This window comes from Cetorhinus maximus, chromosome 10 (genome assembly GCF_964194155.1).
Source record: "Cetorhinus maximus chromosome 10, sCetMax3.hap1.1, whole genome shotgun sequence".
NCBI classification, from domain to species: domain Eukaryota; kingdom Metazoa; phylum Chordata; class Chondrichthyes; order Lamniformes; family Cetorhinidae; genus Cetorhinus; species Cetorhinus maximus.
The window spans coordinates 71,248,922-71,368,234 of NC_135888.1; the positions used below are offsets into that span (position 1 = coordinate 71,248,922).

A 119,313-nucleotide genomic window follows, 5' to 3' on the forward strand; every position below is an offset into this window, starting at 1 on the left:
TACTACAAAGGGAGTCAAAGGAAAGCTGTCTGGAGATAAATACCTCTTAGTATCATTAAGTAATTTTTATAAATTGGTCAAGAAGATAAGGAGAGGTGCCATGGGAACAGAACATTATCTAGTTGAAAGGATACATTCCAGGCATCTTATTGACTGGCTTTGGAAGTTTGGACTGTTTACCCCTGATAATTGAGGAGCGCAGTAACAATTTCTAAATTCAACAATATCCATTTTACTTACTTACGCGTAAACTACTAACTACATAATTTGCCATTGGTGTGTTTCCCCAGAAGGAGAAGTGGCTTTGGATCAGTTCCCAGGCTGGTCTGAAGCTTTTGCCCTCATTAATATAGATGGAAATGCTCCAGTATTCCTAGCTTAGCCCTGCTGGAGCTGTTACCTACCAGTGTGACTGGGAAGGCAGGAGAGCTGAAATGGAGATGCTCTGTTAGGACAAAAGACTTGAGATTTGATTTTTTTTCAGTGAGAGGAATTGTATATAGCAGTTGTGTTTTAGCAAATCCCTCAGGATTAATAAAATCCAGATAGCTATGAAGAAATCAAACTCTGATGGATCAGGCACAGCTGTGATCCTTCCCCACACTCACTATCAAATAGCCTGCCAATGTTCACTGTGTCTAGGTGCTCAATGAGGAATGGTCCCTTGGGTGAGGTATTAGATGATGTGTGGTGCCTGTGGAACTGTAGCTCAGCAAGTGGTCAAGCAGGGAGAAAATTGAAGGAGCTATCGATTGTTTAAAGGGTTCTGTTTCAGTCATGTGCATCTATGAAGATTAATAAATGCTCCATCCTGAAGATTACAGCAGTCGTTGATGAAAAACAAGAATCAAGTTTGATGAAAAATATGAATCAAGTTTGATTCTTTCGTTGCTGCCTTGAAGATAAGAGCAATATCCTTTTACCTCTGGGACAAGACTTTCAGAGGCACTATTCAAATTACAGCACAGTTTACTTGCACAAAAGTTGAGACCAATAGTTCAGACTTATTTCATACATTAAAGGTTAATTTAAACTTTTAATCATTCATTCACGTGATGTGAGCATTATGGAGCAGGCCGATGTTTATTGTGCATCCCCTAATTGAGTGGCTTGTTAGGCCATTTCAGTTAATCATCAACCACATTACTGTTGGTCTGGAGTCACATATAAGCCACAGCAGATAAGGACAGCAGACTTCATTCCCAGAAGGACATTAGTGAATCAGGCGCGTTGTTATGACTATCCAGTAGTTACATCGTCACATTACTGAGGCTAGCTTTTTATTCCAAATTTACTTAGTAATTTAATTTAAATTCCCCATCTGGTGTGGTAGGATTTGAACTCATATCTCTGGATCATTATTTCAGGCCTCTGAATTACCACTTCCTAGCAGCAAAGTAAGAAGAAGAATATAATGAGTTTATTGTGATAGGGGTTTTAAAAAGCTAAGGAGCTAACAGGATGCGGAACACAAGCAGTTGAAACATTGGCAAAGCTTTGCAAATAAGCTAAGTGAACACTTCAAATCCTAAGTAAAGAAAACAACATTCACAAAGCAGGAGGGGTGAATTAGCCTGAAGCTGAGATAAGTTGACCCATGTAGCCCCACCCTCCATATCTAATGAATAGGCTCCAGCTATGCCTAGGCTGCTAAACTAGTGTACAAAGTAGCCAAAGGATACAGAGAACAGCAATGTGAAAAAGGCCTCTTTCTTTGTTTAATAAATGTGACCATTCATTCAGATATGTAACTAACTATTGCTCTTAAAGAGTAATATTCATCTGGTCCTTTTCTATATTCTAGGCTTTTTATCCTGTTTAAACTATTGGGTGATAAGAGCATTGTTTTGTTGGCTAGGAATACCTTCAAATGTGCAGGAAACAATGGAAGCCCCAAAAAAAAGAATGATGTGAACATTCAACTGGACATTGGGGGAACTCATGTAAGAATTCACACAGAGAATTCAAATTAGGGAGGAAAGAATAAATAATAAAAGGTAACTATCACGAGGCATAGTAGAGGCAATTGAAAAGATTGGAGCGGCGTGAAGAAAGTAAACATAAGAAATAACCAGAGGGCATGAGGGAGGTGATTAAAAGGATGAAAGAGTGAGCAGGATGGGTACAAAAGTTTAGAAGAGGGTTTGTTGAGGGCATTATTGTAGGAGATGTTTAGTGTTAGAGCTTATTGAAGTAGTTAAATAATGTCTAGTTCTGATGGCTAGCTTGCAATTTTCCAGTCATATGCCAACCTGAGTAAGTTCTATTGGTCTGGGTGCTGCCAATCATCAACCTGCTCTCAGAAATGGGATCAGATTACACAGACAAGATGATCAGCTTTACAAAAGAAATCAGTTGTCTCACCTCTGTATAAACATTGAAATAATTATTTTAATTTTGCAATAGCTTATGTCACAAAAGTTCGATTGAAATACTTCTGTGCAAAATCCTTATGGATTGAAGATTTTTTTTTCAGATATCTACATTTCAGTTTGCACAATAATTTTAGCATCTCTACTTTTCCAACAAACTTGGAACTATTCATTTGTAACACAATCTCACACTGGTCCATGGTTGTAGTATTTTTTTTTGCCAAGAGTCCTTAAACAAACAACACCCCTCACAGGCAGCTGAATTTGTTCCAGATGACCTGTGCCCATAGATAGTTATTTTCTGTCTAGGAGCTACAGCCAAGTGAGAGGATGGGTAGCTGTACCCCCTACCTGAAGACATTATTATGCACTGTGAGTGAGTATGCAACAGTGGTGCCCAATCACTCTTATGAGAGTTGATTACAGATTATGGCAATACTTGCATCCCTAGTGACTGCCTAATCATCCTCCAACACGCCTCTACCATCCGTTTTAATTGTTGCTCTATGGCAGGTCAACAATAATGTCACACAATGATGTTATTTTGCACAGGATGCACATTGAGATCAGCTCCTGTGAAACCTAAACAGCTAAATCTCAGTTTAAAAATGTCAACTGAATATTCTGTAACTGCTAGTCAGAGGTCCATATTTTTCTTGTGCTTGGGATGTGGGGCTGGAACCATGAACCAGAACTTCAGATACAGCTTCTGTTGTCTGTAAAAAGGTGGCTGTCATTAAGTAAAATAAAAATTAATACAGGCAGTGCCAGCTAAAGGTCAGCCTCATGCCCTTCCATGAACATTTCTAGAACTGGTGGGGATAAATGCGTTCCGAATGTTGCTCAGCAACTTATGGCGCATATATGTGCTGATATTCCTGGTGGTCCATAACAGCTGGTCATCAATGTCACACATTCTTTCCAGGCACATGGCAAGATATTCACCCCCCAAAAGTGAACATAACTGTATGTACTTGCAAACAACTGTATAACCAGCATTGTATTATGACTGAACTGGCAGTGTATACCTACAGAATTTCAATTAAAACTTTACACAGATAGACATGCCTGAAAGAAAGATTCAAGAATGAACAGTGATAAGGAGTAGCTCGAATCGCAGGGTCAGAACAAGATGAATGCCAAAGAGTTACACAGTTTGTGTGCTAATATGACATAATTGAATTCTTCAGAATACATGCAAAGTTGTTTGAATGCCCAAACACAATTGAACCATTGATCCATTATTTGAAAAAAATGTGGATTTTTGCAATGACAAGGAATACCAATTTAGTATTCGAGTGTTATTACAATGTTCAAGAGGTTTGGTATAACGGAGAGCCCATCGTTGTATGGTTGGTCTAGCAACTGTGGATTCAGCGTACCTTTCTTCGAAAGAAAAAAAGACTTGCATTTGTATAGCACTTTTCATGAACACCAGACGTCCCAAAGGGCCTTATAGCCAATGAAGTACTTTTGAATTGTTGTCACTGTTGTAATGTACGAAATGCGGCAGCAAATTTGTGCACAGCAAACTCCCACAAACAGCAACGTGATAAAGAACAGATAATCTGGGTTTTTTTTAATGTTGATTGAGGGATAAATATTGGCCAGAACACCAGGATAACTCCCCTGCTCTTCAAAATAGTGCCCTGGGATCTTTTACACCCACCCAAGCAGGCAGATGGAGCCTCAGTTTTACATCTCATCCAAAAGACTGCACTTCCAACAGCGCGACACTGAAGTCTCAGCCTTTAATTTTGTCTGTAAGTCCTGGGGTTCGAACCCAGAACTTTGTAATGCAGAGGAAAGAGTGCTACCAACTGAGCTACAGCTGCTACATACTGATTTATATGTGGAATTTTCTGCTGCTCCTGATTCTATTTAAAAATACTTGCAGACATGTTTCTTATCCAAGTATTATTGAGTCTGATTGACTGATGATATGATTTTAGAGCAGTTGTAATTAATATTGTAAGTTGCAAATTAAGCCACAGACAAGGAAGAACCTCTTAGGAGTCCCTGACCTTAACTGTACTTAGCATTGTACTTTTTTCTCCATTGATGTTCCCTTGTCTCCTTGGCTAGAACTGGTTACTCCTTGCTGAGGTTCCATGGAGGTGAGCAGTCTTCCACTGCTTCACCATAATTGGCCATTATTCATGTTCAACCTTGATCGTGATCATCGTAACCTATTGGGAACCATTATCATAGCAGCACATAACCTTATCATTGTCCAACCACAAAACACACGCTTCCAGCAGGCGTCACTGGACAGCAATAAGACACAAGGACCCTGGCCTACTTTCTCCTCCCTAGCTCAGGCGTCAATCAGATGCCAATGATAATATCCCTGAGAGCAGTGATCTCAAGGTGCAAACCAAAGAATCTTCCTAACTGGTTCAGCTACTGACTGGAAAAACTAAGTGAAAATCGGGAGCGCTTTATATTTTTTTAAAATGTCCAACTCTTCCATTGTTCAGACAATTTCTGTAAATTTGCCACCTGGTGTAAATTTGGAAAGGACCATGTAGGTTTGTAGTCTTTGCTGAGTTAGCTGCTGTCAACTGAAGCCACAGACAGAAGCGAGGACATGGTAGTGATGTGATTTCTATACAGTCTGTGTTTGGGTGAGGAGAGGATCAGGCTCAGCTATGACGTCCCTTATGGTTTAATAGTTTTAAGACACCCAATATCTAGATAATGTTTCAAGTTTGTATGACTCTTCTTCAGACACTGGGGAACTATGCTCCAGCATAGTGCTTTCAGAAAAGAGGTGGAGAAAATTGATGATAATATAAGGAGCAAATCCAGAACATGAAAAAGAGGTAGAAATTCTATAGAAATCAGATAATCACCTTATGCAACAAAGGTTTAACAAAGCCAAAAGAGATTGCAGTCAGAATATTGCCCAAACCCCCAACCAATTTCAAAAGCAGAAATGGAAACTACTTTCACATATGTTCAATCTGTCTTATTGATTTTACCTCATGCTAGGTAAATAGACAGATAATTTTTTCCCCCTCACAGTGCTGCTTATAAATCTCAAAGAAAAATCTGCATTTGCCAACATGCCCTTGTTTTGATGGATGATGCTTCCTTCTAAAGGTCAAATTATATATTGACCTTCTATGAAGCAATTTTCAGAAACAATTCAAGTTTTTTTGTTGCATTAGCAGCACCCAATTACACAGCTTCAACATGAAGAATACAAGGTATATGGCACAGCATTTCACTAATCTTCTGAGTGCTGAAGGATGATTTCAAGATGCAAATAAGAAAGAAGAGCCCTAAGCTTAGTTTCTTTATAGCAAAACAAATTTCTTCTTGTTGTTTTTAGGCAAGTACAGGGACATGAAGTGCCATGAATTTGGTGCTTTCAGTTAGTTGGGAAGTGATTTTGCGATGACTTAAATACAGCCAAAACTTTGACACTGTAGATTCAGTGAAGGTAATTTTGACTTTGGCTATAGTGCAAAGCAAATGATATCAATGCAGCTGCCCACTATATTGAAATCAATGGGCATGAAAACCAGAAGAGATGTATAACATGCCACTGAATCAATATTGACTGTTTTACAACATCTGCCGAAGTTAAAATTACCTTCACTATGCCCAGCCACCCTGTAATTGCTGCTGGAAAGCGTGTGGACATTGAGTGATAATAGATTGGACCCAGGTGGTTTTCCTGCATGTTGCATGTACAGTCTGAGATGTTCTGTGCCATGGGTGTTGTAATATGCCTTTAAGGGATATCAGCATAACATCACTAGAAGGGAAATGTGTCATGTGATCCAGCCTTAGTTTCACTTTTGCTTTGAGCAGAGCTCACACAGCTTTGATGCCTTCAAGCTTTATACCTATGTATAATTGTTCTCATGTGCCCAATCTTAATAAATGAACACACAATGCGTTTACCAAATCCCTTATGAGTGATCAGTGCCTTGTGTCTTTTGTAGCAAATAAAACCAAGGTATTGTATCATTATAATAATACAACATGGTGAACAGCAGTTTTCAGATCAGTGGCAACAAAATTAAATATAGATACAGCCTAGTGAACAGCCGTAGATTGTTCTACAATGCATGAGAAGACACTCAACATTTTGATCAGACCGCAACGATGTTGCAGCATCAGAGAGTGTTGAAAATGCAGCATATTGACTGCAAAGTAAAGTTTTGAAGACACAGTGCTGAGATAGTGCTGAAGTAAAAAGCTGGTAAGCAGACGGATCCCACCTGGTGAGATTGCAGCACATTGCCTGTCAGTTCTGTTAGTCGGACAGTGCATCGAGAGGACCAGCACTGGGTTAGCTCAGTCAGGAAAAACGAGTGACCAAGGTGTGGGCCGGATCGATAGTGAGCAAGGGAGAGTCAGAAAAAAACAAAGAAACCCTCATAAAAATCAGGCCAGGGAGGGTTGCACTTATAACAGGTGGCTTCGGAAGTTGCTGAACAATAAATTGAATAAAAAGCAAAGATGTTATTACTCCATGGTGCTTTCCTGCCATAACTCATCTTTGTGGGTAGGGCTTCAGAAAAATGCATGAAAGCGGATCTAGCAACACTCAACCCAAGTATTAGAGAAGAAGGAAGGTCAAAGAGATATTGTCAGAATGTCCACAGAATTCCCCAGTTTCAATTGGGATGCAGCTGACCAGATTCAAATGTTTAAATAGAGAACAGAACTATGGTTTCTTGATTCAGATGTGTCTGAACCAAACAAGCAAGCCATAAAAATTTGCCTAGCAATTGGGAATGAAGATTTACACAGGCTGAACATGTCAGGATTAACAGAAGAAGAGCTAAAGGATCCCCAAAAGATATGGGCTACATTGGAAGACCAATTCAGAACCAAGTTAAACTTTCGTATTCATAGGAACATAGGAGCAGGAGGCCATTCAGCCCATCAAGCTTGCTCCGCCATTCAATATGATTATGGCTGATATTCCACTTCAATGCCTTTTTCCCACATTATCCCCATATCCATTTATGTCATTGGCATTTAGAAATCCGTCAATCTCTACTTTAAACATACTCAATGATTGAGCCTCCACAGCCCACAGGGGTCGAGAATTCCAAAGATTCACAACCCTCTGAGTAAAAGAATTTCTCCACATCCTGGTCCTAAGTGGCTTCCCCCTTATTTTGAAATTGTGGCCCTGGTTCTAGACTCCCCGACTAAGGGAAACATCTACCCTGTCTATTTCTTAAAGTGTTTTGTTGGTTTCAATGAGAACACCTCTCATTCTTCGAAACTCTAGAAAATACAGGCCCAGTTTCCCCAATCTCTCTTCATAGGACAGTCGCGCCATCCCAGGAACAAGTCTGGTGAAACTTATTGCACTCCCTCTATGGCAAAAATATCATTCCTAAGGTAAGGGGACCAAAACTGCACAAAGTACTCCAGGTATGGTCTAACCAAGGTTCTACACAATTGAAGCAAGACTTCACTACTCCTGTACTCAAATCCTCTTGCAATAAAGGCCAACATAACAGTAGCCTTCCTAATTGCCTGCTGCACCTGCATGTTATCTTTCAGTGACTTATTGATGAGGACACCCAGGTCATTTTGTACATCTACACTTTCTGATCACTTACCATTTAAGAAATACTCTGTGCATTTGCTCCTCCTACAAAATTGATAATCTCACATTTTTCCACATCTGCCATGTTCTTGCCCATTCTCTAAGTCTGTCCAAATCCTCTTGAAGCCACTTTGCATCTTCCTCACAACACACATTCCCACCTAGCTTTATGCCATCCGCGTACGTGGAAGTATTACATTTGGTCCCCACATCCAAATCATTGATACATATTGTGAACAGTTGGGGCCCGAGTACTGATCCTTGCGGTATCCCACTAGTCACAGCCTGCCAACATGAGAATGAACCATTTATTCCTACTCTCTGTTTTCTGCCTGTTAACCAACCCTTAATCCATGCCAGTATATTACCTCCTATCCCATGTGCTTTAATTTTGTTAACCAACCTCCTGTGAGGGACTTTATCAAAAGCCTTCTGAAAATCCAAGTATACTATGTCCACTGACTCCCCTTTATCAATTCTGTTAGTAACATCCTCAAAAAAATTCCAACAGGCTCATCAAACATGATTTCCCATTCATAAATCCATGTTGACTATGCTGAATCAGGTCATTATTATCAAGTGTCCATTTATTACATCCTTTATAAAATATTCTAACATTTTCTCTACTACTTCATCGTCTAGAGTTCATGTCATTTTGACAACAGCCTACAGAATCCATAGACCACTTCATCAGCAGACACAGAGAAAAGGGTAGGTACTGTGATTTTTCAAATGCAGAGCTAGCTGACAGAATTGTTGAGCTGGTGATCGCATCCACTCCCATGGAAGCATTCCAGGAAGCTAGACAAGCCCGAAACATGTAGCATCGAAGAGCTACTCAAGGATGGATGTAAGTACGAAGTGATCCTTGCAAATCAACAAAGCTTACCGGTCCTAAATACAACCCCAATTGTTGATGCACTGACTAGAACACCCAAACCTAGCAAAACATGTGGAAGGTGTGGCCTTCTGCATGCACCAAGGAAATGCCCAGCTTTGATCAATTGTGCAAGGCATGTGGCAGAAAGGGCCATTGGCAGCGGCAGTGCACTAGAGCAAAGGCTGATGCAGCTACAAAGTGCCCTGCACTGATCCAAACAGACCATATGCTAGAGGTACCTTTAAGCAATAAGACTGACCATCCAGCATCCCATCTGAAACGTATATATGATGTGACTGACAAACCAGAAAATGTTAATGATGTGCATGATGAGACAAAGAGTGGTGAACACATGTTTCACACCAACAATCTTGTGGAAAACATTGATGCCGTCACACCATCCACAGTATTTGCCAAGATTCAAATTATCTGCCCTAAGTAAGTTGGTAATTACTACTTATTAGCCAGGATTGACACAGGGGCAAGTGCCAACATACTACCTCTGCAAATTCTAATAGACATGTATCTACAGATGTGGAAAACCATGGAGAAACCTACTACTGTGCAACTTTCAGGGTACAATGATTCACTAATTCCATGTCCAGGATCCATAGGTGTGGACTGCAAGTACAATCAATGCTCCTAGGTGTCGCAGATGTTTTACATAGCGGAAACTAAAGGCCCAGCAATTGCAGGTCTACTGGTGTGGCATGACCTCACTGATAAAAATCCCTGGAATCAGTCAAACACCCACAAGGCAGATCAACCTCAGAAACTACACCTATTACCTCAGTTCATGACCTAACATCGAAGTATCCAGAATGTTTCAACAAAATTGGCAGCTTCAAGGGAACTGCAATGTTACATTTGCAGAAGAATACAAGCCTGTTGATTGATCAACCATGTAAGTGCAGCATCAACATACAAGACAAATTGAAGGTTGAACTAGACAAAATGGAGAAAGATGGAATCATTAGACGAGTACAAGAGCACACAGAGTGGTACAGTTCATGCACGTGTCATAAAGAAGGATGGATCGTTGAAAGTATGCCTCAGTCCACGACATTTAAACACAACTTTGAAACATTGTCCATACAAAATAATCACGTTAGAAGAGTTGAATCTGAGATTTGGAGGTGCAAAATTCTTCTCGAATCTTAATGCCCAAGCATAGTTACTGGTCAGTACATCTTGTGAAAAAGTCCCAAGAACTTATTGCATTTCATACCCCATTCGGATGATATTGTTTTTAACAACTTCCTTTCAGGCTATGTGTTAGCCAGGATCTCTTTCAAGCTCACATGGACCATGTTACATGCACTGTACCAGGATGCATCTGCATCACAGATGACATAGCTGTTTGGGAAGAACAAAGCAAGAACATGACCACAATCTGCATTATTGATGCAGCAGCACATAATGAAGGACTGGTGTTCAACCATCTGAAATGCGACATCAATGCACAGCAGATCAATTTCTTCAGTTCTATTTATTCCAGTGCTGACATATGTCCTGATCCAAGTAAAATAGAGGATATTAAAGCCATACCAACTCAAGATATGGATGATTTCTGACGATGTCTATGTCTCTTCATTTTCTTGTGTCCATACATTCCCAATTTCGCTCAAAAATCTTCATCTCTAAGGGAATTGTTGAGAAAGGATGTGCCTTTCCTGTGGCACAAAGACCACCAATATCTCTTCGAAACACTGAAACAGTCATTATCAGAAGCATCAACATTGCAATTTTACGATCCTAGGGAGACAACTATCCTGGAGATAGGTTCCTCACAGAAAGGTCTAGGAGTGTGCATACTACAAAAAGGCAAACCAGTTGCATTTGCTTCAAAACCTCTGTCTATAACACGATCCAACTACTCCAACTTTGAGTGGGAAACATGCATTTTCACACCCATTTCTTTGGCAAAAGATTTGTGGTAGAGACCAACCACAAGCTCCTGGAGATGATTTGGTGAAAATCATTGACCAGTGCACCGCCAAGATTGCAACATCTCTTGATTAAGATTCAAGATTATGTCTGTGAGATTAGGTACAAGTCAGGTAACTTGATGATCATATGGGATACACTTAGCAGATTACCTAACCCAGCAAAAACAGAAAATATATCCTTAGATCTATAAATTGACTGCATTGCCATCAAACTTGAAGATTTCTCCAAATTGATCTGGTACATTTTGCACAATGTAAATGCCAGCAGCTATAAGAAGAAACAGCAAAAGATTCTGCACTATAGAAACTGTGGAACACCATCATTGAAGGATGGTCTGATTTAATTCAGCATGTCCACGAACACATGAGACTATTTTGGCCTTACTGGGATGAGCTAGGCATCTCCCAGGGAGTCATTTTTAAAGGCAGACAGATCATCATACTGGAATCTCTGTGACCTGATATTCTTCAACAAATTCATAGATCGGACGAGAAGACTCACAAGAGAGACAGTCCATTGGCTGGGCATGAACAATGACATTATAGTCATCTTCAAGAAGTCCGAGGCATATCAAAAGCATATGCCAAGTCAGCACAAAATATCATTGATTCCACATGAAGTTCCTACCTATCCTTGGTCCAAATCGCACCCGACCTCTTTCATGCCCATTGCATTGAATTCATCATCATAGTTGATGAATTTACCAATTACCCATTATTCGACAATTGCACAATACTTCAAGCACAACTGTCACGTACACTCTAAGTGCTATTTTCAGTTTATTTGGTGTGCCTAGAGGGATCATTATGGATAACTGTCTGCAATTTATTAGTAAGTCATTTCAGGATATGTGTGAGAAGTGGAATAGCGATCACAATACTTCATCTCCTCATTATCCTAGATCTAAGGGCCTAGCTGAATGGATGATTCACACGGTGAAACCCCTCAGTCTCAAATTTAGACAGACCAGGCAAGATCTACACATTGCAATGTTATATCTGAGAGCGACACCTTTAGGTGCAGTTATTCCATCACTGGCAAAGCTCATGTTTGGCAGACAAGTGCATACCAATTTACCTATTCTTACCCACTCTACTCTCTCAGAAACTAGAGAGCAACGTTTAAAGCTATAAGATTACCAACATGTACAATAATAATGTGTGTACAGAATTGCCAAGTTTACATTTGGGAAAAGTCCACATCCAAGATCTCACAGAAGGTACAGGACAACCAGCCAAATGACAAGGATTTGTTCAGAACCAAGGGCCAATGAAGTCATTACACACAAAGGTGCAACAGTGAGGTGTAACCCATGTTACGACACAGCAGTTGATAAAGGCTGAGTTATTTAAAGTCCCAGAAGGAAATTCTAAACAACTGTCATAACCTAGATTTTCAATTGCTATGTTTTGAGTTGCAGGTCTAAATTAAGGAATAAGACCACCAGTTCTCGAGAGGTTTTATATCAAACCAAATGAAACATTTATTAGTTTATAAAAAATTAAACACATACACATGGCTACAAATTACTACTATCATAACTTTTAACAAATTCCCAAATTAATCTCCACTAAGGCAACAATAACCAATAGACTTAAGCAGACACCAGGCAAAGCATTTTTCACCTTATGAATTCAAAATGAGGTTCCTTTCAATTTGGTTCCTTTGCAGACAGTTGTAGGCTGACAGTGCTTAGGTATTAAATGCCTCTGACTTGCACACACAAACTCCTTTCTGTTATACCCAGCCCTCCCCTTTGAATGTAAATTCTCATGGGATCACCAGGCCCTTTGAACTCCACCTCTCCTAACAATAAAACCCCTTTCATAGTGCCAATTTTATTAGTAATATAAACATAGTGCATGGTGTCTCCTGCCTAGGTGCAAGATTTCACCCCCAGTCTTTGAATGGTTTATTCAACAAAATGCAAATGCACCCTCTACCTACTATTTACATCTCAAAACTACTATACATCAAAGCACCCAGGCTAGCTAGCTTTAGTCCAATTAACATACACACAGACTAAACGTCTATTTAAAGGAAATATTTCCAATAACATTATATACTGTCATGAAACTATTAATGTATATAATATTTTGGAAATTATTTTTCTTTTAAAATAGAGGTTTGGTCTGCAGGTATGTCTTAATTGGATTAAAGCCAGCCAGTCTGGGTGTTTGATATGTGCTAGTTTGAGATGTAAACAGAGAGGTAGAGTGTATTTGCATTTTTTGAATATAGTATTCAAGAAGTGGGGTGAAAACTTGACACTTCTCTGACAGCTACCAAGCAACATGTTTATATTACTAATAAAATTGATACAATGAATGGGGTTTCATTGTTAAAAGGCGAAGTTCAAAGAGGCTGTTGATACAATGAGAATTAACATTCAATGGCGCTGGTAGGTATAACTTCAGTAGTTTTTCTGGTGTGCAGAGCAGAGGCAATGTAAGATCAAAAGGCAGCTGCAAGCCTCCGACTGGCTCCACAATGGAAAGAACCTCATTTTGAATTCGTAAGGTGAAAATGCTTTGCCTGGTGTTTTGGTTAAGTCTATGGGTTGTTGTTGCCTTAATGGAGATTAGTTTGGGAATTTGTTAAAACTTACGATAGTGGCAATTTGTAGCCATGGGTATATATTTTATACTGTGTAATTAATAAAAATGTTTCATTTAGTTTAATGTAAAACCTTAAGAACTGGTGGTCTGATTCCTGAGTCTAGAGTGGCACCTCAAACATAACACTTAAAATTATAGGTTATGACAGTTGTTTAAAGTTTTCCTCTAGGATTTTTAAATAACTCCACTTTACCAACTGCATCAGTCATAACAATTGGGGGTTCATCTGGGATTAAATTATATTTCTATGTCACATGAGGGGCCATGTCTTAAAATTTTTTTTCTTCTTTATTAAAATTTTTACAAATCAAACTAACCTCCCTAAGGTAGCTCTGTGCCTCAGGGAGATTTCTGAGGGCCCGACTCAGCCTCCTCCCCAACCCCACCCCCGCCCTCACAGAGAGCGCTCAGCGCTTCCAGGTACGCGTCACGTTGGACGGGCCTTAATTGGCCCACCCACGTAAAATGGCAGCGCACAGCCGATCATGGATGGCGATCGGTGTGCGTCCGCCCGCTTCCACTTCCACCCTACCCCACCTGATGGGGAGAAAATTCTCCTCCTAATGTTGGACGCTGTATTTTGAGTTTTGTAAGCACGGGCTGGTTGGGTATGGTTTCTAACTTGCCCGGTGCGAACAGCGGCTGGGACATGCTGTTTGATACGATCCGCCAGTCTTTGGGACATGCAGCCTACATACCTAGCATCATACTGGCACTGAACTTCATATACAACATTACTCATTTGTGTGATAGGCAGAACATCTTTTTGGCTTGACGACAGCACCCTGTTAGTGGCGAATACCACTCGTGTTGCTACTGCATAGTAGCAGCATGAAACAGCTAGCTTCACCTGTTGCTCAAATCTTCTGAGGTACCTTGCCCTTTCAGGGTAATCTGAGATAGACTGGGCACTTTGCAGGGCCGAAAGTAGCGGCCTTAGGCCCGTTCAGGAGTTTGTGTGATATACAGCGGGCAATGATCTAAACAGGGTAGCCATTACCCTGCAGGATGCCTTTGATGCACCCTATTTCAGCATAAAGCTTGCATGATGAGCAAATGGCTTGAGCTGATAAGGCCAATCTTATAGGGTGTAGAACTGTAAGAATCCCAACGCATATATCGACCAGTTCAGGTAGGCATGCGGTAGACCATGATAGAGAAACCACTGGCAGATTTCTCAACTAGTACCTCAAGAAAAGGGAGTTAATTTGACTGCTCCATTTCATAGGTGAATTTAATGGAGCCCATTAGACGTGTAAGAAAATTGATCACACAAGTGAGTAATGTGGTATATGGACTGCGGAACAGGACATATCACTCACGGCATGGTTGTCTGATTAATGTTGCACTGCTGGATCCTCACTTGGTAGAGCACCACCGACCTCACCGTCAGCACAGGAACGGTCCAGATGCTCGCCAGCCAGCTGGATAGCTGTTTTCAAAGTCTGTGAGGATCTTGATTTCAGGCATTCCTCCAGCAGTTTGAGACCTCGCCCTCTTGTTGTGTGCCAGCTTGTCCTTCATGAATAGAGATGGAGAGAGTATAAGCAGGATGCCTGCCAGGCCAGATAATAAGTATGCCTGGCATGCGGGTGGTGAGTGGTCCAATGGATGGGAAGAGGACAATGGGGATGTGTATGAGAGGGCGAATGGTGATGTCCCTTGAACTGGCAGAGAGTGAGATCCCCCTGGGGATGTGTGATGGGTTTGTGAGTGTGTGAGTTGAGAGTGATGAGAAGAGTGAGTTATCCCGGCAAAACGGAAGAGATCATTCATCCTTTCTCGGCATTGGGTGTGTGTCCTCTTTTGCAGGGCACTGGCGCTGACCACCGCTGCCACCGCCTTTGTGCACATCCTGCGGCCAGAGCAGAGGGTAGAGGACATCATGGCGAGCATCCACAGCATCCAAAAGGCACTGAAAGATATGCCATTAAACTGGGGGCTGCAGTCTTCTTGCCTTTCAGGGCCATGTCTTCTTTGCAGCAACCCTGGGCTGGAAGCACTGAGAGATGTGCGCATGGCTGCACTTTAAATATGTTGCCCAGCGTGATGAAACAGAGAGGTGATGGCATGGCAGGCAAATGACAGCCCACCCACCATGGAAATGGCATATTTCCTGGGAATGCTTAATTAATGGAGGAGGGAATGGGATGATATGGCGTGAAAAGTAAAATGTCCTTTTCTCCACCCGCTACCGCACTGAGCACAAATCTGATGATTCTGCACTTAAAGCTTATTTTATGGAAAGCACTTGCAAATCATAGCAAGACAAGAATTTATGACACTTGAGGTGTGATGCTATCTCATTTTATTTATTTTTTGTTACTGTGATTCCCTCTCTGAACATAGCTAATTAAAGGGAAAATCATTTGTATATTCCCCAACAGTTAAGTTCATTTGGCAGATGGTCAAGAGATTAGAGTTTGAACCCATTACAAAATTTTGATTTCACAACCTAAACCGATACTATAGTGGGTAATGAGGCAGTGCACATGTCAGAGCGAATTTACACTGGGGTCCCATCCACCTGCTCCAGTGTTTCAGGTGAACAAGAATGGCTCTATTTGGGAGAACCACAGGGAGTGGCTGAGGTATCCCAGCCAACACTCCTTCCTCAACTAATATCACCAAACACAGATTAATTGGTCATTCATCTTATTACGGTTTATGGGCCCTGTGCAAAACGGCAGCCACATTACTTTCATAAATTTTTTGAATTGTACCAGGTACTTATCAAGAACAGATGTTTTCAAGCTAAATACAAAATTATATAAATCCATATATTTCTCTCTTAAAAGCTTCCTCCAATGCCACAGTTGAGCATAGCATAAAACAGATGTTTGAGGGCATCAACAGCCTGTATACAATTAAAAAACTTATAAACTACTAGAATTCCCTGTTTGCACTTTAGAATGTCATTAATTTATTTGTGTTGCTATAATGGCTATTGCAGGTAAGCAAAGCTGTAGCTCCTGCTTCTAAGACAAAAAAATTATTGGTTCAAGTCCCACTTGCACAAAAACCTTGGCTGACACTAGTAAAGAAGTGCTACACTGTTGTAGGTATTGTCTTTCAGACAAGACCTCAAAAAGACCCTGTCTGCCCTTTCAACAGGGGTGGGGAACCTTTTTCTTATCAAGGTCCACTCACATATAGACAACATCAGTCACAAGCCACATAAAAAAAAATTAAGTTAGTTTTTATGTGTAAAAGAGAGAATACAGAAATGTTCAACTCACCCACTGCTTTAATGTGATGGCTGAGTTTGCTTTTCCTTAATGAGCTTTGTTATGTCTGTTGGCACTGATGATGTTGCTCCTCGCAACTGGCTTTCAAAATTCACGTCTGTTAATCTGGCACGCAGACGGTTCTTAGCAAGAGAAGTTTTGAAAATAACTGTTCACAGCAGTATGTAGTTCCAAACAGCAATGCAATTTTCAGCCCGTGTCTCCTCAAGTTTGGAAATTCATCAGCGCCTACATGGAGTCTGTAGAATTGCAGCAGGGGCAGGTTATCGTATTTAACCTTAAATTCAATGTTGCTTTGCAGTTCTATAACTTCATGTTGAAGGTCTTCAGGTACATCGACTGCTCCAATATTGGGCGGTGTGGCAAAAATGTTTAATTCCAGTCCCTTCACTTTTAGGTCTTGAAATCACTCTCAAAATTTCTGAAGTAAATTTGTACACTCCCTGGCGTACTCCACTGTTGTTGCAGGTTTTTGTTTCTGAAGGGTAGGAAAATGCATCGTGTTGCCCTTTTCCAGTTGATTTGCCACAGCTTTAATTTGGCTTCAAATGATTTCACATTTAAAAGAAGGGAAGTAATAAACTGGTTAGGCCCTTGCAATTAGACATTGAGCTCAGACAGATACTGCGTAATTTTGATCATGAAAGCCAAATCACACAGCCACTTGTCACTCAGCTCGGTCATAGGTTTTCCCTTCATCTCCATGAAAAGTTTCACTTTGTTCCTCGGTTCATAAAACCGCATCAACATACTACCCCGGCTGAGCCATTGCACTTCACAAGAGTAAACTAAATCGCCGTACCCTGATTCAAGGTCTTTCAATAACTCCTTAAACTGGCAGTTGTTTAACCTTCTACTTTCAATGAAGTTAATGCTCGATACTACTGTCAACATTACGTTGCTCAGTCGCATGGACTGTGTGCACAGATTTTCCTGATAAATGACATACAATCAACTTACTTGGATCAAGGTTGAGGAGATGCATTTCTTTCTTGATTACAGCAACTAATCCCTTTTAAGATCCAACCGTTGCTGGAGTGCCGTCAATAGTAAGACCACTTAATTTTTCAAATGATAACTGAAGCCTGTGCACTGCCGATGTAACCTTCTGAAACATATCTTCACCTTTGGCAGTGTCAGGCATTGCTACTAAAACAAGCAAGTACTCTCGAATCTCAAAATCTGCCATGATTCCATGCAGAAAAATCACCAGTTGGCATGTATTTGTTATGTCTGTTGTCTCATCAATAGCTAGAGAGTAAAACTCAAAATCAGCCACAGAATCCCTTTCAAAGACTTTTCAATGTCTTGAGCCATATCCTTAATTCGATCTGACATGGTCCTGCGATATAAGCTCACACTCTCACATAATTCGATTTTCTCTGGAGCCAGTGAAGCTGTGGTCGCAATGATGCACTCCTTTACAAACATGCCTTCTGAATGAGGCCTAAGCTTTTTTGCGATAAGTTCACTCACCACATAACTGGCTTGCTTCACACTGTCCATCACCTTTCTCAGCCTTGTGAAAATTGCTTGCTGCGTGCACACCTTTTTAAGTACTTTAATTCTGTCCACTTGCACTTGTCCTTGATATTTGATGTGCTTCATGCTGTAGTGTCTTTCTACATTGACTTTTCTCATGACAGAAATCGCTTCTCCACAAATCAGGCACAAGGATTTACTTTTCACCTCCACGAAAAAGTAATTGTTTGTCCATTTTCATTAAAAACACGACATTCCACATCCACTTTTCTTCTTTTGTTTGCAGTAGCCATATTTTATTATGACACAATACTTATCTTAAAAAACCGTGAGTACGCGTGCAACAAAAATCCAAGCACGTGTATTGCAAGATGGCAGTTGGCGTGCTTCTTCCTGATTTCATGGGCTTTTGCTTCACTGCGCGTTCTCCTTTTTGTCCAATATATTGAATGGCTTCATTCATTTTTTTCCAAGGGACATTTCTTTCCCCATGAACAGCTATTTTGTTTTGCTCCCTCGGCTTGGTCTGTCACACTACTTGCACTGACTTTGTAAGAGTTAAATCTTTCCTCATTTGCAAGAGATCTGATAGGGTTTCATCTAAGACCCCACCTACAATATGATCACATATTAATTTATCTCCGAGGACCCCATAGAAACAATTTTCTTTGAGTCTGTACACATCAGTTATGAAGGGATCCATGCATTCACCCAGTTTATGTTTCCTCTTATTAAATTTTGCTCACTCATTTATCAATTTTTTTCAAAATGGAGGTGCACATCGAATACCTGGAGGACTTCATTATCTGAACTTGAAGCCTCAACAACTCCCTGTCTCACTATTATGTCATATGCAATAACCCCTACGGTATAGATTGAAGTACTGACCTGATCCTTTTGTTCCTTCTTATGAAAACCTGAAGCTGGTCAGTATCTGGAGTATCTGTTCCTCCATTTGCTTCAGTGTTGAGTCTGTTGTGAGCTTTCAGCACATTGGAATGGTTCTGGAAGGGGCAGTGTAGACTCCATGCTTGTCCTAAGCTCTGGATCTTTTGCTGTTTCAGTAGTTTGGCTTGTAGATTGTGATCTGTACTCATTGCTGTCTGGTCTCCAGGTCTGTGTGCCTGCTTGCATCTGCAGCACTCATGATGGTCTGTTCTCTGGTGAGTCTTCAATCTTTTCTCTTCTTGTCCTTTTTCCAAGGGTTTGTAGGTATTTCAGGTCTGCAGTCTTCCCTTGGAGTTTTGCTTGGTCTTTATGCACTGTCCACTGCCATCATGTTTCATCTTGAGTTGGGGGTCTAGATGGGGTTTCTTTAGGCTTTGCCTATTTCCCAAAGAATGCTACCATGAACTGTTATTCATAAAAACCATTCTTGTTTATCTACAGATCTATGTACATCCCAGTACTCTACACAAGGTTGTACTCCTGCTTCCCACCAGATCTCAGCTACTTAAACATGTGACATTCCATCATTGTTACATCATTAGTTACATCAATATCAGGTGCTCCTGATGTTAACCCTTTACTCTATAGAACCAACATGCCAACAGTTGTCAGGAAATTCTATGCCTGCCTGTCTCTATTCTTGTCCCCATATTGACACCAAAATCATGTCCATGGTGCCAGCAGCTCTCTGATACCTCGCCCAAATGACCATTCTTCATGTGTGAGCTTTGATGGTGAGTGACGGCAAGCTATGGGGATATCACAGGTAAGCCATGTCTTGTTCTTGCTCAAGATCCACATGTGTACTTTTTAGCACAGATCACAGTATTGAGATCGGTTTGATTTTCCTCATTGCTAATGCAGGGATGCCTTTGCTAATTGTAAAACTTAAGCTGTTAGCTTAGTTGAGATCAGATAACTCAAATCAAAACTGGAGCACTCCAAGAAGACAGGGAAAGTCAAATAGGTTCAACTTCTTCTGGCCCAGATTCCTCTTCTCACTGGTTTGCCTGACAGTCACACCAGGACGACTTCTGGTTCAATGAACAATCAGACCTTGCTGACATCATCAGAGCCAGATCTGCATATGTAAAGAGGGCCCCGTCGATTCCCAGTAGGTGCCCCAGTCTTAGTCTCCTAAATGAGCAGAGTTAAAACCACCCCTTCCAACTCAGGGAGAGGAATGTAGAAAAGCAATCTATTCACATAAACACAGCTCACCACTTCAAAATGATACCATTAGTTCATACCATGCAGTATCAATTGTCCCCATCGAGAAAGGCCAGTTACCAATGGAATTACATCCCTTCTCTCCTCCCCAGGTCGAAGGATGTTACTTGGAGGAGTAAAGTGACTGAGATATAAAGGAGAACGTTACAAAAGATTAAAAGTAATAAAGGTAAGTCACATGAAAAAGGACTAAACTTGTACCTATAGCAATAACACAAAAGCATAAAAATAATTCAGCAGTGGTTCTTGCTATACAGGCATCAAAAGATTAAAGAATGAAACAGCATCATAACATTATGGCTTTTAGTCAGATCATGGAAGGAGAGGAAAATAATGAGCTTATTAAACATTGTTAATTCCTCCAACATTGCATTTTATGTTTTTTCAACTGAAAGGGAAGGAAATCTACTGTTCTTACCTTGTCTGGTCTACATGTAACTCCAGACCCACAGCAATATGATTGACTTTTAAACGCCTCTGAACAAGGACAATTAGGAATGGGCAATAACTGCTGGCCTAGCCAGCGGCATCCACATCCCATTAACGAATAAAAGATATACAAATCCTTACCCACCGGTCGCCAAAACTGTCCAGCACTTGGTACAGAAACTCTTGCTTAGCACATACAATAAGCCATTTAAGACATCTCAGATTGTAGGACATTGATCAGGAGCGGGAACCCTTGCTGCATTTTCCCATTCCTATCATGTTACAAACAATATCAGCTAATACAGCACTGAACCAATATATGGCTTACTAAATATATCACATGCCCAGCTGTTCAGTTGCGTCTGTCTCATGGTAAAAAAAACAAGGTAATGTATCAATGCAAGAATTGACAGAATCTCAAAACCATTTCCAATTAGAGCAGTTTTGTTATATAATAGGATGTCAGTGAACAAATCTGTGGTTACAGAGTGGCTGCATTCATTCTGGCTACTAAGTGCGCATTTTAAACTGACTAATCAGTCTAAATGGTGTTAACGTTGGTGATCCCAAAAGGCTTTAATTAGCTAGTTTACAAATGAAAAATTCAGCACACAGCTTGAGGTCAGTATATTTTAAGCATTTTGTTAGGTTATTGTTTTAATTAATGAGAGATGTCTGCATTTGCTGTACTTACTCCTTTGCTTTAAAATTGGAAGAATAATTTTGTTTAATTTCTCATGGAGGGTAAAGAAAATAGTGGGTTACATCTATTAATTCATCTAACATTGCACTTTATGTTTTTTTTCAACTGAAATGCAAAATTGTTCTTAGAACTTTGTGAGAGGGAAATATGTTTTTCCTGTGTAACGTTTCTCAGCCATGCATATTTTAATGATGTTTTAGTTTTTAAATCTATCAGTTTATTTTCACTAGTAAAATTATAGGTGTGAGAATTTTGTCATGTAATATTGAACAGCATGGCCAATTAAGTAGTGTTGATTAGCGCCATATTTAGATTGAGACTGTTTGTGTGTGAATGTGCTGAGGCTGTTAGCTCCCTATATTCCATCCCACATGCATTGTATGGTAGAATTCAAAGTACCAAAAACAACAGTGAAACACCTACACATGATCAAAAGAAAGCACCTTTCACAACCTCAGGACATCCCACTGTGCCTTCCAGCCAACGAACTGCCTTGATTGAATTTTTGGATGTGGTAACCATGAGGCTTGATGGGGTTACCCGGTTATGTGGCATACATGGACTTCCAAAAGGCATTTGATAAAGTGCCAGATAATATGTGTTGTAGGGCGGCTGAGTTGTACTATTAATGATAGAGTTGATCAGCAGACACTTCTTGGGTTGAAACTTTCCTAAGTTTATTTACAATATATTCAGCAGCATGTGCTTTCAACTCCAACTCTGTCTCTATACTGGCTGCTAATGGTTACTACAGACCATGTGATCTTGCCTAACTAGTATTATTCTTAAAGGTATATTACACACTAAATAAAACCATAATTACTACATTCCTCCCCCTTTAACTTGGCTGTACATATTCTATTTGGAAGTCTTGTGAACTCAGAGGAGGACAGAGATAGACTTCAAGAGATGATGGTGGGATGGGTGGACATGTGGCAGATGAAATTTAATGCAGAGAAATGTGAAGTGATATATTTTGGTAGGAAAAACACAGAGAGACTATATAAAATAGAGAGTACAATTCTAAATGGTGTCTGGATCAGAGAGACCTGGGGGAGGGGAGGGGAGGCACGATATTTGCCCAAATCATTGAAGGTGGCAGGGTGGGTTGAGAAAGCGGTTAAAAGGGCATATAGAATCCTTAGCTGTATAAGTAGAGGCAAAGAATACAAAAGCAAGGACTTTTTAATGAACCTTTATAAAACACTGGTTTGGCTTCAACAGGAGTATTGTATACGATTCTGGGCACCACAGTTTAGGAAGGATGTGAAAGCTTTAAAGAGGGGCCAGAAAAAATTTATGTAAAAAAGTTCCAGGGATGAGGGATTTCAGTTACGATGATAGATCGGAGAAGCTGGGGCTGTTCTCTTTAAGGAAGAGAATGTTGAGAGGAGATTAGATAGACAAATTCAAAATCTTGAGGAGTCTGGACAGAGCTGATGGAGAAAAACTGTTCCCATTGGTGGAAGGGTTGAGAACCAGGGTACACTGATTTAAAGAAGATGGCAAAAGAACCAACGGCGACATGAGAAAATATATTTTTACAGAGCGAGTAGTTATGATCAGCAATGGACAGCCTGGTGGAGACAGATTCAATTGTAGCTTTCAAAAGGGAATTAGTTAAACACCTGTAAAGAAAATAATTTGCAGGGCTACGGGGAAAGAGCAGGGGAGTGGAACTAGCTGAGGGACTTGCAGAGAGCCAGCATGGACAGGGAAGGCCACATGGCTTCCTTCTGTGCTTTAAATATTCGATTATTCTATTCTATAGATTACTTTTGAGGTGTGGTCACACTTTTAATGCAAGAAATGTGGCTGCCAATTTTTGCGGAGTAAGTTCCCCCAAACAGTAATGTTCAAATGACCAGATAATCTTTTTTCGTGATGTTGATTAAGAGCTAAATATTAACCATGATTCCCCTGGGTAGAACTCCCCTGCTCCTCTTCCAAGCATGCCATGGGATCTTTTACATTCACCTGACAGAGCAGTAGCGCTTCGATTAAGGTCTCCTCTTGAACAACACACCTCTGAGTGTGCAGCCCTCCATCAGTACTGTATTGGAATGTCAGCCTAGAGGTCTCTGGAGTGCATGAACTCATGGCCGTCTGACTCAGAGGTGAGAGCGCTGTTGCTTACTGACAGCTAGGTTGCATGTGTTCTATATTTATCTCATTGGGCCTAATTTTAACTTTCAGTGTACAATGGACAGTCAGCAGGTAGAGGGTGTCCTGTGCACACCTCTTGTAACTCGTGTGAGGCCCAAGCCATTTTGAGACGCAAGTCTAACTTGCATGTCAGAGAGACAACATACGTCAAACTATCACTCCTGAAACAGGCGAATGTTACTTCTGCCCCTTTTCAGGGCCCTACTCAAAATAGCAATGGTCGGAATCCCGGCATAAATGAGGTAATAGGGGACCAGGTACCATTCACAGGATTCTACTGTCTTACTCTAATGTAAAATTGGCCTTGTCTTAATGCACCTTTCATTTTCTGACCGATGTCAGGCAAGTTCCATGCAAGCCTGCAAAACACACAAAAAAAAACTGTTTTCAGTTTACAATTGTGTGATACCTTAAGCATCTTACAGCATTGCTGTCAAAATAAGGGATATATCTGGTTTCAGTGCTATGATTAAAAAGCCCATTTGCATTTGGTACTTGTTCATTTTGGATGGTGGGAGATTATTGATCTATGATTCAGCTATCAGGATAAACAGGAAGTAATGTTAGCAGTGTTAATGTAGACAGCTGGTACATGCACATAACCTTTTTGCAATCTGAACTGAAGAAAGTAGCAAATGTAAAGGTATATAGAATTGCAGCAGTCATCTACATTGAGCCATTAACAATGTTACTTGCTGATATATATCAACAATATTTACAACTATCTTCTTTAAACATCAGGGTTGGGATAGAGGGGTCCAATCGTAGCAATCTTGAAATTTGACAGTTTCTTTAAAACCCTTTACCAGCTGTTAATGTGACCTCAAATAATAAACTGCCAAAGATTCTGAATTCCCCAAGCATTACAGAGCAGCATCACGATAGATAGCCAGACTGGGACATGATAACCAAAGTAGAGAAAGTTTGGTATCACACTGCTGGAAAAAGACTGCACAGGCAGGGATTACTGAATACTCCGTGAGAGAAAAGTAGGACTTCTGTTATGGCACAGCAGATGGTAAATGCTGAGCTGTTCAAATCCCAGAGGTAAACTTGAAACAACTGCCACAACTATTTTACAATTTGTATTTATTTTGAGATGCATGCCTTGAATTCAATAGTGATAAGACCATCGAGTCTTATAGGTTTCTTACAAAACTGAATTAAACCTTTATTAATAAAAAAATGATTTTAAGCACATACATAGGTTTACAAATTACTACTATGATAACTCCTAGCCCCCCAAGTTAATCTAACTCCCAGTTACACCTCCATTAAGGCACCAGTAAAACACACAGATTTTAAAAGACCCAGGCAAAGTAACACAATACCCTGAACAGTCGAATTCAAAGTAAGTTTCCTTCACTTTAGTTTGTGTAGACAGCAACTTGAGGCTTAGAGGCTGGAGGCAATTTACAATTGTTAGATCTTAGAATGCCTTCCTTTCACACATAACCTCATCTACTTTATATAGATTTCTTCCTTTTTAATGTAAATCCCTTTTTCCCTATATGTCTTTTAAACTCTACTTTTCTAACAATAAAAATCTTTCATTTAATCAATTTTATCAGTAAGCTTTGGGAAAAATTAACATAGTGTTTGGCTTCTTCTGACTAAGTGTACCACCACCTCTTTTGAAATTCAAGTTACTCTGGTTTATCCAAAAATGCAGATTTTCCTTTTACACCTCATATCCTAAAGCTTCAGCCATGTTTACCTATTTAACATTTCAAACTTAGCCTCTCTTCTGTTACATCAAAGCATTCAGACCAGCTATCTTTAATTCAATTAAATCCCACACACACAGACATTATTCCTACCTTACAATAAATTCCAATAACATTGTGAAAATTATTGTATTTTCCTGATACACACATCCTTACTAAAAAATGAACTGTCATAATTTAAAAAGACGGCTTCATTTTCTGAACCCATCTTAAATTACCTCTGTTATGACCAATGCATTTGGTAAAGCGGAGTTATTTAAAAATCCCAGAGGGAAACTTTAAACAACTGTCATAATCAATAATTTTAAGTTATGCTTGAGTTGCACCTCTAAACTCAGGAATCAGACAATTAGTTCTCGAGGTTTTACACTAAACTAAATTAAATATTTTATTAATTTACACAGGTTAAAATATATACACATGGCTATAAATCATAACTATCATAACTTATAACAAATTCCCAAACTAATCTCCATTAAGGCAACAACAACCCATTGACTTGACCAAAACACCAGGCAAAGTATTTTCACCTTACGAATTCAAAACAAGGTTCTTTTCACTGTGGAGCCAGTTGGAGGCTTGCAGCTGCCTTTTGATCTTACATTGCCTCTGCCTGCATACCCGAAAACTACTGAAGTTATACCTACCAGCTCCATTGAATGTTAATTCTCATTGTATCAACAACTTCTTTCAACCTCACCTTTTAACAATGAAACCCCTTCCATAATACCAATTTTATTAGTAATATAAACATATTGCTTGGTAGCTGTTAGAAAGGCGTCAATTTTCACCCCACTTCTTGAATGCTGTATTCAAAAAAAAAGCAAATGCACGCTCTCTCTCTGTTTACATCTCAAACTAGTACATCAAAGCACCCAGACTAGCAGGCTTTAATCCAATTAAGACATACCCACAGACTAAACCTCGGTTTTTTTTTAAAAATTCCAAAATATTATATACATTAATAGCTTCATGACAACCTCCTACACTTATTACACTATTGCATTACCAGATGCATGCATTGACATAACAATATATGTACAAATCTTCTGTATCAACAGAAATCATTACAGTCCAGTGTCCAGGTTTTAAATGTCCAATTTTCCCTTTAAGCTTCAAACTCTTGACAATGCACCTGAAATCAGACTTTCTCATCCAGCCACATGTATAGTCTGTAGATTAAATGGTTGCTGTAATAAACTCCATCTGAATAGCCTTGCAGTTCTATCTCAAAATTTGTCCAGAAACTTTAAAGGCTTGTGATCTGTCTAAACAATTGTTTCTGATGAATTGTTTGCAATGTAAATTTCAAAATGCTGCAATGCTAGCACCAAACTCAAAGTCTCTTTTTCAATCATTGAAAATCTTCTTTGTTGTACATTCAACTTACATGAAAAATATCAGTTTCTCAATTCCAGTGTCATCTTCTTGCAACAATATGGCCCCAATGCATATATCGCTTGCATCAATGGCCAACTTAAATTACTTGGCATAATTAGGTACAACCGAAACTGGTGGTGTTATAGTTAATACAGTCTTCAAACTGTCAAATACCTTCTGACACTCCTGTGCCCATTGAAACTTCTTGTTCTTTTTAATAGTTCAGTCAATGGAGCAACCATACAGCTAAAATTTGGTACAAATTTCCAGTAAAACCCATTCATGCCCAGAAACCTCAAAACTTCTAATTTTGTTGTAGGCATGGGGAAATCCATGATAGCTTTGACTTTATATCTCTCAGCGCCACCTTACCATGTCCAATGGTATGGCCTACATACATAACTTGCACTTTTACAAATTCATTTTTAGCCAAGTTCATCACCAAATTAGCTTCTTGTAATCGACGAAACAATTCTTCCAGATGCATAAATGCTCCTCCCACACCTGACTGAAAACTATCAAGTCATCAATATAAACAGCACAATTGCTCAGACCTGCAATTATTTTGCTTGCCAGTCTTTGAAATGTTGCAGGTGCATTTTTCATACCAAATGGCATGACTTTAAACTGATAAAGCCCATCTGGTGTCACAAAAGCCAATATCCGCTTTGCACTCTCCGATAACGGTACTTGTCAATATTATCTTAATAAGTCAATCTTTCAGATACATTTTGATTGTCCCACTTTCTGAATGCAATATTCCAACCATGGTATAGGATATGAATCGACTTTTGTCACTGCATTCGCATTTTAATAGTCCACATGCAGTCTTTGTGTTCTATTTGGTTTTAGTACCAACACAATAGGCGAACTCTAGTTCCTACAACTAGACTCAATGATGTCATCTTGAAGCATTAATTTGATTTCTTTCTGTACTTGTGATAACTTTGCTGGATTTAATCTATAAGGATGTTGCCTTATCATGTAGAAGAACTTCTACACATACATCATGTATAGCTAAATTTGTCCTCCCCAGCTTATTCCTACACATAGCTTTGTGTGACTGCAATATCTTCCCCAAATCACTTTGACACTTGTCTGGAAGTTAACTCAATATTACATTTAAATTTTCATGTACCCCCTCGTTATTCAATTTGATTAGAGGAAGATCAATTTCAGAATCCTGCATTTCTACTTCTTTCTTATTACCTATCACCACTAAAATCTCCTTTTGGTCCTCTTCCCTGTTAAAGTACTTTTTAAGCATAGTTACATGACACACCCTCTGCTTCTTTCTTCTATCTGGAGTATTTATTAAATAATTTACTTCACTCAGTTCCTTTTCAATCCTGTAAGGTCCACTAAACCTTGCCTTTAATGAGTCACCCAGTACTGGTAATAGAACTAGCACTTTCTCCCCAGCAATAAAACTACAAGCTTTAGCTTTCATTTCTGCCCTCACTTTCATCACTTCCTGTGATATCTTTAAATGTTCCCTTGCCAACTCAAATACTCTGCCTAAACTCTCTCTGAAGTTTGATAAATAATCCAGGAGAGTAGTTTCTGAATTTTGACGCACCAATTTCTCATGAATCAATTTCAGTGGTCCCCTTAACTCATGACCATAAACTAGCTCAAAAGGACTAAAACCAGTCGATGCATTAGGAGCATCCCTTATAGCAAATAACAAGAATGGAATTCCCATATCGCAATCCTGTGGATAATCCTGACTATATGCCCTCATCATGGTTTTTAGAGTTTGATGCTATCTTTCCAAAGACCCTTGTGATTTTTTTTTATTCATTCATGGGATGTGGGCTTCGCTGGCTGGGCCAGCATTTATTGCCCATCCCTAGTTACCCTTGAGAAGGTGGTTGTGAGCTGCCTTCTTGAACCACTGCATTCCATGTGGTGTAGGTACACCCACATTGCTGTTAGGAAGTGAGTTATAGGATTTTGACCCAGCGACAGTGAAGGAATGGTGATATATTTCCAAGTCAAGATGGTGAGTGACTTGGAGGGGAACTTACAGGTGGTGGTGTTCCCATCTATCTGCTGCCTTTGTCCTTCTAGATGGTAGTGGTCTTGGGTTTGGAAGGTGCTGTCAAAGGAGCCTTGGTGAATTCCTGAAGTGCATCTTGTCGATAGTACATACTGCTGCCACTGTGCATCGGTGCTGGATGGAGTGAATGTTTGTGGATGTGGTGCCAATGAAGCGGGCTGCTTTGTCCTGGACAGTGTCAAGCTTCTTGGGTGTTGTGAGAGCTGCACTCATCCAGGCAAGTGGGGAGTATTCCATCACACTCCTGTCTTGTGCCTTGTAGATGATGGACAGGCTTTGGGTAGTCAGGAGGTGGGTTACCCATGCAGGATTCCTAGCCTCTGACTTGCTCTTGTAGCCACAGTATTTTTATGGCTAGTCCAGTTCAGTTTTCTGGTCAATGGTAGCTCCCAGGATGTTGATAGTGGGGGATTCAGTGATGGTAATGCCATTGAACATCAAGGGGCGAAGGTTGGATTCTCTTTTGTTGTAGATGGTCATTGCCTGGCACTTTTGTGGCACGAATGTTAGTTGCCACTTGTCAGCCCAAGCCTGGATATTGTTCAGGTCTTGCTACATATGGACAGGACTTTGTCAGTATCTGAAGAGTCACGAATGGTGCTGAACATTGTGCAATCATCAGCGAACATCCCCACTTCTGACCTTATGATGGAAGGAAGGTCATTGATGAAGCAGCTGAAGATGGTTAGGCTGGGGACACTACCCTGAGGAACTCCTGCAATGATGTCTTGGAGCTGAGATGACTGACCTCCAACAACCGCAACCATCTTCCTTTGTGCTAAGTATATGACTCCAACCAGAGGAGAGTTTTCCCCCTGATTCCCATTGACTCCAGTTTTTTTAGGGCTCCTTGATGCCACACTCTGTCAAATGCTGTCTTGATGTCAAGGGCAGTCACTCTCACCTCACGTCGGGAGTTCAGCTCTTTTGTCCATGTTTCAACCAAGGCTGTAATGAGGTCAGGAGCTGAGTGGCCCTGGTGGGACCCAAACTGGGCATCAGTGAGCAAGTTATTGCTAAGCAAGTGCCACTTGATAGCACTGCTGATGACCCCTTCCATTACTTTACTGATGATTGAGAGTAGACTGATGGGGTGGTATTTGGCCGGGTTGGATTTGTCCTGCTTTTTGTGTACAGGACATACCTGGGCAATTTTCCACATAGCTGAGTAGATGCCAGTGTTGTAGCTGTACTGGAACAGCTTGGCTAAGGGCGCAGCAAGTTCTGGAGCACAAGTCTTGAGTACTATTGCCAGAATGTTGTCAGGGTCCATAGCCTTTGCAGTATCCAGTGCCTTCAGCCGTTTCTTGATATCATGTGGAGTGAATCGAATTGGCTAAAGACTGGCATCTGTGATGCTGGGGACATCCAGAGGAGGCCAAGATGGATCACCTACTCGCCACTTATGGCTGAAGATTGTAGCAAATGTTTCAGCCTTATCTTTTGCACTGATGTGCTGGACTCCTCCATTATTGAGGATGGGGATATTTATGGAACCTCCTCCTCCGGTGAGTTGTTTAATTATCCACCACCATTCACAACTGGATGTGGCAGGACTGCAGAGCTTAGATCTGATCCGTTGGTTATGGGATCGCTTAACCCTGTCTATCACTTGCTGCTTATGCTGATTGGCACGCAATGGTCCTGTGTTATAGCTTTACTAGATTCACACCTCATTTTTAGGTTTTGCTCCTGGCATGCCCTCCTGAACTCTTCATTGAACCAGGGTTGATCCTTTGGCTTGATGGTAATTGTAGAGTGGGGGATATGCCGGGCCATGAGGTTATGGATTGTATTGGAGTACAATTCTGGTGCTGCTGATAACCCACAATGCCTCATGGATGCCCAATCTTCAATTGCTCGATCTGTTCGAAATCTATCCCATTTAGCACGGTGGTGCTAAAGAGTGTAAGAGTGCCACACGACACGATGGAGGGTATTCTCAATATGTCGGCGGGTCTTCATCTCCACAAGGACTGTACGGTGGTCACGCCTGCCGATGCTGTCATGGACAAATGCACCTGCAGCAGGCAGGTTGTTGAGGATGAGGTCAAGTGTGTTTTTCCCTCTTGTTGCTTCCCTCACCACCTGCCGCAATCTAGCATCTATGACATTTAGGACTCGGCCAGCTCAGTCAATAGTGGTGCTACTGAGCCACTCTTGGTGATGGACATTGAAGTCCCCCACCCAGAGTACATTCTGCACCCTTGCCACCCTCAGTGTTTCCTCTAAGTGGTGTTCAACATGGAGGACCACTGATTCATCAGCTGAGGGAGGGCGGTACGTAGTAATCAGCAGGAGGTTTCCTTGCCCATGTTTGACCTGATGCAATGATACTTCATGGGGTCCAGAGTCGATGTTGAAGACTCCCAGGGCAACTTCCTCTTGACTGTATACCACTGTGTCGCCACCTCTGCTAGGGGTGTATTGCCAGTGGGACAGGACATACCCAGGGATGGTGATGGTGGCATCTGTGAGGTATGGTTCCATGAGGATGACTATGCCAGGCTGTTGCTTGACTAGTCTGTGAGGCAGCTCTCCCAGTTTCAGCACTAGCCCCCAGATGTTAGTAAGGAAGACTTTGCAAGGTCGACAGGGCTGAGATTGCCACTGTCATTTCTGATGCCTAGGGTGGTCCACCCAGTTTCATTCCTTTTTTTGTTACTTTGTAGTAGTGGTTTATTACAGCAGTTTTTGAGTGGCTTACTAGGCCATTAAGAGTCAACCACATTGCTGTGGAGTCTGGAATTACGTGTAGGCCAGACCAGGTAAGGACGATAGCTTTCCTTCCCTAAAGGACATTAGTGAACTAGATGGGTTTTTACAACAATTACCAATGGTTCCATGGTCATCATTAGACAATTTGTATTGAATTCAAATTCTACCACCTGCCACGGAGGGATTCGAACCCGGATCCCCAGAACATTACCCTGGGTCCCTGGCTTACTAGTCCAGCAACAATATCACTCTGCCATCACCTCCCAGATGGTAAGCTATTGATTTTAATTGTTTTATCCCCAAACTGTTCATTACTTCCTTAAACAGCTGTGACATGAAATTTGAACCCTGATCTGATTGTATTTCCTTAGGTAAACCATGGGAAAAATTCCCCCCACCCCACCCCAACCCCGCCAGATGGGGGGGAGGGGGGGAATGGGGGAGTGGATGTGGGCGAGCGTGCCTCCGATTGGCGCCCCTGATCGCGGGTGCGCCACCATTTTAGGTGGGCGGGCCAATTAAGGCCTGCCCAGCATGATGTCTGCCAGGAAGCACTATGCGCTCCCTGTGCAGGCAGGGGGTTGGAGGGTGGTTTCCTTCACGCACTGATCTCCCTGAGGCTAAGTGCTGCCTCAGGGAAATCAGCTCCGAATTAAAAATTGTAATACAAATGATAGAAAAATTTCCCTGACATATCCCCTCATGTGACACTGTCACATGAGTTGGGACATGTCCATAACTTTTATTGAAACCTTTATTAAATATTTAAATACATTCATGAAACCTCATCCCGCCCACGGATGAGGTTTCATGCTTTTTCTGAAGCCTGCCAGGGGTCCCGGCCTGCCTGCCAACATTAAGGTTGGACGGGCAGGTCCATTAATGATTTTAATTAGTTTCTCAATAGGCCGTTGACAGGTCAGCGGGCGCGCAGCTGACTCGGCTGCGCCTCCGCCGACCTGAAAATGGAAATGACGCAGGGTGACGTCAGGAGTTCCGCCCGACGTCATCCCGCGTCATTTTACGCATCGGCGAACAGGCCCATCCCTGCTCACTGACCAGAAAATCCTGCCCCATATCTTGTTAAAAAAGAGTTAACTCTTCCACAATTTTCTTTGTTGTAATATTTCTCAAAGGTATTCAATCAGGAAACCTAGTAGACACATCCATTATTGTCAGTAAGTACTGATTTCCACTTTTAGTCTTAGTCCTACACAATCAATCATGCTCCTAGTAAAAGGTCTGCTGCTTGTCTTACCGTTTCAACCCTTTGTTCCTCCACATGAGTTCTCACTACTGAAGAAATTGAATCTTTAAGTTCTTCCAAAATAATTACCTCTCTAAGAGCTTTGTATGCCATCTCTCTCTTTAATGCCAGTATCCACTGGTAAAAATTATTTTGTTTTATTCTTTCAAACTCAATTTAAGCTTGCCCAGGCTGTTTTCTCATATTCCTAAATTTCTACACGTATGCCTCAGGAACCAACTCATATGCACTCAAAATAGTATTTTTTTTACCACATCATAGTTCACCAACGTTTCTTCTGACAATGAAGCATAAACCTTCATGTGCTCTTCCCACCAACCTGGATTATAACAAAAAAGTCCAGTTTTCCTGTGGCCATTTCATCCGTTTAGCTATCTTCTCAAATGAAATAAAGAATACTTCAACATCACTTTCCTCAAATTTTGGAAGAGCTTGTACAAATTAAGCATCTTTCCACTGGGTTCTGATCTGGAAATAAGTCCTTCCTCACCTCCTGGTGTCTCATTTTTAACTGCCAGCGTTTTAAGCTGGAATTCTCTGTCCCACTATTTTTCTCTTTCCTGCCTTTCTGCCTGTTCCTTTTGAAATGCCCTTTATCTTTATTTTCGGTTTTCTACTGCCTCTCGCTCAAGTTTTTCATTTGAAACTAAATTTGAGCCCATTCCAATGAACCACCCCTTGGAGAACTCGGTCTCTCAGGTATTCCTTCCAATTGCAAATGTTGTATTATACCTTCAATTATGTCTGATTTACTTAGCCCTGCAGGTAACCCTCATTGTAATTTATCTGCCAATTCCATTAACTTAGCTTTATTTGCCTTTTGTAAACCAACCAAAATTATAACTTCAGATCCCAAACAAATCTTAGCAACTGCCAAAGCCATGTTGCAGTCTCACCGCTTAAAAAAAGCCTCACACCAACTCCTGAATTCAAAGTGCTTCTTGTACTCGTAACCTTTAGATTCACCAACTCCAAACCAATCCAGGAATTTCCTGCAAAGAGCCCCCAATTTTGTTATGGCACAGTGGATGGTAATGCTGAGCTGTTCAAATCCCAGACGAAAACAACAACAAATGAAACAACTGCCACAACTATTTTACCATACGTATTTATTTCCGGTTGCGTACCTTGAATTCAGTAGTAATAAGACTACCGAGTCTTATAGGTTTCTTACAAGAATGAATTAAACTTTTATTAATAAAAAATGATTTTAAGCACATACATAGGTTTCAAATTACTACTATGATAACTCCTAGCTCCCCTAGTTAATCTAACTCCTAGTTATACCTCTGTTAAGGCAACAGTAAAAAATATAGATTTTAAAAGACCCGGGCAAAGTAACACGATACCCTGAATAGTTCAATTCAAAGTGAGTTTTCTTCACTTCAGTTCACGTAGATAGCAATTTGAGGCTTAGAGGCTGGAGGTTTTTTACACTTGTTAGATCTTAGAATTCCTTCCTTTTACACATAACTTCATCTCCTTAATACAGATTTCTCCCTTTTTAATGTAAATCCCATTGTCCCTACATGTCTTTCAACTCTACTTTTCTAATAATGAAAATCTTTCGTAGTACCAATTTTATTAGTAAGCTTTGGGGAAAACAAACAGAGTGTTTGGCTCCTTCTGACTAAGTGTAGCATTTCACCACCTCCCTTGAAACTCAAATTACTCTGGTTTATCTAAAAATGCAAATTTTCCCTTTACACCCTCACATTCTAAAACTTCAGCCATGTTTATCTATTTAACATTTCATACCTAGCTTCTCTTCTGATACATCAAAGCCTTCAGACCAGCTGTCTTTAATTCAATTAATTCCCACACACACACACACACACACAGACACACACTATTCTTACCTTACAACAAATTCCAATAACATCATGAAAATTATTATATTTTCCTGACACTGCAAAGATGTATGCTTTAAGGTTCAGTACATGCTCTGTAATGTTTTCTTTTACTTTTTATGCAAGTGCGTATGAAATAATGTTGGTGAAATTACATAGATGCTTTAGTTAGATGCTAACTGGTGGCTTGGAGCCATTTTAAATGCTTGAGAACCATTACACTTTTTACCAACCACCTCATATAGTAAGCAAACTGCAGTATTACAAATGCCTATAAGCAGTGGAGACTGTTTTATAAAATGCACCTTTATGGCAATTTTTTTGGCCTGCAAACCTAGATGTTCAATTCTTGCCACATAATGATAACAGCCGCTACTTATTAAGTTCAGCTATTTTCTTGAGTAACTGTCCAAAATAATATTTATGTACTCCTGTTTTTAGACTCCAAAAATCAACACTCTAGATTATCCAAATGCTATTATTTGAAAACCCAGCAAAAAAGTGTGGAGAGATTGAAAGGTTTACTGAGGAGTTTAGCAAGTACTTGGGCCTAAGTAATGGACCTAAGGCACAATATGTAATCAGAACAAAGCTTCACCCTGGTATCTTTAGTGCATTTAGAGGATGCTAGGGCAAAGCTAGCCTGTGCTTTTGTGTAATGCTGTGCAATTGCTGGATGAATGACTACTGTAATATTACACTTTCATTTTGTAAAATATAAAAAGTATAAATGGAAATATCAATTTATGTTTTAAACTAAAATTATCTGTGACTAGGCAAGGATCTCTAGTCTTTCATGACAGCTTCCTGACTGGTAATGTAGCTAATAAATCAATTATTGACAGTAAATAAAACTAAAATTGCAAAATCAAAAAATGTCTTTTAAAAATAGGCTTTGTACAAATTATATTGACACACTCATTTTTCTTTAAATCTGTTTCCAAATGTCTTTTTACACTGAAATTTACTGGTGGTTTAGTAACTAGTCTCCTTGGATACCAGGTTGGGTGCCATGTGTTCTATTTTGAATGGCATAAAAATTAGTGCCTGTTCTATGAAGCAGTAAACATCAATGCCAGGCTGTAGCGAAACTGTGCCACATGCTGCTGGGATTTTAAAACTCATATACTGGCTGCACAGAAAGCTCAAGGACTATAACATTTGCATGTTTGATATCACATCTGGTGTGGGGACTGCCACTGCCAACAATTAACATGACAGCTGATCCATCTTCAGTAATTTCTACTGCTTATATTAATGATTTCTGTTTATAACCTTGCTAAGCGCAATAGTCGCCTTTTCCCATAACACCAGGATTAATGTTTGTCCATAAATATCCATTTAGATACACTGAAATGGGAGTGTTTGTCTATTTGCATACTGTAATTGCTATAGAATTATGAAACTTTTAGCATCAGCTTCCATGTTTGCACTGCCATATCCATGTTTGGCATGGTAAAGTTCTTCTGCATTTTAATCTCCTTCATCGGCATCAGTTCAGAATTTTTCTGTGTGCCACTATGTAGGAATAGGGAAGTCCCTACTAAATCTCCAGATCAGCAGAATTTAAAGATTTTTATGGCAGTGCAATATCACTTAGAAGATAGCATCATAAGGTTGATAATTTGACCCTGACGCTGGGTATTCAGGCTTTAAATGCTTCTGTAGTGTAGGGGTCCATTCAATGGGATCATGGCTAATCTGCGACCTAACTCCTGCCTTTTCCCTCTATCCCTCAATATCTTTGGCTAACAAAAAATCTGTCAATCTCAAATTTAAAATTAACAATTGTTCTAGCGTCAATTGTAATTTGCAGAAGATGAGCAGTATTGATATCCTGAGTTAAGGTGTCCAAAAAATTCACTGTTAATTCTCTGTGCACCAAATCCGAGGAAAAAATATGATGGTTTCAGAAACATTGGCAAGAAAAGACTGGCTCACATTTAATTTAATTTTATAATAGTGACTTACAAGATATCTTAACAGCACTTCAGCAGCCATATGCCAATGTGCCAGATTTTTCACCCTCCCAATCAGAGTGCCACCTATTGTGTTGGCAGCTTGTTGATTTAATTTAAATATGGCCTGGTCCATGAAAATAGCACAGGCCCCATGAAGATTCCTTTGGGCAGGAGAAGCAGATGTCCTGCCCACAGCTTGTCTGATTTACACTTCAGATGGAAACCAACCCCACTCTCTCTCCATTACGTCATCAAACTGTATGTTGAATGAATCTGAGGCATTTACTTTTACTATACCTACATGGGAGACCATTCTAAATGTTGATCACTGCCTGCATGAAGAAATTTGTCTGACACTGGTCTTTCACCCTTATAGCCAAAGTCACCATTTATAACCAAAAGTACACATGAGGTGGTCATTCATACCTTCCAGCTCATCGTTCCATAGAAGCCTATAGTCCCTTCATTATAATCTCTTTTTGCCCCCACTTTCCTAACCAGAAGACCATTCCAGGTATTCATCATGCTTTATACTTCTAGACATCAGTTCTGAGCTTGCGTTTTATATTTATGTCCCATTCTCCCTGCAGTCATGGCTTTCCTTAAAAGTTCAATTTCTGCTTAACATCTTGCATCACTCAATAGGGTCCCCTTTCATTCACCTTTCATGTTTGAAGTATCTTGGATTTAGGGATGTAGCTCAGTCCAAGTGCACTTCACCCATTGGACATCCAATGGGTGTCCATAAGGGACAATCTCCAATCCTTTTTTTCTAATGTGTAATACCTTGCATTTATTAGCACTGAATTTAATTTGCCATAGATACAACCACTTGTGAATTTTGTAAGATCCTTCTGTAACTTCTTGGCTACCTTGTTAGAATTGACTAACCTCCTTATTCCAGTTCAGCATCATCTCCGAATTTGACCAACTTGCAATTCATTTCTGAATCCACATCGGATTTGTAGATTAGGAACAGAGCAGACCCCGTAATGATTTACCTTGAAATAATGCTTCATATTTACCATTGGTAGATTATATATAGCAGCCTTCATTACCTCAGGACATCGCAAAGCATTTTATAGTCAATAAAGTACAATATAGCATTGTAGCCACTGTTGTAATATAATGTAATGTTGTAACTTTGCATAAAGCAAAGTTCCACAAACAGCAGCATGATAATGACCAGATAATCTGTTTTAGTGATGTTGGTTGAAGGATAAATGCTGGTCAGGATGCTGGGGGAACTCCACTGGTTTTCTTTGAAATATCGCCTTGGGATCTTCTACGTCCATCTGAGAGGGCAGAGAAGGCCTCAGTTTAATACATTTTCTGACAGTATAGAACTCCTTCAGCACTGCACTGCAGTTGCACTACCCTTTTTATCCATTTCTCAGTAATCTCTTTTTAAAACAAAGGTGTGACATTTTCTTCAATCGTTCATCACTTAATCCTCTGACACTGGAGGTCAAACTCAGGGACTTTCTTTTATCAGCTTCAGAAGTTGAATATTCCCCTATATTTTGGAGACCAAAACTAGGTACAGTATTCAAAGTGTGATCTGACCAGAGCATCATACAGTTTTAATTACTGTTCGACAGTAATTAGATCAGAAAACATACAAGACACTAGCATGACCCCTTGACCTCTGCAGAATCCTTCCATTTCCAAATATGTTCTGTGAGAATTCTGCACAATTTGTTGTATAAATCAATGTTCAAGATCCACACAACACCAGTTCTTTGACAGAACATAGCGTTTATACCTGGATTAGCTAGAGTATAAGCAGCCTTCCGATATATTAGGGAACATTTTTCAGTCCTGATGTTAAAACAATGGAACCTTGCAGCAGTAAGCATAAAATCATACTAGGATAATCTCACAGGATTTCCTGAAGTCAATTGCATTAGTTATTTATAGCTGAGCTGTCAGCTCGGATTGGGCCTGCCTGTGGGACTCACCATCAGCACTGGTGCAAAGTAGTGCACGATGGCAGCTCTCAAAGGCTGCAATTACTATTTAAAGAATTTTTTTCTCTATTGCTGGGCAAAATGAGAAATAGCTGCAGAAACATCCGGTGACGTTTGGAGATTTGTTTTCTGAAAGTAAAGTGAAGGAGGCTTGTCCTTCATGGAATACCAGGCACCCTCTATAGAACATCAAGGCTGATCAGCGGGACATACTGACTAAAGTCAGTGCTATTGAATCTGCTTCCACCACCTTTTCAGTTAGTGCATTCCCAATCATTACAGCTTGCTGTGAAAACAAGACTCATCCCCTTCCTGTAACTTTTGCCAACTGTCTTAAATTTGTGTGTTCTGGTTATCGATCTCCTTCCAGTGGAAACAGTTTCTCACTATCTACTCTATCAAAACCCCTCATAACGTTGAGCGCCTCTAATAAGTCTCCCCTTGATTTTCTCTGCTCTAAGGAGGACAATCCTTCCCCAGTCTCTCATCCCTGGTTCCATTCTAGTAAATCTCCCCTACTGTCTCGAAGCTCTTGATGTCCTTTCTAAAATAGGGAGCCCAGAAGTGGATGCAATTCTCCGGCTGAGGCCTAAAAGCAGTGATTTATGAAAGGTTTACATTAATTTCCTTCCTTTACTACTCTATCCCTTTTTCTATAAAGCCCAGGATCCCGTGTGCTTTTTAAAAAACAAACAAACATCCCTTTTGACCTCTCCTGCTACCTTCAGAGATTTGTGTATGTGAACACCCAGGTCTCTCTGTACCTCCAGCTCCTTTAAAATGGTACCATTTAGGTTGTATCGCCTCTTTTCATTTTCCCTTAAAAATGTATCACTTCACACTACTCTACAGTAAATTAAGTTGTTACAGGGCTAAACTAGTAAAAGGCCAATTTGGGACTTACCAAAAAGTTGTTGTTCGCTGGTTGACAAAAGGTGATAGCAAATCAACCCTTTTTACACCCTGCCTGGTTTGAGTTTGCATTGAAATCAGCTAAATTGATTCACTAGCATCCATTTTTAGTTAAAATTACCCTGAAGGAGTGTGATCAACACATGAAATGGACTCCAGGATGGAGCAATGAAAACAAAAACCCTAGAGTCCTTTAACATCCAGGGGATTTTGGATGGAGGAGCTGAGAGGGACCAAATGGCCTTGCTAATCTGTAATTATCTTTTTATCTTGTCATGTGACACTGTATCACAGAGCCAGAACCTGTTTTGACATTTGATTGACATACTTGTTGAACAATAGATGAACAAATAAATTGTAAATGGACATTTGCAGTATATATAAGACAATATGCTAGGGGAGAATTTTCTCCCCGTTGGGCAGGCTGAGCGGGAGTAGGCGTGCAGCCAATCGCTGCCCGCGAATGGCTGTGCACCGCCATTTTACGCGGGCGGGCCAATTAAGGCACGCCCAGCGTGACGCGCACCCGGAAGCGCTCAATGCTACCTGTGTGGGCAGGGGGAGGAGGGAGAGTCGGGGCCTGCACTCTTTCGCACATGTGCATTAAAGAGCGCAGAAATCTCCCTGAGGCATGGAGATTATTTTGATTGTTTATTTAAATTTAAGAAAAGAAAAATAAAATTATTCAGATATGTCCCCTCATGTGACAGTGTCACATGAGCTGAGACATGCCTATGAATTTTAATAGAAATTTTTATTAATGTTATAAACCCTTCATGAAACCTCACCCCACCTGTGGATGAGATTCCAAGAAAAATGTAAAGGCCGCCTGGGCTCTTCGCCTACCTTAACCTTAAGGTTGGATGGGCAGCCCTGACAAGTACTTCAATTAGTTGATAAATGACCTTTACAGGCCTTTGACAGTTCGGCGGGTGCGCAGCCGACCCTGGTGCACGTCCACCGAACTGAAAATCAGAATGACGCACAGTGACGTCGGGGCACACGCATCATTTTTTGCGTCGGCGTCGGCCCACTCCCACATGCCGACCAGAAGATTCTGCCCCTAATTCCGGAAATAAATGACATATTCACAACCTCTGTACTAAATTATATTCTATGATTATGCAGTAGTTGATCTCTTATAAACTGTAGAAGTGCCTTGGCCTGATCTAATCGCTTTGAAAGTTTCAGACCAACTCCAGATCATAAAGTAACCCCCTAGAAACAGTTGCCAGGACTGTTTGGATTTGAATAACTCGGTTAAATTCAAGAGAAGTTGCCAGTCAGACACATGGGGCGGTACTTAATCCAGGCAATGAGGTCCTCAGCTGTCGACTGGAGAGCCAGTGAGAACCCAAAATGCCTCTCCTTTGGGGAAGGCTGCCATATCAGGAGCCTATCAGGCATTTTATTGGCCAGCAGCAGGCCTTCCCTGGGATCAAGGACCCTGTGGTGGAAATCTCACCCATGAGAACTGCGGGCCAATCAGTGACTGGCAGCTGTCCATTGCAGGCAGCGCCAGCAGGAGCAGTAGCAGATGTCAGCGATTCTGGAGGCCCAGGAGCTAAGGGACTACAGGCCACAGGTGAGTGAAGACCTGATTGGTGTCGCAGGATGGGGGTTGCAGGGATAGCTCTCATGCGGCTCTCAGCAAACACCCTTTCCTGATTCTGGGTCCCTCGACCAGACACTGAGTGCCTTTGAATAAGAGACCCCTTCCCCTCACCCCTACCCACCCCCACCCCCTTCCCCTCACCCCTCTGCCAGGAGCCCACAAGCAACCATGACAGGGTTTGCTTTTCGGCCTTCCGGCATGGCCGCTGCCCTGCCCATCATTGGTAGAAAAGTGAAGGTGGGATGAATCCCTAAAGCGGACGAAATTGCCCACTTAATGGTCTCAATTGGCAACGGGGTGGGAAGGCCACCCACGAGCCTTCCTGCCTCGGACTTAATCTGGGCAGAAACGGGAAGGCAGCGCAGTGCCCACCCAGCACCCTTCCACCCAATTAAATGCCACCCCCGCCTCCAAACCTGCTCTGGGGGAGGGCATTAAAATCCGCTTATAATTTAATAAATCACAGAGTATTGGCAGGATTTAACCGTCGGAGAGCGGGGGCTGGGCCCGCTCGCCGACGCGAAAAATGGCACGGGATGATGTCGGGTGGAACCCCCGATGTCACCGCGCCCCATTTAAATTTTCAGGAAGGCGGGGACGCAGCAAAATCAGCTGCGGGCCCGCCGACCTGTCAATGGCCAATTGAGGCCATTGACAGGATCAATTAAGCAATTAAAAGGACCTGCCCGTCCAACCTTAAGGTTGGCGGGCAGGCCAGGAGCCCCGGCGGCAAATAGAAAAAACATGAAATCTCATCCACGGGCAGGATGAAGTTTCATGTAGTGTTTTTAAAATTTTTAAAAAGTTGTTATGGAAATTATGAACATGTCCCAACTCATGTGACATTGTCACATGAGGGGACATGTAAATGAATTTTTTTTTCTCTATGTTTAATATTGTTGAAAGTAGAGGTGATCTCCCTGAGGCAGCACTTAGCCTCAGGGAGATGAGTGCACTCTTTCGTGAGCATGCGTGAAAGAGCGCACTCTCAATTTTAGGGAATCCCCCCCCACCCGCACAGGGAGCGCATAGCGCTTCCGCACGGACGTCACACTGGGCGGGCCTTAATTGGCCCGCCCATGTAAAATGGCGCCGCACTTCCGATCGGGGGTGCCAATTGGAAGCATGCCCGCACGCGCCAGCCCATCAACCTCCCCCCCAACGGGGGGAAAATTCTGCCCTTTTTTTGTGTTTGAATTGTGTGGCTTCGTTCCTCCATAAAGTCAATTGTCCAAATAACAAAAAGTCCTCAACAAGTTAGACTGGGACATGATTTTGATTGCACTTCATTTATTGACAGATTCTGTACCTTCACTGATTAAAGAAGCCAATACTAAACTAGAATTGAATAAAAAATACTTCAATTTTGTCACACAAGTCATTAATGATTTTCTCTTGCCCTGTTAAGATGTGACCCCAGTTAGGTTTTAAGTCCTTTAAAACAGTTCTTTTCAAGTTTCACATATATGCTTATACTGCAGCAGAACATAATTCATTGCTGTCACTTCAAACTGGAATTTGGAAACATAGGGCGGAATTTTCTGTGCCCTTTGGCTTCAGGCGTGTTCAGCAGCGTGAGCGGACAATATGGCGAGAAGGCCAAAAATCAGTTTCATGACGTCGTTTGCAATCGTCCGCTCTGCCCGCTGATGGTGAGCTGTGTTTCCCGCAATCGGACATCGGGAATCTCATTGTAATACATCTGCATATCATTATAAGCCCAGCTCGCTGGAATCATCCCGCAGCCCCCCCAACGCTGGATCATCCGAGCACGTTGGCGTGATTGTAGGCCAACATGTTTCACAATTGTACATAAGTGACGTGCACCTGTCAAGCTGCATTTCGCGCGAGACTTCAAGGTTTGTTTGCCTACCTTGCTTCGAGCAGCACTCACAGTCATTAGTGCCAGGCTTCACAGACAGCACCGCATCACTTTTAAGGGGGCTCACGGGCAGGTTTCTACCTACCAGACCAGCCATAAGGCGGGGGTGGCTTTGCAACGGCTGCAGGGCTAGGACTTGCTTGGGAAAGGAAGAAAAGTGGCCTCAGGCAAGGGAAGAGGCTGCAGGATGAGGGCTGTACTGGGGAAGGGGGGTATCCCAGGGTGTGTGTGGGGGCACAAGTTGATCTGTGCAAGTGGCCTGAGAACTGAGGAGGCAGTCTCCAGAGGAAATGAGGCCAAATAGTGATGTGAGGGTGTGTGTGTGAGAGAGTGAGTGATGATGTCCCTTGAGCTGGCAGTGAGTGAGATGCCAGTGGATGTGTGATGGGCTTGTGAGTGGGTGAGTTGAGAGTGATGAGATGGTTGCCTTACCTTGGTGGCACAGATGAGATCATTCATCCTCTATCTGCATCGGATGGCCAACCTCTTCTGTGCAGCGTTGGCATTGATCACCACTGCCATCGCTTACCAAGCCAGAATGGTAATATTGCTGCCCCTCCTTCGGCCAGAGATGGGGTGGAGGACATCACGGGGGCATCAACAGCATCCGAAAGGCATTTGAGAGATGCATTTCCTCACCGGGGGCTGCAGTCTTCTTGCCTTTCAAGGCCATGTCTTCTTTGCAGCAGTCCTAGGCTAGAAGCACTGAGATGTGTGCAATTGGCTGCACTTTAAATGTGGCACCTGGTGTGAAGAAGCAGCGAGGTGACGGCGTGGCGGGCAAATGAGAGCCTGTCCGCCATCAAATTGGTGTTTCCCAGGAATGCATGATTAATGAGGCAGGAGTGGGATGATAAGGCGTGGAAAGCCGCCATTGTGGCTGGCAGGTAAAACGTCCTTTTACCACCCGCTATCACCCTTAGTGCAAATCTGGGATGATTCCGCCCATAAGCTCACAAATCAAATTTACCACATAACTAGAAACTGGGCCGTTTGGTTGTGACTGTCTATGTGCTCTGAAAGCTTCCAATATCTCAGTACTACTTTCTGGCTACAGGATAAAGTGGTACATAACAGAAGGAAGGAGATCAGAAACAGAGGAGGCTCTTTATCAGTGACAATAGGCCATGCTGAACATGGTGGAATGGGAATGTACCATGGTAACACTGGAGGCCTCCCTCAAAGCCCAGGTGAATACCATCCTTTTGTTACTATTCTGCCTCCTATTGGCCACGCAATTACGCTCACCAAGCACCATAACACATTTTAGTTATGTACATTCTGATTCAAGGGGTGATTTTCAACCACAATAGCATGTTCTGTTTCTATCGGTGTCCCTGAAGAAGTCAAGATCCCCAGCAGGGACATCTTCAAAAAGCATTTCACAGCATTACTGAATCTATCAGCACTGGGACATGCTACTTGGGGGATTTAGGTGAGTTGGAGGTAGGTGTACTAGCTGAATCACTGAGGGTGAATGAGCCACAGCAGATGGTGGACCCGAAGGAGGAGCATGAACCCAGGGATCTGGACTGCATGGGACCTGCGATTATGAGACAGATGCCATTTGAGCCTCATTTTCTGCAATCATAGGGAGAGTATCAAGCTATCTGTAAAACTTTGAAAGCAAGGAGGATCCTACTATCCAACTGTGGAGTTGTGGATGATTACTTATTGAAATTGCAGTCCAGCACGAAGCAACTTCAGCAGGATCTGCAGCAGTATAAGCAAATGAAAGGAAGGGAATCCACGATGGTACAGTTAGTATAAAGGTCAAGGTTGGGGAAGGTGCATTTGTCCACTGCATTGTGTGGTGAGATGACAGCTCCAAAAGAGCAAATCCATATGAGCCATTAGCAGTTGAAAAAAAAATCAAACAGCTTTGTGATTGCTGTGACCAGGAGCCAGTGCTAGTTGCAGCCATAGCAACCCTTGACTAATAACTGAAGCTGAGCCTTCTGTATTGTCAGCAACACAAACAAGATAATCTGGTGTAGAATACTTAAAACTGTCTAGTGCAGAAAATCACACAACTATCTACCTGAAGAAATCTCACTAAAGAAAAGTGCAGGTAAACCTTTAATTTTTAACTACATAGGAACATAAAATTAACAAATCTCACATTAGCAATGAAAGAAACACTTGTATTTAAAGCACCCAAGCATGTCTGTCAGTGCTTTATCTATAACACATTAATCTTAATTGACTGTTCTTATGTAGGAAAACATAACAGCAATCTTCCTCATTGCAACATAGCGATGAGTTAAATGACCAGTTAATCTGTATTTTGTACTGTTGGCATTGGTTGAGAAATGAATGTTGGCCAGGAAAACAGGGTAACTGCTTGCTCTGATTTGAATCATGCTATGGGATCTTTACTACCCAGCTGTAAGTCTGAAAGAGGCAGACAAGATCTCATTTAACATCTTAACTAAAAGATAAGAATACTGAATTGTCAAAGGTAATGCCACTGGACACCTGCTGGAACATTAGAAAGTCAGTACTCTACCAGAGTTTGTATTACTGCTGATTTGAGAAGGCAATTTGACTTCAATGTAGTAGTCGGTTCAGATTGTGAAATTCAACCCAAACCATGTTCTTTGGGCAATACTGAGTGATCAGGTATTAATGGCCTAAAGTTCTTTCCTGTCTTTGAGCTGTCAAAATTGAAAAAGGGAGTGGAGAGCAATTTGAATGAAAAATCTTTTGCAATAGTCACCTCACAATGTTAGTATTTATACATGGAGCCAATATGTATTGCAAACATTCCTGATCTGCAAATCCAATGCTTACAAGCCATTTCCACTCCGGTAAAAGTACTGTACTTTTGATTTTATAATCTTGTTAACCTGTAAATTGTTTTTACTCCTTACAATTTTGGCATCTTTTTGTTTTTAATCTTTTCAATGATTACATCATTTAGTCAATAACATGACATTAAATATATTTTAAAAATCTTGCATGCAGTATTACATATTTCCTCAGGAGTCCAACCCCTCCTATGTTTTTTCTTTTACCCATCCAGGACATCTCTCATATAGAAATATTTTCTCTGCGGTTGAAATGTTTATCTGTAGCCGACAAGCACCTTTGCTTGTGTTAAGGCTGCTAAGGCGAGCCCCTTGTTTTGAAGAACTCAAGTGGGAAAAATATGGAAGAGAGTTTATATTAGAGACCATACCACTAATTCGAGTTCCTTTCCTCCTCTACTAAAGGTATTCACACAGCTTAGTTTATTTACTGCAAGAGCTCATTCACAAAGAGATGTTGGCTGCCCTTTGATTCTTTTTCAAGTGGCCATTCTTCATCTGTGAGTCGGTTGGTAAGGCTATTCAGTAATGGGAAGGTGAGCCACACCAAATCATGTCCACCCTCAATGTTCCTTACATATTGTTTCCAGCAGGTTCATTGGACAACCATCAAAGCAGGAACCCGAGTGGTTTTCCTTTCCCTTTCCCTGTTTCAAGATTGTTCAAGACCAAGTGTAGCCTCCTGTTGCTACCCATCTGAGATCAGCAAACACTCAAGCACTGGCCAAGGATAAAACTTCAAACCCTTCTTGTCTGTCTGGCTCATTTCCAGGTTGCATTGTGCACTTAAAGGATTGTGCAGCAACAGAGGTTTTCTGATTCCCTGCCAAAGCAGGCTACTTGGCCCACCCCAAACTCAATATCTCAGGCAATGAATGGGAACTCACTGGCAGGGCCCCTGTACTTTTCAGAATTGTGCGCAACACAAATCAGGCATCTTGACATGGGTGAGGAAGCAGAAAATCTATCCTGGTTATGTATGTATTAAATTACATTACAGTTCTGGATTGGACCAATTCATTTCTTTGGAAATGTCAATCTATCTGTTCCATGGCTAAAACCCTGTGTTTTCACCTTTGAATAGGTTACTTTCATTTTCATACTATGCAAAAAATTTCTCCACAAATGTTAGATACAGATGTTAATAACATATCAAGAAGTTTATATATGGTTAAATGCCAATACACGATCCTAACCACTACTGCAGTGGTTTCCCACTTTAAATTTCAGCCAGCAACAAGCCACTGATACAGAACATTGAAAATTAAAAATGTAGGCCATCAGCAAGAAATGCATCAAATCAGGAAAAAATGAATGTGTATTATCAAGCTCGTTAGCTAACAATGACATTTTCCTTGCAAGTGCTATACCCAAAATGGCCAAAAGCAGTAAAACAAAGCAAATTACTGCTGGAAATCTGATCAAAACAAAAAATGTTGGAAATACTCAGCAGGACTGGCAGAATCTGTGGAGAGAGAAACAGAATTAATGTTTCAAACGTTAACTATTTATATTTCCACGTATGTTGCTAGACCTGCCGAGCATTTACAGCATTTCCTGTTTTTACTTCAAAAAGCAGTGTCCATTTTGAATATCTGATGAATAGTTTCAGCACATCCCTTGTGCTGAACATGCAAACTGAAGCCAAGCATGTACATTAAATTAATAAACATGAATTTTAGCAGCTTCTTAAATGAATCATATTGAAAGTGCTATCACTCTTTTCACATAAGTCATAATATTGGTGCAGAATCAGGTTATTTCTGTTTCAGGCCAGAAACAGGCTTGAATGCTGCCTACTAGGCTCTGGTGCACCCAATTTCATTATCACTGTGTTCATCTATTTATCAGGACTTAGTCAATGCAAACACATGCTTGCATCACTTAACTTAGTTCCAGTCCTATCCTCTAACAAAAGCAAGTTATGGTGATTAAAGCACAGATGGGTAGGAGTGAAAAATTATGTGACTTGCCATTTTCATACTCTTATTAGGCAAAACCTCCCTTCCCACTTGTTACAACTGGTCCCCGGGCAAAGTTCCCCAATTGGTTATGATCCCGGGTGAGAAGAAATGAACTGGCTCCCCTTCTTTATTCACCCTCGGATGGTCACAACAAGGTTAATTTAAAAGGGATTCCTTCCCTCATGGATACCTTTTCCCAGTCCAAATGTATTTAATTTTTTAGAAGGAACCAATTTAACCAGGCTTTCTTGAGTCAAAGAAAGAGTAATGTATTAGTTACTAAAAACCTGAGAAAAATAGCAAAAATGCAACACACATACACACAGATCAGAAATGAAAGTTGAGTCCAAAAATAAAAGTTTAAAAAAATATACAAATCAGTCTTTGGCTTGTCTATGAGGAGTGGATGATAAAATGTTGCGGCTGTTAAGTTGAGTGATTCTGGTAGAGCTGACTTTGGCAGTTGAGCAGTTAGTTTGGAGACACTTGGTTCTGCAGGTTAGCTGAAGGAACTGTTCTGCTTCCATCTTGACTGCGGCTTTGCTGAATTATCTCCAGCAACAGAGAGAGAGCGAGAGTGAGAGACTTTTACCTGCAAGTTGCAGGGATTCTGAGCTGATGTTCTTCTACTGTGACTGTCACAACACACACTAGCACACCAGAACTAGAACACACACATCAGGTTTGTAGCTGACTTTTTAACCCATTTCTTGTGTATTCCAGGAAGGGAGAAAAGAAACATGTCTTTTGTCCAGAATCTGCTTTCTTTCAACGCAGACCATTTCCACATTCTGAGGTACAACTCAACAGGAAACGGTTTCTGCTGAGATGCGGTAATCAGTCTGCATTTTCTCCGCATCCTCAGGAGATTAAAGTTTAGTTTTTGCATTGCATCTCTTCCTTTCAAATGTCACTGTCTGAAGTAGGCCTTGACACCTTTTTAGGTGTGATATTCCTCTCTGGGCTAGTCAGTCAAGTATAATCCACATAGGAATTTTCCAGAAAGCTGTTACTTTACATTCTCAGCCAGCTTTTGCTTGTATGTCACTTTAAAAAAAACCCACATGTCTCCCTTAAAAAGTTCAATGTGCCCATAAGTAATTCGAACTGCGATCCACTGTCGTGACACACTCAATCTTTTCCTTAATCACATTAAACCTAAAACAATTTTACTCAATCACATTGGAACAAAAACATTTGTTCTAGGATTCTCAGCTAGGCTCAGACTTATAGAAAGAAACTTTGAATAAGTGTTACTTTAAATTCTATGGTGATATGTCTCAGGGAATAAAATGATAGATGTTACCTTCACTTAATAGTAACTCCATTCACACCTTGGCTTCCACAAGCCTCGAGCTGCAAAGTGATCTCTAGAAGCATCGTTTTCATTGGTCACTGGCAATCATGTGACTATATTTTTATTTGATTGTTGGTACTTGTACCAGAATTTTGGAAGTTATTGCTTGTTTGTAGATGGTTTCTACAAAGAACTAATTCTTAAAGATTTAATTTAGTTTACTAATGTATAATTTTAAAAAAGACACATTTTATAACATTTTAGTACCAATTTATTTACTTTGACGGTCCAATTATGCATTACTTTGAAATCAGTTGAATCATTTTTACAGATTAAAATATTGAAATACAAGCTTAAAGGTTTGCATATATCTTGTACATTTACTTTTTTTAGTAGTGGTGCTTTAAAATATCCTGATAATTTTACTCTAATTTAATTATTTTTCACTGTGACAACACTGAGACCCGGCCATCTTCCACCATCTATAATATAGTAAACGTAGCCTATAATGCACATTACTTGTAAGCCACATTTATTTGTCATCATACTTAAACATATCCTGAGCACGAGCAACGCCACAGGAGATCATTTTATAAAACATGTTAGCATTGTCACATCAATTAGGATACTGGCGTCACAGAGTCAAAATATTGCTCAATGGGACGATTTTTAAAAGCCACGCTCATCCTATGTTGGTTTTATCTTCTGCTAAAATGTAAAATTACATATATTGCTCCATAATTGACATTTTGTAAAATGTAAGTAACAGTTTTAACCCAACATTAAAGTTTAATCCGAATGGAGCTCCCTGACAGCTGGCGGTGCCCAGCCTCGTCATGAAATGAAGATGGCGGATGTGGGCACGGTCTATCTGTCAGACTGGGAGCTCCGCGAAGCGGCCGGAAGTGCGGCCCGCGGCCTTGTTTACACGGCCGGTTAGTACGTGAGTGGAGGTTCGGCGGCGGCTTCTATCGTCCAGGCGCCGGGAGATGTGGCTTTGTTTTCGCTGTAAGTAAAGTCCGTCCAACGTCAGCTTTAGTGGTATTGCGGCCCGTTTCTAACTGGGCGGGTTTGCGGCCTGAGCCGATGTCCCGGACTCGGGGTGGGGGTCACGCTCACCATATCCAGGGTGGGGGGCCACTGTACCTGGAGGAAGGGGGCGTGGGGCGGAGTGCCACCCCCATCTCCTGGGGGACGAAGCAGGGGGCCACTCGCTGTGTCCCAGGGCCAGCTTTGAAAATCGCCAGAACAAAAATAAAAACTCAGCAGGTCTGACAGCATCTGCGGAGAGGAACACAGTTAACGTTTCGAATCCGAATGACCCTTCAACAGATCTAAGGAAAAATAGAAAAGAGGTGAAATATAAGCTGGTTTAAGGTGGGGGGGTGGGGGGGGTGGGACAAGTAGAGCTGGATAGAGGGCCAGTGATAGGTGGATATAGCCAAAATATGTCACAGACAAAAGGACAAAGAGGTGTTGAAGGTGGTGATATTATCTATGGAATGTGCTAATTAAGGGTAGAAAGCAGGACAAGCAAGGTACAGATAGCCCTAGTGGGGGTGGGGTGAAGGAATCAAAAAAGGCTAAAAGGTAGAGATAAAACAATGGATGGAAATACATTTGAAAATAATGGAAATAGGTGGGAAAAGAAAAATCTATATAAATTATTGGAAAAAGGGGGGGGTGGGGATGGAGGAGAGAGTTCATGATCTAAAATTGTTGAACTCAATATTCAGTCCGGAAGGCTGTAAAGTGCCTAGTCAGAAGATGAGGTGCTGTTCCTCCAGTTTGCGTTGAGCTTCACTGGAACAATGCAGCAAGCCAAGGACGGACATGTGGGCATGAGAGCAGAGTGGAGTGTTGAAATGGCAAGTGACAGGGAGGTCTGGGTACTGCTTGCAGACAGACCGAAGGTGTTCTGCAAAGCAGTCACACGGTCCGCGTTTGGTCTCTCCAATGTAGAGGAAACCGCATTGGGAGCAACGAATGCAGTAGACTAAATTGAGGGAAGTGCGAGTGAAATGCTGCTTTACTTGAAAGGAGTGTTGAAAATCGCCAGGCCCATGGAGAGAAATTGAGTCCTGGTGCTTATCCTCTTTCTGAGGCCCCATATCCACCCCTGTGCTCCCCCAACCCTCCACCTCAATTGGGCATGATATTTTTTCTCCTTTCAAAATTCACCAATCACAGAAAGGTACTCGTTAAATAACAACACCCATTGTTGGCATAAATGCAAAAACCTGCGGATGCTGGAAATCCAAATCAAAAATAAAAATACCTGGAAAAACTCAGCAGGTCTGGCAGCATCTGCAGAGAGGAATACAGTTAACGTTTCGAGTCCTTATGACTCTTCATCAGAACTAAATAAAAATGGAAGAGGTGAAATATAAGCTGGTTTGGTGGGGGAGGGGTGGGACAGGTAGAGCTGGATAGAGGGCCAATGATAGGTGGAGATTGCCAAAAGATGTCATAGACACAGGGACAAAGAGATGTTGAAGGTGGTGATATTATATAAGGAATGTGCTAATTAAGGGTAGAAAGCAGGACAAGCAAGGTACAGATAGCCCTAGTGGGGGTGGGGTGGGGTGAAGGGAAGGAATCGAAATAGGCTAAAAGGTAGAGATAAAACAATGGATGGAAATACATTTAAAAATAATGGAAATAGGTGGGGAAAAAAAAATCTATATAAATTATTGGGCAAAAAAGGGGGGGATCGGAAAGGGGTGGGGATGGAGGAGAGAGTTCATGATCTAAAATTGTTGAACTCAATATTCAGTCCAGAAGGCTGTAAAGTGCCTAGTCGGAAGATGAGGTGCTGTTCCTCCAGTTTGCGTTGAGTTTCACTGGAGGAACAACTGGAGTGAAGCTCAACGCAAACTGGAGGAACAGCACCTCATCTTCCGACTGGGTCCTTTACAGCCTTTCAGACTGAATATTGAATTCAACAATTTTAGATCATGAACTCTCTCCTCCATCCCCATCCCCTTTCCAATCCCCCCCTTCGCTGGTGAGAAGTGACTGAAGCATTCTGGGAGAAGTCACCGCAGCCACTGTGACTCAGGAGGGAATCGAGGAGGACCCACTGTCAATGAATGGAATAGCCCCAAACATTACATTGCTGTAGTGTTTCCATCCCTCCCTCCTCAAACCTAAAAAAGAGAGAGGAAGAGGCAGTGCCTTCAGGAGTGCTCCAGACCTATGAGGGACACTCTTCTGAAAGTGGATTTTAAAGAAAAAGTAGCTGATTGGTGAGTAAATCCTGGGAGCAGACTCGGAGGGAGGAGCACCGGAGCGGTGACATCGGGGCACAGAGTAACTGAAGCCAAAATTGAAAAAGTGACATCACAGGAAAGCTGTGACCTGATTGGTTGGTAGGAAATCTGCACCAAATTTGAAAAAAAAACACTGCAAAACTAATTAACTAAGTCGAGATGGCTGGGCAGGTGATGTGCTGTAGCTGTACGATATGGGAGCTGGCAGATCCCATTGTGAGTCGCAGTGACCACATCTGCAGCAAGTATTGGTTGCTGGAGGAACTCCGGCTCAGAATTAATGAGCTGGAGTCCGAGTTCCGGACGCTGCGGCACATCCGGGAGGGGGAGAGTTACCTGGATGCTTTGTTTCAGGAGGCGGTCACACCTGGTAGATTAAGTACCTCAAGTTCGGTCAGTGGTCAGGGTCAGCAGGGTGTGACTGCAAGTGAGGCAGGTAGAGGGATCCTGTGTTCAGGAACAGAGGAGCCTCAGCTCTTGACCTTGTCCAACAGGTACGAGGTACTTGCTCCCTGTGTGGATGAGCAACAGGGCTGTAGGGAGGATGAGCCAGCTGACCACAGCACCGTGGCACAGGAGGCCTTTCAAGAGGGGGGAGCAAAAAGACAAGTGGTAGTTGTAGGGGATTCTATAATTAAGGGAATTGACAGCATCCATTGTAAGCAGGATTGAGAGTCCCGCATGGTATGTTGCCTGCCCGGTGCCAAGGTGAGGGACATCTCTGACTGGCTTGAAAGGATATTGGAGAGGGAAGGGGAGGATCCAGTTGTTGTGGTCCATGTCGGGACAAATAACATAGGTAAGACTAGGAAAGAGGACCTGTTTGGGGATTATCAGGAACTAGGAACTAAATTAAAGAACAGGTCCTCAAGCGTTATAATCTCCGGATTACTACCCGAGCCACGTGCAAATTGGCATAGGGACACGAGAATAAGGGAAGAAAACACGTGGCTAAAGGAGTGGTGCAGGAAAGAGGGGTTCCATTTCATGGGGCACTGGCATCAGTATTGGAACAGGAGGGATCTGAACCGTTGGGACAGTCTCCACCTGAACCAATCTGGGACCAATGTTCTAGCGAAAAGGGTAGATAGGGTGGTCAACAGGACTTTAAACTAGAAAGTGGGGGGGGAGGGAAGGGTAAAACGCCAAGAAGCATGACTAATGGGAAACAAAGCAGCAGGTTAGCGTGTGGGGGTGTGGATTCAACTTCATGGAAAATCATGAAGGTTATTAAAGTCTCCAGAACACAAAATAGGACAGAGTGTTTGGAAAGGGCTAGGAATCTAACTTCAAGCACATCAGATAAAGGGACGACAATGAGAAAGGGGACAGGAAATACAGGACTGAAGGTGTTGTATCTGAATGCACCAGAATATGAAATAAGGTAAATGAGCTTGTGGTGCAGATTGAAATTGGCAGGTATGATGTGGTGGGCATCACGGAGACATGGCTGCAAGGGGATCAGGACTGGGAGCTAAATATCCAAGGATATAAATCCTATCAAAAAGATAGGCAGGTTGGCAGAGGGGGTGGGGTTACTTTGTTAGTAAGAAATGAAATTAAATCGATAGCAAGAAATGACGTAGGGTCAGATGATGTAGAATCTTTGTGGGTAGAGTTGAGGAACCGCAAAGGTAAAAAACCATAATGGGAGTTATGTACAGGCCTCCGAACAGTAGTCAGGATGTGGGGCACAAGATACACCAGGAGATAGAAAAGGCATGTAAGAAAGGCAAGGTTACAGTGATCATGGGGGATTTCAATATGCAGGTAGACTGGGAAAATCAGGTTGGTAGTGGATCCCAAGAAAAGGAATTTGTGGAATGTCTACGAGATGGCTTTTTGGAGCAGCTTGTGGTGGAGCCTACTAGGGAACAGGCAATTCTAGATTTAGTGATATGTAATGAGGCAGATTTGATAAGGGAGCTTAAGGTGAAGGAACCCTTAGGAGGAAGTGACCATAATATGATAGAATTTACCCTGCAATTTGAGAGGAAAAAGCTGGAATCAGATGTAACGGTATGACAGTTGAATAAAGGCAACTACAGAAGCATGAGGGAGGAGCTGGCCAGAATTGGGAGATGAGCTTAGCAGGAAAGACAGTGGAACAGCAATGGCAGGAGTTTCTGGGAGTAATTTGGGAGACACAGCAAAAATTCATCCCTAGGAAGAAGAAGCATACTAAAGGGAGGACGACGCAACCATGGCTGACAAGGGAAGTCAGGGACAGCATAAAAGCTAAAGAGAAAGCATACAATGCGGCGAAGAGCAGTGGGAAACCAGGGGATTGGGAAGCCTACAAAGACCAACAGAGGACAACTAAAAAATAAATAAGGAGGGAGAAGATTAAGTATGAGGGTAAACTAGCCAGTAATATAAAAGAAGATTGCAAGAGTTTTTTTAGATATATAAAGGGTAAGAGAGAGGCAAAAGTGGACATTGGGCTGCTGGAAAATGACGCTGGAGAAGTAGTAGTGGGGAACAAAGAAATGGCAGAGGAACTGAATAGGTACTTTGCGTCAGTCTTCACGGTGGAAGACACGAGTAACATCCCCAAAGTTCAAGAGAGTCGGGGGGCAGAGGTGAGTATGGTGGGCCATTACCAAGGAGAAGGTGCTAGGGAAACTGAAAGGTCTGAAGGTGGATAAATCACCTGTACCAGATGACACCCCAGAGTTCGGAAGGAGATAGCTGAAGAGATAGTGGAGGCGTTAGTGGTGATCTTTCAGGAATCACTGGAGTCAGGGAGGGTCCCAGAGGACTGGAAAATCGCTAATGTAACCCCCCTGTTTAAGAAGGGAGTGAGGCAAAAGACGGGAAATTACAGGCCGATTAGCCTGACCTCGGTCGTTGGTAAGTTTTTAGAGTCCATTATTAAGGATGAGATTTCAGAATACTTGGAAGTGCATGGTAAAATAGGGCAAAGTCAGCATGGTTTCATCAAGGGGAGGTCATGCCTGACAAATCTGTTAGAATTCTTTGAGGAGGTAACGAGTAGGTTAGACAAAGGAGAGCCAATGGATGTTATCTACTTGGACTTCCAGAATGCCTTTGACAGGGTGCCGCACAGGAGGCTGCTCAGTAAGATAAGAGCCCATGGTGTTAGAGGCAAGGTACTAGCGTGGATAGAAGATTGGCTGTCTGGCAGGAGGCAGAGAGTGGGGATAAGGGGGTCCTTCTCAAGATAGCGGCCGGTGACTAGTGGAGTTCCGCAGGTGTCAGTGTTGGGACCACAACTTTTCACTTTATACATTAATGATCTAGATGAAGGAACTGAGGGCATCCTGGCTAAGTTTGCAGATGATACAAAGATAGGTGGAGGGACAGGCAGTATTGAGGAGGCGGGAAGGCTGCAGAAGGATTTGGACAGGTTAGGAGAATGGGCAAAGAAGTGGCAGATGGAATACAACGTGGGCAAGTGTGAGGTCATGCACTTTGGTAGGAAGAATAGAGGCATAGACTATTTTCTAAATGGGGAGAGAATTCAGAAATCTGGAGTGCAAAGGGACTTGGGAGTCCTAGTCTAGGATTCTCTTAAGGTTAACTTGCAGGTTGAGTCGGTAGTTAGGAAGGCAAATGCAATATTGGCATTTATTTCAAGAGGACTAGAATATAAAAGCAGGGATGTGCTGCTGAGACTTTATAAGGCTTTGGTCAGACCACATTTAGAATATTGTGAGCAATTTTGGGCCCCGTATCTCAGGAACGATGTTCTGGCCCTGGAGAGGATCCAAAGGAGGTTCACGAGAACGATCCCAGGAATGAAAGGCTTAACGTATGAGGAACGTTTGAGGACTTTAGGTCTATACTCGATGGAGTTTAGAAGGATGAGGGGGGGATCTGATTGAAACTTACAGAATACTGAAAGGCCTGGATAGAGTGGACGTGGGGAAGATGTTTCCATTAGTAGGAGAGACTAGGTCCCGAGTGCACAGTCTCAGAGTAAAGGGAAGACCTTTTAGAACAGAGATGAGGAGAAACTTCTTTAGCCAGAGAGTGGTGAATCTATGGAATCCATTGCCACAGAAGGCTGTGGAGGCCAGGTCATTAAGACCGAGATAGATAGATTCTTGATTGGTAAGGGGATCAAAGGTTACGGGGAGAAGGCGGGAGAATGGGGTTGAGAAACTTATCAGTCATGATTGAATGGCGGAGCATACTCGATGGGCCGAATGGCCTCATTTCTGCTCCTATGTCTTATGGTCTAATTTATATAAATTTTTCTTTTCCCACCTATTTCCATTATTTTTAAATGTATTTCCATCCATTGTTTTATCTCTACCTTTTAGCCTATTTCGATCCCTTCCCTTCACCCCACCCCACCCCCACTAGGGCTATCGGTACCTTGCTTGTCCTGCTTTCTACCCTTAATTAGCACATTCCTTAGATAATATCACCACCTTCAACACCTCTTTGTCCTTTTGTCTATGACATCTTTTGGCTATCTCCACCAATCACTGGCCCTCTATACATCTCTATCTGTTCCCCCCCCCCCCCTTAAACCAGCTTATATTTCACCTCTTTTCTATTTTTACTTAGTTCTGTTGAAGAGTCATATGGACTCGAAACGTTAACTGTGTTCCTCTCTGCAGATGCTGCCAGACCTGCTGAGTTTTTCCAGGCACCCATTGTTGGCATCTGGTTACAAATCTCGCCTGGTAAATTTGCAGTATGGGTCATTAATATTAAGAGCAGCAATGATATAATGCATGCTTAGTTTGTGCATGCCCTATAGGTGATCCCACCAGGACTATTACACAAACCAGAGAGTACAAATTTTTCTTTAACAGCATCATGCAATATTGTTAACTTGACAGGAAAATATCCCATTAGTTATTTATAACGCTGTGCAGATGATAACACTGATTTCGGTGACTGCCTCAGCCCTCATTAACATGTTCTGCATATTGTACCGTATGAGCACGGTGACAGTCAATTCATATTTTGTGGGGTGGGGGTGTGGGGGGAAGATTCAATACTTGCAACCCAGATAGACTGCACAAGATCTTTTCTATTCTGTAGAAGAATTAGAGGGCTTTCCCCCCTGCTTGGGTGCATGATATTATTCAATATAATTACTTCATACAAGGAGTGTAATTGGATTCTATTTTATCAGGAATCTCACAGGTTAGAAAGATCAAATGACTCTTGAGCAACAAAGTGGAATGATTGGCCAACATAGGTCTTCACTGTCAGTGAGGAGCATTGGAGCCCTTGGGTGTCTCTGTGTGACACAACTGTTCAGAAGACAAAGACTGAATGGTTCAGAATTATATCTGTGTTTTCTTGATCAACAAGTCTGAAGACTCTGCTGATTGCTGCTTCTCACTGCAGTATATTTTCGGTAGCTACTATGCAGTATGACTTTATTATCATAATACTTAGCAATACATGATCTTCCTATACAATAGTAAAGGAAAAAGAATAGTTCTCCTATCTCACAATAACAGACTTTAGTGAATTAAATCAACAGATGGTGCCAGAAAGAGGAACTGAAAAGCAACTACCAATTGTAGCAGTAAAGGCCTATCATATATTGGTGTATATGCATGTGTTGATGAAGGGATGTTTGTAAACATCTGGTGTGAGAGAGCCTAGAACGTGCATGGACAATTACACTGACTAAATTGGCTGGTTTCTAAATTATGTCCCATTTACACTTGAGGGCTTCATTTGATGGTAAGAGTTTCATTAGGAAATTCTGAAGCTGTAGCACCCTGGCTTTGGTGCCTCTAACAGCAAAGTAATATGGCTTTCTAATGTTTTTCATCCTGGTTCTGTCTGCAGGATTTTGCATTGGTCAGTGCTACCCTGGATGAGCCTCCCTCCCAACATTGTGGAAAAACCTGGTTGGAATGATTAAACCAGAAGTATGTTTGCATTTTTGAATAACTGTACATAATCAATTTGGTTCTGTTCTTGAATCTGCTTCATTGTATAAATGGGATAATTTGGCCACAGGGAAAGACTTAGAACTGTGAAGAAGCAGCTTCCATTAGAGGGTGATTTCAAAGGTTTCTTGTACACTCTGAAAATAATTCTGTATTATAAAGGAGCTATTCATTATTTGACTACAGTAAGAGGCAGTTTCTGTTAGTGTCAATTTCAGCACTGAACTTGATGGATAAACTGAAAAGCATAAGTCTGAAAATACTATATACTGTGAGATTGTACATATTCATTTTCATCTCCACCTTATAGTCTACATAAGTAACTGGTTCCCAGAATTGCAAGCTTAATTTCAGCCTGTAGGAGCCCCTTTTGTTTAAATAATTAGCAGATCATACAGTTACACACACAAATTGAATATCACTCATTGGTAGTTCTGGCTGCAGGTTAGGGTGTGAAGGTCTGTATACCCAATTTTTGTTTTTGCACAAATTTTCCCTAAGGGATGAAGGCATCAGCACGACAAGGTACAGGGCTGTTAGCAAATGGCTGGCTACCCAAAAGTGTATGGCACTCCCAGGCTTTCACCCCAGTTATCATCTGGTCAACACCACCTAGGGTTGATGTGATGCTGATATTTGCCATAGTGAGCCTATATGGAGTGTGTTTTCTAAAATGCAGTTTGCTCCTTCTAGTTGCTGTCCAGTGGATGAAGTAGATTGGCAGGTTACTGATCATCTACTCGGTTTGTGGCCCCGTATTGCTTTGCTGTATTATCTGAGACCCCTGCAATTGCTGGCAGTTCTTCTGTGCTCGCTGCCTGTTCCTCTATTACAGTAAGGTTTACCAGATGTAGAAAAACTCACTGCTCCTTTTTGCCAAATTGGGCAACAGCACATCTGCTTCACCAACCAAGCCCTATTTTGTGCCTCCACTTCAGGATTTTCCTTGCTTTTATGTACACATGGCGCCACCCCCTCCCTCCCCAGCCCTCCACCCCAACACAGACCTGTTTAGCTTTTAGTGGACACATTCTTTTAAATTTGAACTGCAACCATTTAAAGGCAGAAAGCTCACAAGATTTGCTGCCCCACCATTATTGCATGCTTTGTGCAAGGTCCAGGCTGTGTCCTGGGCATAATAACTTAAATATTATTAATGAACTAGCGTCACAACGATTTGGCAAAACCATTTATTTGTTCTCCTAGTGTCCTCATTGGGCATCATGCTGTGATTTTGCTGACATGTGTGGGGTCTACAACATCAGCTGGGTAAATATAGGGTTATTATTCATTCCTATGTTGATTTTTCTTTTTGCAGTACTTTTCTTGGCTGTGCTATCTTTTTCTAACTTATTCTTTCTCAGTTTTTGTTCCTTTTCTTCTTGCTCTGTTCCTCTGGGTGTTTTCATAATTTTCTTCTAATTCCTCATTTTCCTTTTTTCACCTACCTCCCTTATTTTTATTTTGCACTCTGCTGTCCCAAATCCCTTGATATGAAATCGTTACAGTTGATGGGAGATTGATTATTGCACCTAACCCGTATCTAATTTCACAAAATAACTGATGCTTTTCATTCCTTAATAAGTGTCCCTCCAGTCTATTTCTCTGTCCAACTCGGCCAATTACTAAGATGCAAAGTAACCAGAGGATGGAAAATATTTCTTCCCCCGCCCCCTACCCTGTCTCAGCCTTTGAGCCTATGTAGTGCCTTGGGATGTCTTTCTATGTTAAAAGTGCTAAATAAATGCAAGTTATATATCCCAGGAGCATTCATTCCTTAACTTGTTGTGAAAGGAAAAGCAGGATGCAGCATTCGCTTACTTATACAGGAAAGGCAAATTCATTGAGTTGGAGCAAACAATATTGGAGCGTGAGCAGGAGAGAGATGCGTTGAATTGGAACCCACGGAAATTTTGTTTCCTTTTCCTGTCTATATTAGGGTCAAAAATCTTGATAGGTAACATCCCAGTGGGGATGGAAGTACTGGGCAAAGATTGAAAAATGCAAGTAGTTTTACTGTCTTGCATAAAGGTAGATGTGATAACCAACATGTTAAAACTGGTGTGAATCTAAGTTATTTTGAAGATTTATGTTCACCATGCTCTACCAAAAGTTAGAAGTATAGTATCTGTTTGGTGTGGTCCTTTCTGTGCATGGCTGCTTCCTACCTGTGAAGGTGGAGCGCCATTAGGTTTCATTGGTGAGCATCAATCCGTATCTAATTATTTGGTTCGATCATGAGTTTTTCTGTATGTTTTTATTCTTGTTGCATGAGTGGTTTTGTTACCTCTGGGGTATCATTCGCTTTTGCAGTGGGGACTGAACTGGCTATTAAACTGTATGTGGCAAACAACTTTTGTTAATTAGAAACAAAACAAATGTGATGTTGTTCCTGACAAGCAATGAAAAGAAGTACAATAAATCAACTCTTTTCCTGTTAGAACATATTGTTACCAGATGGTGCAGGACAGTATCCTGGAGCTGGGGATTCTTGCAGTATTTTACAGGGGAAGTAAGTAAAAGTTGGGAAATAGTAGATGATGTGGGAAAAAAATGGGAATACTATAGTTAATAAAAAGGGAATACTAAGGTTAACACTAAAGAACACTGAAGTTCATGGGATGAGGAGTTTATAAGCCTGGATGAAACTTTTCAGATATTTGGTCATGCACTGTAAGTTGATTCTAGCTAAGATATTTTACATTTGCTTAGGAATATGTTCCGTGACAGTCACATGTTAAGGAGGCTCACATGATTCAAACTGGGGCTATTCAATGTCATTTGGTTGCCCCTCTTACTGCCATAATTGTGCACCAGGGCTTGCTGTGGATAATTTAAATATTGGAATAACAAAAAAAAGGATGTATAGGAGGTAATAGACTCAAGCAGTAGCTTTACACTTGAGTAATATTGATTGCAATGCATGTAAGTATCTGGAGTACAGCTCATATTTGAGTGAGGAAAGCTGTGTAACTCATGAGGGAGTTATCGAATGGTAAATGATTTTTTTCTGCATGTAAAATTTATGTCAGAACCATTTATAACTTCAACGTTATTGCACAGTTTCTTTAGCTACTGTGCATCTAAGCTTCGTTGTTTAAGTATTTTGATATTGACTCAGTAAATTTGTGTGTAGGAGTAAATTTCAAGCCTGTGATCGAGTATTTTAAAAATGGTGCCCACTCAGTGTTCTACCTATACCACTTTTGAGAATCAGCTGTGGCTCAGAGAAGCATGTTTGAGTCAGAAGGTTGTGGGTCCAAATCCTATTTCTGAGACTTGGACACAGAAATCTTGGCCTATCCTCCAGTACAATACAGAGGGAGTGCTGCACAACAGAGGTTAAAATCTTTCGGATGGGACATTAAGCAGAGGTCTTCTATAACAAGTGGATATAAAAGATCCCACAGCACTATTTCAAAGAATGGGAATTAACCTGTGTGTCCCTTGATCAACATCATGAAAAATGAATTATCTGGTCATTGTTACATTTCTGTTTGTGGGACATTGTTGTGAGCATTTTTTTCATTACAACAGTGGTAAACTTGAAATAATACTTTATTGGCTGTAAAGCACTTTGGGACCTCCTGAGATCACGAAAGGCTCTATGTAAATGTAAGTCTTTAGTTTTTTTTTAATGGAGAGGGGATAGTGGAGAGGGGTTCAAGTGATATTTGTGCAGTTACCCTGTAGCTATCAGGAAAGTCCTTTTTCAGTTCATAGAACTAAATGAAAGAATACTACTTAAAAACTAGGTGTGAGTGGATATTAAATTAGAAATAGAACATCATTGTTAATTTGTTTCTAATCTTTTATGGAAAGCCTGGTGCAAGCATGCATGTTTATCTTAGCGAATGATTTGTGCGTTTATTGAGAATAAAATGTATTTCTTTTCAGAGTGTAAACTTTACGTTGTCTTTGCTAAGTGAAAATTATCTGCAGATCAACTTCAGTTTAAGTTCCTGCTAGCCTATTATATTACTTTAAAATTCTGTTTTCAAATTCTTTGTGTACTTTTTGACCATGACTCAGGCATCACTCCCTGGCTTTACTCAGTTAACATTCAGAACTTCTTCATTTCCTATCATTAATCAAGGTCAGAAGAATAGATTTCACACCTAGGTTACACCAAACACTGGTTCTTAGTTCAGATTTATTTCTTCTCCGATATTTGAAGTGTGTTAGTTTGAGTGACATGCAAGACTGGTCACCACAGCTGGGCAAGCAGGCTATATCAAATAGATTTTTTTTGCCAGTTCTGAAGTTAAATAGTGCAAATGTGATATATCAATTAATACTGTCCCACTTGTGAAATGAAGTGAGACTAAGGGCAGAATTTTCTGCCTGTTGGGCAGGCGGGCCCAACCCAATCTCCAGCAGGTGGGGAGCCGATCCCCGCAGGAGAAGCGGGCCCCGTCGCCATTTTACGTGGGCGGGCCAATTAAGGCCCGCCCAGCGTGATGTCCAGCGGGAAGCACTATGCGCTTCCTGTGCGGGTGGGGGGCGGTTCCCCAAAAGTGAGAGAGCGCTCTTTTGCACATGCGCACGGAAGAGCACACATCTCCCTGAGGCTAAGTGCTGCTTAAGTGCAGGGAGATCGCTGACACTTTTAAAAATATTAAAAATAGAAAAAAAAATTCCTTAACGTGTCCCCCTCAGCATGAGATAGGACATGTTCATAACTTACATAATAAGTTTATTAAACATTTTTAAACCCTACATAAAACCTCATCCCACCGGTGGATGAGGTTTCATGTTTTTTCTATTGCCCGCTGGGGCTCTTGGCCTGCCCGCCGGGCATGTCCTTTAATTATATAGTTGATCCTGTCAATGGCCTCAATTGGCCATTGACAGGTCGGCGGGCCTGCAGCTGATTTTGCTGCACCCCCGCCTTCCTGAAAATTTAAATGGGCCGGGATGACGTCGGGGGTTTCCCCTGAAGTCATCCTGCGTCATTTTACGTGTGGGCGAGCGGGCCCCGCCCCCTGCTCGATGACAGCAAAATTCTGCCCTAAGTAAAATTATTTCCATGTGCAACCTCAGGCAAAAAAAATGGCATTCCCAATTGTAAGAGTCACCACCTCATGGTAAGTTTGGCAAATTAAAAAATATACTACTATGTAAACCATCAAGTATCATAAAACCCTCAATTGACTTGGTCCTTACAATTGCTTCCAGATATCCGTTGTTTTATTTAGAATCAATCAATTTCTGAAGCTATTATTGTTGCAAATGTGTATGTTGTGAATGATAATATGTAGGCAGCACTGACCTATTAGTTTGCTGCATAAAGGTATCCACACATGGGCATTAATATTTGGATACTTGTCATTTGGATTGGAAGAGTCATCTTTAGTGAAAGGTGTTTCTTGAAACCCCAAATTGGAATTACTTCAGCTATAATAAATGTGGTTGCTTTTTGCAGTTCACAGATTAACATCAGAAAATCCTAAAATCAAGACAATATGGAATCTGGGACTGTACAGAGCATGAATCCAGCTGCCCCTGAGGAATCTGCTGGTGTGGTGGGATTAGATGAACCAAAAAAGATGACCAGGGAGGATTGGAGAAAGAAGAAAGAATTAGAAGAGCAGAGAAAGCTTGGCAATGCGCCAGCAGAAGTTGATGAAGAAGGAAAGTGAGTACCACTTCAATGTTAAACCTTTACTTTTTATTTGGTCAGCTGATTGGCTCCCTGGGGGAGAGAAACACTGGAGAATTGGAGATGGAGAGTGTTTGAAAACTGGATGTTAATGATATGGTTGACAACTGCTCTATCTGTTTACATGCCTCGACCACTACGATGTGAACTCTTCTTATTCAATGCTTTGTGTAAAGTTGCATTATTGGTGCTTCACTACCCAACATTGCTAAGCACATAGAATTCTTTTATTTTTAAAGAACAAACTATTCATAGTACTTGGAGTTGTTGAATTTTGGTAATCATTTAAAATGGTAATGTCATTCTGAATTTTTTTTTTAGTAACCCATTATTCAAATAATTATGTATTTGGCTTTGTTTAGTTGTAGTATACCTGCAAGTTGATATATGTGCTGATAACTGATATTTAATAAATTATTTAATAAAAATGTCTGTCTCACATTCCTGAAAGCCTGAACTTAGACCTGTTGAATTATTTTATTACTGATAACAGATGTTCAATGGCATTGCTCATGGTGAGTCGGATATTTTATATAGGTGTGTTCTTGGAAGTAGTGTTATCAGTGGCATTGTGATCTGCTGCTGACTTGACTCGGGATTTGGAAGCTTCAGAAGTGAAGTCCAAGGGTTCCAGGAATATTGGAGAAGGAAGCTTTAGGAACATTGGGGCATTTTTGGGATTCTTGGATCACTGGGAAATGGATTTTGGGACCTGTGACGAAGTTCTCAAATCCTGGGTTTATTTATGGGATCAGGCAGTACCGGAAGATTGTGAGCAGAACAAGTCTGAGGTGGGAGGCCTAGTAGAATTATGAAAGGAGATTCTGACCATTGGGATTGCTGGCATCTGGCAATATTGAAGGTAGTAGGGTCTAATGCCCTTGTCAGATTGGGGCCCAAATGACTGTACCATTTGTCCCTTTTGAACCATCAGGCGCCTCTGTCCACATCTTCCAGAATGTCAGCTACCATCAGCGTTTTCCCATTGCGGGCAGTTCCTATTTTTATATTCTTGCCTTAAAGCATTCATGTGTAGATTTCTGCTTTCTTAATGGATGGGAAATCATGGACTGGAGAGTGCATTTTCCTGATATCTATTCCTAGCATACACAAGGAGCACATTATTAGTGAGTCTGCCGACTGTTTTTAGTAGATATAAATTGCTATAAATAAATGAGTACTGAATAAGTTGTTCAAAGTTCATTGCTTATTGTTTTACAACTTTTTTTCCATAAAAATTCTGTATACTTCAAAAATGATTTCAGATTTTTAAATTGAACATATACAACCATTTCAGATTTTTAAATTGAACATATACAACCAAATGTAGAAATAGACTTAAAGTTATCGCCGTGCTATTTAGGCACTACTGCCTCACTTAGAAACTCTTATTGGTCCCCTCGTTGTCTTTGTTTTTTGTGAGGCATTCATAACAGGAAAGCACTGTACAGTTGTAATCTATTTAAATATGTTCATCACCTACCTGTAAGAAAAATGTTGAATTCGGTCTACAGCAAAGAAATTCTCAAATTCTCACTTCACATGTTTGCACCAATTTCATGCTGGGAATTCAGCAAACTGCTAAAGTTCAAAATGCCAGATGTGGTTGAAAGCTATCAGAGGAATCATTGAAACCCAGGCTTATGGCTGATGCTCCAGTATTCAAGGCAAACTTTAAAGATACCATGATAATTCAGTAGGTACATTTAATCAATTGGGAATTTTTTTTTGTTTTGTTTAAATCCTACATTAGGGTATGAGAAATTTCAGTTATTAAGGAAATATAAGTAAGTAATTTTTAGAAAGCATTTTGCACAATTTGTAGGTGCACTGTCCCAAATTGCACAATCACAGGATGATTTACTCGCTATAAAAGAGTAGCAATTGTGTGACACACAGCTTGACATGATTAACTTGGAAAATGTCTATTGCAGAGCTGTCTACAGGATTAACAGAGACATGTGGTACTTATACAGAGTTTTCAATGAAACACCACCCCAAGTACTGAATTCCATTATGGACATAGTTATGTTGTTAAATAGATTACAAACCAGAGATCATATTGTCCAAGAGAATAGGCTTTAATATCACAATGAACATTCCAGCTATCCGACATTTTAATCAGGGTAACAAGTGGCGGAATGCTCATCGTGAGCATTCATAGATGACAAAAATGGTTCAATTTTTTTTTTATTGGAATGTCAGTTTAAACATTGGTTGGCAAAAGCTCAAGCCACAAATTTAAAACAAAATGTGAACTATCAAAATTTAAACTAACCTTTTGTTTTCACTTGCAACCGACAGAGACATCAACCCACACATTCCTCAGTATATATCATCAGTTCCGTGGTACATTGATCCCTCCAAAAGACCTACTCTCAAACACCAAAGGCCGCAACTTGAGAAGGAGCGAAAGTTCAATTTAATCGGAGACTGGTACAAGAAAGGTGTACAGGAGGTATGTGGAGTTTCAATTTGTTTCCATTGAGATTTTTAATTTTATTATTTTTTTAAAAAGTGAATAAGTTTCAAAAAGCACAAAAAATATAGAGGACTATCGAGCTTACGGTTTTCTAAGGAAGTGTAGCGGTTGTGGTTCAAGGTAAGTTATTTGTATGACCTGATTGTGGAGTATTTTTCGGGGGGGAAAAAATCAAAGGGAGAATCTTTGACTGTCTGACAGTTACAGTGGTAGAGAAGAGGAATCCAAGATCGTAAATGCAATTTGCCTAGTTTATGTCATTCAAAATATTTCAAGTTACAGACTAGGCCAGTGAAGGTGGAGGAGTTTGGAATATTAGTGATTTATGATTCAGTATCCATACTTTCTAACTATGTAAGACTAATTCTGGTTTAATTTTACACATGACCCAAGGAACCCAAGAAATGTGATGCCAACTTCTACAGACTCCAAATCTTGTTTTTATAACTCGAGTGTCAGTTAATTACATTTTAGCAATGCTAAAGTGGTAGTATGTACGCAGCCTGTAAACTTTCAACAAAGTTTAATTGTAGATTGGGATTTTTTTTTTCTTTAATTAGGCTAAATCTGTTGTAAACCTAGATTTTCAGTTGCACTAACCTAGGTTTCAGATTTGCAAATCTATCTTGGTCTGAAGAAAAGCTTGATGCTCTATGTATGACAGAACTTAAAATAGATATAACTCAAAAACAATCTTGGTAAAGCACTGGCAGTTATTTGTCATTAACGAATAAAAGTAGTATTTGAAGACAATGCAGCAACCAGATCATAGTGCATAATCATATTTGGTTGATGTAGCATTCAAATGGACTTTCTCTTCCCTTTACAGAATTACAGTTCATCAGCAGAAAACTTTAATATATAAAGAATACAATTAATTGTTAATTAATTATAATATTTTGCAGAAAGTATGTTGGCCAACTAAGTTATTCTTAAGTATTATTTCAAGCTGATGTAACAAATTTACACTGCAGTGATGTGGCCAAATAACTTATTGTGTCTCAGCATAAGCTGAACTGGACAGCCCTATCTGTTAAGGGGAGAATCATATCCTATTTCGTTAATCGTGTTTTGATCTGAATTCAATCTTAAAGTGCTATAAATGAGCATTTGAAATGTCAAGGGACAAAAGCTTCTTGTTGATATTGTCTGCTCTCTTACTCAGGGTTCTGTTGTTACCAAGTACAGGAGAGGTGCATGCGAAAACTGTGGAGCAATAACACATGTGAAAAAGGATTGTATGGAAGTAAGTGATTGTCAATTTCAAGGAGTGTTTTTTTTTTGTTGCACCTTTGTGTAAGTTATTTTCATGGGCCCCTTCTCCCAGTATTGCTTTGGAACAGGTACATCAGAAGAGAAATGATTTATTTAGGTATGTATCTAGAGAGGTACACCGTTACAGAAATAACCTTTTTACATTTGTTGCCTTAAGCTATGAAAAACATGGTGGCATCTCTGAGTGACTTTGGAAATAAGCTGCTTAGCATTTGTGACATCACTGAACATGGGGGAAATGCATAAGGATATTTTGAAAATCTAATCTAATTTATACAGGAGGGTTTATTTGCATGAAGTACCACATCAACTAAGCTAATTTTGCTACAAAAATTGTAAGGGGCAAATATATTAATAAATTTTAGCTTGGCAGTTCTGTTAAAATATTTCTAAGTTATCAGATTTAAAAGTATAGAAAATTCTACGTAAAGTGAGTCCTTTAATCTGTTGCAGGATATAGCATCACAAAAATTATGCATTACAGATTTGAATTTCCTGTCAGAACTGGAACCTTTTGGGTCCCCACCCTTCCAAACCCATCTGGTAACATACCACTTTCGTTTCTAACCATGTCCTGAAGCAATTCAATTCATTTTGATAGAATCATAGAATGGTTACAGCATAGGAGGAGGCCATATGGCCATTTGTGTCCATGAACAGGAGCAAATTAGCCAGCCCTTTCCTAGTAGCTCTTTAATTGTTTTCTCTTCAGGAACTTATCCAGTCCCCTTTTGAAAGCCATGACTGAATCTGTCTCCACCACACTCTCAGGCAGTGCATTCCAGAGCCTAAGCAATTGCTGCATAGAAAAGTTTTTCCTCATGTCACTGTAGGTTCTTTTCCAATTCATCTTATATCAGTGTCATCTGGTTCTTGATTATTCCACCAAAGCTAACAGTTTCTCTCTATCTGCTCTGTCCAAACCCCTCATGATTTTGACTACCTCTATCAAATCTCTCAACATTCTCTCATGTAAGGAGAACAGCCCCAGTTTCCCCTATCTATCCACATAACTAGAACTGTTCTTGTAAATCTTATCTGCACCGTCTCTAAAGCCTTCACATTCTTCGTAAAGTGTGGTGCTCAGAATTGGAAACAGCACTCCACTGAGGCTGAACCAGTGTTTTATAAAGGTTCACCACAACCTCTTTGCCGCTATTATAAAACCCGAGATTCCATATGCCTTTTTAACCAGTTTCTCAACCAACTATGCCACCTTCATCAATTTGTGCACATATACTACCAGGCCTCCGTTCCTGCACCCTCTATTTTATACTGTCCTCATTCTTGCTACCAAAATGTGTCACTTCACACTTCTCTGCATTAAATTTAATCTGCCAGGTACCTGTGCATTCCACCAGTCTGCCCTTTGTCTTCTTGAAGTCTTAACCTTTATCCTCCTCAATACTTCCAAGTTTTGTATCATCTCCAAATTTTGAAATTATACCCTGTACACCCTCCCTGTAGACCCTGACACCACACAAGACAAAGCAGTCCGCTTGATTAGCACCCTATCCACAAACATTCACTCCCTCCACTGTCGACGCACAGTAGCAGCAGTGTCAATCATCTACAAGATGCACTGCAGAAGCTCACCTTAGACAGCACTTCCAAACCCATGACCACCACCATCTAGAAGGACAAGTGCAGCAGATACATGGGAACACCATCACCTGGAAATTCCCCTCCAAACCACTCACCATCCTGACTCAGAAATATATTGTCGTTCCTTCACTGTCACTGGGTCTAAATCCTGGAATTCCCTCCCTAATAGCACTGTGGGTGTACCTACAGCGCATGCACTGTAGCGGTTCAAGAAGGCAGCTCACCATCACCTTCTCAAGGGCAATTAGGAATGGGCAATAAATGCTGGCCCAGCCAGCGATGCCCACATCCCTTGAATGAACAAAATAAAGTATAAATCATTAATATGGATAAAAGCAGTGAACCTAGTACTGGCCCCTGAAGAACCCCTCTATTGCCTTCCTCCAGTCCGAAAGCCATCTATTTATCACTACTCATTTCCTGTCACTCAGCCAATTTTGTATCAATGCTGCCACTGTTCCTTTTGTTCCATGAGCTTCAACTTTTTGCCAGTCCATGTACACCACATCAACCATCTCTGTTACCTCATCAAAAAAACTCAATCAAGTCTGTGAAATATATTTGCTTTTAACAAATTTGTGTTGGCTTTCCTTTATTAATCCACACTTTTCCAAGTGACTATTAATTTTGTCCCAGATTATTGTTTCTTAAAGCTTTCCCACCTTCACGGTTAAATTGCCTGTAGTTGCTGGGTTTATCTTTTCACCCTTTTTGAACAAGAATGTAACATTTGCAATTCTCCAGTTCTCTGGCACTACCCTGGCCTCTAAGGTGGATTGGAAATTATGGTGAGTGCCTCTGCAATTTCCTCCCGTACTTCCCACAGTATCCTTGGATGCATCCATCCACTCCTGGTGACTTAATAACTTCTAAATACAGCTAGCCTTTCTAATACCTCTATCAATTTTAGCCCATCCAGTGTCTCAACTACCTCCTGTTTCACTGACTTCAGCATCTTCCTTGGTAAAGGCAGATGCAAAATACTCATTTAGTATCTCAGCCAAGCTGACTGCTTTCATGTGTCAATCCTTTTTTGGCCCCTGATTTGTTCCCACCCCTAATCTTACTACCCTTTGTTATAATCTCGAGGGAGACCATTAACTTTTTTGAATGAAAAATTCAACCTTCAGTTTTTAATTGAAAGAATCACACCACAAGATTTCAGTTTTAAACAAAAACTTTTACTGTACAAGAATTAAGCAAGGATTTGTAACTTTGTTTCGTAAACCCTTATTAACTGAGTCCGAAAATCTCTATAGAACACTCCCAGTTCTATTTTATTTCTACCTGGGAGCTCCCATAAACATTATAGAATCTTTAAGGCTCCTTCGTTCCTCGTGAGCCCAAACCAAGGTGTACCACAGCTCTTAGGAATTCACTTTAATTCTCCTCAGTTTCCTAGGCTTGCACGTAGCCTTCCAGAGCACATTCCCTTTCTCTCTGTGGGGATTCCACTACTGATCTCTTCCACTAGCTTCCCAGGCAGATCTGATCATTTTAATTCCTCATGTAGATGGACTTTTCATTCTGAACATGGGCCCCACTCACAATTCCTGCTTAGCGACTCTACATCAGGAACATCTCTGACTCCCAATGGTCTCTATGTCCCTTGTTCTGGCTGCCAGCAGTTACACCACTGACTTCTCAGTCTTCCAAGCTGATTAACTGTCTCTGTGAGAAAACACACAGACCCAAAACAAAAGACTGCCTTCCTGCAATCGATCTTGTAGCAATGTGGCACACCTGGGTTGCAGCAGTTAGAGATTTGAACTAATTACCTCATTTTAAATCTGTCCTTTGACCTGAAAAGTATATGGATACTTTAAGATCTTCCCTTGTTTACCCTTTGCATTCAAATCTTTCTTTGGTCTGGGACCCACATGAATAATTTATATTTCTTATGAAGTCGACTGTAGACATCTTGTCTCTACCAAGACTCAGAAAGGGGTTACCCAATGTTCAACATATTCACATGTCTAACTCTGACCTTATTACGTACACAAGGAAGGTTCTTTTTTGTCTAAATACTTTGGGTGATCTGGCAACTTTAGAATTCCAGAGTTTCAATTTCTCAAACTACAAGCTATATTCCTACAACATATGAATTATGAAATTACATATTCATCTTGTACTACTTATATGCTTATAGAAGACTCCTGGATTCCTTTTATGTTAGGTGCCGGTGTCTTCTCTTTCTCTCTCTTTGCCTCTCTTATTTCATTTTTCACTTCACCTCTGAACTTTCTGAAATCAGCCTGGTTCTCACTTGTATAATCAACCTTACATTTGTCATACACGCCCTTTTTCTGCTTCCTCCTACTCTTTATCTCTTTCATCATCCAGGGAATTCTAGCTTTGTTTGGCTTACCTTTTCCCCCTCAGGAATGCATCTCACTGTACCCAAACCATCTCTCTAAAGGCAGCCATTGTTCTGTTACAATTTTGCCTGCAAATCTTTGATTCCAATTTACCTGGGCCAGATCTGTTCTCCCTCCACCTCACCCCACTGAAATTGCTGCTCCTCCTCCAATTAATTATTTTTTACTCTAGTTTGTTCCTTGTCCTTTCCATTGCTAACCTGAATCTTATGATACAATGATCACTGTTCCCTAAATGAACCCTTACTGATGCTTGATTCACTTCACCCACCTCATTCCATAGAAGCAGATCCTGTAATGCCTCCTTCCTTGTAGGGCCAGAAATGTACTGATCAAGAAAATTCTTCTGAATGCACATCAAACATCCTTTCCACTCTCTGCCCTTTACGGTATTGCTACCCCAGTCTATATTAAGGTAATTAAAGTCCCTCATTATCACTACTCTATAGATTTTACAATTTCCTTGCAGATTTGCTCCTCTATATCTTTGCCACAAATTGGTGGCCTACAGAATGCAGCCAGTAGTGTAATGGTACCTCTGATGTTTCTTAATGCTTACCAAGTCGATATTGTTCTTGACCCTCTAGGGAATCCTCTTTCTCTAGCAGTCTTAGATTAACTCCCAGGCTATCTGGCTAATCTAAAGCTGTCAGTGATTAAAACAAATCAAAGCTCTCCAAGAAGTACTTGGCATCAGTGTGGTTGCAAATGTGAAGTGAGATATTACATTGCTCAGTGTAAGTTCAAGGCAAATACACTCCATAACTAGGTACAGACTTTTAAAAAAAAACTTCTTTTATGCTTTCTACTCCCCTCTCGTTTCTACCCACCTCTTTGACCCCTGCAACTAATTTTTAACTACACACAAGAGTGTTGGACCAAATTGAATTTTCTAGCTTAGGTGCCTCCCAGCAGGCTCTATCAGGTCTAGATACCCTCTCCAAGATTTTCACTGGGCCTTATAGAGTTAATGTGAAGATCTGAAATAAAGGTTTTTCATGACGGGAATTGGTAGAAAAGAACAAAATGAAAATATAAATATTTGCTACCAATTTGGATGACTTGTTAGAATAATGGTGTAGAGAACTTTATATTACATACTTGCAGATGCTTTCCTTAAGCTGCATTTTGTACTGTGTTCTCATTGATGTTTCATGTGTTTTTTGAGTAGAGACCTAGAAAGGTGGGGGCAAAGTTTACAGGTGTCAACATTGCTCCAGATGAACACATGCAGCCAACATTTTCATTTGACTATGATGGAAAGCGCGATCGTTGGAATGGTTATGATTCGGAGGATCATATGAGGATTGTGGAGGAATATTCAAAAGTAGATTTGGTATGTGATAGAATATCTCTGTTTAGCCCAGTGGAAGAGTAAATGTGTAAGGAGGCATTTCAATGGCTTAGAACTGTAATCTTTCTTTTTAAAAATGGTTAGTTACAGAGCTACCAATTAGTTTGTTGTAGTGAGTATTATAGACATGCATGTTGCACCTGGTAGTGAGCAACTTATTTTTATCCATCCAGGTCTCTTGTTTTGTTTAAACTGTGCTGCCGCAATGTTCTCTTTGTTTAATTCTAAAATAGAGTTTTCGAAAATATTGTATATGACGTTAATTTGCTATTTTTTTTAGTTCAGTCATCTCTGAGAGTGTGACCGACTACAGGTTGTTGTATAGCAACATCAGGAATTAAAGAGATCTGGGGGCACTCTTTATTTTAAATTCTGGGTTATTTTGGGAAGTATTGTTTAATTTAAGGAAATTATGGATGGCTTCAGTAATTTTGAAAAGATCAATTTAAAGAAATTATGGAAGCTTGTAAGTTATCATCCTTATTTAATATGGAAAGATAACCTACAGTCCAAAGCTCAATATTATATTATGAAGAGTGGGAAGAGAATCGGCAAAGCAACAAATTTAGAAAGAACCAGCTCAGTGAAATAATCATTCATACTCATGTGTTTATTATGTTTTCTCAGCATTCTAGCTTCAATTACTTTCTCTTTTTGGTGATGGGTGGGGAAAATTTAAGTCATCCAGGCTACTACCTCATGGTACATTGGCCTGAATTTTGTGGTAGAAGTAACGGTGAAGCTCATCAGTATTAAGGAGTAAATTGGACAGCAACTTCTGGGTCCACACGCACAGAAGTCAGAAAATTGCTGTCTGAGTTGCTCTGTTCGTCTAGAAGCTTAGCTCCAACGCTATCTCAAGTGACAAGGCATTCAAGCACATGAGGGGTGGGTACTTACCCACTAGATACGCACTAAACATGGCAAAGTTAGGGCTTGCCCATTTAAGTGTGGTTAGTCTTAATTACTGCCAAACAAGCTCTCTCACAGAAAAATTACCTTGTAAAGCAGGGAGTCTCATTTCTTTAGATTTTAATTATTGCAGATTTTTATAAATACTTTTGAAACTTTTTGTTTCTGTTCCTTTTGTGTCCTTCTATTAACCTCATCTTTACCTCCCTTGTTTTGCTTTCAAACGTGATTTGACTTTTAATGAAATATTCTAACTTACGCTTCCTGGCTTGGACTCTGCCTTTCTCAGTCAGGATTCTCCAACTTGATTGGTTAAGACTCACTGTTGCCTGCCCTATTCACACACAGCTCCCTGTGACGGGCACCACTCTCTTTTCACTGTAATAGCTAACTGTACGGCACACTGCAAAAACCCACAATATGGAGGTGGGGGCAGGTATAATGAACGGCAAATGCCGTTCATTTGCCACTGAACACAAAATCTGGGCCAATTAATTAAATTTAATTTCACCTTTGAAATCCTTACCTAACTTTGATTGAAATAAAAAGAAATCTATGAATTTGGGAATAATTGGTGGTCCTTTAAGATATTAGGACTCAACTGGATTAAGTGACCTCTCCAGGACAGAAGTTACAGTCATTCACAAGACAATCTGTCCATTTTGATTAGCTAGCTAGTGTGACTTACTGTACAATAAAACACTAAAAAAAGGCACTGACCACGCCTGTGCCCCCCCCCATCACCACAAACATCCACACCCACTCATACAAAAGATCCTCTCTTTTGATTTGTTGAAGTGAGCTGCTCATAAAACTGAAAAACTATGTTTTATGTCCTATAAATGGAGCCAAAAGCACTTTCTGTTGTAGAACAAAACCTTGGCTTGCATCTAAGCATTTAAACCATTCTCGTACTGCAATTGGAGCACCTCCAGGATTTTGTTTTTATGATTTTTCTTGGCTTTTTTTTTAGAATTTAACTATAACTCCAAATAGGTAAACATCTCAAATGTGTAATAAGTCACACTAGCAAGATAGTTTAAAATGGACAGATTGCCTTGTGAATGGCTGTGACTTCTTCCTGGAGAGATCACTTAGTCTTTGAGACCTAATATCTTAATGGATCACCAATTACCCTAAGCTGATATAATTTTTATTGAAGTAAAAAGAAATCTAATAGCAGAGGTTGAATAATTCATCATATTACCAGTACTTCAAGCAGTGGTCCAAATTATATATGAGATCTTGCAGGATTTAATGAGAGTTGATTTTTTTCTTTTTTAGAATAATTATCAGTAAATCTGATTGGCTAATGGGATTTAGTACCTTGTTTACTCTAACTGAGGATAAGTTTGTCAACAGGGCACAACACTATCATTCAGTCAGTCAAACAAAGTGCTTATAGATCACACAAAGATGTAAATAGTTGTGAATGTTGGGTTTGATCTTGGATGCATTCTTGTATGCATCAAACTGAAGTGACTGAAAACTTGCTCTTCAAAAAAAATTGTATTTATATAGTGCCTTTTAATGTAGAAAAATTCCAAAGTGCTTTGCAGATGTGTAATAATTAAAATAAATATCAGCAAGTAAGTACCAAAAAAAGCAAACACTGAGTAGCCTGCAAGACACATTAGACTCAAATTGAAGTGCTCTGTCAGGATTATTTAAATTATGTCAAATCTCTTTTAGGCCAAGAGAACTCTGAAAGCTCAGAAACTACAGGAAGAGCTGGCATCTGGGAAGTTAGTGGACTATGTGGTGAGTATAGTGACCACGATGTTACACCATATCTGTAATAGTATTTAAAGCTGTGAGTGTGCTAGCTTCAAGACTGGACTGAAACTGTAGACAGATTTTTGGAACAGAATATAGAATGTTGGAAAATTTAGTATTTTTTTTCTCTACTCTGCACTTAACAACTAACCCAGGTATCCCTCATTGACCTGTAATCTGGGTCATATGCGGAGCAGGGCTTGTCAGTATTCTGACAAAAGGTCACATCTAGCTTTGTAAAGCACCTATTGTTGAATCACTTTTTTGTGGCTCCAAGATTGTATGGTAAAACTGATGAACATTATTTCATACAGGACCTTGAAATATCATTTTGGAAGCCCAATGTTTTTAGGAACATTGTGAGCTTTTAGTTGGGTTCTGCTCCTGGAACAGATTTGAATAGCTTTCTTAAAAGCAAAATATTACAGATGCTGGCGATCTGAAATAAAAACAAAGTGCTGAAAAGCTCAGCAGGTCAGGCAGCATCAGTGGAGAGAGAAATAGAGTTAACCTTTCTAATCCAATAGGACTCCTCTTCGGAACTCAAGAAGTAGAAATGTGATGGATTTTATGCTGTTGATAAAGGGGGGGTGTCAGGTGGAACAAAAGAGAAGGTCAGGGATAGGTGGAGAGTGGGGGTGGCGGTGGGAAGTAAATACCAAAGATGTCATGGAACAAAAGGCAAAGGGAGGGGTAATGGCTGTAGTAAAGAGCAAAACATGGGTCCAGAGTAGGGGGGAGAAATCCTAAGTTGAGCGAAAAGGAAGACGTCGAAAGTATCATTGTAGAAAGTAGCACCATCAAAACAGATGTGACGGGGACAGAGAAACTGGAAGAATGGATTGGAATCCTTACAGAAAGAAGGGTATGAGGAAGTGTAGTCGAGGTAGCTGTGGGAGTTGGTGGGCTTGTACTGAATATTAGTAGCCAGGTTCCCAGAAATTGAGACGGAGAAGTCAGGAAAGGAAGTATTGGAGATGGACCATGTGAAGGTGAGAGAAGAGTGGAAATTGAAAACAAAATTGATGAATTTTTCCAGTTTCAGATGAGAGCAGCACAATACAGTCATCGATGTACTGGAAAAAGAGTTGTGGGAGGGGGCTTGAGTAGGACTGGAACAAGGAATGTTCCACATAACCTACAAAAAGACAGGCATAACTAGGGTCCACACAGGTATCCATAGCAACACCTTTTATTTGGAGGAAGTGAGAAAAGGTTAAAGAGAGAACAAGTTCAGCCAGGCAGAGGAGGGTATTGATGGATGGGGATTGTTCGGGCTTATTGTTCAAGGAAGAAGCAGAGAGCCCTCTGACCATCCTGGTGGGGGATGGAGTGTAGAGGGAGTGGACATCATAGTAAAAAGGTGGTGATTCGGGCCATAAAACTGGTAATTGTTGAATTGATGTAGGGCGTCAGAAGAAACACTAATATAGGTGGGAAGAGGCTGGAAAAGGGGAGAAAAAAATAGTCAAGATGGGAAGAAATAAGTTCATTAGGCAGGAAAAGGCTGAAACTATGGGTTTACCAGAGCAGTCCTGTTTATGGATTTTGGGAAGGAGGTAGAAGTGGGCTGTTTGGGATTGGGAGAGTATAAGGTGGGATGCTGTGAAGGGAAGATCTCCAGAATGAGGTCAGTGACAATTCTGGAATCAATGGCTTGATGTTTGGTGGTGGGGTCATGGCCCAGGAGGAGATAGGAAGAATTGTCTGCGAGTTGGCGCTCAGCCTTTGCAAGATAGCGGTCAGTATTCCAGACAACAACAATACCATTGTCAACAGGTTTGATAACAAAGTCAGGGTTAGATCTGAGAAGATGGAGTGCAGCAAGTTCAAAGGGAGTCAGGTTGGAGCAAAGAAATTAAGATGGCTGGTATCATGCTGACATTTCTCAATGAAAAGATCAAGAGCAGGTAAGAGGCCAAAGGGAGGGGTCCAGCTGGTGGGAGAGTATTGGAGGCAGGTGAAAGGGTCTGCTGGCGGCGGGGGAGGGCTCCTGCCCAAATAATTTAGTATGGAGGCAAAGGCGATGGAAGAAGAGTTCAACGTTGTGCCAAGCCTGAAATTCATTGAGGGGGTGTAAGGGGATAAAACTAAATCCTTTGCTGAGCACAGACCTTGTGTTCTTGTGTTCCTTAACACCTGAAAGGAAGAGAATGTTTCTTGTTAAGACATCTGATGAGACAAGGCATTAAATGAAACAGAATAGCTTTCTGCAAGTCTGTCTTTCAGTGGTTGATCCTGAAAAAGACTTTGTTGCAGCAAATGTAAAAGAGCCTTGGAGCATTTCAGTACCCTTGGGGACTCCTGGCTCAGGCAGTTGACAAGACCTTACACTGACAAAAGGAGGAGGAAAGTTCAGCACCGCTAAGGCCTGAGAACCCTGTCTTGGAGCCTCGTGGCCTGTACTAAAGAGTTGCATTCAGAGAGCCTCAGCTGGTACACTTTCAAAAATGTTTAAGCTTTAGTTTTGGGCTGCTTTCAGCTTAATGTCTTGGCCCTTAGACCATCCAGTTTGTGGGAATTCCTAGTACAAGCTCATCAGAGGCTGCAATTCATCCATAATTAGGGCCTGTGCCTATCAAAAATGCACATCTTGCTCCACCCCTCTGGCAAAGCTCTGAGAATCCTGGAACAGCATAGAACAGCGATCATTAAAATGAATCTCCATCCCATTTTCTGACCTTTTCACCTGAAGAATGGGCATTCTCGGATCTAACAAGTTACAGAACCGAAACTTCCGTGGAGTGACAATCACTATCAGATTGTCACTCTGCTTCTTTTTACTTATCCGAGATTGGAGTTGCAGATTTCTCACCCAGACTTCCAACCTGGGCCTGCTGAGAGATGTGCAGCATAGCTGCTCTTGGAGCCCCTCTGTGCAGTGCAGGACTGCTGCGGGAAGTGAAGTCATGCCCCCTTTTTATGGCACTAGCTGCTGTAAACCAGTAAGTTTAAAGGCCCCAGCTACTTTGACAGGAGAGAAGGTAACTTGGTGAGGGAGTAGGCGGGGGGTTGGGTGGGGTCTCGGGTGATCAGGCGGAGTGGGAGGTAGTTGGGGTATCGGGAGGGTAGTCCGGGGCAGGGTTGGAGGTGGGAGTCAGATGGATGGGAGAGTCAGGTGGTCAGAGGGGGTTGAGGGAGGTCAGAACTTATTTTAGCATCAGTTGGAAAATGTCATAGATGAACACCCATGAAAGGAGCTCCATATAAATACTTTTCAGTTTCAATTAAAACATATTATGATCATATTTTTTTAATGTGAAGTAGAAATTCATTATATATAGACTGCAGGCAAATTGAAGCAAAAACATTACTTAAAGAGAGTAAAGGATTCTTTTCAAGACCTAAAACTCATGCAGTTTTGTAATACAACTTTAGCCTATTGTTGTTTCTAGGTACAAAAGAAGTCAGTAGGTGAGGTCCTAAAAGCCAGGACTCTCTTCAAGGACATTTTAAAGTTAGCACACCAGGGCATGATTAAACTCAAAATTAAGCTTATTGCTGAGTTTTGGAGAGTGGAAAATTCAATTTCTTAATTGGCAGGAATTGCCTGTCAGCTGCTAATTTAAAAATGGTGGTGCCAACGAGCAGCTTGCTGCACTCTGCATTACATAAAACCTCAGCTATTTTGTTCCAAACTCATGTCCCCGGTGCTGTGAAATCAGATGCCTTTTCCTTTTTTGATCAAGGAAGCTACCATTTACTTTTTAAGTCCCTGCTTAAAGTAATTATAAAGATGAAAAGAAATACTGCTCAAGTGTTTCTGATTGTACCACACTTGCCTCCAAGCTTTAATTAATTATTCAGATCATTAAAACATTCTAACTTTCTGAAATGCATCCATTGAATCTACATAATTGGAAATTTTTGGCACCAAAACCTTGTTAATCTGTGACTAATTTCCTAGCAATTGAATAGAATGTAACACTCAGTGATTACCTCCACAGGCTTTGAGTAAGTACTATCTTGGCTTCATTCAAAAGTTGAAAAGCTGCAAGTAGAAAAAGCTCTTCCTTTGGTGGTGATCATGGTCTAGCCCATGTTTCTTGTGAGGCCTCGATAATGAAGAGCCTATATGTTGTGTGATGTGACAATAAGTTTCAACTATTTCCAAAATTCCTCTTTGAGATAATTTCAGGATTCACAACAAGTGAGAAAGATCAGTGGCTTATTTTAGGTGATGTAGTCCGTATGCTTTGAAGCTGAGCGATATCTAGTAAATTTTATCCTTTTCCTGTGAATTTTCCATACAATTGTCTTATTGGGCTTCTGCAGGCTGTAAGTTTTTCTATCCCTGCATGATGCATATTTGCATCTAACAGAGAAATGTTTTAGGCATTTGTAATGCTTTTACAGTATTTGGTCAGGAATCGAGGCTTGTATTTTGAAGATGTAGATAAATTAGGTTGGGTAAAATATAGCAATGTATTTTCGTATTTCCTGACCTGTTACTCATTTGGTCGGTTTTAACATCCATCCAAAGGAAAACTTTAAATAGACAATCAATCTAGACAAAACTTTTAATCTTGTTTATGCAAAGATACTGAAAAAATTCACATAACTATTTCTATTGGACATCTATTTCAAATGAAAGCCCCCAGGTAACAAAAATTTGTGCACACTAGGTGGAATATAATAATTGGCGGAGTAGCTGTGAGACCAACTGTGGAGCGCATTAAAAAAAAAATTACATGACAAAAGCAACATTTCAACATGAAATGCAACTGAGTAGTCTTGTTAAAGACTCTCAGAATAAACAGAAACTTTATTCTGGTCGATGTCTTAAAACTAAGACAATTACACAGTGGATATAAATCTAGCATTACTGTTCTAATTTTTGTTTGGCCATGCTTAATCTGCATAGTTGATCTATCTATTTTTTATTACCGCAGAACTCTTCAAGACGTCAGCGTGGAGAAGAGGATCATAACTCAGCGGTATGTAAATAATTAAATGGAGCATTTTTCTCATCACTGAATCTTTCTAGTTCCACTTAGAGGAAGTTTATGAAGTGCTTCTGTTTACAATTAACGTTAGATATAATTCTCCTCACCCAAGGCATACCCCCCACCCAGTTTCTTCATTTGACTCTCCATTCTTGACTTTGCTGGGGTATAGTTTCACACGTGCTCACAGGCATGCTTTATTTCTGATGAAGGAGCCCAACCACTTGGAGGGCCATTCAACAATGATGCTCATGTTCTGCTCCAGCCCAGTGCAGTCCTCATCTGCTGTACACTGAGGCACTAGATAGCAACCAGAAGGATGACTTGAGTTGTTCTTCCATCCAACCCTGTTGCAGCACTCCCAATTCTGCTTCCTGCTGAGTTGGACCAGCAATTGAATGTTAGATCTTCCTATGTCCCATTCCCACGCATTTTCTCACAGAATCATCAGAAAAACATGCTACATAAGTTATAGCATTTATTTATATTAAATAAAGATTTTAAAAAATTATATTCAATTGCTGAATTAATTAATGCACTTGTTCTGTAACTCGGTAACTGTGGTCCTTGCTAAATAGGTTCAGGATAGACCAGGGCCCCTGTGCAACCAACCTCCACCACTGGGGCCTCAGTACAAGCCCCTTATGCACTTGTGGAAAGAAACAAACATAGCTGCACATTACCGAGGAGTGTCCCTAATGACCTTAAACCCAGCAAATGAAGAGGCTATCACTTGGCTTCGGGGATTTGCATATACTTAATAAATAAATTCTCTGTAAATGACCTGTGATACCAGTGATTGGATAAAGGGGTGTTTTGCTCTTCATAAGTAAAACTTTTGGCATAAGTAGAACCATAGAATGGTACAGCACAGGAGAAAATGTTATGTATTTTGTTTTCTAATGTAGATATAGTATATCGTTGAGCTTTATAATTGTCATTATTTCAGGAGAAGGACAACAGTGAAGATGAGGATGAAGATAAGTATGCTGATGACATTGATATGCCTGGACAAAATTTTGACTCCAAGCGAAGAATTACAGTCAGAAATCTTCGCATTCGTGAGGACATTGCAAAAGTATGGAAGTATTACTTATGCTTAGTTTTAAGCACCATATTTTCTGAGCTTCCTGCTACTCAGTAACATTTACTGTTGGTGACAGTACTTGAGGTAGAATTGCTGCAACATGTTTATGCTTCCAGGATGTAGACTTTGAAATTTTCAGTATTTGGAGATGTGTGATGTCCTGATTGTGTGGCAGCTGCTAATTTAACCATGTATCAGATTTGAAAGTGTTTATATATCCTTCTAAGTACTTTTTTGGCCCTTTTTTTATTTCTTTGCAAAACATATGTTCAGTAGTCAATAGAGTGGGCTTGCAATGTGACTGGTTCCAACAAATGGTGTTTTTCAGCTTGTCGTTAGGACGCCCTTGTAAGCTACTTAGGATAATTTGCATTCCAGTAGTATTCAAAAGCATTGTTTCTGCACTATTTAAAGCAAAATCTCCCAAATCAACTAGTAAAATTGTCTTAAAACCATAGTTTGAAATGTAAATTATCCCTTTGAGAATTGCATTTGCATCCTGGACCAGAACAAAAAAAGCTGCAAGATTACAATTTTATTTTATTCTGCAAGTAATACTGCTCCAAGTTTTTTCTTTGATTCTCTGCATTTCCTATTATATATGAGAAAAAAATCTACGTGTGTTACATGACAAATTTTGTATTTTGAAAACTGGGCAGACTGTTCTATGGTAAATTCTGTTCTATGGTAAATTTTTGTGGGGCGTGGTTCTGCAGATGCTGATAGTCTTCTGGTACCCTCCACCAAGTGGTTATTCTTTAAATATGGGCATATGCAGGAGTGGTTTGAAGCTATTTGACTGAGATCCTCCACACCCATTGTTACAGCAGGGAATTGAAATTACAGCTTTTTTTTTCTTTCTTTGCTTTGTTTCCCCTCTCCAAAGTTAAGACACTTCAGATCAATTCTGATCCTACAGCCAACCTTGGCAAGGTCAACTATCTCAGCATAATTCCAGGCCAGTTGAACTTGTAACCTACCTTGCTCCATCTAGCTTGGTGTCATACAGAAAAATGTACTTTATCAAGTGAAGAATCAAGACAACTCGAAAAGATTGTGTTTAGTGTATGAATGCTTATTATTTTCTTGTGAGCTGTGATGTTGTGTCAGCAAGCTTCCTAAATCTATTATAAAGAAATAGATTTTTGAAAAGATCTATACATGGTTGCCTTTTTGAAAAAATGCATTCAGCCACTGAGGGGATTAATTAGTTCAACAAAATAGAACATAATAGGAACCCTCATAAATTATCACTGAATCTGAGAGTTGTAGATTGTGATTTGATATACTGCTCACTTCTGTTCTACAGATGATATTTTAAATGCAAAAAAAAGCAGTCTTGTGTTTGTGCACTTCTCATTATGTAATTTATTTTTTTGCTTTTCTCAGTACCTCAGGAACTTGGATCCAAATTCAGCATATTATGATCCGAAAACGAGAGCCATGAGGGAGAATCCCTATTCCAACACCGGCAGAAACCCAGATGAGTAAGTCTTGGGATATTAAGTCCTTACTTAATGTCAACTGACTTAACATTGTTTCACTTCGACATTGTTAATAAAGTAGTACCAGTATATCTATTTAATGTTGCCAGTTTCATTTTAACTCTGTTTACCACAGACTTTGTCTTCTGTGGTCTGTCTGTTCACATGACTTTTCCCATAGTGCTATCACCCTTGCCCTCAGTCCTCCTCCTTCATGGTCCCAGCCTTGATGACCCCCAGCCTCCCCTTATATTAGTCCTCAGGGTCTGCTCTTTAGCATCTCCTGACTTCTGGCTTCACTCTTGGCTTTGCTTCTGATCTGGTACGGAAGTCCTTGACTCCATCTAGTGGCAGAAGTTGGTTGCTGTGTGTAGTCAGGATTTAGCTGGTACCTGCACCAAACAACTTCTACCATTAGATGGAACCTGGTCAATCTAAAAGTATTGAACTGAGGCGAGTACTGTATTTTTTTTAAGAATGTAATTGTATTTCTTTTATATTTAGTGATGTACTGTATTTTGCAAGTTATTTCAGCTAGGAATGCATAGTGCTGCTACACATGTATGGTATGGTATGGTATTTCAACTTGTATATTGTTTTTTCTGGGCAAGAAATGTCTGAAGGAACCTAACTCTAGCTTTAACATTGATTCCTATGGGAACCTACGATTCACTTAAAGTTATTTAATAAAGTCGTGATTTTCAGGAACACAACAACAGCTTTAAGTGAGGACTTAACTGTGGATGCATGGTTAGCTCAATAATAGCCACAATAGCACAGATCTGGTTATAATTATCCATAAAAGGATTTTATCAGATGCATGGTATATTTTTATTACATATAGACTGTTGCATATTTTCTTTTAAATAAGGAAAATACAATGTACTGTGTTTAGATAACTGAAAAAGGAATAACGACTTTCTGGGTGTTGAGTATGGGCTGTACTCAGCTGAATTTAAAATGAAAGGCTGTTAGGAATGTTTCAGTGCAAGTTGAGGAAGCTCAAAATTACTGAAAACACAATTCTGAAATCTAACGGTTGCAATAAATGTTATAATTTAAAGTTCATGCATACTGTATTCTTTTTCTATTTTACACTTTAGACTTTTGTTTTTTAAAAAGAAATTGGAAAATTGAATGCATTCTTTAAGTTTGCTAAAAGCACCAGTCTGATTTCATTTTTGTTCCTGGGATATGAGTGTCACAAGGGCATCATTTATTGTCCATCCCTATATAGTTCGGAGGCTTGCTAGGTAATTTCATAAGGCAATTAAGAGTCGACCACATTGCTGTTGGTTTAGGTCACATTTAGGCCATACTGGGTAAGGATAGCAGATTTCCTTTTCTAGTGAACCAGATGGACTTTTAAAACAATCAGGTAGTTCGGTGGTTGCCATTACTGATGCTAGATTTTTTTTATTCCAGAATTATTTAATTCATTGCATTTAAATTTTCCAACTGCCATAGTGGGATTTGAACTTGTGCCTCTGGATCATTAATTTAAGTCTCTGGATTACCAGTGCAGGAACATAATCACTGTGCTACTGCACTCCTTAATTAAGTTTCCCATTGCCTTCAGTAGCACTGGATCCAAACCACAAAGAAATGCAGTGTATCTATAAACGCACCCCTTTCCCTAAAGTCTCTTACTAGATTCATCTTCTGTGTATATTCTAAATATTTCTGGGATATGTTTTCCTTGAAATGTTTACAACAGTTCAGATGAAACTTTGTTGTTTGTAAGTAGAAGGTAACTGAGAGCCTTTGTGTCATATCCATTTTATAATCCCTCAGTATGTACCAGAATCAAATTGCAGGCTTGCAGTGTACAAAAAGATGACAACAAAGGGCACTATGTCTAATGATTCAGACTGGAATAGTTGAGTTTGGAGGTGACAGAGGCATGGATGAGGGTCTGCTCAGGAGATGGGTTGAGTCATGGGGCGTAGTTGAGTGATGGTGTGGAGGTGGATATGTCCAGTCTTTGTAGTGAAGATATAGGACTCAGGCTAGAGTCAAATAGGACACTGAGGTTCATCTTGAAACACTGGCTGGGGTCAGGCATGGAATTAGTGGCAAGACTGTAAAAGTTTCTAGCAGCATGGCAAAGACAATGGCTTCTGTCTTCCCAAAATTTTAATGGACTAAACTGCACTTCACTGAGGCAAGACTGATTGTCAGAGAAGCAGGCTGATATATAACAGGTGGAAGAAACATAAAAGTTGTATAACAACAGCTTGTATGTTGAATTAAGGACAATGTCATTGGATGATGTTGTCAAGGGGCACCTTGTGAGTGAAGATGATGAGGGACCAAGGATGAATACTTAGGGCAGCTTTTACTTACGACCATTGGAACGTGATTGGGGTGCATAGAGGTGTTAAACATTATTGCTCAGAATCTATGAATTGAAAATATGCCAGTAGATCTGCAATAAAAGTTTTGCCTTTAGCGTTTTCATCTAATCACTTGCATCTTATTGACTCAAATATGTTCACAAAACAGAAGCAAATAATAACTGAATGGCTGGACAGTCTAACAACGAACATTTTTTTAAAAAGAGTGTTACCGATAATTAGTACTTAATATATCTTCATTAAAACAGTGACTATACTTCAAACTCATTTCATTGTTTGTGAAAGGTTTTGAGATGTCCTGATATTATAAAAGGTGCCCTATAAATGGAAGGTCTTTTTTCTCTAATGATGTCACATCACTAGGCTATTATCCATAATTATTTCCTTGCATCTTTTTATTCTAGAGTTGGCTACGCAGGGGATAACTTTGTACGTTACACAGGTGACACAGTCAGAATGGCACAGACTCAGTGTAAGTCCTGTAACATTTGAAATTGAAAGATTTCAAGGCTTTATCTCTTTGTGTGTTTTATTTTGTAACTGTGATACACTTGCATTAACATATTTTTCCTCCTGATAGTGTTTGCCTGGGAGGCTTATGAGAAGGGTTCAGAAGTTCATCTCCAAGCTGATCCTACGAAACTTGAAGTCCTTCACCAGTCTTTCAAGGTTAAGAAAGAAGAGTTTGAGAAACAGCAGAAAGGAAGCATATTAGAGAAGGTACAATGCAAAATAAATTTGAAACTGTGTAGTATCACGGAAAGTTGTATCTTTAAAGGTGAACACCTTTTTGCTCAAATATTATAGAAAAAAATACTAGCTCTGGAGAACTGTGATTCATTTTTAAACAAATCGTCAGTTTCCTGATTAGCATGGAGACTCTTGGGTCTCCTTCCCTGCTTGGTCAAAACATGACATCACCAGCATGGAATTTCCCAGTGGCTTCAATTGCAACTGTGAGGACAACAATTTCAAACCAACCTAAATGCTTATCATCTTACCTGATGATGTGTGACTGGTAGAGTTGTTGCATTAAAGGAAAATTAAAATGAAATCATGAATATATCGCTGGATACCTCTGATACTTCGTCTTTTATTGCATTTTTTTTGGAAAGCCCATTTCTGTTTCAAAATGAAGTATAGAACCATGAAGTTCCAGACTGACTGAATCAAATATTTCCCAAAAACTGCTCCAAAAGATAGAGTAAACCACAAGAGCATATTAATCACAGCCTTAAAAACTCATTGTATGGTGTGTTTTTTTTTGTTTATTAAATTCACTTCAATAGCTTTAACTAAATTTCATGCATAAGTCTTTCTCATCAGACAGTAATGGGGAAACGAGTGTTTCAACAAGTGCCCTGATGCATCAGTGTGTCAAATCAGTTAATTTTATTACAGTAATTAATTAATCATTACAAAAAACTCAAAGTTTGTCACAAAGTTTGGGATATTTAGTATAACGATTTTAATTAACAGGATCAACAATAAGTTAAAAAAAGCATGCAGTGGCCATTATAAGTGAACACTCAGACTTGCATAGCTAGGATTTCACTTAGGGCATTTAATTACAAGGTCAAAGTTGCTGGCTCATTGGCAATACAGCTCTTATGTGCATCTGCTAGAAATTATGACATCACCATTAATTCTGTAGGGAATATGGTGCTAAATATCTGATATTCAAATAACTAATGTGGATGGAGGCTTTAACCATTTTTTATTCAAGATCCTACCAGTATATCTTTGTAAATACAAAAGAAATAACCACTTCAGTGTTGGTTGCTTTGAAGAACTTGTGCAGATACAGTGCCTCTAACCCAGCTGTCCAAAAACCAGAGCTGTCTGAAAACCAGACATTTTTAGAATGCGCCATGCATCAATTTTAATTGAATAATAAAAAAATAAACTTACCTAGATAATTCGGCTAGGTGTTGCATTGGTGTGGTGCGACACTGGACTAATTATCTGCTTCGCCATTGGAGGGGCCTGTCTATTCCCATATTCCAAGCAACCCTTGGCACCACCTGACCCGAAATCTGGCAAGATCTGAAATCTGCTTTGGCCTCAGTCTTGAGGTTGCTGGTTTTGAGACGTTGTACCTGTACTAATATTTTCCATACAGAATTCCAGACTTTGATTAAAATATATTTTTATCCTCTATTTAAATCGTTTCCTGAATATTTGGAAATAGGAAATGGTGGATGAATTAAACAGATATTTTGCATCTGTTGTATTGTAGAGGATACAACATCCCGGAAATAATCGTGCATCAGGACGTGAAAGGGAGGAAGGAACTTATAACAATTGCAATTGCCAGGGAAAGGGTACTGGGTACTAAGAAAATTATTAGAACTAAAAGCTGATGAGTCCCCAGACCCTAATGGACGTCATCCTAGAGTCTTAAAAGAAGTGGCTGCTGAGATATTGATGCCTTGGTTTTAATTTTCCAAAATTCCCTAGATTCTGGAAAGGCCCCATCAGATTGGAAAAATAGTGAATGTAACTCCAATATTCTGAAAGGAGAAAAGACAAAGCAGGAAACTACAGGCCAGTTAGCTTAACATCTGTCATAGGAAAATTACTGGAATTTATTATTAAGGAGGTCATAGGGCAGTTAGAAAATCTCAGTGCAATCAAGCAGAGTCGACATGGTTTTGTGAAAGGAAAATCATGTTTGGCTAATTTATTGGAGTTCTTTAAGGAAGTAACAAGCAATGTGGATAAAGGGGAACCTGTGGATGTGCTGCACTTCGAATTCTAGAGGATTGATTAACTATTAGGAAACAGAGAGTAAGCATAAATGGATCATTTTCAGGTTGGCAAGATGTGACAAGTGGAATGCCACAGGGATCAGTGCTGGGGCCTCAACTATTTACAATTTATATCAATGACTTGGATAAAGGGGCCGAATGTATGGTTGCTAAATTTTCTGATGATACAAAGGTAGGTATGAAAATAAGTTGCGAAGAGGATTTAAGGAATCTGCAAAGGGACAAAGATAAGTGAGTGGGCAAAAATTTGGCAGGTGGATTATATTGTGGGAAAATGTGAACTTGTCCACTTAGGCAGGAAGATGAGAAAAACAGCACATTATTTAAATGGAGACAAATTACAGAACTCTATGGTACAGAGGGACCTGGGTGTCCTGGTACATGAATCATAAAAGTTAGTATGCAGGGACAGAAAGTGATCAAGAAGGCAAATGGAATATTGTTGTTTATTGCAAGGGGAATGGAATATAAAAGTAGGGATGTTTTGCTACAGTTGTACAGGGTGTTGGTGAGACCACATCTGGAGTACTGTGTACAGCTTTGGTTGTCTTATTTAAGAAAGGATATAAGTGCGTTAGAAGCAGTTCAGCGAAGGTTCGCTTGATTGCTACCTGGGGTTGGGGGACACGGTTATCTTATGAGGAAAGGTTAGACAGGCTGGGCCTATATCCAGTGGAGTTTAGAAGACTGAGAGGTGATCTTATTGTAACGTACAAGATCTTGAGGGGACGTGACAGGGCGTATGCTAAAAGGATGTTTCCCCTTGTGGGCAAGACATGAGAATGAGGGGACGCAGTTTATAAATAAGCGGTCTCCCATTTCAGATGGAGATGAAAAGAAATTTTGTAGGGCCTTTGGAACTCTCTTCCCCAAAGAGCTGAGGTAGATAGATTTTTGACTAACAAAGGAGTCGACGGTTATTGGGGGAAGGCGGAATGTGAAGTTGAGGCCACTATCAATCAGCTGTGATTATTTTGCATGGCAGTGCAGGCTCGCGGGGCCGAATGGCCTACTCCTCCTGATTTATATGTTCATATTTGTGCTGAATGTTTTTAAATACATTTCTGGCTAAACTAGTCATTTCTGTAGAAATTATATTGTGTTTAAATTATATTTAAAACTATGCAGGTAGTTATTTAAAAAAAAATTATTATCCAAAACTGCTTATTGAGTATATGTGCCAGAGAAACCATTGATAGAATAATATTTTTCTTTCCAAAAATGACTTCTCCTGCACTCCCAACAGGTATCAGGTTTAAGAAAATGTAGGTGTTGGAGTTAAGGTCATACCTAAAAGAAGTTCTTTGTCTGTTTACCTCGGGGTCTTTCATTTGATGTGGTTTTAATTACAATCTTAAGACTTGTCTGAGGAAAAAGCACTAGATTGCTGTATGCTAAAAATGTGACAGAAGATTGCTGTATGCTAAAAACGTGTGACAGAAAGGGAGAAAGAATCTTAACAATACCCCAGTGTCCAGGTTGATTCAGTGATTGATGACAATAGAAAAAAATTAGTTATCTTTAATATACAAAGGTTAGCTCATGTGCCTAATTGAAATCTAATCTGACATGAGAAAAGTTCTTCTTTTACAACGCATAATATATCAAAGCAGAAATCCATTCTTCAAAAATTTCTTATTCTTCATTTCAAAAATTGCATGTATTATTTTAAGAGCAAAATTAGAAGGATTGCCATATTGCAGTAAACTCTTAAATTTTTCTTTATGGTGCTACTGACTCCAGCCAGAATCCCAGATATTACCTTGACTTATGGCCATGTGAGGTCAAAAGATGTTTTCAAAACTGGCCATTTTGTACTTTAATGAGAATTAGAGCAGAATAAAAGAGTGAAGCAGTGTGATCATTTAAGTACTTTGGATTTAGTCACACTGCCTCCTGGTCATTGTTGCCTTTTATATTTTGTTGGTACTTTTCCATATGCTCCCTATCATCAGTTTTGTACTCTCCTTTTTTGTTACATGGCCCCTTACTACCTCTGCGCTTGAACATGTTTTTTAATTGCTTTCCTAACCCTCTCTGTACTATGTTTGGAGTTTTTCATTGTAATTGCCAATTTGTGTGCCTTTTTGAACATCAGATTTTAAATTGAAAGGCACACGTTGGGTGTCTTTTTTATTATTCGGTGGCGCAGTTCTGACAGAGTCTAGGGTCACTGGGTGCAAAACAACAGAGCTGTATACATGTGCCAGTTCCCTGCCTTAAACTACCAATTTAAATCTTTTATATGTAATCTGGATTGTCAATTCTTTGCATTATGAATATAGCCCTCTGTGATTGCAATATGTCCATTTACATATTGTTATAATCCAAGTAGAAAGTTAGGGATTGCCTGAGCAACTGAAGGCTATAAGTCTCGGGTTTATGTATTGTTTTGCAATGTCAATGGGCAGGCATTGTAGTGGGAGGCACTTTTTCATCCAATAGACAAACCAGATAGATGTAAATATAGAACTTGAGATGAGTCAGCTTTCTGATTTAAATTTGTTTGTTTCCACTCATCAATTTGACTTTTAAACACATTCCAAATATTTTTGGGCCTGAGTAGTGTGACATTGCATTGGATTTTTACTTGGGCCTTTGGCCACAATGGCTCTGATTTCCTGTAGTACATTCTAGTCAGCTCTCCAGATTTGGCGTAAATTCACAAATGGTGGATTGGCCATTGGATCCTAATATTGTTGCAGGGAATTCAGGCCCAATGTTTTTTCTGAAGTGGGGAAAATATTTAAGTTAGAATTTGCCGAACTTGTGTTCAGTCTGTATATGCTTGACCCGTATGGAAGTGATGTCTGTGAGAGTAATCATATGATGATCTGATTAATTTTTAAAGACTTTTGGAGCAATGATCAGCTCTCCTATTCTAATTTTGTACTAGTTACTGATATTTAATAACATCACCTTCTCTTTGCAGTATGGAGGCCAGGAGCACCTAAATGCTCCACCACGTGAGCTGTTGCTAGCTCAGACAGAGGATTATGTGGAATATTCAAGACATGGTGCTGTCTTAAAGGGCCAAGAGAAAGCAGTTATACGATCCAAGTATGAAGAGGATGTCCTGATCGGTAACCACACAGTAAGTGATTGAGTTTTGATTAACGAACTCTATATACTTCAGTCTTTCACAGCCAATTGTATGGTAATGTGAGCAGGTTAGAAGTATGATTTCTTCTCATGAATCGTTTAATGGAATTTGTGTTTCACCGTCAATTCAGCGTCCCCTGCCCTTTCCACATCTCGTCTTGGTATCTCACTGCCCCACATACTTAGGCCATCCTCCCCACATAATCTTATCCTTGTGCAGTACTACTTTGTCTTCCTGGGGATTTGGACTTCATAATCTAATGTAATTCTTAAGGCAGGTTAGACTGTGGTTTAGGAAAAAGAACTTGCACTTACATTGGACCTTTCATGATCTCAGGATGTCCCAAAGCATTTTACAGCCAGTGAAGTCACTGTTGTAATATAGGGAAAACTCAAGAGGCAATTTGCACACAGCAAGTTCCCACAGCGCTCCCTCAATATTACAGTGAAGTGTCAGCTTAGATAATGTGCTCAAATTTCTGGAGATGGGGTTGAACCCATAATTTTCTGATTTAGATGTGTGTGTGCTTTATTACTAAGCAAAGGTTGATACTGGAGCATTTGGGTGGAATGCCAGGAAGATCAATCATTATAACATTGAGACAATGGGAATTTGTTCAGTGCATCTCATAGTAGTTTTCACCCCAGGATCAGAATGGGCTTTCTAGTCTTGGGGGAAAAGGCATCACTGTTGGTATGAGTTTCCATTATCAGGGAAAAGGTGGGGTTTTATTTAAGCTGGTAACTTTTGAGAGCCAACTTGATTGGCCAATCCGTGTCACACAACCAAGGGTCGGAGCTTTCTTTCTCTTCCTTTCGTTCTCAACATCAGTTGTGAGCATTAAATAAAAAATTTTGCACACTGTTGTTGAAATAGAATTTTTGTGTTGATGGGGGATGCAAGGGTGGGAAATATTTTTTTTCTAGCCCTGGTGGATTCTTTGAGGTACTGATATTGTACTGAACTCCAATCCTTGAATTGGAATCCAGTCCTTAACCATGGTGAATGATGACCCATTCAGATGTTGGTCATTAGACACTTCATAGTGCCAGGTCTATTGAGAAACTCTTTCATGGTACTGTGCAGGAGGGGAAAGGGTCAAAACGGATCTGGGAAATGGGACAGACACCCCACTTCCTGTAAGGAGTTCATTTCATTTTCCTAGTTTCTTCATCTCCATCGCATCTGTTCCGATGATTCAGATTTACATGCCAGCACTTCCGTTATGTCATCTTTCTTCAACCGAAGGTTCCCCTTCATTGTGGTTAACAGGACCCCTGTCCGTTTTCTCCCCCTTTCCTGCACCTCTGATCTCACTCCTTCCCCACCCTCCTAGAAGCACGATAAGTTTCATTTGTCCTCAACTTCCACCTCACCAGCCTTCATATTCAATGAATCATCCTTTGCCATTTCCACCACCTTCAGTGTGATGACACCAACAAACACACATTCCCCTCTCCTCCCCATTCAGCATTCCACGGGGATTGTTCCCTTCATGACCCTGGTCCACTCATTAATCACCCCCTCCCCTTTTCATGGCACTTCAGAACACAAACACAGGACATGCAACACCTACTCATTTACCTCATTTTTTTTCCACCCAAGGCCCCAAGCGCTTCTTCCCAGTGAAGTAGCAATTTATCTATACTGCATTCAATTTAGTATACTGCATTCTCTGCTTACAATTCAGTCTGCTGTACTTTGAGGAGACCAGATGCAGATTAGGTGACCGCTTTACAGAGCACCTCCGTTCAATTTGCAAGCGTGACCCTGAGCCTGTCATTTTAATTCTCCATCTTGCTCCTACTCTGTAGGAGGCAGAGGACCGAAGGAGCTCAACATGAGCTAGAGGAACAGCACCTCATCTTTCAGTTAGGCACTTCACAGCCTTCTACTCTCAACATTGAGTCAGCAGTTTCAGACTATAACCTCTGCCCTATTTTGCTTCCTTTTTCTTGCTGGCTTCAGTTTTATTTGTCCATGTTTCTTCTTTGTTTTGCTTTCAGACGGTAGCTGTTCATTTATACCTCCTCGAGATACATCTTTTGTTTCTAAACTTATCCCCTTACCATTCCCTTTGGCCTTGCACCACCAACTCTTTTGTCATTTAATCTCTTCTGCCTTCCACCCTGTCACAGACCTTCACCTTTGTTCTCTTCCCCAACCTCCCCTCATCTTACTTCCTTAAAACCTGTTACATTTCTAAATTTTTGCCAGTTCTGATGAAAAATCATCAATCTGAAATGTTAAACCCGCTGAGCACTTCCAGCATTTTCTGTTTGTAATTTCAGATTTCCAGAATCCGCAGCATTTTGCTTTGCTTGTTTGGTCTGTATCTTTTAGTGTCAGTAAAGTATGTATTACTTTCACTTCAAATCAATTTTATTATTTTGCTTCAATAAATTTGTTGATGTTACAGCAATGAGGAAATCACTGTCACATCTTGGCCATTATCGGAAAGTGGTAAATATTAGAAACTGCAGGCCCGTGTGCAATATCATGGGGAATCTTCTAGGTTAAGTTTGAAATTTATTTAAGGAACTAGTTAGCTGGGGGAGACTCTCAGCTTTTGAACTTTTCTTTACTAATATAATACCTTGTTACATTCCTAAATAGTTTTGAACAGATCTTGGTAAATTTGTAATTCTGATGTTATGTAATGAGTTTTCAAATTGTAATGCCATACTATTTGAGCAATCATTTTCATTTCATACTTTGCTTGTGTGTTATTTTACAGTCTGTTTGGGGCTCCTACTGGAAGGAAGGGAGATGGGGGTACAAGTGCTGTCACTCATTCATCAAAACTTCCTATTGTACAGGAGAAGCAGGGAAGCAGATTGTTGTAAGTACTGAGGTACTTCAGAGCAACCCTTATTATTAAACTTGTAAGCTTGCCTAATTTTCAGCAGTCCACATTCAATCTTGTGTATATTTTTAGTATTATGTTTGATTATTAAAGTCCATTGATTCACCTTAATCTTGCTTTAATTCTTCACATAAGGATTCAAATTTTAATCTTGGGCGTTAGTACTTTATTTGCTTTGAAGGGTTTCTAGGTGGGGCACCATGTGACTGTTTATTGCAATTTAGAGGATAGGAAAATATTTTTAGCAGAAGCAGATCTAGGGCCAAAGAGGTTCTGTTCCTGCTGGGTGAAGACTGAACCCCACGCTATCTCATCACTCAACAGATAGAGGGAGAACAATGACAATAGGCAATATTGGGAACCTGAAAAAGAGGGGAGGATTACACAAACTGGTGAATATTCTATCACATCCCTGACTTCAGCTTTGTAAATGATGGAGAGGCTTTGACAGGTTAGGAGGTGAGCCACTTGTTGCAAGGTAACCACTATCTACCCTGTTCTTGCAACCTTGGAGTTCATGTGGTTGAGCCAGTTAATATAGTGGTGGATAACAGTGATGGTGATGTCATTAGGCCAAGAGAAGCTGACTGAACTTTCTCTTTGTTTGAGGTGATCATTACCAGCCATTTGTAAGCCTGGACCTGAATACTATCTAGATCCTGCTGTAGTCTGACAAGGGCTGCTTCATTATCCAAAGAGCTGTGAGTGGAGTTGAGCATGATATATTCACTGACTAACCCCGCTACTGACATTATGATAGAGGAAATGACATGATAAAACCAGCTGTTGAAGTAAACCAAGACGGTTGCATGTTCATTCCTTGGGTACATAGAAAGTTACAAGATTAGTCTGAAACACAGAAGCCAAAAATACCTACAGTAAAGAAACACAAAAACTTTAGTGATAGCATTGTCTTAAATTTAAAATTAATATTAATTTCCAGTTCTGTGGAATGGTCTACAGATGAAACGTTAACCTGTGTTTAATCTTATCAGGTGCTGATGGACTGCTATGTATTTCCAGCAGCGTCTATTCTTTTTTTCTTATAGATAAATTGTTGAATTGCATAAACAATACTAGATTCCTATCTGCATTGTAATGTTGCCCATTTTTTTCTCATTGTAGGTGGAGGATGAATCTGAATGTCTAAGCGAGATCCCAGATTCTATCCAGGAAACATATGAAAGCATACCAAAGACATTAATGGAGGCAAGTATCATTTCTTACATGATATTCTGTACAAATATCATGGAAAACTATAACAACATTTGAAACTTTTTTTTAATTAAGTGATGACATGAAACTGTTAGTGCCTGAATTTCTTAACCATTCTCCCTCGCCTTTTACACTTGTAATTGACTCATCAGCTTGTTCATGGCATCTAGTGATACCCTTGTTGAAGTGATGAGGATTTTGTAGTGTTTGAGAAACTGGTTGCTGAAGGAAGTCCACAGGTACATTCTAACTGATGGCTTAGATCCTGTGAAACCAATCCAATTGCCCGGATGGGCTGCTGTACATATTTTTATGAGCCAACTGCAATTTTAATTATAAAACACTGCCTCTCCACTTCTGATTGAAAAGAGACAAAACCAACATTGTCCAGTTCTGCTGAAAGTTCATTGACCTGGAAAGTTATCTGTTTCTCTTCCCAAACATGCTGCCTACCTGCTGAGTATTTATGATTTTATTTCTCTCTCTGTCAGGTGCAAATCACATTTTCCAAGCACTACAATGATTTTTTTGTCACTTGCAGAGCATTATGATGTTAGATCAAATGCTGATGTCTAGACTGGGAGGTGGCTAGATGCTGGGTGTGATTCAGAATAACGCCAACAGCGTGGGGTTCAATCCCCATTCCAGCTGAGGTAGGCCTGGGGTCTGCCTCCTCACTCTGCCCCACAGTAAACAAAAATCACAACATAAGCCATGGTTCAGTAACCCTCAAATAATCGAGGATTCAACCAGGAGACTAAGAAGAAGAATATCTATGCCATTATTAATACATCTATTGATTCATGTACAAGGACACCCATTCCTCTGAATGCAAACATTTACTTTGAGTTTGTTATCCTAGATAGTATTTGGCCTTTTGGCAGTCTTGGTTAGGTCATAACCTGGGGACTGCCTTAATTGACAAGCTTGCAACAATCAGGAGTACAATTTGACCCACGATTTATGAAAGAAAAACCCCAGATCTTGCCAGCTGAAACATACCTGGTGTGAGACTCTTGAAGAGGGAAAAAAGGGGATAAAATCGGGAGTTGGGGCTGGGGTATGAAATGCAACTCGTGTTGAAATGATTTGAAGACCAACATCTGAGCTTCAAGAAGATTTTGCTTTTACTAATTACTTGTAACACCAGTTTGACTGTTGGTTGTAGATACATAAAGAAAAGCTTAAAGAAAGCAAGAAGAAAAAGAAGAAACAGAGGAAAAATAGTTCAGACAGTTCAGAAGATGAAGATGCAAAGAAGAAAGAAAAATTGAAAAAGGTGAATCTCACATATACCAGCTGTTTGTTCTTTTGCTTTTCAGAGAAGTTATTTAAACCTGTTCAAGTAAATCTAATTTGATAAATTCCTACAGTTAATTCTTTGGTTTTTATGATACTTCCTTTCTGCCCCATTGTTGTGTAAACATGTAGATCAACATAAACATGATAACTAAATTGACGGTGTGAATTCAGAACGTTAAACTTTTCAATATTATGCTGACAAATTGATTATTTGTCATAGTTTACTCAACTTGTGTTTGGGGTTAAACTTTAACATGCAAATCAACCATTAGAAATCAATGCAAAAGTGGTATACTGAAACACTCGCACAGTGCTGTGCAGGCACTCATATATTGATTACATCTGTGCAAGATAAATTTTATACCATATTTATAGAATATATTTGATATAGATCAAATGTCAAAGCAATAGGGATCTTTTACTGTCTGTAAATAATTCAACATAGGCTAGCCTTTTTTAAAGAAAAGTTAATTTACATAGTTTTATTTAGTTATAGTTTAACACAAATGTTGCATGTGGCATTAATATACTTCTTAGTTATTGAAGCACAGATCTATTGCTATATTTCATTTGTGGTGCAAGTGGAAATGAGTTATTGTTGAATAATACATTACACTCAGCAAACATGGTGCTTTGATGGACTGAAATAGTTTGTACTCTGTCCCTCCTAATATTTCTTTCTTTGGCCAATCCTGTTTTTCTCATCCTTCCGAAATATCTTGATATAACATTTTTAACATAGGAAAATATGTGATTGCAATATCTCATCCTTTTTTTAATGCCTATTTTTATCCAATTATGCCATTAAAAAGTGCCTTTGAAGAAAGGTGCAATGTATGGTTTAAATGTAACTTGGCTATTAATATATTATCAGATCAATTTTGTAGCTTTGCAGCAGGCAACAAAAGCTGACTGTGTGGGTAGCTATTAAGTATGTAGCATAGGAGATTCTAATGCCTACTGAAGTTACATGTAATTGATGATATGTACGTGTATCAGTAACATTTTACAAGGTACATTTCCCCTTAGGCAGTTTCATGTTCTGCAAGAGCACATATTCTTCATTTTCAGTTCTCTTTCCTAATATTTATCATTTTTAATTCTATAATCTTAAACAGATAATAGGGGAAAAAAACAGCACTCTTCACAAAATAAAATCTTATGTAAAAATATATATAAATAAAAGTAATGATGCCATAGCGTTCTCATTTTAAAAGTTACTTCAAAATATTTAATGAACTCACTGGCACCTGAAGACATGCCAACACAAATGGTGCTCTTACAGGAGATGGATCATTTAGAGGTACTGTGACCACTAGCCCATGGCATTTTTATAATTCATTTGAAAATATTTACAATGATGGCAATCCTCCCTGTACTTCCCTGTGAGCTGAACCAGAATTGGTGTCGATTGGATTGTTTTGTTTTCAGACCAGCCATTAGGTGCTTTTAATTCTCCACAGAATTTTTTGCTAAACATAGAATTAATTGCATTGTCATTGTACTTATTGTATGTTTTATCAATAATGAACATTGTAGTTTGATAACCAGAAAAAATTTGTTTTGAATTCTTCCTTTAAAAAGGATCCAGTTCTGAATAACATTACAATTATTGAATGTATTTCCTATCATTTTGATTTGCTTGACTTTTATATTTACCTCTTTCTAGTCAGTCCATTAACTTTTCTAGGCAATTTTAATTCAAATTAATGAAATTTCTGGATATTAAAGATAATTAAATGTGTGCGCACAACTGAGACATTAAAATTTTTTTAAAATACGCACACATTGAAGAGCATAGGAAATTTTCAAGCTAACTGTTTATTTAATACATTTTTTTTTATCCATAATTACACTTTAGGGGGGAGGTGATCGAACAAGCCCCATACCTAGCCGTTATCAGTGTGATTGGCTCATAATTTTGCTAGTCTATCTGTTTTGCATATTTTGGAAATTAGTATGAAGTTTTCAGGATTGTTGTTGTGTGATTGCTGCTGCATAATGCTTTATTTTGTCATGCTTAGGCCCTGGTTGCTGAAGAAACTCGTTTGAAGCAAGTTGAGCAAATTTTGCAAATTGATGAACGTAAACGAGGGTACAACAGCATCTATGAAATAAAGGAACCTACTGAAGAAGAAATGGAGGCATACAGAATGAAACGTCAAAGACCTGAAGATCCTATGGCTTCTTTCCTTGGGCAGTAATATATGTGAATTTTTTGAAGATTAGAGAATTGAGCTTTTTAAGAATCCTTAAACGCCAATACTACAGAAGCTTGACTTCTCAGATCTGCTTTCAAACTAAAATTAGAATTCCATAATCTATCTTGTGTGTAATGAATTCAACATCTCCTTTTGCAAATGTTGTCTGTTTCTGGAAAAACTGGCATTTTGCAGTGTTCAACTCTTGTGCATTTTGCTTAGGTTAGGCAAATAGTTTTATACTATGTAAAGATTTGTTACTTTAAGTCTTGACAGTGTACAAGTGCTTCTCCAAGTAAATTGAACTGATTTAATTTATAGTTATATTCAATATTTATATTTAAATCTACAGAGAGCCGGCATGGACTTAATGGGCTAAATGGCCGCCTCCTGTGCCATAATGACTCTATGGGGAGAATTTTCCCATTGGCGTGCAGGGACGGGCCCCGCACGCCAATGCGTAGAATGACGCGCGGTGATGTCAGGCGTGCGTCCTGACGTTACCGCGCGTCATTCCAGTCATCCGTTCAGCGGGCGCGTGCTGGAGGTGGCTGCGCGCCCACCAAACTGTCAAAGGCCTGTTAGGGCCATTAGTAAACCAATTTAGGTCATTGAGAGGGCTGCCTGTCCAATCTTAAGGTTGGTGGGCAGGAAAAGAGCCCAAGTGGCCTTCACGTTTTTAATAAAACCTCATCCACAGGCGGGATGAGGTTTCATGAAGGTTTTATTAAGTGAATAGATTTTTTCTCAATTCATAAACATGTCCCAGCTCATGTGACACTGACACACGGGAACATGTCTGAATAATTTAAATCTTTTTTTCAAAATTTCAATGTGAACTTAATCTCCCAGAGACAGCTCCGTGCCTCGGAGATTTCTGTGCTCTTTTGCGTGCATGAGTGAAAGAGCGCAGGCCCCGACTCTCCCTCCTGTCCCTGCCCGCACAGGTAGTGCTGAGCGCTACCGGGCAGGAGTAAAGTAAAATGGCGGCGCGCAGCCAATCGATGGTGGCAATTGGCTTTGTGCCCACTCCCAACCGGCCCGCCCAACAGGCAGAAGATTCTGCCCTATGACTTTGAAATACATATGCTAATTTAAGGTGAAAAACTGCCAATTCATCTCTGGTTTTACCATAAGCTCTCCAAACCTGCACTCACAGGTATGACTCTCCCGAAATTGTGCACTTTCCATTTTGCTCCAGTATGTATGGTTATGGTTCAATGAAGAGTGAAGGAGGGCATGCCAGGAGCAGCATCAGGCATACCTAAACATGAGGTATCAACCTGGTGAAGCTGCAACGCAGGACTACTTGTGTGCCAAACAACAGAAGCAACAAGCGATAGACAGAGCTAAGCGATCCTACAACCACCTGATCAGACCTAAGCTCTGCAGTCCTGTCACGAATGGTGGTGGACAATTAAACAACTCACTGGAGGGGGAGGCTCCACAAATATCCCCACCCACAATGATGGGAGCCCAGCACATCAGTGCAAAAGATAAGGCTGAAGTATTTGTAGCCATTTTCAGCCAGAGGTGCTGAGTGGATGATCCATCTCAGCCTCTTCTTGAGGCCACCCAGCACTACAGATGCCAGTCTTCAGGCAATTCAATTCACTCCACGTGATATCAAGAAACGGCTGAAGGCACTGGATACTACAAAGGCTATGGTCCCTGACAACATTCTGGCAATAGTACTGAGGACTCGTGCTCCAGAACTTGCTGTGCCCTTGGCACTTACTCAGCAATAACCTGCTCACTGACTATCAGCCTGGGATCTGCCAGGGCCACACGGCTCCTGACCTCATTACAGCCTTGGTCCAAACATGGACATGAGAGGTGAGGTGAGAATGACTGCCCTTGACATCAATGCAGCATTTGACAGAGTGTGGCATCGAGGGACTCTAGCAAAACTGAAGTCAATGCGAATCAGGGAGAAAACTCCACTGATTGGAGTCATACCTAGCAAAAAGGAAGATGGTTGTGGTTGGAGGTTAATCATCTCAGTCCCAGGACATTGCTGCAGGAGTTCCTCAGGGTAGTGTCCTAAACTCAACCATCTTCACTGTTTCATTAATGACCCTCCTTCCATCTTAGTCAGAAGTGGGGATGTTTGCGGATGATTGCATAAAGTTCACCATTCATGACTTCTCAGATACTGAAGCAGTCTGTGTCCATATGCAGCAAGACCTGGGCGATATCCAGGCTAGGCTGACGAGTGGCAAGTAACATTCGTGCCACACAAATGCCAGGAATGAACACATCCAAGAAGAGAGAATCTATAGCCATCTCTCCTTTACATTTAATAACATTATCATTGCTGAATCCCAACTATTAATATCCTGGGGGTTACCATTAACCAGAAACTGAACTGGACCAGCCATATAGATATTGTGGCTACAAGAGCAGGTCAGAGGTTGGAAACACTGGGGAGAATAACTCACCTCCTGACTCCTCAAGGCTGTCCACCATCTACAAGGCACAAGTGATGGAATACTCTCGACTTGCCTGCATGATTGCAGTTCCAACAACACTCAAGAAGCTGGACACCATCCAGGACAAAACAGTCCGTTTTACAAAAAGCCCAACATGGTTTAATCCTTTGAACCTGCCTTCCTATTCCTGTTGAGCATTGCTTCTGGTTTTTACTTTCAACAGCATAAATAAAAACCAAAAATCAGAAATTTGCCGAATTACATTCACAAGCCGCCCGTTAGTGTTTCACTTAACTCTGACAGTTTCTCCAATGCCAGCTCAAGTCACAGTAGAGTTGCCATCAACAAGGTGAGGTGCAGGCACTGCATAAAGGGATAAAGCTGCGTAACAAACACTGACAATCATTGATCAAAGTGGCAATGAATCATGCCCAGTTAGCCTGCATAGCATTGTAAGGCCAAAGCAGTTTTTGGTGTGGTGTGAGGGGAGTGGGCAATTGCTACTATATAGCCAGCACCTCCCCACCGCCAACCTCACACACGTCACCTAACATCCAAATGCCCATTTTCCAATAGGAGGCTCTGGTTAAAGTTGGGGAACAGAGAAGCTGGCTGACTATTTTACCGTCCTTTGCTTTCTGTGTAATCTTCTGTTCAAACCTGCCAGTTGTCAATAATTTACTTGACTTGATGCATTAGCCTTAATTAGATATTTGATAGGCCAGCAGACAAGTTTAAGACTGTAATTATATTCAGAATAAAGCTTTCACAAGAAAAGACAGCACTTAATGTCTACTTAATACATCATTCTTTACCTCTTTTTTTCATTGGAACCAAGAAGGTTAAGAGGAAATCCAGTTCAGGCATTAGAGAAGTAAATCAGGAAAGACAGTTTCCACTGGCTGGAAGTGGAGGATATAAGTTTAATATGTTCTGAAAATGAAGGAAGTAGGAGAAATTCTTGTTTTACAGAGGACTATTAAAACATGGAATTAAATAAATGTTTGAATAGGCAAAATGTGTGAATATTGGGAAAAGATAGGAGAATGGGACTAAAATACATAATTTTCTTCAGAGGGACAAGGGCACAATGAGCTTAATATCCTCCTATGTTGTAAAATGCAATGATTCTTCGAAGTCAACTGTAGGTTTTGTGACATTAAAGGTAAAATCCAATTTCATCCCCTCTGCTGCAGGCTTTTGACTTTTTCCTGTATATAATATCAAAGGTATTAGAAGACCTCCAGTATCTCACTCAAGTGGCATTCTTCATTGTGAACTTGGACAGTGGTGACAAGCTGTTGAACTGTGTAGGGCATCACAGCTGCTTCCAATCCTGTACGTGTGTTTCTCAGGAGCTGCTTGTAGTTTGCTAAGTGGCTCCTTTACCCACTGGGCTGTTCAGCATCAATGTATTATGATATCTTGCACAGTATATTTGTAGAATTAGACCTGTGAAATCCCAGGCAATTATTTGTTTCCAATGGTTAGAAAACTGAAGGTAAACCATTTTAAGTAACAAATTAATAAATGAGTGGTGGGCTGTAGCTTAAAGTTACCAGATATTAAGCTGAGAATTGTTGGGAAAAGTCAACCTATTCCATTTGGGCATCTTAGAATCAATTTGTAAGACAGTCACAGTGTGTAATATCCACATTTCTTTATTGAAGATTGTTGATTAGAATTTATCTTTCACAGACGGCAGATTGTATGCATCAATGCTGAAGACAAATCTTAATATCAAATCATGAATTGCTCATTACTATCTTTGCATTACATGGGTTTACATGGAGCGGAATTGAAAGCTGAAGTTAAATTTCCTATCTTTATGACTCGCATTCCTTTTTAGCTGAAGGTCAACTTTTATGATTAGCTCATTGTTATTTCTGATTAATGTAAAAAAAGGTTTTTTTCAGTCCTTTTGACCTATAGTAACCTCTGAAAACCACTGGAATTGCAATACTTTCAGTGTGGGAAATCATTCAAAGTATTGGTCTTCTATTAATTTTTGCCAGTGAGCCCTGCTTCGTGCAATTACTTCAACTGATCCCATGGCCTGAATTTTCAGCTCAGCGGGCAGGCATGAGCAGCGGGCCTGGGAGAGGCCGGGAAATGGGCTGCTGGGCGCAATCGGCCCCCGACTCCATTTCATTTGGCCAACCAACGTGAAACGTGTGCTGAAAAGCTCAGCGCTGCCAGGGTGGGGGCAGGAGGAGAGCGGGCAATGATGTCAATGCAGGTGCGGGCGAGCACTGAGAGAAAGCTCCCTGAAGGCAGAGCGCTGCCTGAGGGCGCTGCAGACCCGAAACCCAGGGAATAAGATTTTTAAAATCAGGAAAAAAATGTCCAAGCATCACATGTAGATTATAAAAATAAAAGCAAAACACTGCGGATGCTGGAAATCTGAAACAAAAACAGAAAATGCTGGAAAAACTTAGCAGGTCTGACAGCATCTGTGGAGAGAGAAACAGAGTTTACATTTCAAGCCTGTATGACGTCAGCTGAAGAAGTCATACAGACTTGAAACGTCAACTCTGTTTCTCTCTCCACAGATGCTGTCAGACGTGCTGAGTTTTTCCAGCATTTTCTGTAGATTATGAAAATGCTGTCCACAGATTTTTATTTTTATATTATTTAATAACGGAAACTACATCCCTCCCTTGCATGCGGTTTCATGAATAATGTAAAGGCCGCCTGGCTGATTCGCCAGTCCGCCAACCATAAAGTTGGACGAACTATGTAAATTGACAGAGAATTATGCCATTAATGAGCTTAATTACCCTCTTAATTGTCGGCAAGTGTGCCTCCAACTTTTGTGCATGCCCATCGATCGAAATATCGCACGAGCACGGGATGACGTCGGGGCGCGATTTCACGCCCGATCGGGTCAGGCGCGTGCCCGCCTGATCAGTGTAAAATTCAGCCCCATGTGTAGCTGCTCTTTACTTCGCAAACCCATAGTTCTACACCATTTAATTTTTTGGGCCTGTAATCTGTACTATTTTACTGGCTTAGCACATTGTTTTAATCTCCAGTGTTCCAAATTGACTGGCCATCTTGGGTGTAAGAAGAAGCATCAATGAGGCAGCATCCTTTTGGCTCATGTCAATTTGCTCTAAATAATATTGCAACCACGTGTCAGGTTTTGTTTTCCAACTGTATAGAGGCTTTAGTAATACACAGTATAGAGATAGCTAGGTCTTTATAGACACCTTTCTTTGAAGTCAACAATGCATAACATTGCTTTACAGCTAACTGCAAAATCCAGGCCAATTTTTTTTTCCATCCCTCACTCCTATGCTTGCTGACCTATGTTGGCTACTGGTTAAGCAATGCCTCTTTTTAAAATTTTCTCATCCTAGTTTCCAAATCCCTCCAAGGCCTTGTCTTTCCCTATCTCTGTAACCTCCTGCAGTCCAACAACCTTCTAAGATATCTGAGTTCCTCCAACTGTGGCTTTTTGCACATTCCCAATTTTAATCACTTCCATTATTGGCAGTGTGCTTCCCTAAGTTATGGAATTCCCTCTCTGCTTTTTTTTCTTCTAAGATGTTACTTAAAACCAACCTCCTTGTCCGAGCATTTGGTCATCTTCCCCAATATCTCCTGTGGCTTGGTGTCAAATTTTGTTAGTTTTCGCGTGAATCATCTTGAAACTTTATTTAAATGTGAGTCTTTGTAATTTCCCATGGCCTAATTTGCTGAGGGATGTGTTTAAGGTATTTTAAGGATAAATTTAAGAGCGAGGAAGGCTAACATTTATTCTCCAATAAGAATGAGTGCACCTTGTCTACATAAGATCAGAATTTTAAGGGCCGGAAGGAAAGGTCTAAATTCTTTACAGCAGAAAAGTGCAAATTATACTGTCCATTTAACTTCAGTCATACAAAAGACAAACATGTCGGTGGGGTATCATGATGTATGGGATTGAGGAATCAAATAGGTTTCCAGTCTGTTGTGTCCTAGTTGCTGCAACAAGATGCCAAATTTTTACGCTATTTGAGGGGTACATCTGTCTGAAGAATTTGGAGCATTGTCGAACTTTCCTTTTAGTCAATAGTTTTCTGCTGTTACAACTATTGAGGACACGTGTCAGGGCTCGGCCTTTCTTTCCCATTCCTCGTTTGATCATAGCAGGGATTTTATAATTTATAAGGATGAAAATATTAATCCGGTGCTTGTGCTTAACCATTTATGTGCTGATTGCAAAGTACTCAGCCTGACAGGCTTTCTTGAATTTAAACACCAAGGGGTTAATTTTTATTGAGCTAAAAGCCTACTCGGGTCAGATATAGAGATAAGGTAAACCCACGTCCCAAACTTCACACACGCACACAAGCATGCAAAATTATAAGTTATACAGTAGGAGGTTACTTTTTGGGCAAATTTAAGGATCGATTAGTTGAGCCATTTTTTAATGTTTTGAAAGCTGTTTGTTTTGTAAAAAGGTCGTCTTTCACAGTTAACTGGCTGATTTTTTTTTTAAGGTGATTAGAAATTTGATTTAATTCTTTTCCTTTCTTAAATGTGTAGCGAGACCACTTGTGTGTTCTAATTTAGTTGGCCTCATTTTTAAATATATGTTAAATAAGGCAGTTTTTTTTTCCCTAAATGTTTTCGAGTTGTCTGAAACAGTAGTCATAAACTGAAATAGTAGAGGAAAAGTGAGATGGGGGATTGCCAATAAACTACATGTTGCAAGGTATTGTAACACAATAGAGGTTGTCACCTGCCACAATCACCCGAGAGTGCGTTAAAGAGATTGCAGCATGTCCATACACTGGTACATGCTAATTAATATTTTAACAGATCCTTTTAACTTGTTTTTGGCCAGCAAATGGTTATTTGATAAAGAAAAAGCATTAACCCTGATATATTTTCATGTCCATATGTCAGTAATCAAATTAAATGTATTTTCCAATATAACTTCACTTTTTAGTATCATAGACCCCTTTGAACAGAACCAATCCCCTGTAGTTGAAACTAAGAACAAAGTATGCCAAAATAGCACCTTATCACTTAATGGCCTTATTGATTGAAATGTACTGTCTAACTAGTGCTGTTTTTGTTTTAATAATTAAAAGTCAATTACATGATGATTGCCATTCTTTTGCATGGGGTGGCTACGTGGATGCAGTCTCTAAAAGTAATGGAGGAAGCATTAACTGCTAGTCCCAAAAAAATGCTTCATTTCAAAGTGGCAGTAATTGCAAGTGGTACATAAACTGCCAATAGTAATAATTTAGCTTCAGTTTTCAAATAATATTACTTATACATACTGAATTCAAATTTAAATGCTGCATAAGACAAAAACAAAAATTTACACAAGTGCTAGTTTATAGTGGAACTGTCAAAAGTAATTCGGCATTCTTTCAGGTCTTCCAACCCCAGAAGACCCAGCCTGTGGTCAGATGGGCTTATCCAATTAGGAGCCCCTCCTGAAACATCCAGATCAACACAGCTCTCATTATTAATTACAAGAAAGCACGCCCCCACATTGGCAGCTCTTCTTGTAAATGTGTACTTAAAAGTAGCAATGAGGTATATCCCAATCTGTACAAACGATGTTCATTCTGCCCAGAACTGGAGAAATACCAAGTGGTTGAGACCTCCTCAGCACCGTCTCCAGATCCAATCTACCCATGTGAGGAACATGTAGACCAGTAACGATGCATCAGCAAGCAAATACAGCAAACCCAACCAATTAGAAAGCATGTTCCCCTGAATCCAACTGAACTGCAGAAACCCAAACAAAATTGCTCCTGACACGTCCATGGTCATGCAAAAAACCTTATTGGAGCATTAATGTCTTATAAGCATGACAATGAAAATGTGCAACAGATTTATTACATTTTTGTGAATGAAAGCTTTTGAAAATTTAAAAATGTTATACAAAACAGAAGCTGTATATTTTCTGTTTCTGTCTATAATCTACTGCTTTTCAATTTGTGAGCTGTGGAAACAATATGAAAAAATCTGGATCTAGATCTTGGCTCAAACATGCCTTCAAATTCCCTAACTTCTCTCAACACCAAGAAGTTGCTTCTGCTCTGGTCCTCACTGGCTACCTCATAGGATCCAAATCCTGCCTCTGATTTACTCACTTTTTGTGATATTTAAGATAACTTTAATCGGTTTACTCCTCTTCCCGCCACCCCCCCCCCCCCCAATCATATAGCACTTGCTGAGCCTGTGACTGGCCACTGGTTATACTGATTTTTCGGCTTCATTCTGTCCACTCGCTAGGCTGAAGAACAAACTCTGCTGCTTTTGGAATTTATGGTGTCATCCAAATTCACCATCATCTTCCTGATCCTGCAATCAGCTCTGCGCACCTCCTGAATATTTATTCCTATGAAAATACCTCCATCAAGGCGTCCTCCAATACTTTACCTTCAAATAGTTTCTGGACTTCATTCGCTATACTTGTCTCCAAACTCAGAAAATGCTTCATGCTGACACCATCATGGAACTTTGATTTTAACTCTGGACTCCTTCTGATTATTTTCCTATTTCCTGTTTCCTATCAGATTTTTATGTAGCCTAATTTTTATGCATCCACATTTATTTTTTTTTATTCATTCATGGGATATGGGTGTCACTGGCTAGGCCAGCATTTATTGCCCATCCCTAATTGTCCTTGAGAAGGTGGTGAACTGCCTTCTTGAACCGCTGTAGTCCATGTGGTGTAGGTACACCCACAGTGCTTTTAGGAAGGGAGTTTCAGGATTTTGATGCAGCGACAGTGAAGGAACGGTGATATATTTAAGTCAAGATGGTGAGTGGCTTGGAGGTGAACTTCATAGTGGTGGTTTTCCCATGTACCTGCTGCCCTTGGGAGCAGATACATGGGTTTGGAAGGTGCTGTCCAAGGAGCCTTGGTGATTTCCTGCAGCTATGTAACCCTTCAGTACTCTTTGACCTTCTTGCTCTCTTGCAGGTGTCCCAGGCTTGACATTCTCTTATGCCTTGAGCTTCTCTCTGTACCTCAGTTGGGATCTTCCAAAGTGCTTGCTGAGGCACCAACTCATTATGATCAGCAACGCTAATTGCCCCATCTCAATCTCTCGTCAATCTTTATATTCACGTCATGGCCCTAACAGAAACCTGGCTGAGGGGTGATGACACCTTCCCCCTTAATGAAGCCTCCCAACCTGGGTATCCATTCCACCACCTTCCCTGTCAGGACCATCACAGTGGTGATGTGGTGGTTATCACCAGATCACACCTTGGCCTAACCCTCTACTGCTCTGGTACTTTCTCCTCCTTTGAGCATCATAAATTGTTCCAGCCTTTCACCTTTCACAGAAAATCATTGTTCTCTACTGCCCTCCCAAGTACATAGAAACTTTCTCACAGCTTTTCTCCCTCAGCCTCTGACCCAAATGACTTCTCATTCTTGATGATTTCAACTTGCATCTGAACTCATCAGGCACTTTCTCCTTTCAAGTTCCCTGCTCTCCTACCCTCAGTAAAGCTCTCCCTCCATGTAAACTTCCCACCACATACCATATGTACTCGAGTTATAGTCGATCTTGTGTAAAAGACAATCCCTGACTTTTGGCCAAAACAAATCCTTAATTTTTCACGTATCTTGTGTATAAATTGACCCTAGATTTTGAGGGATTGTAGTGTTAAAATCAAGTGTATAAATAGAAACTATGGGTGGAATTTTCCCCTCCAGCCTGTGGTGGGTTACATGGCGGGCGGCACAGGTAATTTCAGAGAGAGGCCAAAAAATCGGAAACCCACTGGCAGGAATTCAGTTTGGAATTTTCCCTGCACCACTTTCATGGGGAGGTGGGTTTCCCACTGATACACATCGGGAACACCATTTGCATGCGTTATAGTGTTATGAGCGCTTATTTAAAACACCACTCACTGGAATCATGTAGCCCCTCCCAATCAGCTGGAAATTAGACCGGTCTGAAACATATGTAAAAACAAAAAGCTAAAAGCTACTGCGGATGCTGGAAATCCAAAACAAAAACAGAATTACCTGGAAAAACTCAGCAGGTCTGGCAGCATCGGCGGAGAAGAAATCAGTTAACGTTTCGAGTCTTCGTGACCCTTCGGCAGAACTGAAGCATAGTTAGGAGAGAGGTGAAATATAAGCTGGTTTAAGGTGGGGGGGCAGGGGGAGAGAGAAGTTGAGGGTGGGGTGATTGTGGAGATAAGCAAGCAGTGATAGGAGCAGATAATCAAAAGATGTCACAGACAAAAGGATCAAAGCGGTGTTGAAGGTGGTGATATTATCTAAGAGAATGTGCTAATTAAGAATGGAAGACAGGATACTCAAGGTACAGCTCTAGTGGGGGAGGGGTGGAAAGACTGACGGGGCATAAAAAGGTATAGATTTAAAAATAATGGAAATAGGTGGGAAAAGAAGAATCTATTTAAATTATTGAAAAAAAAGGGGAGGGGGGAGAAACGGGGTGGGGGTGGGGATGGGGGGAGGGGGAGTTTAAGATCTAAAGTTGTTGAATTCAATATTCAGCCCGGAAGGCTGTAAAGTGCCTAGTCGGAAGATGAGGTGCTGTTCCTCCAGTTTGCGTTGGGCTTCACTGGAACAATGCAGCAAGCCAAGGACAGACATGTGGGCAAGAGAACAGGGTGGAGTGTTAAAATGGCAAGCGACAGGGAGGTTTGGGTCTTTCTTGCGGACAGACCGCAGGTGTTCTGCAAAGCGGTCGTCCAGTTTGCGTTTGGTCTCTCCAATGTAGAGGAGACCGAATTGGGAGCAACGAATGTCTGAAACATGTTTGGAAATAAGTGGCGTGCAACTGTCGGCTCTCACTTTGCTCGTGACTTCAAGGTGAGTGTAACACTCAAAGCCTACTTGCAACAGTGCCACTCCGGGGTTCTCACCACTAACAGTGACGCCACACTGGTGGGGGTGTAGGGTTGTTCTGCTCACTGACTTCCTCCGTTCTATGGGAGAGTGTCTTCTGTGGGACTGAGGCAAAGCTGCATACGAGACAGAGACCAGCATTGCGGTCGGGGGATGACAAGGAAGATGGAGACACGGTGCAATAGGCAATGGTGACATTGGAGGGGGATGGGTGCAGAAGGAAGACGGAGGCTTGAGATGCATTGGGCAGTGGTGGGGTTGGAGGGGGGTGGTGCAGAAGGAAGGCGGAGACATGGGGTGCAATGGGCAATGGTGGGATCGAGAGTAGTGGGGGGTGATAGCAGTCAGGGGGGAGACCAAGGTGGGGGAGCTGGAGCCCAACATTAAAGACTGGAATGCAGACACATTAGGGGGTGGAATGGGAACAGAACTACATAAGTTGGAGGGGATGCAAGCAGACTCCTGAATATGAGGGGGTGGTTGTTTTTGAGTGGCACAAGTGGGTAAGGCTTGCACAGAGACTCATGGAGGTGGGGGAGGGGAAAGGCTTGCACTTGAGAGCCGGGTAGCACAGAGACTCATGCGGGGCTTGGTGCAGAAGGGACACTGTTGTCAGCAGCCCTTGGTCTGGGGCCAAGTAGCCAGGGTACGAGAGAAAAGGCAGTCCAGTGGCTAACAGGGTGTGAGAGTAAAGGCAGTCCAGTGGCTGGGTGGACTTCAGTCAGGGCGCGAGAGTGAAGGTAGTCCTGGGGATTTGTGGGCCATGCTACAGGGCTGTGCATGGCGCACACATCGTGCTCCCATTCCAGGGAGGGTCAAGGTCTGTGTGCTCAATGGGGATAAGGCAAAGCTCAGTGTGCAGGGTGTGGTCATGGTCTTACCGTCACTGGCCAAGGTCTTGTCTGGCTTGATACTGGGCTGCAGATGTGGTGGTCAGGGTTAGTGAAAGCATCTGCAGCTTGTAAAGGGGGAAACATAATACAAAGCTGGGGTATTCGAAACTTTCCTGGGGTGGGGTGGGGGGAGGGGGGGATGCGGGGGGGTCTCCTCTGTATGTGACTGCACACAGCCTCGAGATGGGGAGGAGTGAAGTCCACAGTGGGCACGGGGTCATCTACAGTTATGGGTTCAGGTAGGGGGGGTGGGGTTGGAATATCGACCACAATTACAATAGGATCTAGGATTACTGGGGAGGCTGGAGAATAATAGGAGGGAACGCTACCTGCACACCGTGGGGTTCCAGGAAGATTGGAGGGACCCGAACACTCAGAGGGAGGATCAAAGCTGGTTTCATAATAGAACCTTAACAACACCAACATGAAGTAATGGCGCAGAAACAAATCAAAAGTGGAGAAGAATCTGGACAGGAAGGGTCAGAGTCAGCAAGGGAGGAGCCCAGGGCTGCACTCAGGGGCTCATTTCAGGGCAGCCTCAAACTGCTTGGCCTCAAAACTTGAAATGGAGTCAGAGCTGATAGAAAAGAGGAAGATTTCTTTGAGAAGGTTCCATTGCAGCCATTGCCTCTTTTTGTTCTCTAATGAGAGACTGCAGAAGCTCTTGGCTTCACAATGCATTTGCTCTGTTGGAGCTTCAGCAGAGAGGTATGTGAGAATGGAAATGAGGGCAAGTGTATAGGAAGTGCAGCTGCTGCGTATGTGCCAGGTCATCAGTGAAAACCTGTAATGTGCTTCATCCAACTGGCATGGTTCATGGGCCAAAGGGCATCCTGTCATTGCTGAAGTGCAAGTTAAGGTTGATCAGCATATAAGATAATAGATTGCAGGAGTGCCTTTGGTAAGGCCGCACATTTCATAATGTGACCAAAGCTCTCTTGTTTTGTGGTATTAAGATGTAAAGTATCTAGGTTGGCGTCATTGGCACCTCGATATGTGAGTGTGCACCTCACCTGCAAGCCTGTGTCAGCTATCAGCGCAGATGCAGCTCTGGGGCATAGCATTGTCTTACTGTGTGCGAGCAGGAGGCCTACTATATCTGCCCAGTGTTTATTAATCTCTTGCATCTGTCATTCCCCAGGGAGGAGGAGGATAGAATAATGGAGCCTGTGGTCAATGCTGTCTTATTGATGGCAGTGATCCAATTGAGGAGGAGAAGGGACTGGGACCACCTCTCCCAGCTCCAAGAAGAGGCCCAGCCTGAGGCCCATGCTCCAGGGGAGACCCAGCAAGACCCAGAAGATGAGGAGGTCAGACCCATCCCATGGAGGTGACTCGCACAACCAAGGGTTTATTGAAGAAGACTCTTCTATCTGGAGATGAGCGACAGACAATGCTGCACACGTCTTTACTTGTCAAGCAATGTGGTGGATCATATCTGCCACATTCTATGGAAGGATCTAATGTTCCATGGACCGGGAGGACAGCCCCTGTCTGTGCCCCTGAAGGTCACTGCCATGCTCAATTTTGTTTCCTGCGGATCTTTCCAGGGATCTACAGGGGACCCCTGCAGCATCTCTCAGTCCTCAGCACATAACTGTATCAAGGAGGTGACAGATGTCCTCTACAGTCAGGCTCATCATTATATGAAGTTCACACTCGATGAAGCTAGCCAGGCTGCTAGGTTTCTGGGGATAGCAGCTATCTCAGGCTTCCCTTGAGATCAGGGTGCAATCGATTGCATACGTGTGGCATTGACAGCTCCATGGCAGCAGCCCAGATGTTCATTAACAGGAAAGGATTCCACTCCTGTCGATCACCAGGAGTACATCATGCACATTTGTGCCAGGTAACCTGGGAGTTGCCATGATTCCTACATCCTGAGTCACTCCCAGGTGCCTCACATGTTCGAAGGGTCTCATCGATTACAGGGCTGGCTGCTTAGGGATAAGGGGTAACCTCTCAAATGATGGCTCATGACACCAGTGCATTGTCCTCTGATTCATTCAGAGGAGATATACTATGAGGTTTATAAGGCAACACACTCCATCATTGAGCAAAAAATTGGCATCCTAAAGACGTGCATCCAATGCTTGGGCTGCTCAGGTGGGGCTCTGCAGTACTTTCCACAGAGGGTGTTCTGCATCATTATGGTCTGCTGCATCCTTCACAATGTGGCGCTTCAGTGAGGGGATCCCCTGCCAGGGGGACACACGAAGGAGACTGAGAGCTTCTCGAATGATAAGGAACAGGAAGAGCAAGAACCTGGATTGGGAGATGAGGGTCGGCTTCTATGTTAGGATGCCCTTGCAGAAGTATGACGTGGAAGATGTGCCTCTGCCACACCGACAGCCACATGATTCCAGGATGATTATGGTACAGGCAACGGGGCACATGCACATTCCTTCTATCCCTTAGTGCCATGCCAGTGGACTGAAAGGCCTTTACAACCAGTGACATCAACAGCAATTTCAGCATTCAGCCTTGCACCTTAAAACCTCGTGATTCACTCAGCCTTGTTCATTGGAAAGGGCAGCAGCGATCCCCCTTCTGTGCTCTGGGAAGTGATAGTTGCCACAACAGCGCAGACGCTGTGTCAAAAGACTTAATGCAGTGGCAGCCACCTTTATGAGAAGGCTTTTGAGGACACTGAGATGCACTGAGGAGAGAGCATTGTGGCTGCAGGTCTTGTACTTTGGCACTGCCAATGAAGGCAGCCTTCTCATTTGGAGAGACAATTACAGCTAACTCTATAAGGCTACTGAGCATGACTAACTCCATGTTGCTTTGTAAGGAGTATGGTTACTAGCGCATTTTGCAGACACTTCCAGTAAAGAGTTTGACACATCTCCCTGCCGTAACACAAGAATAGAATAAGTATCACAAGTCAGCTACATGTCACATGAATGTGAGGCTTACAAGGGAGGCGAGCAAAGTGGGAGCATGGATGACCCACGCAATAAGAGGGCACATAGGTGCATATCAACGCTTTCAAATGACGGAACCATTCTCAGGGAGAGAAAATGTATTTACAAAGGTACATTATATTTACAGTGATTGATCACCTGTGACCCAAAAGTGATTTCAATGCTTCTTAATTTTTCTAACCCTATATCTAGTTGCATCCCCAGCATCTACAATCGATGAGACCCTTCGAACATGGGGGCAGCCTGCTGACTGCTACATCTTGTCATCTTTGATGACTAAGGCAGCCGTCCTCTAGAGGGTCAGGAGCTGGAGGGTCTTGGCCTGCCTTGGGTGTCCTGCTGTGGGGCAGGTGTACCCTCCTTGGCCTGTACAGCTGGAAGTGATGGGGTCACAAGCAGAGGGGATTGGGAACTGCTGGACACTGTCAAAGTCACCTGGGTGGATGGCCCCAGGGTCTCCAGCTGCTGGTCGTCCTCCCTGTGGAGCTTGAGGGCCCCCACTTGACTCCCTGAGGAGAAGGTAGGCCTGTTGGGAAGTCAAGGTGCCCCAGCCCCCTCTCGCCTCACCACTGATGGATCCCACCAATGCCTATAAGCAATGGAGTGCAGGTCCGAGCACAAATCTGGCAAGATCTGCTGGACCAGGGTCTCCAAGGCGACTTCCACCCTTCCCATGGAGACCGCAAGGAGCTCGCATGTCAGAGCCACAACATCAGACATAACACAGACAGACTCCTCCATCCTTCGCTCTAGTCTGTTGACTGCTCCTTGTAACTCTACCTGATTTTCTACCACCTGTCATTGCATCTCCAGCACATGTGACATGGTCATTTCCAGGGGCTCATCATCAGACTCAGACTCAGCGGGTGCCTGTTCTTCAGCAGTCCTCCGGGTTCCAGAGACCTCGGCTGTCACTGCCTCCGACTCCTGTGGAGCGCACCCATGAAGTGTTCCCCAGAATATGATCTCTAGCATACTGGATAACTAGAACCCAGCAGGGTGTGTGTCTCTGAGCTGGTGGAGGGTGCAGGTGAACGCAGTGATGGGCCTTCTTCTAATGCATCGTCAGCTTCCTCGTCTGAGGTGACCTGGGGGTTGGGGCTTATGTTGGGCTTAGAGGTGTGCCTGGACCTGCTGGTGCCTATAAGAGAGAGCAGATAGATTTAGTTTAGGAGCAGACTGAATACAACATTGCAAGTCACCAAGTGAGAATGTCATCAACTCATGGAGGATTCATCTATACTGGCTTGCTGGGAAAAGCTGATCTCACCTTCCCCACAGGAGTGGCCCCTGTCCTCACCCATCCTCCTCAAATTTCATTAGCCCCATGATGTCAGCCCTCCCTCCTCCAGTCTGGGAACTCTCCTTCTTGTTGTAATCCATCTTGACCTGCATGAAGACAAATGGATGGACTGTGATGAGAAGAGATGGAGGAGAGGTTGGGAAACATTCATGCCTGCTGTGTGTGCTGAGCACCCCCCACCCCCACAGTAAGGGCTGAGGATGGAGTTTGTGCAGCTGGTGAGATGATAGATAAGATGCTAGTGATGTTAAAGTACCCGTGAAACAATATCAGTGCTGATATGTCCCCCGCTAATATCGTGTGAGGTCCTTGAGCAGTGTAGCCCTTTGAGTGCATGACGCCACAATGTGAGTGTGAGATTGGAGTGAGCTGAAGGGTGACTTACCTTAGCGGAGCGGTTGAGATCATTCACCTTCTTCCGACATTGGGTGGCGTTTCTAGGGCGGTTTCCCAATGCGCCGACTGCCTTGCAAAGGTCTCCCAGGCTGGCGAGGTGAGGTTGGTGGGCTTCCTGGATTCATGGGGTGGAGCATATCCTGGTGTTGCTGCATACCATTGATGAACGCCTCCAGGGAGTCAGTGTTAAACTTTGGAGCAGCTCTCTTCTTTGCTGCAGCCATTTTGAGATGTCTTCTTCTCAAAACTGGGCTGGAGAGAGTGAGGATGGTGCTTAAAAACATGGCACCCAGACCTTCAACCCCATTAGGTGATGGCAGGGCGGGCGAATCAGTTCCTGACCCACCACATGATTCAAACCCACTTATGCATAATTAATGAGCCCCTGAGCATGCAATCGGGCGCGATTTCCCACCATGCCGCCCAACGGGAAACGTGCCGCCATGGCACTCAGTCACAAAACTGGAAAATTCCACCCGTATTTGTGGAATTGGCGGGTTAGGACGAGAATCGAATCCATAAATTATAACTGGGACTGAATGGAAATGAGCTGGAGTTGAAGTTAATTAATTTGGTAGCAATAATATGACTAGCTGCTGATTTGAGAATTCGAATTGAAGTATCTCAATGGAAATGGAATGTGCAGCATATAAATAATAATACAAAAAGAAAGCCTCGGATGTAGGATGACAACAAGGAACTGGAACATGAAAGAAAAAGCTATCAGTAAAATGTTAATGGAAATCTGCATCACCCCCAGTTCCCAGTTCTCCTTCCCGGTTCCATCCAGCCTGCCATCCAGCAAGATCCTCAGGTGGTCGCCCTGTTTTTACAGAGGAGTCTCATGGGCTTCTTGAATGATCCCATGAGCAAAGGGGCTTCTGCTAACATCAGGGAAAGTGGGCAGGGCAATGACTCACCCACTTCTTCTAAAGCCCCCCTCCCCCCACCCCACCTGAGCCCTAAATTCACATCTTTCTCTCGTTTCTCTCCTAAATCCCCTCAAACCTTTGTCCAGCCATTGCCACCATGTCACACACTGTCTCAGACTCCCCTTGTTCTTTCTCTGTTAAATGTATTCAGGCAACCCAAAAATTGATATGTTATGATAAGGAATAACGGTTTATTCCATCCCTCAAGCATGTTACTCATGTGTAAGTCGACCTCCTACTTTTTGTCTAAAAATTTGATCTAAAAAAACTTGACATCTACACAAATATGTTTGGTATTCCTGGCACTCCCTTGCCATCTCAAATGGTCTTGCTACTCCCGTATATCCCATAATCACAGATACAGCCATCTCTGATCACTTCCTTATATCACTCTCCATCCACATTCCTCTTCCACACCCCAACCCTGCCTCAGACTATATCTGTCCCTGGAAAAAACTTTCCCCCCATTCACTTACAATATCATTTTTAAATGTCTAACCTTTGAGCTCCAGTTCAGCACAACATTTCCACATCTAATGATTTGCTCAACCAAGCCCTCTCACCTGTATCTTGATGTCCTAGTCCCCAACAGACCATTCCTCTCTGCCCTTTCCTCCGGGTACGACCCGCTCCCTTAAATCCATGGAGATTTGAAAGATTTGAAAGGCTTGAGAGGATAGGTGGAACTGGTTTATCAATCCACTTCTAGATCTGGTTGGCTCACCTAAAACACTACCAGGTCCTGATCTCATCTGCTAAATCCGTTCACTCTTCCAGGAATGCAAAGATAATCCCGGCTTCTTTTCTCGACTGCAGGCTGTCTTCTAAAACCCCTCTCCCTGTCCCCTCCATCCTCACCTCCAACAATAAGTGTGAGGAGCGCACAGACTTTATTACTAAGATTGAGACGTCCAATCAGCTGCCTCTGCCACATTTCTCCTTTCCACTAGCCCGATGACCAAACTTCTTCTAAAGCTTCCCCTCCCCCCAACCTGCCTGAGCCCTGAATTCACATCTTTCTCTAGTTTCTCTCCTAAATCCCCTCACACCTTCTCTCAACGTATCTTGTCCATGAGACCCACCCTCTGCTCCCTCTACCATATTCCCACTAAACAGCTGAGCATACAACTTCCCTTCGTGGTCTCCATGTTAATCAATATTGCAAATGGTTCTCTCTTTTCATGTGCTCTCTCTCCATCTCCTTGAAATCCATGTTTGAATTTCACCAATCAGGTTTTTACCTTTCTACAGTACCGAAACAGCTCTTATCAATGTCACAAATGTAAATCTGACAAAGGTAAACTTTCCCTCCTAGGGCTGAGTCTTCCGATTGGCGTGCTGGGGCAGGCCCGATATGCCGACGTGTGAAATGATGCGCGATGTGTCACGACATCATCGCGCGTCATCTCGATATTTTGTTCAGCAGGCGCGCGCCAGAGGCGGCTGCGCTCCGATCGAAATGTCAACGGCCTATTATGGCCATTAAGAGAATAATTAAACAAGTTAAGAACGCAGGCAAAGAGCCCAAGCAGCCTTTGCGTTTTTCAGGAAACCTCATCCATGGGTGGGATGAGGTTTCCTGAAGCTTTTATAAAATAAATAAATAAAATTTCCAAACTTCACAAACATATTCCAGCTCATGTGACACTGTCACATGAGGGGACACGTTTAAATAATTTTTTATTTCATTAACTTAAATGCTTTATAATCTATTCAATCTCCCCAAGGCAGCTCCATACCTCAGGAAGATTGCTGCGCTCTTTCACACATGCAGGTCCCAACTCTCCCTCCTCCCCCTGCCCGCACAGGTACCGGCCACGCGTTATGCTGGGCGGGCCTTAATTGGCCCGCCCGTGAAAAACACAGGTGCGCAGCCAATCATGGGTGGCGATGGGCTCCGCGCCCACCCCCGCCCGCTCCTGCCCAGCCCGTTCGCCATAGGAAAAATTCTCCCCCTAGTGTCCTCCAAGGATCCATCCTGCTATTTCTCATTTACAGTACCCCTTGGCAACATCAAGCAAAAGCACAGCATTAGTTTTTACATGTGCACTAATGACACCCAACTCTAGCTCACCACCTGTCTCTCTCAACTCTTCCGCTGTTGCTAAATTATCGGACTCCTTATCCGACATTCAGCAGTGGGTGAGCGGGAACTTATTCCAACTAAAAATAGGATAAGACTGTTTTTGATCCATCTCCAAACACCATTCCCGAGCTATTGACCCCATCCCTCTCCCTGGCAATAGTCTGAGATTAACCCAATGTGTTATTTGACCCTGAGACTCCAACCACGTAATCATGCCATCACTAAGACTGCCTAATTCCAAATGAGTGCCATTGCTCAACTTCACCCCTGTCTCAGTTCATCTGTTACTAAAGCCCTCAGATGTATTAGAGGATTGTGGGCTGGAGGGGATTACAGAGATATGAAGGGGCAAGGCATGGAGGTATTCGAAAACAAGGATGAGGATTTGAAAAAAAAACTAGTTCCAATTCACTCCTGGCTGGTCTCCCACATTCTGCCCTCCATAAACTTGAAGTCATCCAAAACTCTGCTGCCAGTGTTTTAACTCACATCAAGTTCACCTGTCATCCCTGTGTTTACTGACATACAT

General features: G+C 41.1%; 1 protein-coding gene across 3 annotated transcripts; it reads left to right on the forward strand.

The window, feature by feature from the left end:
• The first annotated feature begins 49,871 nt into the window (after window positions 1-49,871).
• slu7 (SLU7 homolog, splicing factor) lies at window positions 49,872-99,278 on the forward strand. 3 transcript variants are annotated; one of them, XM_078550601.1, is made up of 18 exons: window positions 49,899-50,033; window positions 58,085-58,167; window positions 59,395-59,457; window positions 63,614-63,826; window positions 66,155-66,308; window positions 67,498-67,578; window positions 72,762-72,926; window positions 75,549-75,617; window positions 80,525-80,569; window positions 81,528-81,656; window positions 83,055-83,152; window positions 85,911-85,978; window positions 86,087-86,226; window positions 91,210-91,371; window positions 94,118-94,222; window positions 95,372-95,455; window positions 96,630-96,740; window positions 98,788-99,278. In XM_078550601.1, exons 4-18 carry the CDS (start codon window positions 63,654-63,656, stop codon window positions 98,965-98,967), a joined length of 1,764 nt encoding a protein of 587 aa, XP_078406727.1. In that variant the 5' UTR covers window positions 49,899-50,033; window positions 58,085-58,167; window positions 59,395-59,457; window positions 63,614-63,653; the 3' UTR covers window positions 98,968-99,278. The 3 variants fall into 3 exon arrangements, with proteins under 3 accessions (XP_078406728.1, XP_078406727.1, XP_078406726.1); XM_078550600.1 differs by lacking the exon at window positions 59,395-59,457; XM_078550602.1 differs by lacking the exons at window positions 58,085-58,167; window positions 59,395-59,457 and having other exon boundaries at window positions 49,872-50,033.
• Window positions 99,279-119,313: the final 20,035 nt, after the last annotated feature.

Bases quoted from the DNA above. Each gene is read 5' to 3' on its own strand.
- slu7 (XM_078550602.1), top strand. From the start codon at position 63,654: ATGGAATCTGGGACTGTACAGAGCATGAATCCAGCTGCCCCTGAGGAA. The intron at 85,979-86,086 runs GTAAGTCCTGTA...TCCTCCTGATAG, and splicing joins CAGAATGGCACAGACTCAGT to TGTTTGCCTGGGAGGCTTAT. The intron at 95,456-96,629 runs GCAAGTATCATT...TGTTGGTTGTAG, and splicing joins TACCAAAGACATTAATGGAG to ATACATAAAGAAAAGCTTAA.